The sequence below is a fragment of the Nyctibius grandis genome, chromosome Z, assembly GCF_013368605.1.
Source record: "Nyctibius grandis isolate bNycGra1 chromosome Z, bNycGra1.pri, whole genome shotgun sequence".
Taxonomy (NCBI): domain Eukaryota; kingdom Metazoa; phylum Chordata; class Aves; order Nyctibiiformes; family Nyctibiidae; genus Nyctibius; species Nyctibius grandis.
The window spans coordinates 75,887,086-76,031,264 of record NC_090695.1 but is presented as its reverse complement, the minus strand read 5'-3'; the positions used below and the strand labels follow the sequence as shown (position 1 = coordinate 76,031,264).

At 41.4% G+C, this 144,179-nt stretch overlaps 2 protein-coding genes across 2 annotated transcripts; one reads left to right on the top strand and one right to left on the bottom strand.

Moving 5' to 3' along the window:
• The first annotated feature begins 89,334 nt into the window (after window positions 1-89,334).
• LOC137676256 (atrial natriuretic peptide receptor 1-like) lies at window positions 89,335-132,316 on the top strand. The gene is made up of 23 exons (XM_068422954.1): window positions 89,335-89,343; window positions 95,673-95,769; window positions 98,449-98,581; window positions 100,999-101,122; window positions 103,115-103,219; window positions 103,841-103,943; window positions 105,510-105,655; window positions 108,242-108,314; window positions 110,588-110,735; window positions 112,216-112,302; window positions 112,570-112,713; window positions 113,580-113,701; window positions 115,358-115,499; window positions 120,726-120,774; window positions 121,699-121,803; window positions 122,779-122,898; window positions 123,775-123,868; window positions 124,666-124,753; window positions 125,520-125,659; window positions 126,789-126,941; window positions 128,367-128,465; window positions 131,510-131,601; window positions 132,152-132,316. Exons 1-23 carry the CDS (start codon window positions 89,335-89,337, stop codon window positions 132,314-132,316), a joined length of 2,538 nt encoding a protein of 845 aa, XP_068279055.1.
• An 11,013-nt stretch (window positions 132,317-143,329) lies between these two features.
• TMEM215 (transmembrane protein 215) lies at window positions 143,330-144,055 on the bottom strand. The gene has a single exon (XM_068423972.1). It carries the CDS (start codon window positions 144,053-144,055, stop codon window positions 143,330-143,332), a length of 726 nt encoding a protein of 241 aa, XP_068280073.1.
• Window positions 144,056-144,179: the final 124 nt, after the last annotated feature.

The following is a 144,179-nucleotide window of genomic DNA, read 5'->3' as shown; positions in this document are numbered from 1 at the left end:
GCCGCACAGCCTTCAGGTGTATCAGCCAAACCTCCCAGCTTCGTACCATCAGCAAACTTGCTGATGTCAAAATCTTGCTCATTATTTTCAGTTACAAGCATATGTCTAGTTTTCACTTACAGTCACCACTACACAGCTATATCCACATATAAATGATAATCCACTTTCACTCACTTCATAACACAAGGCTTTTCCATAAAACAAAAATGGGACACACAGTTGGCCGCATCCCTCTCCTTACTGTCTGTATAGCTATGATGGCTGTTGCAGACACTGAGAGACTGCTGCTTTTGCATAAAACAGGATAATTAATACTCTTAGTAAGTATGACAACTATAGGAATCCCTTTTTTTTTTTTCTTTTAGCCATTCTAGTATCCCACTGACAACATATTGCTAAAGAGGGAACCAAAGACCAGAGAAACCAAGCAGTAAAAAAATATCTAAGGATGTGAACATCAATATTAAATATCACTTGCATAAAGTGTACACGCTAACCAGAAACAGAGTGCAAAATGCTTCCCACCAATAATGTGCCTTCAGTGATGACTTCCTGTTTGGATATATGAATTCAACATCACCACAAGGTGCTGGGTAACTTCACTGAGTTCCGCAGCACAGAAGAATATTTGGTGCAACAGTGTCATCCCTTCGTTTGTGTAATAACTTCTGGTCATGGGCTGTGAACAGAGTACAAATGTAAGGTGTCCTGCACGAGAGACAAAAACCTCTGCACAGGGAGCTTCAAACAGATGAACAGACGCTCAGCCAAAGGGAAAGCATGTGGCTGGCAGCTGGCAGGGTTACCTACTGAGTGGAGGATCCTCGCTGGCAGTGCAGTTACACATGAGCTTCAAAATCGGCTGCATGAAGGGGGATGGAAGCACTCACTGATGTCCTACATGGTACAGCTTTCTTCTTCAGCACAAGCAAGGGCCTGCAGAGCATCCCACAGACAAAGTACCTCTTGTCTTCTTTTGTGTTACCCTTCCCTTCCACGGACCCCTGCGGTCACTCCCTCCCGTTACCCATCCACCTCCTTTTTTTTTTGTTGCTGAGCACAAGATTTAAAAACCCTTTGAAACACGTTGTTTCCAGATGCAAGTTCCAAGTGCCCTGTCAATAGCTTCCTGCCTGGCTCCAAGGGCCGAAGAGAGGGAGGCATACACACTTTCCCCCACGAGCCCACCCTCTATCACTCACTGAAACCCTCCAGAATCCGCTCTCTTCCTGGCAGAAACCCTTCTGCAACCCCTTGCTTAATATGGTGAATTACCAACCCATTAGGGCCCCTGTTTCTCCACTGATTAGGTGTCCGGGACTGGCATTTCCCCATGTCTTTCTAACGAGCTGGTACTACTGCTGTGTCTGCAGTCCCCGCCTGCACCAGCGTGTAACACGAGAAAAACCTCACAGGTCTGAATGAAACACTGGATTACAATATTAAACAACTGCATCTTGAGCACAAAAGGAGACGAGGTAATGTTAATTATTTCTGCGGACTAGGACAACTTAAAAGCACAAATGACAGCACCTTATGTCAAGTACCTGTTAGGAGTCTTTGAAAGCATGCCAGCCCTCTCACTAAGCCAGGCCAAAACAGATTAATAAAAGAAAACCAAACAACAGTTGCCTCCTGTGAGTTCAAAAGCAGAAAACATATTTGTTAAAAAAGCTGTATTAACCATCAGCTGTAACTATGCCACACAAAAGGAAAAGCTTTAGAACTTGTTACTTATGTGCAGAAAATGGAAACCATGAAATGTTAGTTCAACATTTTACTACATCTACTTCTTCTCTTTGGTGATGGAGGTTCTTTAAAACTAAAAATTAAGTTGGGGGGTTGGAGGGTACTTTAGTGAAGAAGTTTCAGCGTAGTAGGACTTTAGAACAGCTTTCAGACATGCACAGGCCAGACACATCATGCTTAGTCTGTGCGTATAGCTGAGCATCCTCACGCACACTGACTACCCACGAGTGCCCTGAGGGGTGCCCAGGGATCTTCCCAACATGTAAGCTTGGCAGTAATCGGATTGAACCTCAAATAGCCCTTTTCTTACGGAGTTTTCCTGTGAGATCAAGGGCAGGCAGTGGGGAAGTGAGACCGGAGACCACATAGTCACCACGCTACAGCTGACATACCCTTGCGGGATTGCTCTCCCAGTCCCTAAATGGGCACTTTGCAACTGGATTGGGAACTGGGGATCCCCTTGCTCCTGCTCGGCTGCTCGCCGGCTGATGCATGAGGAAGTTAGCTGCATTCACACCAGAGCTGGAACACTGGTGGGCTTCGTGCTCTGGGCTGTCATCTGGGTTTCCACTCCCAGACTGCTGCCATTTGGCACCTGGTGCGGGAGGATGGTGGGCTGGGCACGTCTCTCACGCTTCAAAGCCCCGCAGCCAGGAAGCCACTCTTTTTGCAGGAGGACTTTATCCCTGTCCTCCACCTTCCCACTGCTGCTGCAGAAGCTGCTGGCCAGCACAGCGGTACAGGGCGGCTCCATGTCACTGCGGGCAAAGGCACTAATCATGCACAGTCTTTTGCTCAGACCATCTCTAACTTTTCTAAATGACTAGGGCAAACAGACTTTCTGCCTGTTCCCCACTCTGCTCTGAGTGTAGGAGACCCTGCACATAGGATGCAAAGGCATCATGCAGCGGTGAAAATCAAATGCTGGTAAAAGAAAAACATCATTGCATGTAATCCTACAAATGCTAAGGACAAGGCACCTCTGTGTAACTTCTGAGTGTCTCATGTTAATTCCATAATATTACTTGACATGCTTTGTCTGTTGATATGCCCAGATGCATGAGCTACTTCTTTCAGCTTCCTCATCACACTCTGCCAGCAGTTAAAGTACTTTAGCAGCACGTTCAATACAATAATGACAATGGAGAGTGAAAAACTAACTGACTACAGTCCTTACCCACTGCATAACATGAAGCAACAGTCACAAGCTAAAACTAAACAGCTTCCATCAGGACAGAAGTAAATGGTTTTGCCAGTGAGCAAGGTTATCTGCTCACAGAAATTGCTTCAGGGAAATGGCAGTTCACTTGTCTCTCAAAGCCTTCAGTCAAGGCTAAAGGCTTCTGTGGAAGGTGAGCAAGCTCAGTCAAGCAGTGCAATGGTGACTGGACAAAACTCTCCTCAGTTATGGAGCAAGTCCAATCAACAGATCTGAAGCGCCGGGAGAATCTCCAGACCTGGTCAGGGTGCCTATAGATTGCCTTCAGGTGGGGTTATAACCTCCCTATAATCTGATGCAGGTGCACTTTTAAGTGAAGGGGAAATCTCTAGCACATATGCAGCCAGTAGCTTTTGCAGCATCCCTCAGAAAACATCATATGCGCCCACCGCAAATTTAAGAAAAAGTATACAGAGCTGATGCAAAGTCTTTCTAATAATGGTTAATGAGGTGAAAAACTAATAGAAAGATAAACCAATGGGTTCTTACATAGGTACAGACACAGGACTAAAAAGCATGCAGATTTCAGTTTTCAAAATGCATTTTAAATACAGCAATAAGGGCTGGCTGTTGCAGTTTCCCACTTCTGGGCTTGCTGATCCAGAATGACTTCCATTTGTTCTCTACAAATTTATATATATAAAAAATATATTAATGTAATTCAAATATGTACATGAGGAGTTGCATACACATATGTTGCAGCTGCCATGGCCATCCAGAATTTCTGTTGAACTAATCCATGTCTAGTCAATGTCGATTTCGGGGGGGGTGAGGCAAGGACCTTGTGGATGGCACGAAAAAGACACAAATAAGGTTTGGAAAATGCATAATCAGAGCAGTAAGTGGGTATGGTGTGATGGCAGGCGCAGCTCAATCACAGAAAAATATGGCAAAACCATGTCTGTATTACGAAATGCAGGTTTAAGTAATCTAGGCTATATGGAAAAAAGGATAGTTTAGCAGAAGATTAAAGCCAGGGCTCCAGTTCAGTATTACTAAATAATGCTTGTTCTCACTTTACCCTAAGACTAGCCAGAAATTTCTACGACGTGTCTTTCTTCATTTAGCAATGCCTCTGACTAGGGAGCCGAGCAACCACGACAGCAGCAGCAGATCCTGTCACACAACATGTGCCACAAAGCCAATGTGTTCAGATGTGTTGATCCCAGCTAGATGCACGCGTTCCCTTTCCGGTTATTAAGTAAAAAGAATCTCATGTAATGAGGTGCTTAATTGTGCATGTGTGCATGTGTGCAGGCTCGTGGGCACAGGCAGGAGAACAGCATGTTTGGGAACGCAGCTCAGCTAGACTCAGTGAGGCTCCCCTGCAGATCCTTGCTAACTTTACATTAATTACTTTTACATGTCTGAGAATATCATCTGGATACTGGATTGTAAACCACAAAGCAGTCATGGGACAATTTCAAAAGTAAATTAAAGACAGACAGGTCAACCTACACAACCCACGGTAAAAATGACCCTGTTGGCTGTCCATGCAGAGGTCTGTTTCATGGCCCTGCTGTGCCACTGACTAACGTTATCTCTTTTAGACAGAGGCTAACAATGAACGCTTTGACAAGCTGGAGCCAAAAGATGTGACCTTACAAAGAGGACCCTGTTCAAAAATGGATTTCTTTTCCTTGGTTTCAAGAGAAACAATAGCTATTAGTTGTTATAGTAAATCTCTAGCTGCTAATTTATGAAGGCTTTCAAACCCTTAGGATTATCTGTGTGAGTGATGGGTCCCATTGTGCAAGCTGCAAAGCATCCTGAGCCCGGTCCAGCAAAACTATTAAGCATGTGCTTCATATTAAGCATGCGAGGAAACACAGTAAGATCAACATATCTGAGTTAAGCGTGTGTTTAAGTGCTTTACTGGACTAGGGTCAGAGTGTGTAGCAACTTGCAGGATGGACTTCTACGGCAATTTAAGTGCTTGTATTCGAGAACAACAGTCCACGATAGAGACCTATCTGAAACCGCAGTATATTCCCAGATATCTTAAGCTACCTTTCTATGTTCCATTTAGAAGGAATAGCAGAACTACAACTACGTATCTGCAGATGGAAACTGATGAATTGTAGTCTCCTATTCACCTACCCAATCTACCCATGAACTAGAGCACCGAAAAAAGAAATTCAATCCAACACACAGCAGGATCGTCTTTTTCATTTTAGAAAGCCTTGGCATTATCCATGTATCACACCCAGATTTCAACTGACCTAATTGTTGTCTTGCCAGACAGGAATCTAAATCCAAATTCAGGAAGATGAGGAAAAAATAACACTATAAGAAAAATGATAAAAGAATTATACTGTCACAGTCTGCATACGATGGAAAGGAAAAGCATTTCAGCTGTTCACCCCTCCCTTCTCCCTTCCAGCAACCACACTGACAGATTTGTCCAGTCTGGGTTTGTTTTTCGTTTTTTGGGTTTTTTTTCTTCTTTCTTTTTTAATCATTTTAACACAACATCAGCGAACTTCCTATATTTCTCCAGGATTTTCATGACCTATGGCAACTCACTCCGACTGAGGTTGGTAGAATGTGCGTCCGCAAGCACAAGAACCGAATCAAGCTGTCTTCTCCATTAAAACCATAAACCCCTCTGAAGCCAATGATGTTGTGCACATACTAAGTAAGTGAAGATCTGAGCCTGCAATATACATGCCAAAGAATGAGTGACTGAAGGAGGCAAGATAAAACTGCAGCTGGAAAAGAAAAGCAAACATATTGTAGGTGGAAAAACAGCGATGAGTGCAAGGTCCTAGCCAGCTGCCCCCTTCTTCCTGGCTCAGGAAAGAAAATAGTATTGAAGTCCTAAGGTCACAGACAGAGCAGAAGAGAGGGCAAGAGCCAGACCCAGAGCTGAAGCACTTCCACCCTTCAGGGGGTGTTGTGGCAAAAAAATAACTGAGAGACGATTGGGAGGGGAAATGAAGTGCCTTAAAGGGAAATTAATGAATCAAAGCAGGCAAACCTCTCCCTAATGGTATATTTCACAAGCTTTAATCCACACAACATGGAGTGCAAACTTTTATTTGTTCTTTGTTCTAGACACCTGCAGCAATATTCCCCTTATTTAGTATTATACTCTCTGTGAGGCTTGAGTTCAGTTCACCTACACATTGAAACACCTTTTTCATCCCGAAGTCTGCATCTGGACATCTGGCTGCAGTCTTATGCTCTACGAATTCAAGGAGTACAATGAGATGGTATTACCTGATCATTCTTATAATTTGTGGGGCAGACCTCTTATGAGCATAAATCAGTGTAACTCCTCTGAAGTGAAGGGAGCAAGGCTGTTTTGCGCAGGCACAGTATCTCTCCACAAGGAATAATGAATCTTTTCTAATGAGCATGTTCCATAGCAGAGGAATAAACCATATTTACTTTTCAGTAATGGGATAGAAGCCCTCACTAAACATTGCCTTCCCCTGTTTGCCTCTCTTACTTCACCAGCTGTCCCTAATGTGTGTGATGCTTTGAAAACGTTCCTGCTATTAGCCTTTGATTTCTCCCAGGCCCCTGACCCCTCGGTGAAAGAAGGTGTGGAAACTGAGATGAAGCTGTATCTCTTCAGTCCTGTGCAACTTGAGGAGTTAAAGATAAAAGCTGTCACACAGCCAAAGAAATGAGGAAATAAGGAGTACTGACTACAAGGACAATCTTGTTCCTCTGATTCTCCATCCTGAAAAAAGCAGAGAACCCCTTGCAATTTCTCCCCTTCAATGCTGAGAGGAAAGCTTTCCTGCATCAAATGAGGTAGTCAAGGACTGAAAGACATAACCCAGGCAGACTGATTTTTATGAATGGGCACCAATGCAGCCAACTGAAACAGCAGCCCTGAACTGCTGGTTAGCTTTTGTTGACACTTGAAGCCAAATACACAAGCAGAAATCAAGCAGAAGTTACAGAATGCCTTTGCCGGAGGGGAAAAACACAGCAGTGTCGAGAGGAAGACAAGAGGAAACACTGGCCACTGACACCCTACACATGAAGGAAAGAATTACCAAACAGGGAAAATATGTTGGTATGAAGCACCAAAGTTTCTTATACTGGAAAGAAATTTTAAGGGGTTGCAAGACAATCCCAGGTCTGCTGGCTGTGCCCTGCTGACCATCGTCTCCCTGGATCATGAAACAGGGAGGTATGTTGGATGCCTGTGTTAGCCATGCACAAGGTAACCCCTGCCTGTGTGCCTAGGAATAATGCTGCTCTCTCTTTCACCCTCTTTATTCCACTTTAAATAGCGTGAGATATGATACCAAGTGACTTCCACAGACAGGCAACAGGAGAAGATGATGACATCAGTGCCTTGGTTGTCAAACTGTCACTAGAAGAGTTCACTTTCTCATCTCCTGGTCATACATATATATAATATTACATATGCATAGATACACAGTAATAATCACTACCATGTTGTTACTCTAGATCATATTCTATCTAGGAATCTCAAAGGGTTTTAAAATGCAACAGACAAAACTGTTCTCACTAAAGGTTTCAGTACATAGATGATGAGATGGAACGGACCTCAAGGAGTCATCTAATGTGAACAGCTGCCTCAAGAAAAGACCAATGATTCCCATCATTCCTGAGAGCCTAAAGAGTTTTTAAATATTTCCAGTGCATAGAGACCGTATGACTCCCAGTCCAGTTGGTTCCTAGATCCACTCTCCACCGTTACCACAAGAATGTCCTTTATCATGCTGAACCTGAGCCTTCCTTCCTCCTATTTCTTCTCAACATCTGTAGTAGAAGGGATTGCAGATAATTCCCCTCCTCTTTGCAGCAGGCTTTCATACATTAGAGTATTGCTCTGTTACTCTTTTACCATCCATCTTGCAGACTGAATAACTCCTGTTTGTGTCGCTCCCTCTCATCAGCCACATTTTCCAGTTTGTTCTTACTGGCCTCATCCAAACTGTTTCCAAATGATCAACATCCTTTTCTAGACTCTTCCAACAATGTGACAAAGACAAGATGAAAATAGGCTTTTTTGACCTTGGAGCACGGGAGCCAGTGTTACCTCTTACCTAAGGCAGCTAGGACACCTGATTTTCTCCTCTGAGCTTTGCTACTGATATATTTTATTCTTAAGAAAATTGCTTCTTCATTGGGCATCTACAGCTGACTGTATGTCTTGTTTATCTAGACTTTTAACTTTCCTGGAGAGGAGCTTTGTGTCTGTACAGTGCATTTTAGATCTTGGCTTAAGCACCTCAAAATAATTTATAAAAGAATTGGACATGATACTGGTTGGCCTCTTTATTTTTCCAGCTTTCCCTGAAATGAATATCTAGGCCAGAATCTTCAACACTGTGTCTCTCACATCAATGTAAATCATTCTTATCCATAAATAATGTTATTTTCAGACTCTGGTAAAATCTCTTAGATTTTGTTTTTCTCAACTGAGATCTTCAAATTAGCACAGAAGAAATATGCAGGCAGGCAGTCCTAAGCTGTTCCATCAGCCATTCACTTTGTAATAGTATAATTATATAGGCTGAATTTTTATGTTTTTCTTTGAGAATCTGAACTGTGTTTGCACTTGTTTCCTAGACTTGAGTGCACAGATAGACTACTACATAAACTTATTATCTATGAACATGATGCTGCTCTGAGGGGGGATAAGCAATGGTGTCAGTCTCCCCATAACCTCTTTTCTTCTTCTTCCTTCACCTGACTCCTTCAGGATGGCCAGTGGCACAATTCTCCTCTCTGCGTTGAAAGACCTGGTGCTCCTGTCTCCCTTGGAGCTCCCCAAGGCTGCTACAGAACAGCTACTTTCATTTAGGCCTGCTTTTCTCTTATCCCTGAGAGCTGATATGGATGGCACTGCATCCAGGTTCTGCTGGACTTTCAGCCTGACATGTTACCACATAGACTCCAGGATCACAGAATCACAGAATGTTAGGGATTGGAAGGGACCTCGAAAGATCATCTAGTCCAATCCCCCTGCCGGAGCAGGATTGCCTAGACCATATCACACAGGAACGCGTCCAGGCGGGTTTGGAATATCTCCAGAGAAGGAGACTCCACAACCTCTCTGGCAGCCTGTTTCCAGTGTTCGGGTCACCCCTCACCATAAAGAAGTTTTTCCTCATATTTATGTGGAACCTCCTGTGTTCCAGCTTGCACCCATTGCCCCTTGTCCTGTCAAGGGATGTTACTGAGAAGAGCCTGGCTCATCCTCATGACACTTGCCCTTTACATATTTATAAACATTAATGAGGTCCCCCCTCAGTCTCCTCTTCTCTAAGCTAAAGAGACCCAGCTCCCTCAGCCTCTCCTCATAAGGGAGATGTTCCACTCCCTTAATCATCTTCGTGGCTCTGCGCTGGACTCTCTCTAGCAGTTCCCTGTCCTTCTTGAACTGAGGGGCCCACAACTGGACACAATATTCCAGATGCGGCCTCACCAGGGCAGAGTAGAGGGGGAGGAGAACCTCTCTTGACCTGCTAGCCACACCCCTTCTAATACACCCCAGGATGCCATTGGCCTTCTTGGCCACAAGGGCACACTGCTGGCTCATGGTCATCCTGCTGTCCACTAGGACCCCCAGGTCCCTTTCCCCTACGCTGCTCTCCAACAGCTCTGTCCCCGACTTGTACTGGTATATGGGGTTGTTCTTGCCCAGATGCAGGACTCTACACTTGCCCTTGTTATATTTCATTAAATTTCTCCCCGCCCCAACTCTCCAGCCTGTCCAGGTCTTTCTGAATGGCCTGCGCAGCCTTCCTGTGTGTCAGCCACTCCTCCCAGTTTTGTGTCATCAGCGAACTTGCTGACAGTGCACTCTATTCCCTCATCCAAGTCATTAATGAATATATTGAATAGTACTGGTCCCAGTACCGACCCTTGAGGGACTCCGCTAGACACAGGCCTCCAACTGGACTCCGTCCCATTGACCACCACTCTCTGGCTTCTTTCCTTCAGCCAGTTCACAATCCACCTCACTACCCGATCATCCAGACCACACTTCCTCAGTTTAGCTGCGAGGATGCTGTGGGAGACCGTGTCAAACGCTTTACTGAAATCGAGATAGACCACATCCACAGATTTACCATCATCTATCCCCCGGGTTACATCCTCATAAAAGGCTATCAAGTTGGTTAAGCATGACTTCCCCTTGGTGAAGCCATGCTGAGTGCCCCTAATGATCCCCCTATCTTTGATGTGCCTAGAGACAGCACCAAGGACAAGTTGTTCCATTACCTTTCTGGGGATGGAGGTGAGGCTGACCGGTCTATAGTTACCCGGGTCCTCCTTCTTGTCCTTTTTGAAGACTGGAGTGACATTTGCTTTCCTCCAGTCCTCAGGCACCTCTCCCGTTGCCCACGACTTAGCAAAGATGATGGAGAGTGGCCTAGCAATGACTTCCGCCAGCTCCCTCAGCACCCGCGGGTGCATCCCATCAGGGCCCATAGATTTATGGACGTCCAGATTGCTTAATTGGTCCCTGACCCAGCCCTCATCTACCAAGGCAGATTCCTCCTCTATCCTGACTTCTTCTGGGGCCTCAGGGGTCCGGGGCTCCTCAGGACAGCCTCCAACGGTATAGACAGAGGCAAAGAAGGCATTCAGTAACTCCGCCTTCTTTTTTATCCTCTGTCTCCAGGGCCCCCACCTCATTCATCAGTGGGCCTACATTGCCTCTAGTGTTGGCTTTACCTGCAATGTATTTGAAGAAGCCCTTTCTCTTGTCCCTGACCTCTCTTGCAAGGTTTAATTCCAAGGAGGCCTTAGCTTTCCTAGTTGCCTCCCTACATCCTCTGACAACAGACTTATATTCCTCCCAAGTGGCCAGCCCCTCCTTCCATGATCTGTACACCCTCTTCTTCCACTTGAGTTTGCCCAGCAGTTCCCTGTTTAACCATGCAGGTCTCCTCGTACCCTTCCTTGACTTCCTACCTGTTGGGATGCTCTGATCTTGAGCTCGGAAGAAGCAGTCCTTGAATGCTAACCAACTATCTTGGGCCTCCTTACCTTCTAGTACCCTGTCCCATGGGATTTCCCCTAGCAATTGCTTGAAAAGGCCAAAGTTGGCCCTCCTGAAGTCCAGGGTTGTGATTCTGCTAGCTATTCTGTTCCTGCCACATGAGATCCTGAACTCTACCATCTCATGGTCACTACAACCAAGGCTGCCCTCAACCTTCACCGCTTCAACCAGACCCTCCTTGTTAGTGAGGATAAGATCCAGCAGCGCTCCTCTCCTAGTTGGCTCATCCACCATTTGCATCAGAAAGTTATCATCAATGCACTGGAGGAACCTCCTGGACTGAGGATGGCTGGCTGAGTAGGCCTCCCAGCAAATATCAGGGTAGTTGAAATCCCCCATGACAACCAGGCCCTGTAATTGAGAGACTGCTCTCAGCTGCCTGTAGAAGGCCTCATCACCCTCCTCATCCCTGATCCGGTGGCCTGTAATACACACCCACAACAGTATCACCCCTGCCAGCCTGCCCCTTAACTCGCACCCACAAACTCTCAACTCACTCCTGATCCGCCCCTGGACAGAACTCAATACATTCTAGCTGCTCACTCACACAAAGAGCAACTCCACCACCTCTCCGTAGTGGCCTGTCTTTCCTGAACAGGACATAGCCATCCATGACCACATTCCAGTCATGCGAGGTGTCCCACCAAGTCTCTGTAATTGCCACTAAATCATAGCCCCCCGACCGAACACGGATTTCCAACTCCTCTTGTTTTTTCCCCATGCTGCGTGCATTGATGTGCAGGCACTTCAGGGAGCGAGCTGAGCACACCGATGAAGGGTATGAAGGAGGATATGAAGGAGCTGGCCGAAACGATCACAATATTTTAAAAAATAGTCTTGATGCTGAATCTCTGTGGTATATCTGTCTCATTGTTCAAGGTTTCACAGAATCACAGAATCACAGAATCAACCAGGTTGGAAGAGACCTCTGGGATCATCGAGTCCAACCGTTGCCCTGACACCACCCTGTCAACTAGACCATGGCACTAAGTGCCATGTCCAGTCTTTTTTTAAACACATCCAGAGATGGTGACTCCACCACCTCCCTGGACAGCCCATTCCAATGTCTAATAACCCTTTCTGTAAAGAAATTCTTCCTGATGTCCAACCTGAACCTCCCCTGGCAAAGCTTGAGGCTGTGCCCTCTTGTCCTGTCGCTAGTTGCCTGGGAGAAGAGGCCAACTCCCACTTCACTACAACCTCCCTTCAGGTAGTTGTAGACGGCAATAAGGTCACCTCGGAGCCTCCTCTTCTCCAGGCTAAACAACCCCAGCTCCCTCAGCTGTTCCTCGTAGGTCAGACCCTCCAGACCCTTCACCAGCTTGGTCTCCCTCCTCTGGACTCGCTCCAACACCTCAACATCTTTCTTGAAGTGCGGGGTTCAGAACTGAACACAGTACTCAAGATGCGGCCTCACCAGTGCTGAGTAGAGAGGGACGATCACTTCCCTAGACCGGCTGGCTACACTATTCCTAATAGAGGCCAGGATGCCATTGGCCTTCTTGGCCACCTGGGCACACTGCTGGCTCATGTTTAGCCGCCTGTCCATCAGCACCCCCAGGTCTCTTTCCGCCGGGCCGCTTTCTAACCACTCTTCCCCCAGCCTGTAGAGCTGCATGGGGTTGTTGTGGCCAAAGTGTAAGACCCGGCACTTGTTCTTGTTGAACCTCATGCCGTTGCGTCTCGGCCCATCTATCTAACCTGTCCAGATCCCTCTGTAGGGCCTTCCTACCCTCCAGCAGATCGACACTCCCACCAGCTTGGTGTCATCTGCAAAATTTACTGTGGGTGCACTCAATCCCTACATCTAGATCATCTATAAAGATATTGAACAGCACCGGCCCCAGAACTGAGCCCTGGGGAACACCGCTAGTGACCGGCCGCCAGCTGGACTTTGCCCCATTCACCACCACTCTCTGGGCTCAGCCATCCAGCCAGTTTTTAACCCATTTAAGAGTCCACCCATCCAAGCCCCGGGCAACCAGTTTCTCTAGGAGGATGCTGTGGGAGACAGTGTCGAATGCCTTACTGAAGTCTAGATAGACTACATCCACAGCCCTGCCCTCATCTACTAAGTGGGTCACTTTGTCATAGAAGGAGACCAGGTTGGTCGAGCAGGACCTGCCTTTCATGAATCCATGCTGGCTGGCCCCGATGCCCCGATTGTCCTGCATGTGCCATGTAATGGCACTCAGGATGATCTGTTTTGTCCACAGGTAAAACATTTTAAATATTTGTGGGGGGTGTTAAGTCAACGAAGCTGAATTTTTCTTTCACCTTGTTGAATCCAGGTGTTGAAACATAAAGAAACAAATTAAAAATTGTAAGATCTGTGATCAACTACTGGAAACGTCATCTGCTATCCCAAAAAGCAAAGGCCACGTTCCAAAATGAAATCAAGATGTACTTCAAGACATGACTTAACTTTTGTCTCGTTGAAGAGACACAAAACAGATAATCTCTTGTGTTCCATGCCATACATACAATTGGGGGTGCAGTTTACATCTGCAGAGAGGACTGGAATGAGATCTATGCATCTGGTAAGACTTGACCAAACTTCAGACATTGCACACTTTTACACTCTGCAACTGAATTCCACTCCTTAAGAGCCCATAGCATCACTAAAACCCATTTTTTTTTAAAAGGGACCCAGTTCTTTCCTCATTTTCTTCCAGATTAGTTTTGTTTGGCATCATATGCAAACACCTAGTCGCCCTCACCCATAGTACAAAACCAGGGGAATATCTAAATATTAAGAGAAAGTAACTATTTGTGCATAAGATGTCTGTTTTCTTGCAAGGTTTCACATCCTTTCACCACATCTCTTCCTAGCAACATGCATTGAATATCAGGCAAGATGGGTTAACAGATGTGTAATCATCTGGAAAAATATACTACCATTTACTCTTTTTCAGCTTCTCTACAGAAACAAATCTGGACAGTGAGAAGGACCAGAATGGGTTTATGTCTGCCACAGCAACAAAGCAAGGACGAGCCCTCACATCTGATCAGTCCACACATGGAGTTGCTTTCCCACCCTCCCACTTTTCCATTTAGAGTCAGAGTGATTTCACAAGGAAAGAATTTTTTTTTCTTTTTCTTTTTAAGGATTTTGCAGGGACAGCAAGGGGAAAGTTCTGGAGAACTAGCAATAGTGTGTGAGCCAATGGTCAGCTTTGCACAAAGCACGTGTAATTTTTTCCCTCTACTATTCACATACAGTAATTCCCCAGCCACAGCATTATATTCTCACACATCATCATGGGGGAATGACTGCAACAGATTTCAACAGTCTAGTAGCCAACGGAGCAACCGACAGTACTGGAGAAAATGTAAACTGAGAAGACAGACTAGCCAAGTAATGGGGAGAAAAAAAAAAAACTAGCTGTGAGATATATTACTAGAATCCAGACAAGAGAAATGTCTGTTCTGGCAGCACCACAACCAAACAAAAATAACAGGTTATGACCCATGCTGTACCTGGGGAACTCAGCACACAGCCTTTGCATTCAGTCTTCTCACAGGGGTATGAGGTAAGGCCATGCCGTGCTGGTTCACAGCCTTCTGTAACTCATCATGTTATGAAATACAAGTTGGCAGAGGGAGACGGAGAAAAGGGGAAAGGAACGGAACCTTTGGCAAGGGTGTTCCCATCCATCCCTCTCATGCCCTGACAAAGCTCTTCAGCCACACACTTGGACATTCCTCATCTATTTTATTTCTGCAGAGAGTGTACTGTATTGTTTACATGTCATGTTTCATTGGAGCTGGTGAGGGAGGGCCGGGAACATCTGGAATTTTGGGCAGCTGTTTTACAACACTTGAAGAGGGGGAAACACTGTTTTCAGTTACCTCTGCATTGTCATGTCAGATCCTGGCCTTTTTAAAACCCTTTTTTTTCTCTGTTGACTGAAAAGATGTATTCTTTTCCTTCTTGCCACTGTTAAAATGTACATTTCTGTACACATATACAGACAAAACATGATGAGTTTTTTAGGACCGCCTCCGAAATCTTTACCATGACCCATTTTTTGCAAAAGTAATATAGCTGGCACTTTTTATATTTTTTTTTTTTTTTTTTTTTACAGCAGGAAAATCAGTTGCTGGACCAGTTCTCATTAATCCTAAACCTACATTATTAGTTTACTGCACAGGCACTTGATCACAGAGACCTGTTTTTAAAGTGCATTCCATTTTTTGTCTGTAGTCCAAACTGTAGCTCTGCACAGACCGTCACCACGAGACACAGAGAAGTTTTCCATTCAGCTCAAACCCAAAAAACAGGTAATGTTTAAATAGGATACAGACATTATCCAAGCCCTCTGCAAAGGATTTTTGAACTCACCTGCAAATGTGAATTTAACCTAGAAGGAAATCCAAGGTACTGCGGTATTATACCCTTAAACCATAATATGGACAAGATTATATGGAAAATAACGGTAGCAATTTCATGACAAGGTGAATATTTTAAAATATGTCTTCCTAATAAATCACAGTCTGATCTCTGGGCTCCCCTCTCCTCATACACACACACACAAGCATCTTTTTGAGAGTGTTACTCATTGAGCAAGGATGACTCACTTCTTTCTCTCTCTGTTTTAACTTTTTCCTAAAATTCACAACTTTTGGAAGCTCCTGTAGTGTCACACATTTTCCAGAGGCTACAGCTGGAGAGTGTCAGGAGGTGTAGTCTTGCATGAAACAGGCATCATGAGCAAAACAAGAATGACGTCCCTTACAACCCAGAAAATTTTTTCCTTAATGTGGAAGCACCGCAGATACCTGGTCCATACTCACACATCACCTTCTGCTCCTCTGGCATCACGAAGCCCAGGGAAGCAGAAATCTAACCACTTATTCTTAATGGGAACTTTCTCTCTTAATAGGTCCAAAATATCAGCACGGAATACTTCCCATCTGAATGCCTGCGGCTAAGGACTGCTGAGGTGAGCACACTGTCTATTGAAGTAGCTCTGCTGACCTCACTCCCGTGCTGGGGAAATCATACCCTTGTCACTGTCTGGACTTCAAACCCCAGACAGATTGTAGTACTTCCCCTGTATCCTGCTTTACACTTTATTTCACTGCAACTGTGAGAGCTCATCACAAAAGATCAATACATTTCTAGGGATTAGTCAGATAAATAGCTCCTCATCCACTTTCATTCTCATGCACAGCAGATTGGCTTTGACCCAATAAACCCGGAAACTCTCAAATTCATTCATCAGAATTTAACAGAGGGCTGGATAAAAGGGTGTGTATGTGTAAGGACAGTTACAGCAATATTCACTCCAGTTTAAACTGTTCTTAATATTTACCTATACTTCTTGTTTCTTGGTGCATGTTACACCAATGTGGGCTCTCTCTCCACACTCAAATGAAAGAGCAGGTTAGCTGTAGTGCTCTCTGCTTTACTGTTAAAAGGTTCTGGCACTTCAGTTATCTCACACCTGTGAAATCTTCAAATTGCAAAAGAAATAAGTGAAACCCAAGCATGTTTTTTACTGATGAGTAACCACAAATGTTATTGCTGAGGTACTCCAGCTGACCTTGCAACTTGGTCTGCATGGTCCCAAGGGCATGTAAGCAAGGAAGGTCTTTGTTTTCCTCTTTCTTCTTCATCTCTCCTCTGTTGTGATTTGGTAGATGTCTCATGCAAAACTGACCTCGGGCTGCTGCAGGACACTTGAGCATATCTAGAAGTTGGCCTAAAAACTTCAACTCTGAATATGCATTATTTCTTTGAACAGTTCAATGCTTATTACTATGCATATCTACTTAGTGGTAGGTTTGGGATTTTTTTTCTGCAAAGGCTAAATAGAAACTGCCCATAAAAGAACTGAAGATGTAGGTTGTCAGAGTTGCCACCTATCTTCATGCTGAGAGTCCTCCCACTCGTCTTGAAATAAGGCAGCTTCTGTGGATTCTCTCATTTAGCAAAGTGTCTCTATTCAACACAGATAATAAAGATCAAGAAGGACTTCAGCTTAGTTTAAAAGCTAACCCACATTTTCAATATGAGACATGATTTGAAGTCCATAAAAAGATCAAAATGATCTTTTTATGATCATGAAAAGATTCCCATCAGTATTTGAATCAACATTTAACAAGGAAGATTGTCTTAAAAATACTAAGCCTTTTGGATTGGTAAAATGATATCACGAACAGCAGTAAGGCAGAAGTTTAGCAACAGGTAAGTGTACCTTTACATGCAAAAGACACTGAAAAACATTCTCTACTCTCTTTTGAACTAACCGTTTTGATTTTGAGATTACTTTTACACCAACCAGTAGGTATTATCCACAATGTCTAGAAATCACAACAATGGTGCTGAAGCAAAACAACCTGCGTTTTTTCCTCAAAAGAAAAAAAAAAGGAGGGAGTAGGTTATGATGGAAAATGAGTTTTTTTTCATAAAAGAGTAGAATAACTGTTCCAGTTTATATCAGTGGGCTGCATATGACTTTGTACTCCCAGATCAGGGGGGAAAATGGGAGCAGGACAGCATTACCTGAGGACTCTTGACTTGACTCTTTAGGAGAGAAAAGTTATAAAAGAAATCCTAAAGCTAGGACGGAAGGTAGAACTCCATTGGAGATACATAGTGAGGGAAGCATTAAAAACCTGGGACTAGTATTTCATATAAATATATTACCATTTTCTGCTTTATGCATCAGTCACTCTTCAAAACATGAGTATGTTTGGACTTGGTTAATATTTAAGTACAATGAGAAATTGTATTGCAGCTCCCCCAAAATCTGTGTAATATTTTTTTCTAAACTAACAGATAAATATCTGAGAAACACAGTACTTCTGCTGTTAGTCATTGTGCAAGTAGTTTTTGGTTTTTACTACATCATCTTACATGGTTAACAAAAGATTATGTATTAGTAAAATTTACACGTGAAAGTAAATAAAAGATTATATTCCCACCTGTAGTCACTACGATTTAGGTTTCCAGAAATCTGCCTCGCAAGATGAACAAACTTTCTGCTGTTCTTCCCTTTTATTTGCTTTATTTTCTTTTTAACACATATAACATTAATTGCTCTTTTCTTTTTAACATTTTCCACTCATTTTTTACTGGTCTCATGGTTTTACTCTCTCACTTCAGGCTATCCTCTTTCCTTGTGCTTTCTCAGTCACGAAATGCCTATGCACTTGTAACCTTTCCCCAGTGCAGTGTAGAATGCTCTGTTTTTAAGCATTAGAACAATGCTACCAATTTACATGTTGCTAATATCAGGCACGATAAGAAGCTGATATTTTAATGTTCAGAAATTGAAGACAATAGAGGTGAAGTGACCTGCTCAAAGCCACATAAGACAGAGCTGTGAGTCCAGAGGTCCCTCTTTACTTGGTCCTAATTGTGCAAAGAGTTATTCAAGACACTTAATTTTGCAAAAGCCTCAAACTCAGTGGGACTGCTTGTGTGTGAAAAAAAAAAAAGCATGTATCTCAATAGGATCACTGCCATATTCTGTCTTAAAAATGTGTTTTCTTTGGACATCATATATGCTTGGCTTGATTGGAACAGATTTAGGAGTGACTTGAGTAAAGTGCAAATGGAGAATAATGGCCTGAAAACATTTAAGAAAATACAGTATTCAAAACAGATCAGTGTAAACTAACAAAAGCTGGGAAGACTTGGAAGACATCCAGGCATGGATTTCATCCTGATCGGAAAGACTGCCAAAAGGTTTCCTCTTGTTCCATTTTTTTTTTCCATTTTCTTTGTGGTGGACTGAAGAAAGCAAGTTGTGGCTTGCAGGTTATCTGAATAATTTTTGTTTAGCTTGGTCCTGCCTTGGTTTTCGAAAGAAACAGTATGAGGGTATGGCATCCATGTGGGACAGGAGCAAACCCTATTTAGTACTTATCAGAAGTGCTTAGTTCTTCCCAAAATAAAATAAAAAAAAAAAGGTGCAAGATGTTCCATTGGCAGCATAAACAGAAATCCTGATTTTCCAGTTTTTACGTTCCTCTGAAGTCCCTTCACCCCTGGCACCCCAGATGACATCCTTTGTAGCACCGGGGACAGCCTGCACTTTGGCTGAACTGGAGCACTGTGCGTACTGCACAGCTGTCCTCTGCACGTGTGCTCGGTGCCAACCCCAGCTGCTGCCAACCCTTCTCGCTGGGACATCTCTTCAGTCAGCTGCCAGTTTCTCTAGGGCTGCATGCCTCTACCTCTTCTCTCAAGTTTGGCTGAAATCAGCCTCCAAGTTCAAATGCTGTTTGTCTGCCTTTCCCCTTTCATCCTCTTTCCAAAATAGAAATACAATGCAATTGTATAAGTCTTATTTCCTTTGGAAGCAAAACTAAAAAAGAAGCTCTGTGCAGAGTGGCTTGGAGATACATACCCATAATGAGAAATAAGCAAGCCAGCATTTGGGACAAACCTAGTAGCATTTGACAGGGATGAAACTAGCGAAATTATATATATATTAGCCACTTTCAAATATTTTCAGATCATATTCTTACATGGTATAAATCCAGACAGCTTTGTTAATTTTAATGTAGCTCTGCTAATTATATTAACTGTTGGTCCAAAAATTAGAATTTAGCAACAACTCTTTTCCTTATTTTTAAAATTTTCTGTGTAAAAATACTGACCAAGGCAAGCTTTCTGATAAATTTTTAAAGGTCTTTAAAAGGGTTAAATTTTCCAGTCAAATTCTAAAGCTTTTCCATATGGAGGGCAAGCTGTTAAAAGATCAAATCATAAAGCAGTGTCAACTTAGTTTTCAGAGGTTTTTCCTGTCTAAGCAAAAGTATAAAGCCAAGTCACAGCCCAATAGATTTTACTTTGTTTAGATTGTATTTTTTTTTCCTATGCCATATAACCTAGTCAGTGAAATGTGCCTTAGGAAATGCTTTGTACTCACTTTCTTTAACTTTATGTTACAGCAGAACTGCACCAGGTGATGTCAATAGAAATTTTGAAGCAAACCATCATTTCTGACAATGGACCTTACTTAACTCAGTGTGGAAGGAGTAGCCAGTGGTGAAATCAGCCAAGTCCTCCACAATACCTACAAACAAAACAGGGATCAGACAACACTGCCCTTTTCAACCTGACCTGGCTTCTCCAGTTCCTCCAAACAACACTTTTCAGTGCACTGTGTAGGGCATGGAGGTTTTAGAATAGGGTAAGGCTGAACAAGCTGGAAATGGGGTCTTTATAGTAGAGCCGTTGCCTTGTTCCATCAGCTCATGGGCAGGTTGTGTGGTCCACTGAAGGGCTGTTAGTATGAACACCATCAATTGTCATGTTCGGATCCTAAGCAGTAATCTGGAGTATCATTCTCATAAATTGCATGTAGAGGTTCCACAACAATGTTCTTGCATTTATATATGCAAGACCCTTTATAAAACTAGGGCCAGTACATGGCCACTCAAGCAAAAGCAGAGCCCACTCTGAAGAAAACATTCAAACTACTTCTGATACCAAGATTTAAAGCCCATCCTTTCTCAATTTTCCCATTTGTTATGTTTTATTCCTTAAACTTTACCATATGTCTTTTATATACACAGTATTTTATTGAACAGGATTTAGCACTAGTTAAGGACAACTGTATTTTCTTCCTGAAAACTGGGGCCTTGTTTAGTTATCATTTTAAAAATAATTAGGTAAATTTTACAGAAGTACTGCCAAAACCAAGTGTCTCAAACTTTTACTTTTGAAAAACACCATTTTTGAAATCTCATAAATCTTTTTAGACCTCTCACCTCAACAAAAGGTAAAGAAAAGAAAGGGTCTCAAAATTAGACTAGATGGGCTTATTTGACATTACTTGGAATGAGTAGCTATTTGGCTGACTATAAATTTCTACTGTGTCCTTAGGATATACAATATTTTAAATAGATTTCACAGTTGGGGATTTAGGCAGGAAAAAGAAAGGGGAAACCTTGGGAAACTAAAGGAGGAGTAAATTTTTATTTTACTAATCTCTGAATCACTTTTTTTTTTTTCCCCAGCAAGAAAGAAACTGAAAATGTATATTCCTATAAAAGTAAACAAACCGCTATTCAAGTATACAATACTAGGCATAAACAAGGGCATCAGTGATAAATGACTCCAGGATGCCATTTTTTGTCACAGAAACACATGGGTGTGTAAAACCCAATCTTCAGTCGGGTCTGTTACGGAGGCTTAGTATATTTCCTCATAGCCTGAGCAAGTGGATTAAAGCAGTAACAAAAAATCTTCAGTATTCCCCTTTTATGCATGAAAGAAATGCATATGTGTGTATATTCCTGCTTTCTATCTCACAAGCTCAAGCTGGAAAACATGACCCATCCCCAGTCCGGTAGTTCAGAAAGCAAATAAAACCACACAGAATTTATTATTATTATTATAAGCTTTGTGATTTTAAGCCAGTTTTAGATTTGTGTAGGGCCTGAAACATGCTAGGGCTGGCCAAACTACAAAAAAGGCCATAATGTAACTGAGGATAAATGAGGCAAACAAGGTTTACCAACTTCTAATTTAAGTAAAAAGGACTTTGCCCACTGTGTCCCTCCTACTTCAGATGCCCATCAAGTGGGTTTACCTGCAGTTGTTAGGTAGACATACCTCCCTGCATTTTTTTTACACTGAGACGTAGGTTATTAAATTTCTAATGCTTCTAAAGTTTTCTCTCGCCCTACCACACACATGAGTATAGCTTTTCAGTAATGTAAAATTCACATATTTCCCAGCTCTTTTCCACATAGTCTCTAATGAGAACAGCATCCACTACTCATTGTGAAAAACACCGATCACAAAGCAAACCTTTCCCTTTCCTAATTATTTTTTTTCTTTGCTAGCACCATTTAGCCTAATTATACACTAATATAAATTCCCACAATGAAAACCCTTTCAGCTCACAGACTATGCAGTTCACTCCACTCAGAAAAGCCAGTGAAAGACCGAGGAATCATCAAGCCCTCAGAGGGATGGTTGAAGCTACACTGGGGTAGTACCTAGCTAACTCCAGCCAACAGGGGTTAGCTGTTAGCCACTGTTAGCCACTTTCCATGCCCATTGCACAGAGGTATGAGCTGGACAGAGAGAAACTCAGATACAACTGTGAGCAGCTCATGTCTGTCTTTCCAAAGATCTCCATCCCCTAAAAGTCCATCAGCACAATCAGACCCAAGTCTGCTCCGGCAGCTCTGCACAGAAGTTTCTCCCTAAACGGCTTGTGATCAGTGGGAAGTTTCTTCAGCTTTCTGTTTTCTCCTCCTATATTTTCTGTGAAAAGAGAGAACTCCCTGTCCTCTTCTTCCTCAGCTTTCAAAGGTCTCCACTAACTACCGAGTATTTCCCCATCTCTGCACCCTTGAAGATGCATTGTATGCTGGTGGGATGCACTTTTTGCCTACCTCCCTCTACAACAACCAGCTTTTGGGAGTTGATGCAGCTCTCCATTTCCTCCTAGGTGTTCTCAGTATTTTATTGAAATTAGTAAGGAAGTGGACATGGGGTTGTGTTTTTGTGGCATCTACAGGATTAATTGTTAAAATGGCACTGGTGGTGCTAATGGGAACACTGAAGGCAGAAGGCAATTTCCATCACACCATTTCAGTGCTGGAACATGCATAATTAAGTGGACTATTTGGAGTGACAGTGCACGAGCCAAGTGATAATGGTGTGTTTTATTGAACAGACAGGCTACATTTCCTGTCACCTGCTGAACAATGCCCACAGCTGCCAACTTCTAAGGGAAATAAAAAAAAAACCAACCCTAAAGCACACAAAAATCCTCTAATAACCTACCACCAGTGGGTGTCGTGCTGTCACATGCTGACTTTTTAATGAGGCAGATTTGCCTAACAGTTACATTCCTGCCCTGATTTTGGGGGGTCACGAGCATAATCAGAAAGTGATATCATTTTCTAGGGTCTGCCATTCTCCCCCACGCTCTGATATGAAACAAGTAAAGCCCTTCTGCTTTACATCTGACCTTGACAAGGGTGTTTCTCATTTTCTCTCCACTTTTTCCCTCCTAGTCCTTCCTGAAAACATGTGCCTGCTGAATAAATTGGATCCTGTGTTTTTAATTGGCATCTTCCTGGTGTTTTTGCCTGTGGTTGAATTTTACATGCGTAAGGTCCTTTTAAAGGGATGGAGATGGTTTCTCCTTTGACAACGTACCAGCCGTGATCCTTTCTCCTGTTACCATTCCCCATCGAAGAAGTTTGCCTGGAGTGTAGCTGCTCTGCCTGCTAGGATGGTGTGGTTTGATGAATGCCATGCTTCAAAAATGCGTCAGCAAATCAACCTTCCTCAGTCATGTTATTTAAAAGCAGAGGCATCATCCTTTCTGTGCAGGTATTTAACAAAGCCTCTTTTTTTTCTACTTAGGTGGGTTATCTTGACTTGAAAGTGTGATATGAATGATCATTTATTCATAGACATCTTCCACTTATATCTCAGAATAGGTAAATGACAAAAGAAAACAGGCACAGCTACAAGGAGAATTCGGGTCATTTCAACAATCATGCAAATCAGACTTGGGACTGGGATAATGTCCTTGCAGTCTCCAGTAGTGCTGTATTAGGTTCCATCCTGAAAATGTTAATATCTTACAAGTGTAGCAGGCTACTGCTTAAAAGTTAAAGTAACATCATTGCCTGATCACTTTCCCTCTTCTTAATCAAATTAATTTTCACAATGACTGAAAGCAGAAGATAAAACATTTGTCTTGCCAGATGAAACTAGTCTTAAATTTCAGAATTGCAGTGGTCTTCAATAAAAGCTGGAGTATTTTTTGCTTCCTTTTCCCTTTATCTATATGGCTGCCACAAATTAACTAGTACTGAAGTCTCTGCAGAAATGATGTACTGACAAAAAGTATCACAAAATGGAAGTATGCTCATTTTTAAAATGATAACTGTATGTTCACTTCCCGATTCTCATTAAACAGCCCTCTTTCTGGGACCTCCACCAACAAAATGTCACTTGTCAGTAATGTGCACCGTTAAATGTCACATTAGCATCCCTTGACCTTCTTGCATTTTCAGGATGTGGCTGAGTGCCTGCTGTTACAGGCAGCCTGCAGTGGGACACACACAGGGCACAAGTGAAAGACCACTTGAGCGATGAAGACATTAAATGGTTCACAGAAGTTCCTTTATGGTTTGAAAAGAAAAAGGAGACCCAGGATGATTATAATCCAGATGCAGCAGACAGGTCCCTTCCATAGAGGCACACTCCAGCACCGAGACCCCAGCTGCTGACCAGGAAAGCCAGCAAGACTAACACAGAGGAAGAAAATATCATTTTGTCAAAAGATCAAGGATACATTCACAGTCATCACTCTCACTTAAAGTATTTCCTTCAAAATGTTTTGATCAGACTTGTTTTCCTTTGTAAAAGCTTTGTTCCAGAAAGATTTCAACCACGGCAGGGGGAAATAATCAGGCTCTTCTATCAATAGACATTTTTCTGAGAAAAACTTCAGGCAAAACAAGCATCACAGTGCTTCAGATTTTATTCACTTGAGCTGTAGACACAACTGGGGGGGTGGGGGGGGGGGGAAGTAAAACCAGGCCCAGCCCTCTATCAGGAGATCCTATGACATTATGAAAGGATAAAAAACCTGACAGAAGTCAACAGGCTACTTTAATAACAGGCTATTAGAGGGAATTCTTTAGTCTGGCTTAATAGTTGGTTTCCTAAGACTGTTGAAATTCCATTCTGTTGCAGTAATTTCCATACATCGAAGAAATCTTTATTCCTATGCAGTCTTATCAATTTCACTGTTTTCTCATTTTTTATTGAAAGAACACTAAATGAAAACAACATAGCAAAACTGCTTGGGGAAAACAGCAGTTTCTGATCATTCCTGCTCCTTGTACCTCACCATATCACACAGAGAGAAAAGTAGCTTTCAGACAAATATGCCACATTAAAGAGCCAGCGCGTGGTTTTAAGATACTCAGAGGCTAGGTTTTTAGGGATATGGGGTTGCTGGGGTATAGGCTAAGGAGGGGAGAGAGGGTTTTTTTCCCATTAAATTTGGCATAATCACATGCAAAAGGTGGCACTGGACCAAAATTTCAGAGAATCCAAAATTTTCCTGCCGACTCCCCAGATTCTGATAACGCACTGAACTCTGCATTGGCAGGTTCATATAAACAAACAAAAGTTTTGGGATGTAATCTGTGCATCTCAGTCCCTTGCATGTCAAATATTCATGTTCAGTATACTCAGGACAGGGACTGACTGCCACAGATCTCCCACCTCAGCACCTCAGGAATCTGCTTTTAGCAACCAGGCTTCCAGAAAAGGGGAAGCCCCATATGCCCCCTGCATCCACTTGGTGAAATCAGGCCTGTACTTCAGCATGGCTCCCAGAGGATCTGCCTTCAGGACAACGTGGACTCTGAACAGTGCCAGCTGGCTCTCCAGTGCCACCACAAAAAGACTCAAGGTTTTGCTCAGGGAACTGACAGAATCACCCCAAAGGCTGGAAACACTTGATCAGGGTCATCCACAGAGTAAGGAAAAAAAAATTGAGAACCTGAATTAGATATCTGAGAAAAGTGACTCAGTGATCGGGTCTTCACCATGGTCTTACGCTTCCTTCTCATTCCTACATCATTTTTATTCTACTGCTGTGAGCCAACAACAACAAAAAATGTCAAGGCTGCCACAGCTAGATTTAGGCATATCTCTGTCCATTGACAAGTTCATAGAGCAAAGCCAGAGTGAAACAGCTGCAGCACTTCTCAGACTAGAAAGGTCTGTTTCTAGGAATGTATTCTCTTTTAGAGATACATTATCTCACATCTTAGAAAAAAATCTGTAGATTTTATTCTGTAAAGAGCCAATACTCAGCTTCCATGGTCCAAAAATTTGGGGCCAGAAGTGATCATAGAATCACAGAATCACAGAATGGTTTGGGTTGGAAGGGACTTTAAAGATCATCTAGTTCTAACACCCCTGCCACGGGCTGGGAGATCTTTCCTCTAGGTGAGGTTGCTCAAAGCCTCATCCAGCCTGGCCTTAAACACTGCCAGGGAGGGGGCAGCCACAACTTCTCTGGGCAACGTGTTCCAGTGTCTCATCGCCCTTACAGTCAAGAACTTCTTCCTAATATCTAATCTAAATCTACCCTCTTTCAGTTTAAAACCATTCCCCCTCGTCCTGTCACTACTTGCCCTTGTAGAAAGTCCCTCTCCCACTTTCCTGTAGGCCCCCTTCAGATACTGGAAGGCTGCTATGAGGTCTCCCTGGAGCCTTCTCTTCTCCAGGCTGAACAGCCCCAATTCTCTCAGCCTCTCTCCATAGCAGAGGTGCTCCAGCCCTCTCATCATCTTCGTGGCCCTCCTTTGGACTCGTTCCAACAGCTCCATGTCCTTCTTATGTTGGGGCCCCCAGAGCTGGACGCAGTATTCCAGGTGGGGTCTCAAGAGAGCGGAGTAAAGGGGCAGAATCACATCCCTCAACCTGCTGGCCAGGCTTCTTTTGATGCAGCCCAGTCCTTCTCCTCAGGGATGCTCTCAATCCATTCTCCACTCAGCCTGTATTTGTGCTTGGGATTGCCCTAACCCACATGCAGGACCTTGCACTTGGCCTTGTTGAACTTCATGCGTTTGAACAGGCCCAGCTCTCAAGCCTGTCAAGGTCCCTCTGGATGGCATCCCTTCCCTCCAGCATGTTGACCACACCACACAGCTTGGTGTCGTCGGCAAACTTGCTGAGGGTGCACTCAATCCCACCGTCCATGTAGCCAACAAAGATGTTAAACAGGATCGGTCCCAATACCGAACCCTGAGGAACACCACTCATCACTGGTGTCCCCTCGAACATTGAGCCATTGACCATAACTCTTTGAGTGCGATCATCCAGCCAATTCTTTGTCCACCGAGTGGTCCATCTGTCAAGTCCATGTCTCTCCAATTTAGAGACAAGGATGTCGTGCGGGACAGTGTCAAATGCTTTGCACAAGTCCAGGTAGATGACATCAGTTGCTCTTCCCCTATCTACCAGTGCTGTAACCCCATCATAGAAGGCCACCAAATTTGTCAGGCATGATTTGCCCTTGGTGAAGCCATGTTGGCTGTCACCAATCACCTCCTTGATTTCCGTATGCCTCAGTATAGTTTCCAAGAGGATCTGCCCCATGATCTTGCCAGGCACAGAGGTGAGACTGACTAGCCTGTAGTTCCCTGGGTCTTCCTTTTTCCCCTTCTTGAAGATGGGGGTTATGTTTCCCCTTTTCCAGTCAGTGAGAACTTTCCCGGACTGCCATGACTTCTTAAAAATGATGGATAGCGGCTTAGCAACTTTATCTGCCAGTTCCCTCAGGACTGGTGAATGCACCTCATCAGGTCCCATGGACTTGTGCACCTTCAGGTTCCTTAGATGGTCTCGAACCTGATCTTCTCCTACAGTGGGTGGTTCATCATCATTCCAGTCCCTGCCTCTGCCTTCTGTGACTTGGGTGGTGAGGCTAGAGCTCCACACGTTTTGAAACACAGGCTATAGACTCTTATTTTAGTGCAGGGAAGAATGGTCCTTAAAAGGCAATACTGAAAAAGCAACAGGGATAAGATTTATCCCTAGGAAGACAACCAGCACAAAATTAATCAATTTGCCACAGACAAGTGACATCCATAATGCTAATCCTAATGCTGACCCTAGATATCTTAGTACTTCTGAGTTTAGATTCTAATCCAGCAGGCTCACAAAAGCAAGCCAAATTACCCTGTTTGCTGGCTACCATGGAAAAAAAACCCTACACAATAATACTTCGATGTATGACCAGTACCTTCAAATATGAGGAGGAAGCCATTGATCTGTCACTGATGAGAACAAGGGAGGTAACTGTGGTATCCTCTGCATGAATCTATGAAAAAACTCAACAGACTTCTCCACTTTGTGCTGGGAAGTAGGAGGAAAAACTAATTCCAAAAAGGCAAAGTAAAATACACAAACCTTATTGTGCCTGCACAGCATCATACATAACTCAATAAGGCAAGAACTGGAGGGAGGAGTCAGTTGTTACACCTGAACATCAGACACGGGATCTCATGTCCACCATGGAGCTGACTTTCTGCAGAGGTATAGATGGGTTATCGAATATCATATTACATATAGTCAGGTTTTATTTTACCTGTACACATTTATTCTTCATGAATAAAGTAACTTTCTTTGTGTCAGGAATTTACCTGACAGAGTAAGCCTTTAACAAGGAAAAAAAAAAAGCAGAAAAGAAAGTTGGGTTTTTAGGCCCTGCAGAAACCTAAACTTTGGGCACCGAAGCTGTGCGAGTGGAGCCTGTGCAGCACACAGAGTGCTGTGCTCCAGGTGAGATCACCACTTCTCCTCGTCCTGGACGGGAGGCGAGTGGGTGAGGTGAGCCAGAGGGCAGACAGATGTGAGCCTGCAGTGGGGAGGGGAAAGCAGTGGGAAAGATGGAATAGGCAAACGTGGAACACGCGCAGAGGACTGAAGCACTGGAAATTATGCTCTTCAGCACTTTTTCTTTCCCCCTGACATCCCAGCACCTTCAGATTGGATGGGCCCAGGCTCATTACAATGCTGGCAAATGCACTCTCTTTTTTTAAAGAAAAGTTGAACAGCTGGAAGTCTTAAAACATCAAGGGTGAGGGGAAAGAAAAAAAGAAAAAAAGCAAATCTAAAGTCTCTGGATTTCAGCACAGGCTTGAATGTGATATTCATGAGGAATAAATGCCACATGCCACAACCAGTGAGTCAAACCTGCCATGGCTGACTTAACTGATGAACACAGTCTGAGCCTAAAGCTTCAGGGCAGAATAAAGTCCTGCATTCAGATGAGATTCTGCTCTTTGAAAGCAGAGATGTGGCTGCAGAAATTAGTCCTTGAGATCCCCAAGGAGCTCAGAAGGCATGGCTGACCACAGGCCAAATCACTTCTCCAGCTCATACACACAATATCAAGAGTCTGTTAAGATTAGGCAAGCATTAACATCAGGCCTGTTCAGGAACGACAAAAAAGGTCTTATCAAGCATAGGACTATGAGAGTCCTTATCAGACCAGTATTCCTTTGGTCTGGGACCTTGCACTGACTCTACCAGATATTCCCAAGGGACACAATTCTTGTAACACTGTGAGATAGGTTGCCCCCACTGGCAGTTTTCTTAACCCATGGCACACCTAGGAATTGCACTCTCAGGTATGAAGAAAGCTATCATGGAGTTTTTATCCCATTTTGCGTGATGAGGGATGCTTCCTTTCTTTCTGGCAATATCAGATCCTTCTCAAATATGCTATGCTTGTATACACAGTGATGCTTGTAGCAGTGAGATTCAAAGGCTAACTTCATGCTACTGTTTCAGTTCATGTCATTTTCATGTTTTTCCTACCCTCCAAGTTAAGTGACCCTAACAGGGCACCAGAATGACCTGCTTTGCCATGTTCATTTTTTCTTCATTTTCTATAATACCCCATTTTCTCTCCCACTGACCTAAGAAGTTCATCCTTTTTCATCTTTTCATAAGAAACACCTTGTTATCTTCATAAATAAACCATTGACTGTCAATACGAGAAGATGTAGGGGCATGGTAAGAACATTCTGTGAAGCTGAATGACATAACTACAATTACTTTCACCTCCATTTTCTGACTGGTTCTCTATGTTCCAATCCCTAATATTTTAATAAGATGCACTGAGCAGACATTTTCAACACAGCTCTGCCTTTCTGACAATGTGGAAAAGGTTATGGTTGTTTGCTCAGCTGCAGTATAAAGACAGCACAGCTTTTGAGTGTAAAAATCTTGTCTTGAAACACCAGAAGGTAGATAAAGCTACACAGTAGGACATGACTTGTTTGCTGGTGTGTTAGAGTGACCATCTGTACAAATCCTCTATTTCTTCCACACACCTAGTACTGTGCCTCACAGAGATGGAAGCAGAACAGTTATCTTCTTCCAGAAATCCTTCTTGGCAAGAGATTTCAACCTCTGGCATATCATTTCAAGGCAACTGATTAGGCTGCAAATCCAGATGCTAGCACATCTGGATGACCTTGTGGGCCACCTAAGTTGAAAAGATTTCCTAGAGGAGATGGCTGAGGTGCTGCCTAATGTGCTGGTGAAGCCTTCAAACTGAATGTCAGAGGCAACCTCAGTCTTGACAACCACTCTCATACAGTCACCCATAGTCTTTACCTGCTCACTTAGAATAATATCTGCAAACCTGTGTTGCTCAGAGTCAGTAGCAAAGGACTTCTCAGGCCTTAGGCAAGTGGCCCCAGAAGAGCTGCGTCATGACCAAACCTCAAAGGGTCCCTGAAGATAGCTGCCCCTTCCAAAGCTGGTGGAGCACACAGCCTCATGAGGCACTGTGGGAATATAACAGAAGATTGGCGAGGAGGATTGCAAACACGCTCAAGCGACTTGCACCTGGGGTGTCGAAAACACGTATCATAGTAGTAACTGTTGTTTAGTCTTGTGTGCTGGACAAGTAGAACATCTGCATTCAGATAACATAGGCCTGCGATAAGACTCAGGGGCACCTAATTGTTCATGCCTGAGATTCCTGCCCTGCTGTGAGAAAGATCAAAGCGCAGTGGGAAACTACTGCCTGCAAGAAACCCCTAATATACAGGCGACAGCAGCAGGCCCGGAATCTCTCACTCTCTCTCGAGCAGGAACCGAGCTCTGCGGTGCCTGCGTCCCCGCTTGCGTGCCTTTGCCCCAGGTGCTGCTTCAGAGATCCCCCCGGTTTGCGAGGTAACGGGAATAATTTTGCTCTTTGCATTTTATCTGTGGTTTTGTGGCTGTTCCTGCGTCCTGCCTGTGTCAGCTCACACATTTTGGCGTAGTCAGCAGGATCCAGGAACAGCCATGCCATGGCTGAAAAAGAAGCTGGGGACTGGGGAGGCCGTGACGGTGACTCTCTGCGTTCCGGGATGGCCCAATACTGAGGACTGGGCCTCTGTGGCCACTTTCCTGGCTACACTGGCACCACCAGAAGCATGGCCTGAAATAGATGACGGGTGGTGATTACCCCCCAGGCAATTGACATGGCTATGCGCAGGTTGCCATAGAAAACGGCATCAGATTCTTCTCGTAAATTAGCGGGGAGATTGGGATGGTTGTTAGCTACTGGTCTTAGAGCTTTTCACCATGAAAATGTTGCATTACGGAGTAGAGTGAGAGAATCAGAGAAGGAAGTCGGGACTTTACAGGATTCAAAGGTGATTGAGCATGAAGTAATTACTATTCAAGCAGAGCGGTGCTATGGGTTGCAAGATAATGTAGAGCAGTTGGTAGCGCATATTGCTAATAAACAAAGGGATAAATAAGGAAAAAGTAAGGTTTCGATTTCCCAAGTTCGTGACCTCATTGCAAAACGGTCATGGTATCCTGAAGAATGGGATGGAAATATTGAGAGTGAATCCTTGGACTCTGAGATTGAGTTTGAATTTGATTTGGACTTAAAAGGCAGGGCAGTGGTGGAAGCACGACCCCTCATACAAATGATGGGGCAGCAGGAACAAGCGGACGAGCGGGGAAGGCATACTGGCATGGATTTTGTGAGCTTGGGACAGTGAGGCTGCATCTATTCGTTTATTAGCAGGTGAAAAATATTTGTTAAGCCCTATAGCCCATGATGATCAGATACAGCAGGGATATGCTCAGTTGCAAAGTGTTAGGGGCCCTGATGGGCGAGCCGTTATTGCACCTATGGTGTATCAGTGGTTGTGTGCAGCAGTTTTAACAGCATATGCAGAACCTGTTGAATTAGTGTCGTCCCTTGTAAGCTGGTGCACATTGGAAGAAGGTATTAATTTAGTGCGGCAAATATGGAATGATCTTGTACAAGCCAGCATCCCACGATCAGAAATAGATGGGATCACAACATCAGAAATGTTTCGCAGATGGCAAAATTTAGCATTTACACGAAAAAGCCGACCACCCTCAGCCCCACCACCAACTCCGCGCCCACCCTCCGCCCCTCCTGCCACCGCAATGCACGACACTACTTGGCAAATGCAAAACCAGCAGAACTGAAGGTTTGGCAGGTCCCCCAAAATTGCTGCCACTGTAATCTCTAACCGTGGGGGGACCGACACCTTTCTGTTCCTTTAACTATAAAGTGGCAGTCTTGGGGCGGGGGGGCGTTTACATGTATTAGCTCTGGTGAATACTGGAGCTGAAGTTACTGTATTGCATAGTATTGTTAATAATAAAGATGCCACCTCACAGATCTGTGGATTGGGGGGAAATCTGACCCCCGCCCTCCAAGCTAAGGTGACCTTAACAATAGAAAATGCTACACCATTTACTGCGACCGTGCTAATTGCCCCAATTAAAGAATATTCCTTGAGTATTGATATCTTGACAGGACGAACAGTTGAAACTTTAAATGGTTGCTTCTGCTTTGGAACTTTGCAAGCAGGATTTGCTATTCGATCTATAACTGTCTTGCGTGCATTCCCGAAGAGGGATCCTGTTGTGCTGCCTGTGCCTGCCAAGGTGATAACAGTAAAACAGTATCGTATTCCAGGTGGGGGAGAAGGAAATTACCCAAACCATTCAGGCACTTCAATAAGTGGGAATCGTTAGGGAAACTATGACTGCTTTTAATAACCCTGTTTGGCCTGTTCATAAAGCAGATGGCACTTGGAGAATGACTGTAGATTACAGAGAATTGAATAAAGTCACCGCCCCCCCCCCCCCTCCCCCCGTCCCATGCAGTTACGGTAGCAGATACAGTTACTCTTATAAAAAAATCAGCAAAAGTTTATAACCCTGGAAAGTGGTGACAGACTTTGTTAATGCTTTCTTTTCGCTAGTCATTGCTTCAGAAAGCCAAGACCAGTTTGCCTTTACCTGGCAACAAAAACAATATACTTTCCAAGTTTTGCCTCAGGGATACAAACACAGTCCCTCCATCTGCCACCAAATGACAGCAGCTGATGTTGCCCTATGGTCAGGTACTGTTACTGTTTATCATTATACTGATAATCTATTGATTATGGCAGAGTCACAACAAGAAATTTCAGCAGCTGCTGAATCACTGAAAGTGCATTTACAGGACTAAGGCTGGGCAATTAATTCAAAGAAAATACAGGGCCCTAGTACTACCATACAATTTTTGGGAATAGATTGGTATGTACTTCTCCTCTTATTTTACGTCTTTTGTTGATATTGGATTCTTGAGTTCTTGTATTTCAGGTATCTTCGACGAATACCTGTACCTTATCTAGAGGAGACAGCATTGGAACAGTGTTATTGGTGTCACAAACCCAACATCGAATTGAAGTTCAATCCGAAAAAAGCACATGCCCTGGATACATTTCTGCAAGGCCAAGATGTAAATACTTAGATTTGGTGTAACTAACTCATCTGCTTTTTATATTAAGGGAAGATCAACAGCTGCAGATCTTTTAACAATGTGTTTCATTAGCATGCCAGTAGCTGTATTATACAATTATATTATGCTAAGTGATTGTGATATTAATGTTTTTCATTTGCTATTTTTTCTGAGTAGGTAACAACTGTATGCCAATGAACATTACAACATTGATTGACGATGGACTATTTCCTCCTCCAACACCATAAATGCTGCTTCAACATCACTGATGAATCAGCCAGCATAGAGGACAATATTCAACATCTCCAGGACTTACAGCATCCAATGGAACAATCTACTGATGGTGCCTGGCTGGCTGAGGGGTTTCATTCCCTGACAGGATGAATGGGACACCTGATTCACAGTATTCTATAGATAGATATGTTTACTCCTTTTTCTATATGTATTTATTGCGTGCCTCTGTATATTACTCTGTTCTATACCCCGCAACCCCAAATGTACATGTCCAGCTTTGCACTCCTCAGGAGAAGTGGTCTCTTGAGCGAGGGGGTGGAATTTGGGAATATAACGGAAGATTGGCGAGGAGGATTGCAAACACGCTCAAGTGACTTGCACCTGGGGTGTCGAAAACACGTATATCATAGTAGTAACTGTTGTTTAGTCTTGTGTGCTGGACAAGTAGAACATCTGCATTCAGATAACATAGGCCTGCGATAAGACTCAGGGGCACCTAATTGTTCATGCCTGAGATTCCTGCCCTGCTGTGAGAAAGATCAAAGCGCAGTGGGAAACTACTGCCTGCAAGAAACCCCTAATATACAGGCGACAGCAGCAGGCCCAGAATCTCTCGCTCTCTCTAGCAGGAACCGAGCTCCGCAGTGCCTGCATCCCCGCTTGCGTGCCTTTGCCCCAGGTGCTGCTTCGGAGATCCCCTGGTTTGTGAGGTAACGGGAATAATTTTGCTCTTTGCATTTTATCTGTGGTTTTGTGGCTGTTCCTGTGTCCTGCCTGTGTCGGCTCACACAAGCACACTCATGGCTGACCCACCAATGGTCTGGCGTTGACACCCTGCCTGCTACTCCTCCATATAACCCTAATGACCAATGACACAAGGGAAGGAAAAAGTCCCAAGCTTTGGTCAGCACAAAGACGGGCACAGACTTTGTCATGATCCACTTGTGATCCCAGTGGAACTGTGTGGGTTGCTTGAAATATAATGTGACTGCCAGCATGTTGGTGGCTACAGATCATTTATTTTAGTGCAAACGTCACAGCAGCTCCAGTGACAATAAATGATCATTCTGGATTTGCACTAATGAGACCAAGGACAGAATTTGTATATTTTCCAGTCTTTAGTTAAAACTCTGTTTGCAGAAAAAACTTACAAAATGCTCCTTGCTGAGCTGTAAAACATCGTAGCCCGAAGTTGTCTTTTTCTCTTTTTGCATTATGCCAGCACTTGTCATTTTTATTTGTAGTTTCCTTTTCTAAAAAAGACTTTTTTTTTCCCTGCAAACACCTGATGTAACTCAGCCTGCAACACAGGGAATAAATATATCCATTACTGCCATAGCTAGCTAAACACTGCTCACTTGCTCTTGTGCCATAAAGAAAACACAGTTATATTCATTCACAGAGAATGACTGCATTCATGGCACTCGGTATGTTGCTATTTTTACTTCATCCCTATAGTTAGATTCTATATTTTCAACAGTAGAAAGGGGAGAAACTTTCTCAATGGAATCTGTTTCCTATTTCTTGGGACCACATGAAATTAAGGACACTGTCCAGCAATGATTTAAGAGAAACAGAAAATCATGGGATTAGAAATACAGCTTGTGTTTCACAAAAGGCTATTTGGTGTACTACAGATGGACTATTTATACAGCTACTTCTTTTATATGAAGTTGTTGGTTTCCAACAAAATGGATAACTCTGTGTACTAGGTTAATGCATTCGCACATGTTAATTAATACTCACTGCATGAGTGAACCACTATGACTGCTACACTGGGCTACTTGCCTTTTGAAATCAGACGAACCATGATGTACCAGGGCTGCCCTGACCCGTTTCACAGATTTCACATTCAACGAAGGCAGACCTGAATGAGAAATGCAAGTCTCATAGAGCTAAAGGAAACAAACTACACATTCCCACTTCAGTGTGTTTTTTTTTCTACAGTGGTTCCAGAAGGAATGAGGCTCATAACCTCAAGGTTCCCTTATGATTTCATTATGTTATTTATTTGTCTACTTACACCAAGCAGTTACTGTGCAATAAATGAATGACAAAACATCAACAGCTCGAAACTCGCTCTCAAATTATACTGGTGTAAATCCCTTTGTATAGCGTTTCTTCAATCTCAAGGCAATTTTAGCAAAACTTCGATCTGTTCTTTTCCCAGATGACAAAATACTGGGCCTTTATCCATAGGATGGGACTGCATGAAAGCGGTGGTATGATTCATGATGTTTTCAGTATGATAGCCAGATTAGGTAACCACCCTGTGACTCCAGTGGCACAAGCGTTTCCATAGAAATACACACGCCTTTTAGAAAATACCTATTTATATTTCAACATGAGGTGCAGAGTGAAGGAATCCCAGACTTTAGTCACCAAGTCATCTGTTACATCAGCTCTGAACAAAACAGAGTGACAATTTCTTCTCCGAAGAACTCGAAGCTCTTTTTATCCATTTGACAAGAATAAAACCAATAAAAAAAATAGACTGCCACTCTGATATATATTACATAGAGTAGCATACTTCATTGATATATTTCTTAAACACATTTCAGCTTTTCAGAGGAAGATAAAATGTTATTTAGAGGAACTAATTACAGATGACAAAAGTAATTTTTTGATAGCCTGAAAAAATCTATTAATATTTGTTCAAATACACAGGTTTTTGTATAGTACAACATATATTTGCCCTGTTTTTTTGTAAGAGCATTAGTTATTCTAAATATGCTGTATCTTTACATGTGTGGAGGGAAATCTGGTAGAACATGCCTTTGCTATGGTGTTGCAAAGAGAATATTTACCTGATTTTGTAAAGTATCTGGAGAGGAGAAGCAGCAAGTTTGCAGTGTAGAAATTGAAATAAACCTTTGGAAAATAAATGGCAATCCATTGGGACATGAAAAATATCTCAGGTGCATACCATTTGTTAGCTATAGGTGTAGATCACTGCAGGCTGATGTGAGCTAGCTGGCCTAGGGGTAAGAGAAAAGGTTCTGCTGTTGTACTCACAAATTTAGGAAGTATGCTAAATCAAGCAATGAATGCTCTTTTAATAGTCTCAAAACCAGAACTATTTCCTTGGTTTTACTCATCCCTAACAAATGAAAACTCTGATTACATTGAAATTAGAGAGGAGCTAAGATTTGACCCAGTATCCCCACCGATCTGCAAGTTCAAAGGACCAGGAAGTATGGGATCCCCTGGGCTTTTGGTCTTTGAACACGGAAACATAAAAAAGTGAGCACCAGACTTGCTGCTTGCTTCCCAGACAGTCTGTGACCCCAGCAGTCTTCTGGCAACCTCACCCGCTCACCCTGACCTCAGCTTCTTTCATGTCTGCTGTACGGAGCAGAGGAGAGACTTTTCCTACCAGGAAAAAGGTTGCATGGCAGTGCCGGCTTCTTCGGATCTACCCAGTGAAAGAAGCTCCAAGGGACGAATTGAGAGGCACGAACGTGCTTGCTGCAGCTGCTCTGCATCCTCCCTCCCTCCCTCTGCTTCCTCTCCAAGCAAGAGGTCCCAAAAGTTATGAAAATATTGAATCCCGGTGCTTTTTACTTTTAAATGGGGGTAATGGAGGTGTGGGGGGAAGGGGAGTTTTGGCAGTCGGTAAAGCACTGCGCCATGCTCTGATGGGAAGGACTCATCCAGCAAGCAAGGACAATAGCTCACTTGTGCCAGGCCCTACCACATCACTGTCACACAGGAAGGGTATCTGAAGGTCACAAGGAGCAGACTACTGCCCAACTATATTTTCACAGGAGGAGATGTAAACCTGATGGATTGAAGGAACATTACACATTGGACCTTGCTGGGAGGTTGGTCATATACAATAACAAATTTGCAGTTAAAGAGCACAGGGGTTTAATGAGCTTCCCTTATTTCAAAGAAACCCCTTCCCCTTACCCAAATTTGGGTTTTTTCTTTCTGACTCACTGCTAGAATACTACAGCACCTCAGTTATAGTCCTAATTGAGCTTCACAACTAGCAGGACGAATAATTATTCTGTTGGACAATTATGAAACCAAATTAATTGGATTTCAAAGGAGAGGAAAAAAATCACCCAAACACTTGCTGTTCCAGCCTACAGAATAATCTGAATTCATTCTCACTGAGTATTTTATAGGCCTCTGGAACAGAACTGACACCTTTGTGAAGTTGTTTCTCTCTCCCACAAGGCTCCAGTTGCAGGATGTGCCATTTGCAATTACACAACTTTGTGGGTAAAATCATCTTCTCAAACTCTGTTTTCATCAGAATGACCTGCAGAAGTCATGAGGAAAGAAAGAAACCAGGTTTCACAAGAATTTCAACACATGTATTAGGAGGAGCTTTCTATTGATAGGTACAGCCAGCAGTATAGAAATACAGGTGTGAAAGTACTTGTCTGCTTGGACATGTTTCATTTTGCGCAACCAACAAGGAATTGTGTGCTAGTTGTTCCTTCTGGAAAGAGTCACAAGAGCAGTTCCCCATATTTCTTTCATACTAACAAGTCACAAATTACATTCTCCTAAAACAGAAGACAGTAATCAGTAACACAGAACCAACAGCCTCAAATCGTACAGTGATATTATAAGAGGATTGGAGCAAGACCAAAACCTTGGAACCGTGCAAGAACACACAATTAATGAGGTGAATATGTCTAGAAACTGATCTGCAGGCCACACTGCAGAAGGCGGCAATTATTCCTCCTCTCCTGCCTCTGAAACAACTGTCCCTGCTGTTTTGAACTTGGGGAATATTTTTTTCTGACTAAACCTGACAAATGGAGTAAGGGCAAGCAGAAGCAGACCATTCAGGTGCCTGAGAAACTTAGCAGCAGCAGCAGCAGCAAACCTCACAAAGCACCAGTGTCCCATCAGGCATACAGGCATATTATGGCAATGCCTCTGTCAGGCTTCTGATCCAGCACGCACAGTGCAAAACTGCAGCACAAAACAGTCAAATGGTCTAAAGATGACAAACAGTTGCAGCCCTCTCTTGAATAATTTATGTATCTTCCTGGAAAACTGTGTGTCTTTCATAGTGGCTACCAAGCACCACAAGGACTGGCAACTTCTGCCTTCAACCATTCAGTCAACGAAGGAAACCACTTCAGCGTAACCTGTACTTTTCAGTGCTGAAAAGGCAAAAGCTGACATAACTTAAGTAAGTGACAGGCTATAGACAAATGTATGCCTCTGCAACATGACTAACATGGTACATGTGCAAAATAGAATAGATTATAAACTCCATGATAGTTTTTTTTGAATACAAGTGTGAAAACTCATAGTCAGCCTCCAGGAGAGGAAACAAACCCAGAGTTTTGTCAGATAGCTCTTGTTCAATGTCTTCCAGTGAAGCTCTAGGTAGCAGAGGTGTCCTTTATGTCTTGAAGCACAGACCATTGCCAAGTTTCTGTCGTGCATGCAGAATTAAGAGCCTGGCTACATCTGGCTGGTGACAGACATTGCATCTTGGTTTGCTTTCCAATACGAGATCAGCTCTCCCATTGATGAGCCCAGGCCCAAAAGGGACTTTGGAAGAAAGCTTCTTTCCCTTGTTTCTTGGCTGAATAATCTCAGACAATATGCATTTTTGCCTTCCTCCTCCTTGCTAACTTATTTTCACATAATCCCAGAGATGAGGGGAAGGAAGCCCATCTTGTCATGTGACATTGTTCTCCTCCTGGAATTTGACTAAAGTCAAGAGGGCTCTCACTAGGCTTGACCAAGGAGGTACAGAAGGGTGGCCTAGCACTTCTCTAGTCTCACTTTCTTGGGATAGCTCACTAATACACACAACAGCCTATTTACTTCACCCAGACCCCTACATTGGAGGAGGTCATCTGATGGTTCCAGGTCCCCATAGGATTCTCTTTACCCCGTAACAGCCATCCCACAGCTCTCCTATTAGCTTTAGGGCCCACTGCACCACCTGTGTGGCAACAGCAATGGAAGAGAGACTCTGACCAGCAACAGGCTGGTAAACAGTGTGATTTCATCATTAAAGGAAACTCTGAGCACGCCTACAGTTCTTCAGTCTCTTCCTTATGTCCCCTCTCACTTCTCTTTGTAGAGGAATGAATTTTGTTTAGGATTTTTTAATTTTTGGCACTCTCATGAGCTAAATATGATGCACAATATTTCAAGTGATTATCACTTCAAGCCTCTAAATCTATATACAGGCATGTCAAAAGGTGACAATATTTTTAGGTGTTTCAGACACATACAACTCATTCTGGCTCCCTTTCCATTCTTTTTTGTTCCCTCCCCCCAGGTTTATAATTATAATCAGTACAGGAGATTTTTGCTAACATTTAAGAAAATAGAGAAAGGCAGATGGTGGGGAAACACAACCTTCTGGCTTAGAACAGTCCTCTAAACACCTTGTCCTGGTTTGGCCCAAACCAGGCCAATTAGTCTTAGAGAAACCAAGGTCACTGCTAAATTCCTCACTGCTTATGAGTGAAGAGCCAAAGGGGGGTTGCACCTGCAGGGAGGAGCAGACAGGGCAGGTGACCCAAGATTGACCAACGAGGTATTCCATCCCATACACGTCATTCTCACTTTCCTATTTATCACTAACCCACTGCCTCCTGGAGGTGGGGTCCAGGAGGGAGGGGCCCTCCTGTCTTCCACTGATGGGTACCAGCTTTGCCAGTTCTCCAGTTAAAAGCCTGCAGGTGTGATGGCAGGGGAGCTATTGCATTTTTCCCTCTGCCCGTGCTGGGGGGAGGTACTGCATTTTCCCCTCTGCCTGTGCTGGGGGGAGCAACTCTGCCTGAGGAGGATTTCCAAACTCTTGATCTTGGTTTTGTATATATTTGTATATATTTGATTATTTCTATTATTCTTATTACACTCTTTTTCATTATTATAGTTTATTAAAACTGTTTTAACTTTCCAACCCATAAGTCTCTCTCCCTTTTCCCTTTCCCGTTTGGGTGGGGGGGGGAGGGTTAACAGAGAGCGTCTGCCACAGGTTTAATAGCTGGCCCAGCTTTAAACCGTGACACACCTACAGAAAAATATCCAGATCTCTGCTTTTTTGTGTTCCAGATTTCTTTGGTACACAGTCATTACTATTCTCTCACTGGAATGAGGCTTGATGTCTAGTTTTGAATTTATCTGGGTGGCATGCATGACTTATTAAGAGTAAAGACCAATTTAACAAATAAATTATAATTATCTTGGCAAAAACATCTATATCAAGGACTGGAGGAGAGGGGAGGAAAGGATGGGACACAGTATAAAAGGAAAAGTTTTGGTTTAACTTTGAAAGCAAGTGTCCTGCTCAAGCTCAACTGCCAAGAGAAATAATTTCACTATTAATAGCTGTTGTCTTAAACTAGACATGAGAAAAGTACGGAAAATATGAAGGCCTCAACAATGACACCTGATAGAATATGAAATTTTTAAAGCCTTCCTCACTCCCTACAAATACATTATTTTCTTCCTTTTTTTGAGTCTTTACACTTTTGATATCATTTGTTCGCATATTTCAACCTATTGTATTTGTTTTATGGCTGTCTGAAAAATCTTCCTTTCTGCGTGTATTCAAATGAAAAGAAATAAAAGTTCTCTGCACAGACAGACAACCATATTTTATTTATTTAGTGAAGAAAGTGAATTGGGAAGCAAAAGCAAGCACCAATACCTCAGAAGAGCTATAGAGTACGATTGACTCCATGCAGTTTTACATAGGGTAGTATGCCACTGAACAAGAACCTCTTCAAAACCCTTCGCTTACACTTATTTCACTTAATTTGAAGAAAATAAAGGGAAGACCTATTTCTACCATGTTCTCAAGGAATTATTTTTCCACCTGTTTTTTGTGTAGGAATTCAGAGAGGTAGAAAATTTCATGTAAGCTTTTCCAGATAAAAACATGGCAGATGGGGAAATAATAGTACTGGTTTGACACAACGGACTTTCTGCGAAATGTTAAGTTACAGAGGAGAAAACTGATCTTGTTTGCTCAGCTCTTGGTGAACTGAGGCAGCATATTTAAAAATTTGTAGATACAAATTAAAGAAAACTTGAAGAGCACAGAAATCAAGTCTGCTGTAAAAGAATGCAAGATTTGGAAGAATTAAATTCTAGTATTTAAATTTATTAATTATTAATGTTCCTGTATCACACTACAATCATAATCCTCAACTATTCTGAACCTATACCCTATAGTTTTGTTAAACTTCCCTTAAAGACCTGCCAGTGCCAAGGACAGGATACAGGACTAAATGGCCCACTGGTCTGAATAATTTCTATGAACCAGTGCCAACGATACAACAAGAAATGTTAACCATTGTAATTACAAAGTTTTTAATTTACAGCATATCTTGGCATCCTCATGTAACTTTGTGAACTTAACCGTGGGAGCAACAAACTGCTGTCAGGGACAAATATCCTCTGAAACTGGGTGTTCAGACCAAGAATAAAATTGGCTCATGTTATTTAGAAGCTATACTTCACTTTCAGCCGACTGGAATATTCCTTTGAAGTTCACTCTACCATGGAAGTTTTGAGGAAGGGATGAAAAATAATCAATCAGAATTGCATTGCAGGGAGATTACTGCATGATTTGCTTGGGTGGTAAAGTGAAGCACAAGGCCAGCAAGGGTGAACTTCACCTAGGAGGTTCATACGTTGGTAAATCTTCATAGTTATGGAAAACCAAAGAAAAGAGCAATAGCATAATGCCTGCCATGGCTTATCTACAGGGACATGGTATCAGTAAAAGAATCACTAAATATCCAGCGTTCCACTTTATGATAGTGTCCATATCGTCAGCTGAATTACACAGGCCTTGTAGGTATCCACTTCTTGAGATAGAAGGAAATGGAGTATTTTATTGCTTTGGGGTTAAACATTCTGTAATCCTTGCAGGTCATGGTTAACATTTAAAGTCTAAACCAAACCACTGAAGAAAACAAAGCAATTCATTCCAGGGTTGACAGTCTGCTCATCAGACTGCAGAATCCCAGGTCAAATTATTTGAATGTGCCTAACTTTGAACTCCGAGACTTCATGCAAGTGTACACGATCTGAACAAAAGGATGAACTCAGAATTTTGTTGATAGATTATTATCCCTTTAGATGACATATTATTGGCACAGGAGAGAGAGTTTGGTGCAGGCGTATCTAGATGTGAGCAAAAGCAACTGCAAACTAGCTGGGAATAGTGTGGTTCAGAAATATAGTACTGGTGAAGTATGGCAACAGCATTTTTAAAACAAAATAGTATTGCTTGGGGACATTTGCATTCCTCAAAAAAAAAAAAAAAAAAAAGACAGAAGGTTTCCCCATCCAGAAGTGATGAGTTCTATTTTATCAAAGCTATGATTTTCTATCAAGACATGTTTTGAAAGAAAAGTTTCAAGCACCATAATCACTGATAACTAAGCACATACGTAAGCACTTCTCTAGTCCACAGACTAAATAAGACTTTCATCCAATTTTTTTCTTGTGTAGCATTACACATCAATACTAATGGTATATATTAGTCTGATATGAATCAAAGGATAATTTGGTTTTCTGAAGGATATTCTATCCAAAAAAAAACCACCATCACATACTGTTTGTATTACTTAACTTTAAAACCCATCTATGAGGACAGCCTGGTTTAATAATTATTGGAATTCACTCAAAACAGAAAATATCTTCACAAGAACTCAAGCAGATGCTTTTCTCCTATTCTGGTTAATTATCAATTTTTAGAAAGCATCCAAAAAGTGTTCATAACACTGCCCAAAGTACAGGAGTGGACATTTATAGAGGGAAGACACTGAGTTGCTGCTGGTATCCTGAGACCAACAGGAGCCAGATGCCATGCAAACCTCTGTGAATCTGTGCATTCAGGTTACACAGCTTGCTCAGGGTCAACCAGTTGAAGGAGAAAGAGGCCTAAAACCAGAGCACCTCATCCACCTGTCCCATCATTTCCTTATGAGAAAAAAAAATGCATTAAAGCAAGGAAAATGTTAACTTGTGGGCCTGTCACTGTAATGAGTAGTGCCCTGTCCCTCAACTAGACTTGTGAAAAGCAGTAACACTGAGGTGTATTTTGCTGTCCCTTCCTAGAATAAGGAACTATTTTACATACCACAAAATTTGTGCTCTTAGTGATAAATCTGACTTAAATTATAGCTTCTCAACTGTATTTCACTACTTGTGGCATTGAATCTGGGCATGTATGAGTAAGGCACCTTTCTTTCTGAGCAGGTGGTTGGGGACAGTATGACTTATTGGTTCCTGGGAAGCTGAGCTAGTGCAGGGAGTGTTTCTGTATAGGTCATTAACAAATGAATATTCAGAGCAGAGGAAGAACAGTGATGAAGAGGTCAGCCCTTCTTGCGATGGTTTCACTCCCTCTGCTATTCAAAGGCTCCAGATGCCCGCAGCCTTTGGGAAGTCTAATCCTTAACTGAAAAAAAAAAAAAAAAGGAGGAAGATGTTAACAAGACGCTGTATTGTGGAGGAGCCAGAATGCAACTCATTATACCTCCAATGAAAATTCCCATCCTCACCATGATATGGGTAAACTGAGCAGGCAACTCTTAATACCCTTTCTTCCTTCTCCATGCCTTCCAGATTTCCTAAAACATCCCACCCGAAACACACAGCAGTGCCAAGTTCATGGCCATGCAGCACTGCAAGTGTTAGCACAGGGTCACCAAGAGAGATGCAGGTGAACAGCAGGGCATTGAGAGCAAGTTTCCAATGTTCCTGGAAAAATGCACTGGCTGCATTGAGTGTTCTTCAGTGGAGCCCAGCCAGCCTTGCCCAGATTGCTCTGCTTTCCAAGAAGTTGCATTTAGATACTCCATTGTTTATACACCCTCTCTGACTGACTCTACTAAGTACACTAGCATGCAGAGACTGAAATGTCTTTCCTGACTGTCGCCAAGGCAAATGGACAGGACTTTATACTGTTATTTCACATACTAAACCTACTTTGCTCTTTTACTGGTTTCTCATTTACTTGTAAGATTGTAGGTTCAGGTGGAGTCACCAAATGAATACACAACATGTCCATGATCAGATTAATGGCACAATGACATTCTTCAAAAGGATGGGAAATTGAATACTTGAAACTCCTTTGGATGTGTTAGGGAAAAACCTGGGTCAAAGATGGAAAGCAGAGCCCCATCAAAAGTGATGCTACAGAGACTTAGTGTCTTCGATACAGCAATGCTGCCAGTTTAAAGGGAGATGGGACAGGGCCAGGACACAGGCTGCATGCATATCTCCAGCTTTCACTTCAGCAACAGCTAATGAACGCTACAGGCACCTTCATCATTTCCAGGACTTGGAGAGCAGTTGAAGGTAACTTTGATGGACTTTGCATTATGCCCTCAATATAAGGCTTATTAGTAAAACAGCTTAAAATATAAATGGGAAGTGAAAAATGAGAGCACCTACCTTCTGTTGTCTTTTCTATAGTGTTTAGAGTTTTCCAACCTGTGTCTGTCAGCACTGCTACAATACTTGTCAGTTTTAGAGACTTTTTTTCCTCTTTTGGTTAGATAAACCTCTTGGGAACCTTAGGTGTGTACGAAGAGAGAGCTGGAGCAGACTGGGGACAGTCAGTTCAGGTACATTAGGAAGCAGATAGTGCTAGGGGTAAAAAGCACCAACACAGATCATTACCCAATTTGTGCCCAGAACCAGCATTGGATTAAAGTTTTTCCAGTCAAGTTCACACCCAGCTGCCTACTTGGAATAGGCATTAGTTAAAAAAAAAGATTCACAAAAGGGGCAAGGCAAAAGGAAGAGCCCCCCAAAACTGGACTATTTAAAAAAAAGTCAGTTACCAACATGCACACATGGATGGGGTCTGCAATGTAACAGCTTGTCCCTTCCTAAGTGACCAACATTGCACATCTGTATTTGCATGGATGTTGTCTGTGGCCATTCTGCAGGATCATCCATCAGACCACACTTCGTTAAGCAGACGTCAGCTCGTACTTGCATTAACAGCTCAAGCTCTTGCAGGAAGAGGTTTCATGTGCAACTGTGTCAGCGTGTGCATCTGTGTGTCCTGGATGGGGTGCAAGGCACCTATTTTGCCCTGGAGCACGTTTGCATGTCTTTGTGTAGCAGCACTGGGAAGTCCTACCAGGACCTGTCTCCTGCAATTTGAAGCCTTGCTCATGCAGCGATCTCCTCGTGTGTGGTCTAGTACGGACGCAGGGAGTCTGCTGAGTATTTTGCACGTCCACGCACACAGCACTCACTGATGTATTCAGCCTTAGGCTGGTGGGTAGATCAGGTTGGTGTCACAGTAAACGCGTGTAAAATTGGGAATAAATCTATTTCAGCTCTGAAAAGAGTTTAGAGAACATTTCATATGCAATCAGAAATGGAGGCTAGGGGAAAGAAAAAATCATCTCATTGCAGGTATCTGGAACTTCTTAGCATGAAAGGAAAATAACCGAGTTACTTCCAGAAAAACAAACCTCTTCTCATTATGTGATTTTGGGAATGTCTATAAAACCACAGCTTTGCTGAAGAGTAGCTCACCTCTTGCCTTTCAGAAATCTGGTTTTCCTCAGCAGGCCTCTGACACCAAGCCCCAGTGGTTAAAGGGAGGGTTTATGTGTGCACAGAAAGCTTTATGGTATTTCTGTGTATTAAAATTCTCACTTGCCTATGCAGCTAAGAGCTAGAGTTTGCAATTATTTTTTATGCCTTCTGAGCAGATAACATTTGCTCAAATTCACAAGACACCCATCCATCTGCCATGTGATCACTAACAAGTTTAACAGCTTGGTTACATCAGAGAAACAAATCACATCTAAAATATTGAAACCACTTTTCTCTGACAGGTTAATTAGAGATGGAATGTCTATACCCAGCTACTAAAATATTTTCTCAAATACTGGAATCTTATTTCCTGCCCCCCAAAAGCGGATCATGTAAAGCCTATAAATCGGGGTATTTACTTATTTTTTGTTATAGAGGCTAAAGGTCTTCCAATTTCATGCTTTGTTTGATGGCAAAAAGTCAGGAGTGGTTGAATGGAAATAGTCTGTTCCCTGATACAAGAAGGTAAGGGAGTAACGAGAACAGAGAAAAGCAACATAGACAACAATTTGCTCTTCAGCAGGCTCCCAGGCTGATTTGCCATCCAAGCACCTCCTGTAACCTCAGAGAAGGTTACAAGAGGGCAGCTTTGCCTGAAATTGTTTTTTGTGCTAAACAGCAGTGGTCACTGTACTCCCACGAAGATGAATAGATGAAGGGAACCAGAAAGGACAAGAAAATTTTAGAAGGGAGAACTTTCACTTATGACTGATAAAACTCCAATGGTAAAAGACTTGAGGTTCAGACGGATATACAGTTATTTGCTGATTGCTTCAGTTAGGCTTCACATTAAAGGTATTTGGTATTTCTATCAGCTGTCTAAAAGCCACTAATGGCTGCAAATTAAGAAAAGCAAGAGGGTAATTATTAAAAGTGAAGGGACTTCTAATAGATAACAGAAGTTGAAAGATGAAAAAGAACAGTTAGGCTATCTCAGCAAGCCCAGAGCTCATCCTGACAGCACATTTCCAGAGCTGTGCCCAATCCAGTTTTAAATGACCAGACAATGGGATGGTCTCTGTTCTGCAAGTCACACGAGTATACATTGGTGTAACACCAACAGCCACATAGATGCTATGGCAGCACAACACCAAGCATGCAGACAAATTGGAAGAAAACTACCATGAGATGACTGTCAGCATTGGAGAGAGGTTGGGGCCCTTCTCAGGACTTGGGTGAGCTGTAGGAAAGAGCCATTGCTCTATCCTCCGTACAGTCTGCTAGATTTGGGCGGAAACATTCTCACACAATTTCTACCACATTACTACAGACAGCAATGAGAGAGTGATTAGAAATCAAGAGGACTCACACGCAGCAGAGTATTTAACTTCTTGATTTTTCATCCCGCCAGAATTTTTTTGTTATCTGCACAGTGCACAGCTTTGCCAACCAGCAGTACAAGGGTTGTGGCTGACCCTAGGACATAAACCCCAAACTGCAAAAAGAACCAAAGGTGGAGCTTACTTGCACATCACCTTGTGTGGTGTGTAACAGTGCTGGGCGGGTCAAGATGCAGCTAACACCTTTGTATCTGAAAGACTTAACAACCCATTATTCAAATGTTTCAGGGAATGCTTTTGTCCAGCCTTTATCCAGGGTGTTTGGATACAGCAGGATTTCTCTCAGTTTGTTTTTCAGTCTTGTCTAAGGAAAGGACAACAACAACATTGGTTTTGTCAGTAGAAACAAATTCTGCAACTTCAGCAAGACTACCGTCCAGGTGTCTCACACGGGCCAGAAATCATTCAACAGCTTCAAGACGATCCCATTGATGTTGCATTCACCTGTGTGTATTGTAGTTGTTTCTGGGAGTGTACACTGTGAATCCTCACTTGCAGAAAGTAAGCTGCATTATTATTCCTTCCCAGGACAACACGGCTGTCACCTTACCAGTAAAAATAAATTGTGGGAAGGCACTAGAGAAGTCAGAATTTAGATGATTTTATGTACATCTAGATGGGCAAGTTGCCATGAGAGACAGCTTGGCTTTACCCTAAATTCCCAAGAAGTTGTCTAACTCAGTCTGAAGGTAGCAACTACAGAAAAGGCAGCTTTCCGTGTGGTTGGAAGCAGTCTCAAGGAAAACAACCAGAGCCTGAACTATCTTCAAGATGAAGACAAAGTAAGAGGATTGCTTCCTGCCTTCGCAGTTTCCTCCTGTGACACCCACCAGGTGGTGTACACTCTAGAATAACCCAGTCTACAGGGTTTATCCCAGCAGCTGAAGATCCCTTCATTTTACACTTACCAGCATTTCCTTTTCTGGTCTTTCTAGTGCACTCTCCCCACTTTTTGCCTCTCTTTTCCTCTGCAGTGGATTTGATTGCTGCTTGACGTGTACCATAGCATCAGTTAAACGTATAAGTTTCTTTATCCAGGAGCTCTGGAGCATGCTGTTTGGAATGGGTTCTTGCCCTCATTTCATGCCAACTCTTTATTCATATTAATACTTTGAACTCAGGGGAGTTGGAGGGGAAGGGAAGAAAGGGGAGTGTTTTTGTCAGTTCAATTAGAGGTGCTCATTGTAACCAGGACCCAGCACAGTGCTGCTCTGCATTACTGCCACAAGGATTTCATTTGAAATTAAGCACAGAATCAGAGCTTTGCATGTAATTTCCCAATGAAAACCAGGTGTTTCCAACCCAGAAATGCCATGCAAACAGTGTGTCATATTTTGTCTGAAAAGGTTAAAAAGCTACAAACCTCACAAGAAAATTGACTTGCTTACCAGTCTTTGAAACAAAGAAAATGGAGAAATAAGGACCCTGGTTTTTTTATTCTTTGTAAATCAGCATCTGGGAGGAATCTCTGTCTGCTTAAGAATCTGGCCTACTCTCAGAGTCTTCAGTATCATCCCTTGCTGAAAAGTTTGTCTCAAAGCTGATTACAAGAAATAAATGGTTATAAAGCTCTGCAGAACTAATAGTTTTGCAAGATGTTGCCCTGTATATGCACTAGATATACTGGACACCTACACAATTGAGAGTAGTGTAAGCAAAATGCCTGCACACACAGTAGGAAGGACACCAGCACTGAGCAAAGTAAGTCTGGGCTGTTATGCCTCTTCCTGGAAACGAGCGAAGAGAAAAGGACTTGAAACACTGTGGCTTAGCTCTCTGAATACCGTGGAAAAATACATTTCTTTTCTTTGACATCACTTGATATCAGGCCTCTCTCACCATGTTCAGGGAATCAGTTAAATACCCACAGACCCTGGATGAAACAGAGAACACGGGTATGGAACACAGAAACTGGGTTCTGATAGAGAAATTGGGTTCTGATAGAGAAATCGGGTTCTTAAGAGCACACAGTGTCTCTCAAAAATTGCAGCATGAAAACACAACAAAATTGCTGTTTCCTCAGTGTTAAAGTGTTATTTCTAGGGGCAAATATCCTCCTGAATGGCAATAAACACTGATTAATCAAGAGCACACAATTAAAGCGGGAAGATTAAATAACAAAGCAAAACAGAGTTTAATGCCTTTAATAGATATTCGCTTGTGATCAAGTTACTTGGAGGATCAGAATTCCATAACATTCTACACAGTGCTGATATTTCAGTGTCCCAGATGACATACTTTGTCTGATATGCTAGAAAGCGTAATCTTGGATACTCATAATTCATCTAGGAAACTTAACAACAACAGAATATTCACCTAATGCTGCATGGAAGTCCTTGAACGTGAAATGGAGGAATAGGAACAATTGCTGAATAAAAGCTTTACCCGAGTACTTTCAGTCCTGCAAGTTACCGGATACACTGTCCTCTGAATGTCAGTATTTTGGGGGGTGGTGGTGGTGATGGTCTTCTGTTTTTGTAATTTGTAATTAAAGCTGTAAGTCAGCTTTAAGTAAGCCACAGTGTGTTATCCTCCTCTGCTTTCTGGGCTATAATTTCCTTTATGGCACTCTTGTATAGAATTAAACATTTTAAAGGAAGTGGAAATTAAGCTGATTAGAAAGAGAACATGATCTTCAGCAGTAAGTTATCCTCACTTTTCATCAGTGTTGATTTATTCCCATTGGTCTTTTCCACTTTATGTTTTTTATTAACAAGAGGACAGGTTTTTTTGACAATGTAGAAGACTATAAATTAGGTACTTTGTATATTCTAGATTTTCTCTGTCATAGCACAACTAATCAGAGGGTGGCTTGCATTCTGTAGGAGTCTGGTATTTTAAGTCCTTTAACAGTTAGGTAGCATAGTGATTCCTATAACCTACTAGCACTAGCAGTTCTACATATAGGGACTCTCTAACGCTTAGCATGGAAATAGCTATTCTCATAAACCCTAACACATTTAGCAGTTAAAGCATACATTTATAGCACATATTTTATTCTCATGCTAATTGACAGATTTGCTGGGTGGAAATGCATTTGATGCTTAGAAATGCAAATCCTAAAACCTTCTCAAAAGAAATTCCATCCTTTTAAGATAGGAATAATACTGCTTGTGTCCTTTCCTTCATAAAAATAATTGGAGGACTGTGGACACACTTACACAAGTACTGAAGACTACTATCCACATCCCAATCAGCTTTATTCAAAGATGCATGAGCAACCAGCTAAATGGCTAAGGGACATTTACTATCACATCATTCATCAAATAGCCATTTTAAATTAAGACAAAAGGGGCCCCTTGAAAGGGGGAAAATAATGGTATTCAGAACAAAGAAGAAGGGGTGCCTCAGTGTGCAGCGAGAACTGCTAATCAGTACATGTCTATGCAATGCCACCACAAATGCATTTCTCTTTGAATCTTCAAAATAACTCCAATTCACTTAGGAAGTTACCACATGCCTTTCTAGAAATATTTTCTTGTACAGAGACCTGGAAGCTAATGCAACAAGTCTATTTTTCTGAGTAAGCAGGACACATTTTCAGAAAAAAAGTCAATATTCCTTCCAAATTAACCATTGTCACTGAGAAAGTACTCCTAAAGGAGAAAAAAAAATACATATGCATTTTCCCTTTTATCTTACAAAATATTGTTGTTGAATGCTATTCAGCATCCAGAAAGGGACCTAGCTGTGCACAGCCATTAATATAAACATTAAGAACTGCTCTAGAGTTTTCTAGCATCGATTTCCTTCTGTAATAACAGCCTTCGGCTCAGTGATGTGGTGAAAAGACAGAAAAGGACAGGAAAGCAAAGAAGTGTTGGGATTGATCCCTCTCTCAACCAAAGAGCTAAAGACACTCCACATTTGTCTCTACATTGTTCCCCTTCCTTCCCCCACTTTCAATTCTCTCTTCTTTCAACAGCCCCAGACTCCTCCCTGTAAAATAAGCTTAGAGCAAATCCTTTCTAAAAATTCTGCTTTGCTTCACAAACAGCTACTTTATGAGCAAACATGTCAGACAATTCTCTATAGCCATCTATGAACCTTCCCTAGCCACATGCATGAAGAGAAGCACAAAGAACGCAATTTCTGCAAAACCCAAAATCGTAACAAATAAATTATTTTTATAACATGACCTCAGGCTGGTTTCTGGATGAGTTAGCAGAAAGCATATTATGAGGTAATGGGAAAGCCTTTTAAATCTGCCTCAGTACTGGTAACAGGTTGAATAAATTAAGTACCTTGAGTACAGGCATTCAATACCATCCCGAATCTAGATCCTAAGTGCATTATCACTTAAGCCATGGGGCACTTTATGAGCCACACTTTAAAGCATTTTACTTCAGTGGCTGGAAGCGTTGCTTAAACCATTTTGGCTGTTTGTTGTGGTGGGTGGTTCAGACATATTTCTAGAAGAGGCCAGACATGCCTGCTTCTTGTAACAATTGTGGCTCATTTGGAAGATTCTGCTCATTTCTGCGCATCTCCGTGAGGGTCTGACATACAACACCTAATGGTATCAACAGGAAAACACCTCTGACTTTAACAGTAAGGATTAAATCATACTAGTCACCTGTGTTTCCCTTTTGCAACCATAGTAGAGTCTTAAGTCTAATTCTACTGTTGACAAAAGTTATTTTTCTTTGTACATCAAGGGCCAAGCATCAGTCTATAACCATGTTATTGCAGGCACCAATAAACAATTATTCATGCCACAGGGTAAATGCCTAGCTTTTATAAGCACTCTCATGACTTGATACTCTGCAGCAAAGCCAAACAACAGGTTTTTATTTAGATTTTAATGGAGCCAGCTCTACTGGAGGAGAGCCAGAGCTGTCATCTATTTAGGTAATCTCAGATTTCAAGGATAACATTATATGTCATGTAATAACATAATATACATTGGGCCTCAACCCATATACATGGAGCCATATATTCAGGTAGGGTAAGACATGGTAGCAGTACTGACTTCAAAAGAGTGTTTTACTTTCATCATCTGCAGAACGGGTCGAAACACTAGTAGTTTTAAACATAGGCACAGCAAGGTTCAGGTTAAGACTGCTAGAAAATTCAAAGAGGCCGTGGCTCTACTGTCTGATTTGCTGACATCAGAGACCTGAGCTAAGGTATGATTTTTGCTTTCTGGCATCTGTTGCAGCTCCTAAAACCTAAAAAAGTGGTAATCCTTACCCTCCAGATATCTGCACTGCTGCCTGCCTATGTTCTCACTTTTCTCATCCTTCTGTTTTCTCCCTGAGGCAACAAATAGCACTGTTTCTCATCTTTGGCTAGCAAAGCTTTGTTCCCAAGACTGGAAAGTCTTCAGCTGGCTTTGATTAAGAATGGCTCCATCAGGTGAGAGGACAGGCTTTCTCACTTGTACAAACTCTTAAACCAACCCTGCTGAGAAGAAAACCCTGGTCATACGAAGCCAATGAGAGTTTTATCACTTTTATTAAGGCCAAGATTCAGCAATATGTGTCTGTTCTCCATGTTTAACCCTTAACCGAAAAATAATTTTCTGTAAGCAGCAAAAATTATGTTTCCTTCCACAGAAGGGAAAAAATCCATCCTATTTAAAATTGCATAAGAACTCATTGTTTGTATGACAAGGGCAGCACTGTTTGCTGGTATTTTCAAGCATTTGTGCTCAAAGAGGATCTTTGTCTGAGTGGGAGGGAAAAGTTCAATACAAAAATCACTGTATTCCATTAGCCAGAGTAGACTCTGAAAACTCACTTACTAACTGGGTTACACTTGCACGTCAGCCAAAACAATGTTAAGCTAGCAGCCACTGAGACCTCTAAAAGGATCAGGTTGAAGCTTTGCAAGGATAACTTTCAAAAAGTATTAAAATATTTACACTAGGGAGAATATTCAGAATTCTAACAGTAAATATGAAATAGGACAATTGCTAACTACAATGGTCAGAAAGAACTTATTGCAGAGGAGGTAATTCCATAAAAAAAAAAAATTGCTCTGATATTCCTTTTCATCCTGATCAGTTTTGAGAATTGTTTACTGCGGTGCATTAACAACAATACAACCTTTATTTTCTACAGTGAATCAGTAGGAAATATGCCATTAGCCTCAAGGGATGAGAAACACTGAAGTTCACAGCCATATCAAACAGGAAGTGATAAATATAAAAAAAAAAGCAATTACATTATTTTTAGCAAAATATTAAAACAGAATAGAACAGAACAGAGTAGTTCCAGTTGGAAGGGACCTACAACGATCATCTAGTCCAACTGCCTGACACTTCAGCGCTGATGAAAAGTTAAATCATGTTATTAAGGGCATTGTCCAAATGCCTCTTGAACACTGACAGGCTTGGGGCATTGACCACCTTCTCTGGGAAGCCTGTTCCAGTGTTTGACCATCCTCTCAGTAAAGAAATGCTTCCTAATGTCAAGTCTGAACCTCTCTTGATGCAGCTTTGAACTATTCCCACCTGTCCTGTCACTGGATCCCAGGCAGAGGAGCTCAGCACCTCCCTCTCCACTTGCCCTCCTCAGGAAGCTGGAGAGAGCAATGACGTCGACCCTCAGCCTCCTTTTCTCCAAACTAGACAAACCCAGAGTCCTCAGCAGCTCCTCACAGGACATGCAATATTAATCTGCATTTACAGAAAGTTAGCTTAAAATCAAATCATTTTCCTAGAAAATCATATACCTGTTTTATAGACTAAAGTTCATTCTAAATTCAGGTAACTCACTTGCTACAAATTCCTCATTGCTGTCCCTAAGGCACAGAATAAGTAGTTTCAGTTAAATACAGTTTCCATTGAAGTCTTTTATGACGAAGACATTTTTCAACTAATTTGACCTCAGCCTTGTGAGTTGGTCAGTCACCAGAGTGTCACATTTTAAAACTCCAGGAAAAATATCTTGCTGAGGAATCAAATGACAGATTTGGGAGCTTTTAACTTTAGGATGATGCTGACGATACAAACTACAAAGACTCATCTTTTCTGTAGACTTCTCTTCTTCGGGACTGCTAACCCGGCTCAAACATACTAATACCTACAGCACGGAAAACACAGCACATCTTTAAGGATTCAATTTCTGATAGGTGAAGAGTCTCTCCCGGCCAGACACCATGCAAGCATTCACATGCTGTGCTGCTGGCTCCAGCAGCCCTGCTCGGTGGCACTCTGTTGACACCAATATCAACAAAGAGGTTTACAATCACACAGGAGCAAAGTTGGAACATTGTGTCCTCCAAAATTCAACAGGAAGTGCTCTAAACTCTCCTATACGCTTGAAATAGCCCTTCTGCTGCTTCATCCTTTTCAAAAACACTAACACAAGAGAGATGGCAACAGGGTTTCCTGCAGCCTAACAGTACTGTACTGTGTAATGGCTTTGCCTGCTAGAAGTCAAGATCCTGCAGGCTAAAGTTTTATCTCATGACTTTTCAGCAGCACAGGATCAGATCATTCCAACCACCATTATCTAAAGAAATGTTTTCAAGACTTTTTTGGTCATTTGCGACTGGAGGCTGCAACAGGGCATAAATGAGCCGTTAGTACATTTGATAAAGAGTCTGAAGTGCCAGCAATTTCAGCCTTTCACTGATAATACCCACAGGACATAGTATGAAGCCTCCTCTCCACTGTTATCTTCAAAGGGAGGATGGTGTTGATCCATTTGCCTTATGCAGAGAAACAGCTAAGGTGCTACATATCCTCAAGAAGACACGGCCAGACCAGGCCTATACTACACTGTTTCACAGACAGTTGCTTAAAGAACATCAGATTATCAAAGTTTTTTCCACTGAAGAACTGTATTAATTTATAGATCCCTCCCCTGCTAATCTCCAGGGAACACTGGGTCCAGTCCTAGTACCCATTCACCTCCTTGATGTGCAACACTTGATCCCAGTTCCCAAACATGGAACAATGGGGGAAGGAAAGACAAGACTGTTTTTCAGTTGTCAGCCAAAATTTTGCACCTGTAGGAAAATGAGTAATATCACTTAGCTTTTCTAGTGAAACTTCCAGTTTAAGGTGCCCTAAGGGAGAAAAAATTAATTTTAAGCATAAGAATCTAAGAAACCCTTCAGAAACTTAAAACTAAGCAACTCTTTAAATAGTTGGCTGAACCATGACCACGTGGATTGGTGAACGGACTGAAAATTACTAGTTCAATGCAAGTTACTGTGAGTTCCTTGCTACCTCTAATCTTTAAACTCGAAATTGCATCACTGATTATTGTCTGTTTCTAAGCCTGCCTGCTTTTTTCAGACTTGGAATATTGCTTTGTCTCACAAAGACTATTTCCTGCCATCTTCACTGCACATCAGTGCAAGACAGAAAAACTAAGACAACAGAACAGTGGAAAAATACCTTTGTCACCTTGTGCTCCATCACTCCCCAGCTGAGAAACCCTGCAATGTCACATGCATGTGAGTTAAGCAATGTGGCGTTGCCTCTCATGTCCAGAAAGCAAGAAGACTAAAAGCAGGTGAGAAAAACACAAAGGTCAAGAAGTGAGATCCAAAAATAACTTGTTATGGGGAGAGTCACCTACAGGGGACCCCATCATAGATTTAATCATGGACATAAGGCACAGGATAAAAGAAAATCATCTGACAAGCACTGTGGCAGCAGCGTAAGTATCCAGAGAGTAAGTTTTAATAAAATCAAACCGGATAATTCTCCCAATCTCATCTCACAAGCCTCTGTGGTATATTCTTTCCAAGTTATCTCGCATGGTGTTCATTGAAGTATTTCTCTAAGCATCAGCACAACTAAAAAGCACCACTCACAAGTAACAAAAACCACTGCACTCCCATTCAACACAGAACTTAGGTGCATGCTTGATGTGATTCAGGTAAGCAGAACAATTTCTGCTTAGCAAGTGTATGTTTGAGCTGATGGTTTCTGGAACACATGTCACTCTAGGCCATCAACTGCAAGAAAATTCTTTAATCCTTGTTCTCCGGACTATATTTTCCCTAATAAGAGACCAGGATTTGTAAGATTGCCCAAGATATAAAGTGCCCAAAATATAAAGTTAATCCAAAATAGGATATGTATGTCCCATACTATAAGAGCTGGGAAGGTCTTTGTGACTCCAAGATAAACTGATGACAGGTCTGTCGGTTGCAAATATAATGTTCTATTTCATCCATCCAGGCCTTTTTCCACACATTTACCAGTACTTTTCACGCCTTAAGGAAAGAGAAGCACAAAGAAGCAATTTCTCATCTAGTGAAAGATACGCTGGTGGTGTCATCCACCCAAACTCAGGTAGTCACAAGGAACCTTGTGAGGAAAGCATATAAGGAAAGAGGCAGGAGGGAGAAAGCGGGACTTGCACTCCTACAAACCACTACTTCTGGCAAGATCCTGTCCTCCAGATGTCTAGGAAATGAGAAAGTGTTCGATGCGTTATCGTGCATACCCCCCTCACTAACTGAGCACAACATCACAGCAAGGTATGAGCAGTTTGCACAACATGCTGTGCGGCCTCTACTGAGTCCTCACTTCCACTCTCACCTATCCAGACTTACCTGTTCTCCTTGGGCCAATTCCAGTTTCTTCTGCCAAGTCAAAGTCCTCCACAATTCAAATCTCCTCTTATTCCTTCTCATTTTGCAAAGACATTTTCAATGCAAAGCCCAGTCTCTGGCCCTAGGACCTCCACTCCAAAACTTAGAATATTCATTTTGCCTCTCTCCTACTATTATTTTCCAATAGTGTCTCTCACTCTGGGCATCTAGTCCTAAGCAGTCTCCATACACACAGATGTTTAGCTGCCTTAGTCTTGGTATTCAAAGCATCTTCCTTTCCTCTCTTAATTACCTGGTCTCAATAGCAGTATCAGTGGGAGCCAAGAGAAACTCCCTGAACTTATCTTCCACAGCTCCAGTTGCAGTTAAGAGTCTGCTGAGGACAGAATTATTAGGTATGGCTAAAGGAATAGTATTAGGGCATGGATAAACCCACCAAAATTTCAGCAAGAAAGCTTAACTTAGCACTAAGGCCTCCATTCTATAAAAGTTCACTTCCTTCTCAAGGTCACAGCAGAGTTATTCCGAGGAAAAAGATGCAGCAGATGGATTTCTGATTTTTAATATGGATGGGATTTAGTATTTTCTCCTTTTATCCTGTTCTCAAACTATTGCTGTGCTATGGCTGAGGACAAAGACACTTCCTTCTTGGAACAGGTCCACCTCTTCTGTCTTCTTCAATATCCCGAACTGCGCTTCCTAACACCTCCTTGTTCCACAAAGGAAGTTTAAGCCTGGAGTTTATCTCAGAGCATTGCATCAAGCTGTCAATTAGAGCAGTCTTCTGAGTCTGTGGTCTACCAGAGAAGAGCACAGAGGAAAATTCACCAATGCTCAAGTCATGTGAATTGTGCCATGGGTATAAGAATGGAACAATTTCCTTCCCAATATATTGGCCCCAATATGCTGTAACCTATGAATACTTTTTAGCATCTTGATTCACTGCAAATGCAGGGATTACTGAGAAAGAGGTAATGAGGCAAACCAAGAGTTTTCCCATATGGTTTCCCAATGAAGTCCTGTTGCTCTTTGGCCTTTAGGTGCCAGAAAGCAAATTAACTGCAAGTTTCTCTCTAAGTCTGAATTTCTTATTTTTTTACAATTCGAAGGCAAACTTCAAGGATATATTTTGGAAATACTAGGAAAACAGGAAATTATAAACCATAAATTGCAGAGAAGAAAAGAAATTAAAGTCCTTGTAACTCTGAGACATTCCCAGAGCCCGTGGATTACTGACAGAACAACCCATACCGGCTGAATCAGCTGTGTCAATGGGAGTAGACGTTTTCAGAAAACAAAGTAGGTTTTAGGTAGGACAACTTTGATTATACAATCACAACAGTTTGTGAGTTTTATGAGACAAAAGGAAAATCCTTTCAAGACACTCTTTTCACAGCTGAAAGAGCAAGCAGCTCAGTATTGAGTAATTTGGGGATTAATAAGTTATCCAGACAGTTCACTGTAAAATACTTGCAGTGTTGAATAGTCAAGAGGCCCAAAGAACCAAAGCTGCTGTTTAACACAGATTCCCGCAGACACAGAGAGGAATATGTATGTAAACACATACCTACAATATATGGCATGTGTCTGTGAGACCCAGACCCCAAAGCCGTGGTCTGTACTTATGCTAAAGGCCTGCTGAAGACAGGGAATGCCATAATTGTGCAGGTGGAAAGTGGGACCAGGTGTAGGCTAGGTAGCCTCTCCCTGCCTAGCACAACCACCCTTACTGTGCAGACCACGACAAGGATTACTCCGCCACTCCTCCATTGCTTATCCATAACCAGAAGTTGCAGCCTAAACTCATGTCAACAGCCTGTCGATAGCAGTGTGTGTGTGTTTTTGCTGAACCACAAGGACTTTTCCTTCCCCTTTCACTACCTGCTTATCAGTAAGGACGAACCCTATTTTACCACCCAGACCTTGGTGGGTGTTTGACAAGTCTAAGGGATTATCGCCACATCACATATATGGTTATGTAGCTCTAGGGTATAAAATCTGACCGAAGGAACCACTCTTTGGGACTCCCTCTCAGCTGGCCTGACACCCCGTTATGCCCAACCTTGCTTCTGCCATATCAACAGCTGCATCAGACTACTGGACAGGCCATATGGTCCCTCTCCCTGTTAGAGCTTTGTATTTTTTGTACGGTCCCTTTCCCTGCTAGAGCTTTGTACTTTACCCCACTGTTGTTTGTGTTATTGTGTGTTGCTATTATTTGCATTATTGTGTGTTGAGCTTCCAAGACTGTTTAAGGTTGTTTTGCTTAAGGACAACGACAATTGTGATAATAAAGCTGCCTAAATGAATCGACTGCCTGGCATTGAATCAGTGAAGCGGGTATCTAGTAACAGTAGAGTTACTAAGTGGACTAATCGCCTGACTCCGAGTCAGTGGAGAGAGGCGTCCATATCATTCTGCCGCGCCCCTGATCCAGTTGCGACAGAAAAATTGGCGTAGTCAGCAGGATTGCCATAGTAAACTGCTGCATTATGTCCACCTGACATTTATGTTGGTAAAGTGGACTAATCACAGACAGTGAATTTACCACTGACAATCCAAAGAACCTGTAATTCGGTCATCATCAAGGCATAAGCTTAGCCACCCCCAACCCCTCTGACACCTGAGGACTGGCTGGAAAGCAAGGGGGTTTATGTCTTGCTAAATTCTTCGCCTGACACTTGCGTCGGTGAAGCAGATTGACACTGAAACTGGAAGTGTCGAATTGGGCATCACTCAGAAGCTAAACTCAGCCACCCCCAGCCCCTCTGACTGGCTGGAAAGCAAGGGGGTTTAGTGTCTGCCAAATTATATGAACCTTTATCTGCACCTGACATTTACGTCAGTGAGGTGGAATAACTTGGGTTACCCAGTTGCAACAGTGTCTCACAGTAGCCTCTCCATATCTGATGAGAAGAACGGAAGTGGCATAAAGCAGGTCTTAAGCCTTGGAAAATAATTCCTTCTCAAAGGGGAGAGCAGAAACCATTGTTGGTTTCCTTCTGAAGACTGATTTACAAGCTTGGTCTAAGGGTCAAACTGCAGAGGGCAAGGCAGAGGTCAACCACAGCATGTGCAGATCCAGGAGATGAATTTTTAATCCTGCCATCATGTACCTCTACTACCCATATACATGCAAGAGTCAATTACAGTTCTCAGGCTCTGATTTTCAGTGGACTCAGCAACAAGGGCAACAAGATCCACAAGACAACCAGGTGCTATGCAGAAGTGGTTCTGGTTTCCAGGAGTTTTAGAGATGTTGCTCTTTGGCATGTGGGCATGCCCCAGGCTGGCAAGCTCTCCCCAAGGTCAGGGAAGTTATGGGCAACAAAGCTTTTAAATGTCATCTGCTTCTCTCTCTTCCATACATGTCTTGAATGCACCAAGCATGCTCTGCAGCTCCTGACAGCACTGATGTAGGTCTGGGCAGAGACTTATAAGCATATAGGCTTTCATTTTTCGTCTAAGTCTTGCCTATTTTCACGGTCTAACTGGCTTCCTCTCCCAGATTCTCGGAGCAAGAGGTTATTGCCTGTGCAGTACAGGGGCCACAACACCTACACCCACCATGAGCATTTTTCAGTGGAACCAGTCCAGAAACTGCTCTCCAGCAAGGTGCTCTTCTGATCAACACAGGCTCAAGGGCAAGTCCTGCAGCTTCAGCAACCAAATTCTTTCATGACACTTTGATCCAATATCACTCATCCCAGAGAAACAAGCTATTGAACAGAGTAAAAACAGAAGACCATCAAAACTCCAAGCACTATTTATGAGCATATATTCAATGCTCTGCATGGACCTGCTGTTGTGGTAAGTCTAGATATAGCTACAGAAGTGCGTCTACTCTCAGAAAGGTCAGCAAGCCTGTGGAAGTTTCAGGATCGCAGTGGAATTCATATTTGCAAGAAATATCAAGGACAGGGGTAAGAGAAGTGGAAAGAGAGATTGTCCATTAGGGACTTTACCCAACAGAAAAGGCCAGCATAGAAGTTGAGCACACTTGCCATATGAGATAATAAACAGAATAGTTCCTTCTTTCAGCTGACACACTTCTGTAAACTAAATTAACAAATAAAATGCTACTAAAAACTGAATTACATGGCCTTTGCACTATCCAGAATGAATGTGTTTTCCAGGGGCAAAAAGTAGTTTAGGTCATCAGTAACAACAATATTTAAGGGTCAACATTTGCATCAGTGCTTACTTTTCACCACATCACATTCTTGACCTCACTTGTTCCCATTACCACCTTTACCAGATTGGAAACAGAACACTGAATTTCTGTAGGAATTGGAATGGATTTCCTTCCTCTGTTTGCCACTCATGTTGCTGCTATCTTCTCGCCTGATGGTCATAGGATTGCTATTTCAGGCCTCGGGGTGTTCTCTGGTCAGAATGCAAAGAGTAACATTTGCATAGTCTCCAAAGGAATTTTAGTATGGTTAAGGCTTGTGCAAATATACTTTTGGGCTGCTTTTCTTCCATTTATGCAGGAGGGGGAAAAAAAGTCTTAATCTTTGTTTCCTGATATAAATGTATTCACTGACCCTGTTTTACAGCTGCTTATGCTTTTGCATTCGGACAACAACCACTGCAGCAAGATCTAAAGATTCCCATCAGTTCCTGCGGACAGGAGATCAGGCTCTTTAAGACCATCTCCAAAACTGGTCTTCAGGTCTTTGCTGAGCCAGTGTTACTCTCTTGCTCTCAATGTCACCTGTAAGTTCCACTTTAACTGCTCTCTGGATATACTTCTTCATGAGCCCATGACCAAGGAATTAGGGATCACTGTTCTCTAACAACTTGACACTGCCGCCTCTCTCCCAGCAGCTCTGTGACACAAGCTGAAAATGAACCCAGAGACTCCCCTCTTCCTCCCACCATGTCCCACCCAGTGTGGGGCAGCAGCAGCTGGGTGAGTTATCCATCACGCCTCTGACATAACACCCCAGCCCGTGCCATGGCCGCGGTGTGACGGAGCGGGAAGCAGGCGGCACATTTCTACAGGAAGCGCAGGTGCCTTGGCAAGAGCATCGCAGCCAGCAAGTCTGATCATCCCAAGCACGCGGCTGCATTTCCAGGCCCCCTCACCATCACTTAAAGAAGTTGCGCTATTCCTGCAGGTGGTCCTGAGCGACAGCTTGGAAAGCAAGTGTTCTGCCATATGGGGCCCTGAGTAGGCAGCCACTGCTGAAGATACGTTTGGCATGTAAGCCTGCTGTTAGGGAGGAGATTAAAGCATACTGCTACAAGTGGCGAGGGAAGACGAGACTCCCACGTGACATGCCACTAGCAGCAGATTGCAGGCAAGCAGCGAGATGGCTTCAAATCTGACTTCCAAGATGAGGGTGGCAAGGCTGGTACAGCACTAGAAACTGAATTACCACAAATGCGAGTCCAACAGGACATTACACCCAAGAGATGGCTGAGGGAGAGGGAAATGATTCAGTACAAACACTCAAAGGTCTGTGTTCACCTTCCCTCCAGGAATCCCCATGAGCACACTTTCTGTCCTTTCAGCTGTGTACAGGAGGCTACCAGTGTGGATGAGAGGGAAAATGGCTCTAACATAGCCATGATAGCAGACACATTTGAAAAAAGAATTTCAGGGGAAAAAAATCACAAAATATAGTAATGAACAAATAGTCTGTCCACAAATTAAAAAAAAAAGCAATAGATTTCTTCACTAACTCCTTTACAATAATAGTGCATACTATTACTCAGTTGCATCCTTAAGCGTGCTTGAGTTACACCATGCATTTGTCTCTGCTCACTGTTTACTCATTTCCTTCTAAATATGGGAACTTTCTTCTGCAATGGCATGACTTAATTCACCATGGGAACTGTCTTCTCAAATTTTGTCCAGAAATAAGATTATAACTTCATAGCAAATAGCAAATAGCAAACAGTCATGATGGAAAGTTTATAAGCTAAAATTTCTGCATAGGAATGAGACTGCAAATATTTGTGAAATGGAGAAATTCAGCAAAAGAGGGGGATAAATTAACTATTTACACTTACAATCAGAAAGGAGCGGTTTTAAAACAAAATTTTATTGCAAAATTAAGCTCCATACTGTGCATCCCATGGTGTTTACCATGGTTTTAGGGTGTTCCAGATACATTTACAGCCTACACACTAAGCCACCCTGCAGAAAAGATCTGGCACCTTGGAGTTTTGGCAAGAAGTGGAAATTTAGTTAGGTCTAGACACAGGTTGGTTTGAGCTTTTGAATATTAATAGATAACCTTCTCACATTCCTAGGGTCACTGAGTACATTAGTTACTGCTTGCTGTCTATAAGCAAAAAAACTGTCATAGATCCCTTAAATTCACTGCCACTAATCAAATTAATTACCAACTACAAATGCAGGTATGCAGTTCCAGTAGGACTTAGATTACTTAGCTCAGCTGTTTTCATCAAAACTTCAGTGTGCTCAACATCAACAATATAGCTAGAAAAGAATTCAACGAAACAGCATCCAAAAGAATGACACATAGACCAGCTAAACTGTGAGACAACAGAGCTATCTCACTGAATCCACTCCCCATGTTAATAGACTCACAGAGCTCTCCTTGGCAAGATTGACAGCATTTGGAAAAATCCAACACTGAATACAAACACTGCAACCTTTAAACATCATTCTCAAGCCAGTGCCAAAGAGATGGTATCAACTTCATGTCACAGGAACTTCAGTTGTGGTACCATTTTACAGTCACTCTGTCGCATGTGTTTAAAAAAAACACATCAATGTTTAAACATAAGGTTTTTATAACATTATGTAGTACAAGCATTGAATCAGAAAGCTGTGGTAGATGAGGAAGAAAACAAACAGTAGGCAATGGCAAGTAATGTAAGTCTGTCTCTCAAGCACCTCATAGCAGCCTGGGTGCAGCCAGCTAGGCACTCGGCCTTGGAAACCGAATGCCGAGGTGGTAGGAGGCCACCTTGACCATCCAGCTCTACCTGGCTGCAGAAATCCCCACTGCCAGGTAAGAACATCGCTCTCAGGGTGTACAGCATGGGAAAGAAGAGCCTCCGGTGTTAGCATTTATTAGCAGTCCTTTTGGATGCCAGTTATTAAGTAGACATCATAGAAACAGTGAGTTAAAAAGTCCTGATGACTCCAGATGTGCAGGTAAAGCAAACATAAAGGGACTCCCTGCTCAGTGTTACACATCTTTTTCAGATGCAAGGGACAAACCACTATTTGGAAGGACTTAGGTCATCGCTAAGGGCAAACAGCAACAACTCATACAGGAGTGAAATGCACTGAAAGGATACTGCCATAATAAGACAATACTGGCACCCAGTGGTTTCTAAAAGAGGTCATGCTTGGTTTTTTAGTGGGTTTTTTGGTTTGGTTTTGGGTTTTCTTTTTTTTTTCCCTGTAAAGAAGTGTTTCCTTTTGAAACAGATTCTTGCTGCTTCTCCCACACTTTGTCAACTAAGACCAGAGTAAAGACTGCATTTTACTCCTAAACAAGAATGCAGAAAGTTTTGTTTCAACTTTTCTTGATTCAGTTTTGACACTCAGTAAGGTCATTTGTTGCAGCATGAAATAAGAGGATGCAGGATTATTTCAGTCCAATAAATTTATGCTCTACCAAGAGCTAGGCAGAGCAGAGACCTTCAGTCCCCTCTGATTCTGTTCATGTTCCCTTACCAGGACATTCTGATGCAAATGGTGGATGAGCCAACTAGGAGAGGAGCGCTGCTGGATCTGATCCTCACTAACAAGGAGGGTCTGGTTGAAGAGGTGAAGGTTGAGGGCAGCCTTGGTTGTAGCGACCATGAGATGGTAGAGTTCAGGATCTCATGTGGCAGGAACAGAATAGCTAGCAGAATCTCAACCCTGAACTTCAGGAGGGCCAACTTTGGCCTTTTTAAGCAATTGCTAGGGGAAATCCCATGGGTCAGGGTACTAGAAGGTAAGGGGGCCCAAGATAGTTGGTTAGCGTTCAAGGACTGCTTCTTCCGAGCTCAAGATCAGAGCATCCCAACAAGTAGGAAGTCAAGGAAGGGGACCAAGAGACCTGCATGGTTGAACAGGGAACTGCTGGGCAAACTCAAGTGGAAGAAGAAGGTGTACAGATCGTGGAAGGAGGGGCTGGCCACTTGGGAGGAATATAAGTCTGTTGTCAGAGGATGTAGGGAGGCAACTAGGAAAGCTAAGGCCTCCTTGGAGTTAAACCTTGCAAGAGAGGTCAAGGACAACAGAAAGGGCTTCTTCAAATACATTGCAGGTAAAGCCAACACTAGAGGCAATGTAGGCCCACTGATGAATGAGGTGGGGGTCCTGGAGACAGAGGATAAAAAGAAGGCGGAGTTACTGAATGCCTTCTTTGCCTCTGTCTATACTGTTGGAGGCTGTCCTGAGGAGCCCTGGACCCCTGCGGCCTCAGAAGAAGTCAGGATAGAGGAGGAATCTGTCTTGGTAGATGAGGGCTGGGTCAGGGACCAATTAAGCAACCTGGATGTCCATAAATCCATGGGCCCTGATGGGATGCACCCGCGGGTGCTGAGGGAGCTGGCGGAAGTCATTGCTAGGCCACTCTCCATCATCTTTGCTAAGTCGTGGGCAACGGGAGAGGTGCCTGAGGACTGGAGGAAAGCGAATGTCACTCCAGTCTTCAAAAAGGGCAGGAAGGAGGACCCGGGTAACTATAGACCGGTCAGCCTCACCTCCATCCCCGGAAAGGTGATGGAGCAACTTGTCCTTGGTGCTGTCTCTAGGCACATCAAGGATAGGGGGATCATTAGGGGCACTCAGCATGGCTTCACCAACGGGAAGTCTTGCTCAACCAACTTGATAGCCTTTTATGAGGATGTTACCCGGTGGATAGATGATGGTAAAGCTGTGGATGTGGTCTATCTCGATTTCAGTAAAGCGTTTGACACGGTCTCCCACAGCATCCTCGCAGCTAAACTGGGGAAGTGTGGTCTGGATGATCGGGTAGTGAGGTGGATTGTGAACTGGCTGAAGGAAAGAAGCCAGAGAGTAGTGGTCAGCGGGACAGAGTCCAGTTGGAGGTCTGTGTCTAGCGGAGTCCCGCAAGGGTCGGTTCTGGGATCAGTTCTATTCAATATATTCATTAATGACTTGGATGAGGGATTAGAGTGCGCTGTCAGCAAGTTCGCTGATGACACAAAACTGGGAGGAGTGGCTGACACACCCGAAGGCTGCGCAGCCATTCAGAGAGATCTGGACAGGCTGGAGAGTTGGGCGGGGAGAAATTTAATGAAATATAACAAGGGCAAGTGTAGAGTCCTGCATCTGGGCAAGAACAACCCCATGTACCAGTACAAGTTGGGGACAGAGCTGTTGGAGAGCAGTGTAGGGGAAAGGGACCTGGGGGTCCTAGTGGACAGCAGGATGACCATGAGCCAGCAGTGTGCCCTTGTGGCCAAGAAGGCCAATGGCATCCTGGGGTGTATTAGAAGGGGTGTGGTCAGCAGGTCGAGAGAGGTTCTCCTCCCCCTCTACTCTGCCCTGGTGAGGCCGCATCTGGAGTATTGTGTCCAGTTCTGGGCCCCTCAGTTCAAGAAGGACAGGGAACTGCTAGAGAGAGTCCAGCGCAGAGCCACGAAGATGATTAAGGGAGTGGAACATCTCCCTTATGAGGAGAGGCTGAGGGAGCTGGGTCTCTTTAGCTTAGAGAAGAGGAGACTGAGGGGTGACCTCATTAATGTTTATAAATATGTAAAGGGCAAGTGTCAAGAGGATGGAGCCAGGCTCTTCTCAGTGACATCCCTTGACAGGACAAGGGGCAATGGGTGCAAGCTGGAACACAGGAGGTTCCACTTAAATTTGAGGAAAAACTTCTTTATGGTGAGGGTGACCGAACACTGGAACAGGCTGCCCAGAGAGGTTGTGGAGTCTCCTTCTCTGGAGACATTCAAAACCCGCCTGGACGCGTTCCTGTGTGATATGGTCTAGGCAATCCTGCCCCGGCAGGGGGATTGGACTAGATGATCTTTCGAGGTCCCTTCCAATCCCTAACATTCTGTGATTCTGTGATACTGTGACATCTGGATTTCTGCAGTAATGTCCGTCCATGTTAGAGGATTTATTGCGCTGGTAGTCCTATCCTTAAACTCACACTTATGCTATGCTCCATTTTATTGTTTACCTAAGAAAGTATTCAACACAAGACAACACAGTCCCCTAAACTTTTTTCTTGGTGCTACGCTAAGAGAATGGGATTATCTTTGGGCTATCTATATGTTCCATTAATATTCTAAGGAAAGCTCTGGAGTAGGAGTGAGAACAGAAAAAAATGCTTTTAGCCCATTATTTGTCACAGAACACATACTGTTGTGGCAAAGCAATTTTTCTTAATCTGTAATGGTTGACTTACGCAAACAACACCTGCACAGTCACAGAAAACCAATTAAGCAGTGAAATAAACTGAAAAAGAGATCTACATAGCAAGGGCAAAACACAGAAAATGCAGAGGGAAGCTGTTCTCCACTCTTCTCAAAAGAAATCCAAGGGCTCAGGGACCACCACCTGCACAGCTGTACCTGGGAGGTGTTCAGAGAAGACTGGAGGAGAAAGCTCTACACATTCACCCCCTTCGTGGATGTGGTGACAAAAAATCCAAGATTCTTTCCACTTCTTTGAAGCCCACTGAGCCTGTAGATATCACCTGAAAAACCTGCACTTACAGAGACTCAAAGGAAGGGTCAAGAAAACACTTGACATGCAATAGATCCTTTGCATTGCAAAAAGCAATCCAAAGCCTACCTCCCCTCAGATAAAGCAGCAGTCAAAAGGATAAGGAAAATAGATCTTGTGAAGGGACTAACAGGAGCGTAGGGAAGAGAAAGGAACAGACACAGCCTTGTTTATGCAGGACTTAAGCAATAGCAAAGAGATGCAATGTTAAGCAGGGAGCACAGCTGTTGTAACCACATGGCTTTGCAGTGGAAAACCAGGAGTCAGTAGAATAATGTATGGATTGGGCACAGGAAAAGTCTCTTGGAGGGGCTGACCTGCTGGAAAGCAGCTCTGCAGAGAAAGATCTGTGAGTTCTGGTGGACAACAAGTTCACCATTAGCCAACAATGTGCCCTTGTGGCCAAGAAGGCCAACGGTATCCTGGGGTGCATGAGGGAGAGTGTGGCCAGCAGGCTGAGGGAGGTTATCCTGCCCCTCTACATGGCCCTAGTGAGGCCACACCTGGAGCACTGTGTGCAGTTCTGGGCCCCCTAGTTCAAGAAAGTTAAGGAACTACTGGAGAGAGTCCAGTGGAGGGCTACAAAGATGATCAGAGGACTGGAGCATCTGTCTTATGAGGAGAGGCTGAGGGAGCAGGGTCTGTTTAGTCTGGAGAAGACTGAGAAGGGATCTTATCAATGCTTACAAATACCTTAGGGGCAGGTGTCAAGGGGATGGGGCCAGACTCTTCTCAGTGGTACCCAGTGACAGGACAAGGAGCAACAGGCACAAACTGAAACATAGGAAGCTCCATCTGAATATGAGGAAAAACTTCTTTCCTTTGAAAGTGACAGAGCCCTGGAAGAGGCTGCCCAGGGAGGTTGTGGAGTCTCCTTCTCTGGAGATATTCAAATCCCGCCTGGACACGACCCTGTGCAATGTGCTCTAGGGGAACCTGCTTTGGCAGGGGGTTGGACTAGATGATCTCCAGAGGTCCCTTCCAACCCTTAACCATTCTGTGACTCTATGATTCTGTGAAATATGCTAGCAACAGTAACTCTGAAAAGACCTTTTCTTTGGTCCACAGGTTGAACAGCTTTGGACATGCACGCACACATTCCACAGAAGACTGAACTTCCTCTGTTGTCGGTGCTGCCACTCTGACCTAGGATTGTGGGAAAGCTGTTCATTCAAGGTTATGCTTTTGCCTTCTGGGATACAGTGGGCAACTGAAGTGGCAGATTCATGGGTTTTGTGACGGGGACTTCCCCATCCAACCATAGCATCACCTTTTGGTTGCTACAGACCTGAGCTAGGCTCCACCTATCAACAACATGATAGTAAAAGCTTCTACAGACCATTACCAGCATAATGGACTTCTGCTATATATTTCGTTTTATTTTTAATAATTTTGTCCCCATATTCTGGCTTTTTAGACATGTGTCTCAAAGTAGACCTCCCAGCAACATATTGGTTTAAAATTCTAATCCCTCAATGCATTTAAGCTTATTCACAAATGTAAACACATACTTCGCTCAACTGGAATCTTTACTGATGCAGCAATGCAAATAAAATTACACAACTCACAAAAAGAAACACTGCAAACTTCTCTGATGTTCCTGTCTTTACAACAGTTGTCAAATCCTAAAACACCTGGGCCTTACATCAAACCAGAGAAAACGCAGATGTAATTATTCTGCTTGGCAGAACAGCGTAAAACTGGATGGTTCTGTTGAGTTAAGAGAAGGATGGGAGAGCAGAGTTTACAAGATGAGACTTGTTAGAGCATGAAATATTCCCTTTATTTATCTACTCAGAGTTTTTTAAAAAGCTCTTGCACACTGGCTCACATTTGACTCAGCTGTCACGTACGGTGTTCCAATTAATTTCCATAAGAAAGAATACAATAACCCCCAGGTGCATTGCAGAAAAATGGCTTAGACTCAGACCTCCGTTACAGTAGATAAGGCAGTTGCCACTGGGCAGATTATAAGGCCCACTTCTTCAGTGTGTGTTTTATCTCTTCTTTTTTTTTCTCAAGCAGTCACACCTCCTTCAGCCAGAGATGAGTTTTTTATTTCACTGGAAAAACAATGGAATAAAAACAGCAGAATAAAGTAAATTTTTTTACACATTTGACCAGTTTTCAGGATTATAAATTCCACTGTATTAAATATCATTCAAACACGAGACCACATGTCTTCATGTTTACAACACATTCTTTTGGCAGAGGTTGTCAAAACACAGTCAGTCTTGGAAAATCTGAATATGAATGTTTTCATGTAAGTGGCCTCCAGTGTCTCTGTCAGCCCAGGCAGTTCAAAACCCTGTAGTGTTAAATTAAGTAGCCAAGGGTCCATTCTAATCACAATATCCTAATACGCTCTTTAGCTCAGCTTCTAGTTTAGCTTCTATCTCTGACTCCTTTTATATCCAGGAAAACCTAATTGTGCTAATTTAAGCAGGTGCTTAATGAAATGGTGTAACTGATGTGCTGTTTTTCACTTTGGTAGGGAGACAGGGCTGACACAGCGGCACTGGAAGAATGATGGTATCTTCACTTGAGTAAGGGAAGAGCACTGCTAGAAACCTTTCCAATTCCCAAAATCAGACTGGGCTCAGTTCTGGGTGACAAGTGAATACGACACCATAGCAAGTCCCTCACTAAATGCTGCATTTCATTCTTCACAGGTGAGAAGGAGCCTCAGCTCATGCTCACCCTGGCCTTTACTAAGGTCTCCAGTGTCCTGCAGAGAAAGCTCAAGGACTGTTACCTCATCGCCTGATTGAGCAGGCACCTATGCTGTTTTCATATCTGCTTATGACGGCACAGGTTCACTATCCCTCCTTACTTCCTCCAGATGAATTTTGCAATGAATTCAAAATGACATAACTGATAGGCAAAGAAAAATTCCTTAGCTTAGAAGGGAAAAGAAACACAAACGGGGCTGGGAAAACTAGATTTTAACAGGATGTGCTTAGTGGCTTGAGTGGATGTGATAATTATAAATGTAGGATTTTGCTTCTTAGATTCAAACATTCAAGTGCAGCTATGTCTTCTATACTTGTGTATTTGTTGTATTTTTGTTGTAAAAGCTTGGAAAGGGATTTTTTTGTTAGAAAGATGTGGGTGAACGCAAGGATTCAAGAAACCAGTGTTTTCGAGGGAACACATGTCTTACTGTTGCCTCAGGAGCGGCCATTAATAGCTAAAATGCCAGTAGCTGAGGTAAATTTGCAAGGATAAACAGAATGGAGAGCTGTTGCACACCTGAATTTAACAGAAAACTGTAATCTTACTGGAGCATTTACACTTCTACATAAAGCAAGCGACTAAACAGACGCCATGAGCTCTGAAGTCTCTGTTATTCATGCAGTTTAAGTTTTTTTCTGAGAAAACTTTTCTCTTAACTTTAATATATATTTCCAGTGATAGTCACAGCAACTACCAACAGAGAAAGAATCAGTCCTGCTCTTGCGGCAAAACTCTGTGCTATAGAGGTCCAGAAATTGTACCCTAAATTCATGAGGGCACATAATTGTTGCTAAGAGCAAAAAAAGGTTTTGTTTGTATTCCTTTTTTTCTCTTTGCCATTCCCTTAGCTTTGACCTGTGTTACAGAAAAGCATAGCTTTGCTTTATATTGTCTAGACTCTTACTTAAAATCAAAAGCAGATAAAAACCTGTATTAAAATGAAATCCTGTCATGTATCCTTTTAGGCCTGAGGGATCTACTTTGGGAACTAGGTAATCCTTAAATAAGAACTGAGTAAAGATTGGTTGGTTGTTTGCTTGTTTTCCCTTAAGACTGTAAATTCAAGCAAGCAAATCTGAGACTTTGTATTTTTCAGCCAATATCGTACAAATTTCTCATGGCTATTTTTTAAGGATGGTGACTTCTTTAATACACATTTCCAGAAATACTGCTGATTTTATAATGCATAGGTTGCTTTCATTGCTTGTTTTATGATCAAGGCAGGTCCTCCTTGTTCACTGTTTGAAACTTGGCTTTATTACTGAAGCTTGTAAGGCCATAATTCAGAAGGCTGCTATTTAGAAAACCACAGCAGTTTCAGGAGCTCACTGTGAAATGAGTACTGAATGTGCTATCAGCAATAAGTGATGCAGCAGATAAACTGAGCTGGAGAAGAAAGCTTTACATGCTGAAAAATAAAGTTATCGAAGGAAACCTGCTTTCACAGAAACTGTTACGACAGTAGGGAACTGGACTCAGTGACATGACAGTGATGAGTCTGTGACAGGACTCTCAGTGGCCACAGCCTTGCTTCAACCTGTCTTTTGTCCCCTCTATGCCCTAACTCCAAACTGAATCCTCCTGAAATCCAGACTCTTTTTCTTGGAAACAATTTAACATATCACATGCGAGTACTGCCTTGATTAGACAGGGTCACAACGTAGGCATTCGGTGCTCTCCGCTCTCCAGGAAAGTGATAGCCCATCAGGAGGTGCAGATGGGAGACCCAAGGGAACAGCTCAGAGGGCTGATACTTTCTCAAGACATCTTCCCAATGGGCCATAGCTGCACGGCACTAAGTCAGGTGCAGAGACTGAGGGCATCACACAGATGATGTGAATCTAGCCAGAAACAAGAAGCTCCCCACTATTCTAAATTGAACGGTGTCCAGATCTGAGGGCAGGGATGGCTGAAATTGTCTTGCAGTTCTGTCTGTAGAAGCTCATAGTATCATCCCTAACTCACCGTTTAGTGTGACAAAATTGTCAAACTGCCCAAGAAACTGGGCAGCTTTATATTGACCAAGTTTGGTAGTTTTTTTTAACTACACTTGGATGTATAAATCAAACAACTGTTCAAATACACACCTGCATGGACACATGCATGTCTAATGCAGGTAGGGAGGGCAAATATTTTCTAGACATAATGAATAGGGCAACTGGACATGAAACCTTAACTTTCCGAAAAAGTTTTCTGAACAGATGCAAAGCAGCATTAGAAATGGAGTTACTTTTGTCATGTGATTTCTAAGGTGACAGGCTGCCTCCAGCGTAACTCTGAAGGAACTGAAAGCTGCCATTATCTAACAGCTACTTATCAGTCCATATGAAACGAACTACACAGTTAACTTGACCCACACAGGCCTAGAGTCAAGAAAACAGGAATACCTTTTACTCTTAAATAGAGCACAAGGACAGGTGACCAGTAAATGCTGTAATTATGTTCTGGAGTGCAGTCGTGGGTCAGTATCTATATAACAAAGGCATTTTAAAGCATTCCACTGAAAGACTTCTGGAATATTTTGTCCAGTACCGATTTTCACATTTTTTGAAGTGAGAAATCACAAATTAAATTTAGCTGAAATTCACACATTTACGAATGACATCCTAGGAAGCTATTTTCACATACTTAATTCTACCAAATGGTACAATAAGATCTTTGGTACAAAGCTTAGTCACACTTAGAACTGTTTCACTTTATCCCAAGAGCATGTATGAAGATAACAGAAATTATCTATTTCTCAACAGTTTCTTTCTCTTTTCACTAGTCAGGCAGACAGCAGGCTGTCTATAGTCCAGGCATATTAGCTGACTTTCAAGGAGGAGCCTAGTAATGTATGCATAATCCTATGCAGCATGCAGTTCTTTATATTTTACATTCTTCTTAAATCTCCACTGATCAGTTTAGCAAAAAAAAGAAAACTGTTTCTAAGACAGACAATTGAAATCTTTGCTTTAACCTGGCATAGAAAATTTCTTAACTTTGTTCTCCTGGGATTAATACTGTTAACGTTGAAAGTGCAATACAAGGAGCACTACACACTTCTGTACTTATCATTACTCATATTAATCACATCTCTGAAGGATGTAACAACCGAGACTGTGTTACAATAAAATTCAAGCAATGCTGAATACATGAATACAGCCAGAAACCATTTGTTGTGTGGATGGCTAACAGAAACGTCAAGATGGCAGCTGTGTTTCCATAGCTGCTGAGGTCTCTTTTTTTCTTCGACAGTTTTCTGCTTCTCCAAAAGTACAGGGAATTTATACCAGCTACCAGCAAATAAGGAAAAGACTGTTTTCTCAGCACTTCTCTAACCATTAATCCATCCTTTCCAGTGCATATATAATCAGCATGTAACTCAGAAATTCCTACGAGTTTAAGAAGTAAAATATATTATCTATCTATCTATATATAGTATATATAGTATTGAAAACACAGAATATGTGAAGATTTCATATTCAGAGTATTAAACTTAGGCATAATTAAGCATTCTCCAGTTGCTAGGAAAGCTCTGCAGTTTCATGTTGACCCCCAGGACCTTCATGCAGTTGCTTTCTGTGAGTTTTACTTGTATCACCGAATCAGCAGAGGACACGCAGCCATGATTTACAGACTCCCCGTAGCTCTGCACAGCTGTGAAACCTCGATTTACCATATACACTGATCTTCTTCACCCTCAAGCAGCCCTGCCTTGAGGATGCTGAAGTTACTCTGGAACAAAAATGAGAGTGAGTGGAAGCATCTAAAGTCAGTTAGATGGCTATTGCCTTTAACAGTCCTGAGCAATCACTGTTACTGACTAGTAAAGTGTCAGACAGATCAGTGCAGCTAATTAAAGACCATTCATTTTAATAACATTTTTCTGAGTTTCCCAGAGCAACATAATCACACCACTTCAGGGTGGTAAGGTTTTTTACGCATAACCCAGCTTAGCCATTTACCCTCACAATATCAACACAGGAAAACACTAGCTCTAGTTTGAGGAAACCATGTCCTCAGAGAAGCCTGGCTCAGCCACAGGACAGCCGTGGGACACCAAAGCATGGCACAAGCCAGGGAGGTTTAAAAATTGCCATTGAGATCCTTGTTTTACCAAGCAATTCTTCTCTTCTTTGGGACATTTCTCTGGAAAAAGGCCAGAAAATAGAGAGCCAAAGGACTCTATAACGAGTGTGCTAGTAAAAAAAAATGTGTTTATAGAGGAACTGGATAGAAGACACAGATCTTTTTGTCATGTCGCGTTACTTCTGTTCAGCAACACTATCTGGGATATGTTACTGTATGTTTGGTACTGGACCTATATTTGTATCCTCTGAAGTGCATGTTCCCAATTTAGTATTTTTTCCTATTTGGTTTAGTCTACTGGAACTGCTGCAGCTGCTAACGCTCCACAAATTCCAGGAAAAAGAGAACTTCTGAACCTATGGCCTTTCTTCTTTTTCTGAGAAAGGTCTTGCTAGTCAGACCACACCACACAGTATACATTTTTTTGTATGAGGCAATTTTACTACATGATAATAACGAGTACACATTTGGCTCATACAAGCTCTATCAGCTTCTCTTTCAACAGACAGAGCAAACATAGAAAACAAAGATGTGTTTTTCACCTATCAGATATGGCCACAGAGCCTACGGAGCTATATAATCTGAGCATAGACTGAGTTCTCATGCTGCAAATTATGGTGCAAAGCACCAAAAAACCTAAAGAAATCAAGTCAGAAGTCCAGGGTTTCTGCAGCCAGCCTTGATTCCCTACTCAGACCTTGAACATCTTTGGCTGGTGGGGATGGTCTGGTGGTTTCCACAGTGAGCACCAGACTGGCAACCTTGGGCACGTCACTGAGCACCACTCTTTAAAAGAAGCAGAAGCTGGTGAGCACTGAGCGTCTACAATGCCTGGGTTTGCTTTGTTATTCTTTCTTCTTCTCTGCAGCTCATCCAGCCCGTTACAAGCTGAGGCAATTAGCACTTCTCTGCTGTAGCAGTAGGTAGGGAAGAGGCAGGAGCAGGTGTCAGGACCCCACAGATAAGGGTGGGAGGGGAGGGCTGGAGGGAGGACACCTGAAGGCAAGGCTGCCTGACAGCTGAAACTCTCCAGAAAGGCGAGCGCTGTCCTGACAAGGAGGCCATCAGGAAGGCGAAGGGGGACAGCCCGTTCTGGAGAGCCCGCAGCCCCGAGGCTGCCCCACACCACCCGGCGGCGCGGCCCGCTGCCCAGCCTCAGGCCCCACGTGTCCTCCTCCCCCGACGCGGTGTCCGCCACCGGCAGCTGTCCCGTGCGCTGGAGGCAGCCGCCCCGCCCGCTCGGCCTGCTGCAGCCTCCTCCCAGGCCGCCGCCGCCGCCGCCGCCATCTTCCCGCCTCCCGACGGGCCGCCATCTTCCCTCGCGCCTCAGGCCGCGCGGGGCAGCCCGTACCTTGTGCAAGTCTGCCACCTGCTGGTGAACGGGGGTGCAGGGGCGCGCTGCAGCGCCGCGCTGCCCGAGCGGATGCCCGCGGAGTCATGAACACGGGCTCTTTTGGTTGGTTGGTTGGTTTGGTTTGGTTTTGTTTTTCTAACTTTTGCACGTAGCACACCGTGATTTCTCCTACACGCAGCTCAGCAGCTCTGCCAGGGGCTGTCTTTGGGAACAAACCGTGCAGCAGCAGGGTCTGCAGCGCGGGGCAGGCCCAGCGGAGGCCCCAGGGGCCTGGGCATGGCCAGTGGGAAGTGTAAAATCCCTTGGAGCCCCACAGGGATGGGGGTCTCACAGCCCTGGTGCTTCCTGGAGGCCTCTGCACCCCCAAGGACCCCCAGCCCAAGTGCTGGGGCTTCCACTGCCCACGTTGTCTTACCCTCTGGCTGTCACCGTGCTGTCAGCATGGGAAACTGAAGTGAAGGCTGAGAGCAAGCCCTGGGAATCCGGGCAAGATCCTGCCCCTCAGTTACAGGCCAGCTTGATAAAACCGAAGATGAAATAATTTTCAAGTCCAGCAAGACAAACTGTTTGAAAAATGCTGGCTGCGTGGTACTCTCTCTTTGCAGGAGGTTGCAAAGTTGAGATCCTAGCTCCTCAGCCATTCGCATTTTTAACCTGAAGAAATGCTGTAGCTCTGAGGAGGAAAGGAACCACACGGATCACACCTCAGCCTTTCTGCTGGAGCTACCCTCTGCAGACCTTTAGCTCCAGGCACGCTGGTTGCTGCTGCTGCTGCTGACATTTCTTCATTAAAAGCAAAACTGACTTCATCAGTAATAAATACAATCTCATTGTTATTTCAAGTAATTGCATATTAATTTGTACTGAACTAAATCCAATAGCTGAACAAAGAAACATCACCTATGATCATAGATTACTTCAAACTGTTTTATGACAAGCAGTGGATTTTAGTTTGTAACCAGCAGATGGCCATTACATATTGTTACAACTACCATTTACTTCTGTTAACAGAAAGTAGTAACTCCAAGTTCTGGCTCTTATATCGGATGTAGCTTCACTTGTTTACAGTTGAGTATTTTATCTGTCATTCTGTCAGCAAAAAATGCTGCCAAGGAAACCAAGAAACCAGTCCTGGAAACCAGTTGATTGCTGCATGACTGGTAAATTCTTGACAGGTGTTTCTAGTTTTTCAAATGCAGTCGTTAGTCATTCCCTGGAAAGTCTGACTGGTGCCAACTAACTAGTTCAATGTCTGACATGTTTCTGAATATTTTTCTTTGCTCTTATTTGTCCTCTAAGAAGTAAGGAAATAAGAAGCTTTGAACTACTTTGCAAGGAACGAGTTTGCCAGGAACTTTCTGCAGCATTTTGGAAATCTATCCAATTTGTTTGGCTTCGTTTTGTTTAGACAGATCATTTGCCTTCTTCATTCTTTAATATCTAATTTTTGGTGTTGACACATCTAATTTTCTTGGCACATGATGTTTCCTTCAAGCCAGCATTGTAACTGAAAGACAAAAAGGCTATATAACATGCATTTCCTTCCCAGTCACTCAATTGAACATGCTACCACATCTCTAAGCAGCTCAGTGTTCTTAAGAATTTATGGACATTGTGTGAATGGGATAACTGTTTCATCACAAGTACTTTAAGGTGTTCGTACTGCAATCTCATAGGCATTACATTGATTAAAGAAGCAGTGAATGATACAAATTGCATTTTTTATGCACCACAAAGCCAGTGTGTGTAATTTATTAGATTTTTCTCAGGATAGTTCACAAGAGCTGCATTTAATGGGAAGAACTGCACCTGTGTTTGTGATAGGATGGTATTGTTTCTCCTGTTCTAATGGGTATGTGGAATCCTGAGATGTTTGGTGTCACCTAAATATGTTCCTTATGCTTACTCTCACTTCTTCAGTATTTTGTATTTCACAGTTCCTACAGAAGATGGATTTTATTTCTTAGTGGCGTGTTCTGGTTATGTGTGAAAAAACCCAATGCATCCACTTCTATATCGAGTTTCACACGTGTCCAATAGAACTGCACAAAATTTACTTTATGACTCCACGTTTACATTTTTTAATGAACTATTTTTTATCTGACAATCTGCAATGGCTTAGTTTATAGTTGCCTTTACTACTCCTCGCCCCCCCATGTATAAATTTTAATTCCTTCCACTCTTCCCAACGAGTAAATCAAAGCATCAACGGACGAGAATAAGGTATTCAAAGTTTAAACATATCAGTGAGAGCTGAAAGTGTGGTGTTGATTCAGAATGCCACATACCTTTTGTATGTGATTCCCCATTGTGTTAGTTACTATTGAAAAATAAAATGGCAAGATGGAAAGTGAAGCTTTAATAGATAGAAAACCAGGGAATGCCAAGAAAGCCAGTGGACTTCCGTTGACTAGACCAGAAGACTAAACTTCCCAGTCTTCTGGTTTTCAAGTGCTCAAGCTATGCAGAATTCCAGTCTGTTTCAACACAAGCAAGTGGCTTGCTCACCAAGGACTGAAATGTAGCACTCACCATGTATCCTTGGCCTGCGCCATGACATCTTGCGAGCTGCTGAACATTTCCGTGTCTTAATTTCCCATCTTTTAGCACAGATCCTAAAAATGGGCAAATTTTATTAAGCATTGTCCTTTAATACGTTAGACTATTTTGAATCATATCACAGAGCCAGTTTTCAAGAAGACATTCTCAAAATGTTACCTCATGTATACACATGCAGGACATTAATAAGGATGGACACATATTTCATCCAGGTACTACAGTGGCCGAACAGTGCTTAGCAGGTACAGCTTGATATAGTGATAATGCCTCATAAAGCAGAAAGTATCCTGTTTGAAGGACAAACTCTTATCTTGTGCACTGCGAAGTCAACTGCATACTCTATAGGTTTACGATCTGGAGCCACCTGATTTAAAATAGAAGGGATTATCAAAGCAGTCACACTAACCAAGAATTTGAAAGGCAGGATCAGTTGCCCTTAACTGATATTGCCAGTTGTTTATGAAAGTACTTCTACTTTCTTCCAAAATCGATAACTGGGGCCTTGCTATTTTGTGTCTTGAAAGGAGACAATGACACCAGAGCCATTATTAGAAAGCCGAAAAGGGTTACAGGTAAAGCCCTATAAAATGCAAGGAAGAGCGTTTTGTCTTAATTCAACACTGCTCACAATGTATCGTTTATTCTTAAAAAGAAAGAACCAGAACTGACAGGAAATTACTAAGATAATACAACATCTTTAGGAAAGTTGATTTTCGAACGAGGCTCTTGGAAAATGTCTAGGGCTGCAACTTGACTCCTTGTGGGGAAAAAAGGGGTGTTTCCCAGGCACTAAAATTTGGCTTCTAAGAGGAGTGAAAATAGATGAGAACAAACACTTGGTATCTATGCTAAGCACAGCCTAGTTGGAAACAGGAATACCTGAACTAAAAACAATATTGGGCTACTAGAAGTTGAAAATTGTGTTCAGAATCTCTGGCATCTGAGCTTATTTTTAGGAAAGAGGCCAAGAGGTTGTACTGAATACTGAATTTTATTTAATGTCAGCTTGCAACTACTGTCTATAAACACACGTACGCACACCTGTAAGGAGCCCTATGTATTCTTACTCTTGCTCTATAGCATTAATAATTCATAATGTTTTGTTACAAATAATTTCTGGAGAGCCAATCAAGAGTCAAATACATATCCACTTTTTGCAATTCAAGAGGATTTTTACCTGAGCATTTTCCTGCAGGACTTATGTTGAATACTAAAGTTTTCACAGGAATTTTAAAAATTTCTGTGTGCAAATACATGTTAGTTCGGAACTGAGAAGCCAGGTACAGCTCTGCAACAATCAACCTTTCACCTTTGTAAAGCATTTTTTCTAATCTCTAAGTTGTTATTTAGTCAGTTACTTGCAGCCTTGTTTCAAAAATAGGAAAGCTGAAGACAAGCAAAGTTCATCAAATTACACTAACACAGAGGCAGAGTTGGAAACGTTCCTCATGTCTGCTGGCCCATAATGTTATATTAACACAATGCCGTCTATATTTTTGAGCTAGATAAAGTCACGGAAGTAGCCCACGAGACCATTCAAAATCTGTTCATATAAGGATATCAGTCTCCTTTAGGTTTTCACTGGCAAAGGCATCCTCGGAGCATTTTGGTTCAGTCACCTGCGTCAGTGGTAACAGCCTGCGGACTGACGTGCCATTCCCCACCTCTGTTACTTTCCTCTAAGGAGTTTTGGTCTGTCCACCATTAAAGACTTCCCTTAGTTATAAACTCTGACAGACCCCTCAACTGAGACTAGGATATGAAATTTTTAAGACTTGAGCTTTTGAAATGGCAGCTCTAGGGATCAAAATACCTGGATCATTTAGTTAGAAAGAAATAGTCAAGTTTGTGTACACAGATTAAAAAATAGTTTGCTTTGCAAGAGCACTGAGTAGGTCTCCTACTTGCGGTAAATCAGGATCCACTAGTTATGAGGCATGTGAAAGTCCTATTTTAAGCAACCATCGTAAGTAGGTTTATGTTAAATGTCTGCATGAGTGCTGTAAACTGTCTCCTTGGCATTGTCTCAGGAGGGATTCAGTACAACTGTACTGCTATCACCCAACTGTGCTTATAGAGAGGTGGAACATGCCATAACACAGCTTCAATAGCAGCCAAATTATTAACCCCTCCAAGTACTGGTGTTTTCTGTAATTAAATGTGATGAGCCTGTTTTTTGTGGTTTTTTACTCTGGGACAAAGGGTTTTGTCTGTTTTCACTCTGATGCCCTAGGAGCTTCACAGCAGATCATACAGGGTCACCACCTTCCTGCCTTTTCTAGTTACTGACAATGCCTTCAGTTTCTGAGGTACCCCAATACTTCCTAGATCCTCTGTAAATTCACTTTCCATTAAAGAGAAAGTCAGACAAATATGACCCTTCCACTAGTCCCCATCTCCTAGAACTCTTTTTTCTCTTTTCTGCAGAAAATAACATCTAGAGTAAGTGCTGCTGACTGTCTTTTAAGTGCATTAAAAATCTCTCTCTCTCTCCCCTCCCCCAGCTTTAAATGAAATGGTTAAAAAACAAGATGTAAGTGAAATTCATAAGACGTAAGCTGAAAACTGAGGTGTTTTAAAAATATATGACAACCTCCAAAGAAACAGCATTTAAGCTAGAGAGAGAAAAATACTGGCAAATGACTTTTATGAGGTGGGTTTTTTTACCAAATTTTATATTAAGGTGAAAAAAGTGCTGAGATGCAAAAGGAGTTAATCCTGGCAGTTGAGATAGATAGGCTATATTTTCCCTAGAATTTAGCAGAGTAATAAAGTCCAACTACTAAGAAAAAAAGAAGTTAGAATGTCCTGAAATAATTATAGTGGCACGATGATGCATTCTGGGACAACTTTGACAAAACTGATTAGATCATGCAGTGGGAAACAATTCTGAAGGAAATTGCTTGAAATATTTTTGGTGTTCTGAATGCCTAATGCAGTGGTAGGGAGGGAGAAATTCAAGTTACAGTTCTGCAGCCAATGCTAACTCAAGGCTTGTGAACCCAATAGAAAGATACAAAACTTAGAAGCTTCTCCATTCTGATTTATCTGCAGCTTAAATATCTACTGCTGGAACACAAATTTGTTCCTTATGTCTATTTCCTTTCATACAACACTGTGACAAAGCCAGAATAAAAAACTTGTTTCTAAAGAGTTTACCTTCTTGGTGTTGTTTCTTTGTATGACTCTAACCATCAGTATTGTTACCTCTAACAAGTGAGACAGGATTCACCACTGAGGCAGAACTGAGATTCTCCAGTAACAGTAAATGAATGTCACATATACAGAATTATGTATGTGATTCTTGCTGTCCTAGGACCAAAGGAGTTAAATGAGTGTATTCTTGAACTAACTGAAAATAAGTATTAATGGAAGAGCAACATCTTGCCTAATGAAAACATCACAAAAAAACCAAATATGTTAAGAATTGTAATATTTAGCTGGGCTAAATCCAAGTTAGTGGGCTTTCAAAAAATTATTGCAGGAAATTGATGAAGATATATCTGTAAAATGTTGCATTACCAGAGTTTCCCACTGTGACACGTTAATCATGCGTGGTCATTATCATCTTTATTTGCGGTTTTGGTTTTTCTTTACAGATCAGGTAGAAACTTGCATTGCTCTTTTGCTGTTGTGTCTAAATGTGCCTGGTGTGAATCTGGATCTGTCTCTTCCATTCTAAACCCAAATCTTTTAGTAAGAATACAAGGCACAGGCAGAGCCAGGGATTTGTAAACACAGGTGAAAAATCTATATTAAGTATGTGACTAGACTTTCTTTTACCCATAAGAAAACATAGCTTGCATGGTATTGCTTAATACACATTTAAATAATGCAAGCTGCTTACTTGGATTCTGGCAATTTGCCCTGAGAGCTGAGACTTCTCTTGTATCAACAAGTGTCTTTTTCACTATTGCTTGTAGATCTCAGAGAAGCCAATTCTTCAGCACACTCTAAAGGAAAATGGAGCCTGCATTCACTACAGAAAGCAGCAGTAACAAATATTGATGACAGTTCTCATGTGAGACAGAGAAGATGCCCTCAATGGTATCACAAAGTAAGTCCAGACGTGCTTGGCTCTTGTCATTGTTCATTTCATACATCTAATGAAGAATAAATATGTATCTCTCAATTCTGAATAGCACTTCCACATTCCTCTCTAGCAACTGAGACTCATTCTTCCTTTTAAGGTCCTTTTGTCCCTCTCAACTAAATCAGACCAAATGGGTATTGACACCCTTTGTCAGGGAGGGCCAGTAAACCCTGCGCCTCTACCAACTTCCTCCCTTGCCTGTCAGGTGTCATTCTGCATGAATTCTCATTGCCACTTCCCAGTACTTATGAAATCACAGGGCAATCTTGCAGTCTCTGCTGTGCCAGTGGCCAGCATTCAGCAAATCTGTTGCCTCACAGCTAGTACCATCTAGCAATCAGGTTTCCAGTCAGGAAAAGCAGGACAGCATAACAGAGCAGTTGGAGTAAGTCTGCATCCCATCAAGGTCACTTTCAGCCCCCAAATCCAGTGAAACACGTTTGTTCAACACAGAGGTACAAGCATTTCCTCACTGTGTGATATCAGGCACATGTAAAGCTTTGTCCTCACAGCTCTGGTCTTTGATCCTGCCTGGTACTCTTTACTTTGCTTGCTGTCCTGGATACTCCTTGCTCTGCTCCTTGCTCCTTCAACCACAAACATTTTGGCTATTTAAATTCTTTTAGAATGCATATAGCCTGTAGGAATCCTCACAGTCCTATTGGTCATACAAGTCCAGGCAACTCTGAAATAAATTTTCTTTCCCTCTTTCTTCTTCCCAGGCTTTAACATTTATACCCCAAAACTTTTACTTGGGCAGACTTACCAAAGCTGGTTAACCCAGGTTTCTGTACACAGTTACAATATGTACATTGCAATACTCCATATATTGTGCGAGTATATTATATGATTCTCTTACATATTACGACTTCTTTTTTAAACAAAAGTGCCTCCCAAGCACACAAGAATGAAGTGAAGAGTGTTACTGCTTGAGAAAGTTGGAGTCTGGCCCACTGGCTACATGCTGTGAACATAGAGTAATGCAGTGAAATGGTGCTGCTAACATTTTCGTTCCATGGTTGGAAGTGAAAGTAATCTCATACTGCTTTTAAGAGAGAAGAGAATCCACTTTATGGGACCAGAAAGAACAGATTTTAAATATATCCTAGTCATCATACACATAGATGTAGCTGTTTCACAAAAGCTCACTAACTCAGATTTGTGGAGGTTTTTTTGAAGCAGAACAAGGTGTAAGTTCGTTTAAGAACCAAGCTTATGCGCTGGGTATTTTTTTAACCACTGGTACATCAGAGGGAACAAAAATAACCACTGAGTTATTTAAGAGAATGATCCACTTGTGTTTAACCAAAGCCACACAAGTAATCTTCTCTTCAGCTTTACGCTAGCCACAGCTCCCAAAGGAATTTCAATTTATATCTCTTACATAATCAGAGCACACTTTCAGGGGAGAATTTGACCCTGAGGGAGGCAGGAGAACTGGAGAGACTCACTAATAGTCATGTGGTAAAAATAGTCTTTTCATAAGCCCTGCATGAAGCACGGAGAATGCCTTGAAACATGCCCTAGCTAGTATCAGAAATAGCCAAGCCAGAGATGAAAAGCATCCCTCTGCTCAAATGTAAAGGGAAAAAACCCCCTAAGATATTCTATAATAGTCCTCATGAGTCACTCCAATGTGCTAATGAGTTCATCACAAGATGCCATATAAAATGGCATCCCTTTCTTACCAGCATAGAAGCACACTGGTTCCCCGGACATTTAGGTTCTCATGGACCCCTTCTCTCCTTAAATGCAGGATATACTAACATCAAACTCATTTCAAGGGTCTGTAGAAATCAGTCCTCTCAGCCCAGGTGTTTATTTGCAAAAAGAAAAGTGAATAAGCCTCATGATCCCTGAGAAGCAGCACTTTCTCTAGGAGTCCAGAGAAGAGCAATTTCTTTCCTGGTTTTGCCTATACCGCATATCTAGTTTCTTTACCTTTCCTGCAGGTAGCCAGGCTCTTTAATCCCCTGTTGTCTGACAATGACAGGAGATTTGTCCTACTTTATGCTTGGAGGCTTAAGGATTTTGTGTATCTTTCTTCCAGATGAATTACCTGCATCTCTAAACTTTCCTATTAAGCATGGAGCTGCTTATCCAGCTATATGTGATATAAAGAAGGCATCTTTGCCTCTGTCTATACTGTTGGAGGTTGTCCTGAGGAGCCCTGGACCCCTGCGGCCTCAGAAGAAGTCAGGATAGAGGAGGAATCTGTCTTGGTTGATGAGGGCTGGGTCAGGGACCAATTAAGCAACCTGGACGTCCATAAATCCATGGGCCCTGATGGGATGCACCCGCGGGTGCTGAGGGAGCTGGCGGAAGTCATTGCTAGGCCACTCTCCATCATCTTTGCTAAGTCGTGGGCAACGGGAGAGGTGCCTGAGGACTGGAGGAAAGCGAATGTCACTCCAGTCTTCAAAAAGGGCAGGAAGGAGGACCCGGGTAACTATAGACCAGTCAGCCTCACCTCCATCCCTGGAAAGGTGATGGAGCAACTTGTTCTTGGTGCTGTCTCTAGGCACATCAAGGATAGGGGGATCATTAGGGGCACTCAGCATGGCTTCACCAACGGGAAGTCTTGCTCAACCAACTTGATAGCCTTTTATGAGGATGTTACCCGGTGGATAGATGATGGTAAAGCTGTGGATGTGGTCTATCTCGATTTCAGTAAAGCGTTTGACACGGTCTCCCACAGCATCCTCGCAGCTAAACTGGGGAAGTGTGGTCTGGATGATCGGGTAGTGAGGTGGATTGTGAACTGGCTGAAGGAAAGAAGCCAGAGAGTAGTGGTCAGCGGGACAGAGTCCAGTTGGAGGCCTGTGTCTAGCGGAGTCCCTCAAGGGTCGGTTCTGGGACCAGTTCTATTCAATATATTCATTAATGACTTGGATGAGGGATTAGAGTGCACTGTCAGCAAGTTCGCTGATGACACAAAACTGGGAGGAGTGGCTGAGATGCCGGAAGGCTGCGCAGCCATTCAGAGAGACCTGGACAGGCTGGAGAGTTGGGCGGGGAGAAATTTAATGAAATATAACAAGGGCAAGTGTAGAGTCCTGCATCTGGGCAAGAACAACCCCATGTACCAGTACAAGTTGGGGACAGACCTGTTGGAGAGCAGCGTAGGGGAAAGGGACCTGAGGGTCCTAGTGGACAACAGGATGACCATGAGCCAGCAGTGTGCCCTTGTGGCCAAGAAGGCCAATGGCATCCTGGGGTGTATTAGAAGGGGTGTGGTCAGCAGGTCGAGAGAGGTTCTCCTCCCCCTCTACTCTGCCCTGGTGAGGCCGCATCTGGAATATTGTGTCCAGTTGTGGGCCCCTCAGTTCAAGAAGGACAGGGAACTGCTAGAGAGAGTCCAGCGCAGAGCCACGAAGATGATTAAGGGAGTGGAACATCTCCCTTATGAGGAGAGGCTGAGGGAGCTGGGTCTCTTTAGCTTGGAGAAGAGGAGACTGAGGGGGGACCTCATTAATGTTTATAAATATGTAAAGGGCAAGTGTCATGAGGATGGAGACAGGCTCTTCTCAGTGACATCCCTTGACAGGACAAGGGGCAATGGGTGCAAGCTGGAACACAGGAGGTTCCACATAAATATGAGGAAAAACTTCTTTATGGTGAGGGTGACTGAACACTGGAACAGGCTGCGCAGAGAGGTTGTGGAGTCTCCTTCTCTGGAGACATTCAAAACCCGCCTGGACGCGTTCCTGTGTGATATGGTCTAGGCAATCCTGCTCCGGCAGGGGGATTGGACTAGATGATCTTTCGAGGTCCCTTCCAATCCCTAACATTCTGTGATTCTGTGATGAACTAATGCAATGATTGTAGTGGTCAAGCATTAACAAAAAGCTGTCATTGATAAGAAACTAAAGTGCCAGCATAAATTTTATAAAAAATCTCTAAAACCACAGCCAGTCTGAAGCAGATATTTTGAAGTAGGAGTGTACCTGGAAATCAGACTAAATCAGTGATAATACTGTTAATTTAAAAATACCATAGAAACCTCAGAAAATCCCAACATATCGATAATGTCTGTGTTTAAAGTTAACTATGCATAGAATTCTGTCCTGATAATTACCTGCTTACTATGAAAACAACTTCTTGTTTGCTCTTAAAGAGTAAGTCCTTTACAATAATCCATACTCGCAGTTAGAAACAGTGTAGCAGAAGATGCTGTAGAGAGGTGTCTCTACGAGGTTTGTGCAAAGCATTTACATTTTCCTTTCTGGGTAGAATTTTGCTTTATTGCATATTTACTCCTGAATTTTTTTTCTTTTTTTTTTTTTACTGCAGCATTACAGCTGAGTTGTCCTTGTCAGCGAGCAGCACTGTCAGCAGAGTACTTCACAAGGGAGGGAGATCCAGGAGCCAAGGGTGACAGTAAGGCAGGCAGAGTAGTGTCACCCCGAACAGGGCCCGGGTCCGCAGTGCCTGAAGAGGACAAACATGGCAGGTCTGGAGGTAGTAAAACAGGTCACCCAGAAGTGGAGACTGACAGATGAGGCCGTGGTGATGAGACAAGTCTGAGGTCAAGCCAGGAAGTCAAATCCATGTGTCAGGGTCAGGATTCAGATCAAGAGGGTGCCTGGCCAGGTATGGGCATAAATGCAGTGTAGCTCTGGCAGAACACAAGTGTGAGAGCCCAGCCTAAAAGCAGCTCCCAGAGAAGGGTGGAGAGCCTCTGCAAGGGCTTCTCAGGCAGCTCTCCCTCACATAGCTTCAAGGCTGGAGAGCTGCACTATAAGTGTTGGCCGTGAGACCAGGCAGCATAGCTTCCAGGAGAGAGGGGTATGCTCAGTGCTCTGATAGCCTGTGTCAGGATTGTGAGCATTTCCTTTTATTACTCACTGTACACATGTTTAACAAAAAATGGAGGAGATTTTTCCAAAAAGTAAGTGTCAGTAAACCATGGGGAGATCCAGCAGGCATCAGGCCTCTGGCTGCTATCATTGCCTTTGAGAATCTCCTGCTTTAGGAAGTTTAAAAACTAAGGGATTATTATATAGGAATTAAACTATAAGGGAAGTGAGGAGTCTGGAGGGAGGGGTAAGATGAGAAGACGCAGCTCAACTCCTAATTAATATTTGTCAGAACAGAGCAATGCAATACTTCATGTCAGAATCATACTGACACCCCATGTTTCTTGGTAACCAGACTGCAGTAGAAGCCATTAAGGATAGCAGTCTGGAGTGTGTTCTCTGAAGAGAGAGAGAGATCAAAAGACAGAAGAAAAAGCTAATTAGCTAGTAGCCCTAGGCAATACAAAAGTGAAATAATGGAAAATAAAAATCCTCTTTATAAATACTGACTTACTATGCCTACATTTCTCCTTGCAATGTATTCTCAAGTTCTCTGTTTTGGGACTAGCATATCACTGGAAAAAGCAAAGACATGCGCTAGGGATTTTGCTCAAAGTGAGGCTGAGCCCTAAAATCAAGTGACAGTTGCATGTGGCTATACAAAAGGATACTTTATTTTATCCCAACAGGTAAGTCACATCAAGTATTTGGGTTTCAAATTCAAAACAGTTTTCTGTCTCTTCTTCTCTCCCAGCATTTCAGCCAGTGTTCTTTGTGTCAAAGCTACAGTGCAAAAGGTAGATTGATCTCTGTTTGGGTGCTAAACATGACAGGAAAAGAAGTTGCTGGCTCCCCAGTGTTTTCTGACAGAAGGAAGGCATGTCTGACTTCAGCAGAAAAAGTAATATACCCAAAGAACCAGAGAATCCTGAACGGCAAAGAAATCTTTTCAGGTTCAGTATCGTCTGAAAATCCTCAGCTTCTCCCACTAGACTTATTCTGATAAATACTCACAAAACAGTCTACAAAATGGCATTATGCCAACCTGGACATTTACCAAGTTTGCTCCACTTAAGACACAGATTTAAAAAGCTCATTGAGACAAAGCTTCCATCAGCAGAAAGACTGGGATGTTAAACAGAGACTATTTTACTGTTTTTTTCTTCTTTCTGGAAATGTGACGTTTATTTTAATTACAGTATGAGAGTGGTCTTGTGATCCTGCCCTGGGTTTGGGGACACTTGTTTGCATCCAAAGATCCAAGGAGAAAGCATTCATTCCTACTGTTGAAATATCTGTTCTGCTTAGACTTACGCATTTTCTTTAGACACTCTTTATTTCTATATTATGTTGCTGAAACTAGGATAATCTATTTTCCCTGTGAAGAAGTGTGACAATATATTTGCGTGAGGCATCTTGATATGTAGTAACTGGCATAAGCCAGAATGGTAAGGACTTCAAGCATGTAAAAATTATACAGGACATGCTAACTCTACATAGCTGGGGTAAGTACTGAGCTGAAATTATAGCAAGATAGAAGCAGGTGGGACCATAGAGAAAACTTTCTAATAAGGAAGGGTAGTGAAGCATTGGACTACACCACAAAGGAAGGGATAGAGACTCCGTTACTGAAGGTCATTAAAAACAGGTTAGGCAAACGTCTGTCTATCCTGATGTGCAGAATTGATCATGACTTGAAGAAAGGAAATAGTTTGGACCTCTGTTTCATTTTGGGGCTGGTCCAAAGAGATGATCCAAAAGGCTGAATGATCCTTCAGTTACAAAAGGCCAAGAGACCTGCTGTCTCAGTGACTTCTCAGTGTCTCTTAGGAATTCCGGATCGCTTGAGACCCTAGAAATATGGAAGCACTTGTGGCTTAGGAGGCTGTCTTTTTGGGGAGGAGAAAGGGTGTGCGCAATGTCAATAAATGTGCAGTGCTAATTGCGTAAAAATATGAGCAGAAAATCATTCAAGAATTCTGAAAACAGAAATGAGTCATGCAGTGAGGAGGAGAGGAAAAACCTGTTAAGGCAGAATGCAAATTTCAGTTGACTGCCGCTACAACCAATGGAGTGACCAGTGGATCTTAGGAGCATGATGCAGGTAAGAACAGAAGTGTCCCTCAGCTGCCATCTGTCACTGACACCCAGATCCTCCACAGTAGATCTTAAGAGGAGCCAAGTGCAGTGTTCTTAAGCACTGCAGACATCTATAACATTTCTGACTGTGTGGGAGGACTGAAAGATGGGAGGCATTTGAGAACATCAGTGATGTTCTGCTCAGTTTCTTCCCAAACAGAAAACTCAGTTCTGTGCTGAACTGGGAACAGTTCTTCTTAAGCCTCTCAGGCAGTCATCCTATCAAACTGGAATTCATTCTCACATTCTCAGGCTTGCTGAATGCCCTTTGAACAACTACAGCATTGACATGCTGCATTATAGTTACAGAAAGCCAATGCTTTGTTCAAGCAAATCTCTTGATGCACAAATCTCTTTTAAGTTATGTACTTAGGATAGGATTTTCTAAAGGTTAACCTGGATCACTTTGAAAGTGAAGTTCCTGTTGGCTGCTCTGAGAACTGTGAGTTCAATTTTTCTTATCCAGTCTCTTTAAAGGTTTTCAGTTATATGTTATATCAAATTATCAAGACCAGCAGCATTTTCAGCTAGAGAGATACTCACTGTTACCTGTTAGTTTTCTAGCTGTGAGTATTCTCCTTGAAAAATTCCAGATGTCATAATTCTTTCCAGCTTCTCTTTAGAAGACGAAAAAGAAGAAAAATATTGTGATGAAAAGCTCATGTACTGGTTAATCCTTTAAACAGAGAATAGTGATATTGTTAAAGAGAAATATGTCTTCAGATCTGCAACATATCCGAGATGACAGTCGTCATACAACCTGCAGGGAGTATACATGATACTTTTTGTTTCATGTTTTGATATTTTCTAACATTTTTGAAACAAATTAAATATTTAAGCTTGTTTAATGCTGCAGATCAAACCCAAAGTGCAGCAACAGAACAAGCCTTCCTGTGATGCCCCATGAACTAGAGTGGACTTGAGGAATGCATCTTTAAAAGCATAAATTTGTTCAGCATTCCCAGTAACTTGAGAGTACAGTGAAGATTACCTGCCACCTTTCCAATGAATACCATTTGCATTTTTGAGGTTTCTGTGAGTTTGTGAGGTATATATAACACAGTAGATGGTAGTCAGAAGAAGCAGTTTCTTAGCTGTAGTTTTCAATGTCCCTAATTACCTTTTTACAAAACTCTCTCTCTGATCTGTCATGCTTTCATTCTGCTTCCCAGCTCTATTCCTTTGTGTAAACTACATAACTGCTCCTTCTGCTACAGTTGAGTTAAACTGTCATCAAAGATTAATCATTTAACATTAACCTTTCAGATCTTCAGTAACAAATATGTCATTATTTCTTTTTCATTTTATGATTACCATTCTTTTAGCCCAAGTCTTTTTTCTTTGGAATATTCTCAAACTTCCAATATTTGGGAGAGTGTGTGAGAGAAATGGAGAGATACTACGAAGTTAAGGGATGATGTGTGTGGTTTATGCAAGGCTCAGGAGCTTGCTTTCTGCTCTCCAGCATTTCACCAAACCCACACCTGTTGTCCGTTCAGCACTTCCAGCAAACTGAGGGCACTCAGTACTTCTGAAGCTACTACAAAACTTATGACAATTTTTAGTCTTTTAATTACATTACCAAGAATTCTGGAGAAGATCAGATGTTGTTTTTGTTAATCCTGCTAATCCAGGCTCAGCTGGGGTCTGAGTCTCACTGAACCACATGAACACACATGTGTGTTACTTGAAGGGGAGTTTGCACTCAGAACAGATGAGAAAAGATAAAGGGTGGGCAGAAAAAACACTGACCCAGTTAAAACGAATGCAGGAGAATGACAGTGATTAAAAAAAAAAAAAAAAGCAGTTGTAACCAGATCAGACTTTTGATACAATTGTCATATACTCATAAGCAGCAGAAAGGTTGGTGGACCAGCACACAAGAAGCCCAAGCTGGAAGGCCTCTTTTGACAGATATACCTCTTCGTGGCCGTGTGGAATAACAAGACAAGATCAGCACCCTTTGTCCGTGGGTCTGCATTACATAGGACGGCAGAGCACTTTCTGTGGGCTAAAAACGCGTAAGCAAATGGTTATGGCGATGTGGTGGAGGTGTGATCACTTGCTGTGCTGTGGTAACACGGCCATACGCCAAAGACCTGGGAATTTCTCGTGGCGGTCCAGCACATCACTCTGCTGTTGGGAAGGGGAGCGGTAGAAGCCACCAGCTTCTGCCACCAAACTCCCAGGTGAGAACCTGAGATCAGGCAGGTTCTCTGCGACACTGGTGCTATGTACTCCATTTGTGGCAGCTTGTGCATCAAGAGGAGGATGTCCTCAAACCAAACTGCGCCCGGGGGGAATCTGTCTGCCGCCGTTCTTCATGGAGCCACTAGAGGGAAGCGTCAGAGTGCTCTCTGGCCGTGCTTGCTCGGCACCCCTGCGAACACGGGGGACGTCGGAGCTCTGCTGGTCTGCTGTGATCCCAGTAGGGAGGGCACTCAGACTCTGTGTCATTTAAAATGCTTTTTTTCATTAGAGCTAACAGTATAAAATGAGAATCGGATAGATAATCTTACATCCCTTTAGATGCTAGGAGCCCGGAGCGGTGCAGCATTGAGCAGGATGCCAACCCATGTGCATTATGAACATACTCTGCTTAGTGGAGTTTTATATTTCAACAACTTGAGTTTTAACTATTGATTTCACAAATGACGACACAGTTCTGATAAATGGGATCTTTGGAATTCCATCATTTTGAAATTTCAAATGAGCCCTGATAGTGATTTTTTTGAGATTGCTTTTTGTTGAAAATAAGTGTCTCGTTAGAAAATTTAATGTAATTAAAAATGAAGTAGTTTAAATGTATCTGAACTTCAGCTTCCTATCAAGACAAGAACCATCTGGAAAGTTTGAATGCCAGATAAAAAAACCTATTTTCAAAGATATTTGAAGCTTTCATCACAGTAATTTTTGTTTTGGTATATTGCTGGAAATTGCTTTCCTAAAATACTTGAAAGCACATAATTAGCAAGTTTTATTCAGCAATATTTTAACCGTTGTTATTATTTTCTACAAATATTGCATGTTTATATTTTGGTTATAGGATTATTATCAAGTTGTTAATAAAAATGCATGTTTTTACCAATATCTATAGTGATATTGCTCATAAAACTTTGAAATTTCTTTATTTTCCCTCTGTTTGGTAGTAAAAGTTATTATTGAGTTAACGAATGAAATGGAAATGATGTAGCTTAAGGGACCATCTGAGCACAGCCAACACAACAGAAATAAATCTGTAAATGTGAAGTTATTTGATAAGCTTCATTTCAATCAGTAGAAATTACCTGTTTTTTTCAGATTACGAGATCCTTCTAAGGGAAGAAGTCAAAGACCTGTTACTGCACTAAGCCAGTCAAGTGACAGTAGGCAGAATTCAGTTAATCTATGCTAGACTGAGTCTGACTGTGTTAATAAACACATTTGTAGTACGATGCAATGTTAAGATTTAATGCAAATTGTGTGGCTGCATATAACTTACAAACAGAAAAAGGAGCAAATGTAAAGCAAAGATTACTAGGTTTGAGATTAACACCTCACTTTATTCAAATCTGTTTCTGATTTCTTTTATATAGAGAGACTTGTAAATAGACCTAAAGAATGTATTACTCACTAAACTGTCAATCCTTTTTTAACAAGGTTCATGTATCTATATTGCAAAATAGTCCTCACTGGTTTTCTTTTTAAAATTTCCAGTGCTTAAATGCAGAGGTGGTAATGTGCTTCTCAAATAGCTGGGACAGATTATTAAATCAGATAATCACTAGCCATTCCGATCCATCCATCTTTAATTCAGGATTTCCAGACCAGCGTCTTGTACGTGGCCACTCTCCAGGAATTCTGGACTTGGTGATAGACAAGTAGCTATAAAGGTAAGGTGTGATCTTTACAGTCTTTGAATCATGATATTAATGTCATGTGAATATTTGACAGTCCTATTAAAGAAAATAGGATCTGTCTGGTAATCTTTTGGCTGCTGTAGGGTCTAACAAGTTGTAATCCTTAACTTCCCCGCCAGTAAATTCCTCTTTAAGCACAAGATATCCCAAAACAAATCACCACTAAAACCTCTCCAATATGTTAATATATGTAGAGTTCTTTTAAGCAGATAATTCTAGGAAAAAAAAAAGGCATTTTTTTCTCTTCTCTTTCTACCATGTAGCCAAGCTGAAATGCTCTAAAGGCTTCCATATATTGAAACCTATGATTTGGGTGAAATGGTCATAGTGAAGCACAAGAAGACACAACACAAATGAGGTTTAGGATTTCACTACAAACATAAAATTCCAACCTAAAATGTTTGTATTAGTTTATACAAATATCTCTTTTATTAGTGAATCCAATTAGACTTTTTAATTGATCTATAACCCTTTTCAAGATGAAATGGGCACACATTGCATTTTTTTCATGTAATTTTGATGCAATAAATAGTGAAGTCCAAGCATTTTGACTAAGATTCTTAATGTCAGTTTGGGCTGAGAGCCAGAATTCTAGAGAAAACACAGGGAAATATTCAAGAGAGCTGCATCACAACTGAAGTTCTGTGTTGGCAGTGACTTCAGCAAACAGAAATAGTCATGGGCACATCTATGTCTTTATCGTACCAGCATGGCTAGGCAGAGGTCTCTTTCACCTGTGGATGTAGCAGGACACTTCTCAGGTGGAAGTTGTCCTACACCTCCAGGGACTGAGAAATTGAAGTCATAGGGTCTAATACAATTTAGGTTGGAAGGAACCTCAGGAGATCACCTAGTTCAACCCCTAGTCTTACAGTTTATCTTACATAGGTGACTTTTTCTTGCCTTGGAGTTTATACACCTCTCCTCCCCCAGGCTCAGCTATGTCTCTGTGTTTATTTCCACCATGTTGATTCATCTGCCTAAGAGTCAGATGCTGCCCAAGATCAACAAGGCAGTGAAATAAAATCCTCCCATTTCTTTTCCACTTTTGAGCTGACAGGCACAAACTTCAATGGTCTGAGAGCAGGGCTGCTCTTAAGTGATGATTTTTCAGAGAGGTTCAGCAGAGGTGCACAGGGGTGTTCCCACCCTGCACTGAGAAGAAGTGGGGTAGGGGAGAAGAGAGAAGGAGGAGGCAGAACAGCTGCAGCAGCTGGAGTGGCCAGGATCAGCTTGCCTAGCAACCCCCACTTCTTAGGCAAGGGCATCTAGTTCAGTAGCAACAGCAACATCAGAAGCAGTCCTGACACTCGGTGAGCTGGGTCCATGTAGGAAGCATGAGAGCTGTCAAAGCACCAGCCTTAGGGCTCCGAAGCCTCCTCAGTTTATTGGTAGGTAAACTACATAGATCCACTTACCAGAACTTATTCCTGTGGTCTGTGCATATGGAAAGAACTGTATATTGCTTATTGCAGTGAGACAGCTATTTATAAAAGGCAATTAATGTTATTTTAGTAATGCAGAAAACAAGAGTAACAGAAGAATATATTGGAAAAATCAGTTTTATAATTCTATCTTATTCCATGAATACTGTGATAAGTAATTGTATAATACAGTAGATTATTATCCTCCAATAATCTATAGCAAAACAACAGCAGATTATATGAATAGAAACTATTATCTTTTACTAGAAGTGGAATAAGACCAGGGTGCATTATCATAACATATTCTATTCTGTTCATATATACTCTACAGTTTATATTTTAATAGATGATTAATGCAGCTATTATAATATATAATATATATACAGGTATAATGTATATTCTGCTATTGTTGCAAATCAATCTGTATGCTATTATGATGCTGTATTCTACCTGTAATAGGCTTATGCAACCTTAATATTATCTATAAGTATATATTTTAACATTTATATAATTAACAGTTATGTTATTAAAGGTACAACAAAAAATGATTAATTCAAAGAGTTTAGGTGTAAAAGATTAAAAGAAATTGAGCAGTTTGGAGCAGGAGGGTGTGCCATTTTAAAAGCAAACAAAAACCCTCTTTAAATCAAATATCTTTCTGCATATGGTCCTAGAACCACCTGCTCTTTGTAGAGAAAACCATCTGCAAGAGAAGGATTAGTTAAGTCCCCTCATTGTTTCATGGCTAATTTCTGTGTAGATCAAAATAATATACTGATCGAGTTTGTATATCCCTTGGAAGCTGTCATTTTTTGCTGCAACGGTTGAAGACAGCAAAGTATGCCAGGCTATGTTTCTGCATTTGGTTTGATTTCTTTAGAAGAAATATAAACTTTGGAGATGGAACTCATCCTTCCCTTGTTCCCGTTCTGTCTTTTTTGGAGTCTATTCATATGCTTTTTTTCTGGCAGGTGATGTTAGTGGAGGGGTGGCATGATTTAGATAACAAAGACTATGACTGTTGGCCTCTGGAAAAACCAGATGAGTATAACATGCTGGACTGTGGAGGTGAGTGAGTCCTAAAGCTGCTCAAGAGATAATCCCTTGCTTGGAGAATGGTTGAAAACCCAAAACTGAAGTACTCAGAATAATATGTAACTCATGATAAATGTTATACATGGTGGGAAGCGTCTGAATCAGTGACAACTTCTCTTTCTAGAGAAATAAGTGAAAGAAAACAACCAAAAGATACTTCAGAGCAATTATTTGTCCGATATTCATTGGTTCCAAAAGAAAAAGTAATAGCAACAGCTGAATCCCTTCCCCCAGACAGAAACTGAAAACATTTTATTTCTCATTAGAAAATCAAAAGCAACTTAATCCAAACAAAGCAGTCAGGCGGCTCCGCATTGCAAATTCTGTTGAGTCATTGGTGAAATTTTGTGGTGTCAGTTCAAAAGTGGACTGTGGTTAAACACTCAAGCCAGTAAGCACGGTCACTAATTCTACACATCATGCTTTTCCACCTTGCTTAAAACTGTGTTCCATCACATCACCTGACATCTTTAACCACTTCTTCAAGTCAGTTTCAAAAATGAATTTACATTGAGAGAGTAAAAAACAGACTAATTTTTATGTTGGAAATTGATTGTTTGAAATTGAAAAACAAAAAGCAACTGAAATATGGGAAATTCTATTTAAATATAAGAAAAATCTTTTATACTGTAAGTGTGATCAACCAGTAGAATAGGTTGCCCAGAAACATTGTGGTTTCTCCATCCTTGGAGATTTTCAAAACCCAGCTAGACAAAATCTAGAGCAACCTGCTTTAGGTGACCCTGCCTTGAGCAACACAGGGTTGGACCAAATGATTTCCAGAGGTGCCTTCCAATTTCAACTATTCTGTGATTTTGTGGTTCTGTAACTGATAAATAACCAATGTAAAGGAATACTTTTGTTTCTATTGTAAAAGATAAGACCAGAGACAATGTGTTTTAATAGGGTTTTTAGAAAAAAACAGAACACCTGATAAACTAATACTGATAAAACACTCCAGGAAATATACTGCTGGGTTACACTCTGAGCTCAATATTACAGCTAAACATTTCCCAAAGAGTTCTGTTGGACCAGTGAAATTCAAAGACTATCTAGATGATTGTCAACTAAGACTTTTATCCCTGTATGAATTTACTATTGCTTTAACATTGAAACAACTATTTATCAGAACAGAGGACTTGTTTAAAGCTATTCTTACTAATAATCAGAGAGTGAACTGAGTACAAGGGAAACTAATATGAGTAGGTTGCTTAATTAACGCATACCCTTTACAACCAGTTTTAGAATGAACTCCAAGCTCTATTCTGCCTTTCTCTGTGTTTGTTCCTTGTCATCTTCTGGGCATTGCTAAAAGCAAAGCAAGAGGCATATATACTGTAGCCTCATTGCTGTGGATTTAACACAAGATCTTCAAAGCATTTAGATCTGGGAGTATCTATTGTTGAAAAAAGAGTTCTGTTTATCTTTGTGAGACCTTTAAAGGGAAGTAGAAAGTAATTTAAGTGAAATTTATGCTGACCTTTTGCCTTCATTCTCACACATTCTCTGAAGCTCAACCCTCTCTTACCTTTTAGTGCAAATCACACTAGTATTTTTTTGTAAAGCTTTGTGTTGTAGTTTCTCTCATAGTGTTAGCATTTATAATGAGTGTTTACTTTTCAAGGGAGATGTGAAATCAAGAGCTTATTTTACAATTTGCTTCTTTATATCTGAAAGGGAATTATGTTTAGGGGAAAAAAATACCAGCTTCACTAACAGTGCAAGTGAAGAATACACTTGCAAAAACAGCTCCAGAGTAATACAAGAGTTTATAATTGAACAGCAACAAACAAGTGAGGATCTCTTGAATGGCAGGTTTACCCATCCTCTGCAGAAGGGATTTAAAACTTTCTGACAAACTGAGAGCTACACTATTGCATGATGTAAGTAATTTGATGTGGTGCAAATTAAAACCTTCATCCAACAATATGAAAAGAGGTATGTGAATGGAGTGGGAAGATTTTGATAGTGTTGTTTAAGAATATGGATTAAAAACTTCTCCCGCATCTTATCTCACTTTTTTCCCAGGCTCAGAGCAGGTAATAAGGTGTCCCAGGGACAAGAGAGATGACTGGGATAAATTATCTTTCCCAGTAAGTGTGTGGAAATGGAAAATGACAGATGTCTGAGTAGCACTCCTTCCACTGTCCTCTGTTCTAGATGTGATATGGTTTTATAAAATGAGAATGCTTTGTTAAATATATAATTATTAGTATATATAATTTATGTCTCATGAGGTTAAGGGTTTTGACTGAATTTCATGTGTGCTAGAGTTGCCTGTTCTTCTTCTATAATGCGTGCCTCAGTGAAAGCAGTCAAGAATGAAGAGCAATGTTTATTGCTGATCAAAGAGGAAAGCAAATATATCAGGACAAGCAGCACTGCATTATACTGGAAGCAAAGTTACTTTAGATAAGATGACCAGATTTTTTGTCATATTTCTGCAATTGCTTGATCTTTTCTAAGTGAGTGTCAGAATTGTTCAGTTAATGTGCATTTGTGTTTACCTATACAGCCACTAAAGTGGATGACGGTTTTGGGCTCATAAAAAGCAATAGGAACAATAGATGAAAATCACTACAGAGAAAGTTTTGCATCTGTAAAGTAGAAAAGGTTATCAAATATGTTGGCCCATGATTGTCTTGTTTCTAGGCCTGGAGATGGCATGGGTGCAAAGGCCTCCAGAAAAGGCTGTGAGCGGGGAATTCTTCAACGTGACCTACTCAGTCTTTGCTTCAGACAGATTTTATCAATATGCAGTGCAAAATGGAATCCTTTCTCACAGGTATTACCTCCTATAAAAATGCTTTCAAGGTCATGAGTATATGGGATTTCTGTGTGTACATTTTCAGTAACATAATTGGAACAGATACTCTGGGGTTCCTTGTTAATTCATTGCATCTCTTCAGGTCCTTTATAGCTCTCTTTGCCCTGATATTTTCCGCTCTGCAATGGCTTTGCTCTCAGAGCAGCCATCATGGCATACTTGCCCACCTGGTCCAGGATAAGGCACATCATCCTGTATCTGCATTACTGTCTCAGTGCAACTCTGAACATCTCTTCTTGCCTTCTCTACACAAGGAATTTACAACTGAAGTTTAAGCACGAGTCCCAAACTAACTGTATCTTATATTCATTTTAACCATAAGTGTGATTGAAGTGCACAACATGGGTATGAGAAAGAGGCTGGCCCAACCCTGAATCCACTGCATTTAGTGATGAACTTTTTTGAATTCTGTGGGATGGAAATCAGTCCAAAAGCTTATATATCAGCTCAGAAACTTTTTGGTAAATGTAGACAACAGAGGCTAAATACATAATGTTTATGTGTACAACTCCAGGTCACTAAAAGGCTAGTACACCCTGATTTTACACTTTTGTCTGTACATAGCAGTTCTCCATCCATAAACAGCAATGTCTGGGATAGAGGCTGCAGCTGTAATTCCCTACTTTCTGTGCTCTACTTGGTTGGTGTACTTTTTCTCTGCCAATCTGAGTGTTCACATTGCAAAGGTCAGATTGTAAAAGCTGTTGTCCAGAGATTTTTTTTTTTCATATTGAAAGATGACCTATAATCCATTTGCAATGGCAAAAAGTTGATATTGTGTTTTGATCATCTGTGTACAGAGTTTTGCAAAATTTGTTTATCACATTTTCTGAAATTTATGGCCAGTGATAGTTCCAAGAACTTAGCCATAAAGCAGGTTTTTTTCACTGCTTGGAAATGCATCTGTTTTTCTAGTCATTCCAGGGACACCCATTCCCTTAAATCAGAAAGGAATTTGGAAAATTCTGCTCTTTGTGTACTTATACATGTCTTGCACATAGGAACAGATGGCAAATATTTAAAAAGAGATAAATCTATGCTGCAGTTTTTCAAAGGAATCAAGTTTGCACCTCATTTTAACTAGAAGACTATCTGGTTGACTCTCAACCTTACAGTGGCTGACCCAAATATGGCTGAGGCTGGCAAGTCAATGTATGGGCGTCAGCATAATTGGGTGAAGCCGTGATGAAGATATTGAATAAAAAATACAGAATACAGGATAAATTTTTAAAAACAGCCATAAAGACAAATATGTGATGGAATTAGGCACCAACTTGATTAAGTGGGTTTTTTTAACTCCCAGCATGGGCTCAAAGGCCAACAGATTTTAATATTTTATCTGTGTAGATGTCTTGGGGATTGACAAATCTGTTTATCTCAGGTTTCAAGTGTATCTATGCCTTTGTAAATTTGATCATGAATACAATCTATGTCAACCTGATCCCCTATGTTTGTGTTTATTTCTTATAATACAGTCTTCTGTCTTAAATCTACTCATTACTGGCTAGTTCTTCTTTCATTAAAAACAAAATAAAAAATAAATACCGGTGTTCTGGCGTTGCTTTATAGAGATCCATCACAAGTGCATAACATTTAAACTAAACCCTACAATTAAGTCTGGCTATACCTACTGAGTAAACCGTGTTTGCAGAAAATGATTTTATTTTAAAGCCAAATTTATTAGGGTGATAACCAACTGAAGGTGTAACTGAGGAAACAGTGGGAAAAAGTATAGCACCACACATTTCCAGGTAACTACATTTGTCTCTCGGGGATGAACTTTCAAAAGGCCCACCTTGTTTTGCAGAACAGTCTATTCATAAAGTCCACTTTTTGTTCTAAAATTTTGGTTTGGGGAATTGTATCTGATATTATTGTCCGATATAGTTCTTTTCCTTGGCTGTTTGGGTTGTGGAGCAAAGACTGGAGCTGAATGAATCATATGCATACATGAAGGTATATAATTGAAAACACAGAATGAAAGTAGGCAGGGACACATGTTTCTGATAGTGGAAGTAGAGTAATGGTATCTTCTTCTGTGCCAGATGTAGCAGTGCCAAGTAATCCCAGCTGGTCATGAAGTCAGTCTGAGGAGAGAATTGGAGGCTGGTACCTGCTTGTGGCATATTATCTGCCAGAAGTCCGTACCGCATGGCAGTAGATAGTGGGCCAGTTGACAGCAATCTTCATTGCTCCAGGAACGCTTCAATCAGAAATAAAAAAAAGAGAAAGAAATGGTGCAACTGTTTATTTCACTGCATATGTTTTTGCTGCTGATTTTTTGTCTGTAGGGTAAAGAACAGGCTTATGTGCTTGTTGCAATTTTGGAGAATGTGAAATGAATATAAAAATTTCTCTCTCTGCTGCTTGGCTAGAAATGCTACTGCTGCAAAGGAATTCTGTGAGGAGCATGAATGCCCTGTCAGCTGGAAAGATGCAAACAGGGAGAACTGCTGTGTCTACCATGCCAATATTCACTCCTGTCCTTTGGCCTTCATGGTTAGTATAATGGTGCAGCGTCATGTGCTCTGTTCTTGCTGCTGGACGAGACATCATTGTAACAACTAAGTTAAGTTTATGAAGTCTTTCTGTGATTACAATTAGACCAAATCTATAGTTCACTAAAACCACTGTGGGGATATCTGTCAGTGTTAGAATTTTTTCCACTGGATGCTGAGGCTGCAAAGCAAATGGCTGGATTTTTGAACAAGGCAGTACTCAGAATCTCTCATTACGTTTAGTGGGGACAGTTTCATTTCTTTGAAATTACTTGACTCAGATCTCTGTACAGTCAATAGAGAAAGAAAGACAGATCATTTCATTCTAAATCAAGCAGGGCGAATTGTGAGTTGGAGGTGTTACTGTCTCTGCAGCTTATAGAGGGACCCTGAATTATTTGCTTGAATTACTGAAGTTGAGTGGGGTGAGTATCACTGGCTATGACTTGTAGAACTGAAGCCTGTATACACATGTCCTGAGATGGAACTTTTCTGTATCAGATCAGAGCGAAAAAGGGAATCCAGATACAGGATAACAAAATTTGTTCATGCGATGTAAGCAGGATCCATTCTTAACTTACCTGCTTGGCTCATTATAAGAGCCTGTCCCTTTTTGAATGAATATTTAAAGTTCTGACTCTAACAATACAGTTTGGGACAAATTTTTTTCTTTTTTTTATCTGTGAGGTAAGCCTTACCCTGGATAATAACCCTCATGCAGTTGCCCAGTCTTTCTAGTTGATCTCCCTTCTGGCAATCTGACACAGTCTTCGTGATAAAAGATGGTGTAATAGAAAACCTAGTCTACATGTCTTGTGGCTATTTCGTGTACCTTTCTGTGTGAAGGCTTAATGTCTCCACAAGAGCTCTAGCTTACTTCCTGGCAGTCCCTTCTTAAGGAGCTGTTCTGTTAATGACTCCCTGGGGGCCTTTGATGATACCAGGACTTTGGTTTAGAAGAGGAATCGCTGCTGGAACCATCACATCGAAACTTTTGTCTAGAACCGTAGTAAAGAACTTCAATATCCCACCACTGTGGTGGCCTCTCCATTATTTCTTACTTCCACAATTAGTTCTGCTTGGAATTAAGGTGTGGGAAAGGGGAAAGCATGTAGCCAACATGCATGGTCTGGCTTCCTTGTAATACTGTAAATATTTCAGTTCCTGCTTAGAAGAAGTCTAAGCAGGTTGACTGTCATACAGCAGGAGGACCATGAATAACATTGCATAAGATTGAACATACACTTCAAAGCAAGCTTATTCCATTATTTGAGAGGAGGTTTTGTTGGGTTTTTTTTGCAGTGTCATGAATTTTAAATCATTTTATCTTGATTAATATGAATTCCATTTCTTTTGATTTTGTCTATGTCTTACAGTGCATTGAAAGAAGTGCCTGAAGTATCTGGAGTTAGGAGGCAGACTTAATCCTTTCAAACAAACAAAAAAAAATGCAAGATCTCCAGACAGTCAAAATAATCCTCTATGCTTGCAATTTCTGGGAAGTTTACATCTTAAGAGCTTTACTGAGAAATGCTCTGCAAACAGGCACAGAAGAGATGCCTTACTTACTCATTAAAGAAAAAAAACTTTGCTGTATCAAAAGTGAAACTGCAATAAAACCCCTTTTGAAAAATATAAAAAGTAGGATATGACTCTGTTTCTGGTTCTAATATCGCAAATCCTGAAATGTGTATTAGCTTCATAGAATTACTGCAGTTAAAATTTGGGACCACATTTTGCCTAATGTATTTTAAAAAATAACAATATTTGTGAGATTTTAACTCAGTATAGGCACAATTGCTTCTCTCTTATTTTATCTTTTATTTTGTCACAGAACAGTGTTGCTTGTGCTTTAGCATTTTAATAGATTTGGTTACAAAATATCACTTTATTTGCTGTTAGAGAACACAAGTCATTTTAAGAATGTAAAGAGGATGAACTAGGATTTTCATTGTGTTGTGGTTTACTGACATAACCAATATGTCTGATAAAGGGTAGAGGAGGAATATGTGGTCCATGGATCCCAGATGATGGCCAGATATTTACTCACACTTTGTCTACAGCTGGTAAAATGAGCCAAAGAAACTGGACTGCCAAGGTAAGGTATATTTATTGCATATAGGATTTTACCTGGTTTGTTCTTTTCAGAGTTTATTTGCTAGTAGTTTAGTACAGTTCATGTACATGTTCCCCATCTCATTTATTAGTTAGTGTTATGTGTGTAAGTGATGCATATGACTGAGCAATATCAGTTCCCAGCTGACTTGACTTGGAAGTGACAGCTTTTCACACTGCTACTCCTTAGGTAGTTAGTAGAAGTAATGGGCATGGGAGGGAAGAGAATAGCCTTACCTGTCCATTTAAGGCCTATACTGACAATATATTGCACTACTGACTGGACAGTGTTGCAGGTTAATATGGACATTAGGGGGCTTCTACCCAACTGAAGTAACAGGGAAGCAAATGTGGCAGAATGCATAGGCTGATAGCCCTGCTTGGTGAAAAGAATACACATCAGCAGGGGAATCAGACCTGCCTTTTCTACAAGAGTTGTCTCTCCTGCTTCTGTTTGTCTCTCCAGTCACGGACACCTGTCCTTCCTGATTCTGAAAAAGTGCACACATTCTTTTGCAAGACACTGCAATCGGACAATTGTTGTTGTAATTGCTGTATGCAGGTGAAGTTTTGATGCTTGCTGCTTTGTTCACTTGTTTGGCAGGTTGTTTTAGTTCATGTGGGCGTGACGTCTCTCATTGCACACGTCAGAGTTGGGAGAATGCAAGTTGCTCTGGAAGCAAAAACCACAGTTATTCCTGCAGTAGGTATGACATAAAACAAAGATGTGAGGGAATTGCTTATTGACTGCAAATCTCAATGATTTCATCATTCATGCACGGTTACCAAGAGAAAAAGGGACTCCTACCCCCACTTACCATTGAAAATACACAAAAGTCTCCCTAAAATTCTTCTTCACATAACACTGAACATCTGAAAAAGTGTTTGAACTTCTAACCTGTGTATGAATCTAGAACAGCAGGAAGCCACTCTTGTTAAATAGGTAAAGTCAAATACCATGACCAATGTCCTGAGGTACTACAAGGCATGTCGATGGGGATGTGAAAATATTCTTCCAGCTAGTATGTTGTGAGGATCTGGACAGTCTTCCTCTGAAGGGGAGCAGACTAGCCTTAAGCATATTGGAAAGGTAGAAAGCCATCTTGGTTTCTTTGTTCACATTAAAATTCAATTGCTCCCAAAGGCATCAGTCTTTCATTCACTTTAGTATAGCTGTATGCAAGATAGCAGAAATAACCATAACATTTCTCTTAGCAATGCAAAATTTAAAAAGTGGACTTTATTTAAGAAGTTAAACACACAACCTGAAGAAAAATATTGAGTAAAATAGGAATGTTGTCACAGTACTCTTGTTACCTACTCTTCTGGAAGTTTGAGAATATATTTCCCAATGTTACGAAAAAAAGAAAAAAAGAACCAAAGCAACTCCAGTGTGGATGGAAGAATTTAGCTATAGAATTTGCTATTCATTTCAAGACAGCTCCAGCTGAGTTTTCCAGGAAACTTACAATTTATCAGAAAAGAAATTTAAAAAATGAAGCTCTACCCTTGAGGCAGAAAGTGACTACTCTGATCAGCCTGGTACTATACTGGGATCAAACGGACTGAGGCAGAATTACTTCTGAGCAGTGGATTTTGTTTTGTTGAGGCTTTTTAAAAAAAGTATATTACATAGTGACAGAATAATACCTTCAGCTCGTCTCAGAAGGCTGAAGTACAGCAGATATTAGTTTAGTCATAGAGGTGAAATTGAAACACCATTCAGGACATGGGAGAAGGAGTTTTGTCCTTTAGGGCTTTTGTTTTAAATCACATCTGAATCTGCTGATAGTTTTCATAAGACCTTGGAGAAAAAGAAATCCTTGAAGTATGAATTGCAAGGTTTCATTCTGCTGTGCCCAGTTTCTTCTGCTGCTGCTGAGGCAGAGTCACTGGCTTCTGGGGATCTGAATGGCTGGATTAAGTACAAAGAATACAAAAGACAATGCCTGCCTTGAGGAACTTTTAAGTCTTAGAAAAACCAGATGGACAATGAGAAACAGAGTAGTGATAAAGTGATTTATATACAAAACATGTCAAAGACTCTGATGTCATTAACAGCTTAATCTGAACAAAGAGATTCTGTATCACTTTAAAAATTCAGATTATTGTTTCAACTGCTGAGGTACTACCTCTGGATTATCCAAAATTTATTCTTTCTGGTACTAAGAGGTTTCCCAGCTCAAGAACCATGTGTTTAAATCTGAATACAACTTTGTGGATGGATGAATTTGCCTTAAAATACTCTGATAAGTGTTTCCTTTTCTAATCAGTCTGTGGAGATGGCTTTTGTGAGGAAGAAGAAGGCTGCTCTATCTGTCCGGCAGATTGTGGAGAATGCCCACTGTCTGCTGATGCTAGGATAGCAATTGCATTACCAATATGTTTAGTCTGCACTGGCTTCGTTTTGACAGTCATGGTAAGTAGCCTTTCTCTCTTCTATTTCCTTTCTCTTACTTCCATGATTTGGTTAGTTACAGTGGAGCTTGCTCTTAGTAGAGGGATGGATTTTCTTCTGCATCCAGAACCTGCGTGCAATTGAAGAAAGCAGAAGGAAGGGAAACAACGTTTTTGGCTTCTTTACGAGACGGTGCTCAGGGGGCTGGGAATTTTCATCCTCTAAGAGAGAAAACTGAAGAGGAATTTAACAGAGGGATGGATATATAAAGCTATAGGAAGTAGTGGTTTTTCACAACATGGGAACTAAGAGGTGCCAGTAAAGTAAGAGTACTTTTTACTCAATAAAATTCTGTTATGAAATTAACTGCTTCAAAACCCTTTGGAGGACAGAAGTATAAATGAATTTGAAAACAAATTAGGTAAATTCATAAAGGGATTGGCTCCACCAGAGGCCATTAAATCTCAGAGTTTAAATAAAGTTTATAATGGAAAACATGCAACTTGGGACATTCTCAAAAGAAATAATGAGAAGAGGATCTTTCTCTTTTTTTTTTTCTGTTTTTTTTTGTTTGTTTGTTTTTTAACAGGTTCATTTTCTTAGTGTAACTGAACCAGCTTGGTTCAGTTCAAATGGATTAATTTTGTATAATAGTTATCAATTACTATAACAGAATCACAAAGGAAAAACAAAAGGGGAATGAGGAGAGAGGAGTGTATGGATACGGGAGAAGTAGTTTTGGATACCTTTGAATGAAAATGTCTGTATAAAGAGGAGACAGCATGCTATTATGGCTATTACTTCACAGTGTTTCTGGGAAAGAGGATCTACATTCCTTATGTGTCTGCATCTTGAAAAAAAAAAGCATTTGTGAATTTCGTAACAAGGATTTAGCAGGTGAATATGGCAGTTGTAGAGTCATTATATTGACTATGTATGTAACAGGTAATTTATTTGGGGTTTGGTCTATAAATCCTGTAAATTGATAGGCTCCTCTTTCCTCAGGGATTCCTTCTCTTTCCATCTTGTACTGCAGTTGCAATGAGCACCTGAGGTAGGCAAGTGCACTGAGAGGGAATGAGCAGGAGAAGGCTGATGGCCCACTGAGTAAGGTACTACAGGATGCGTGAATCACAATTAGGTTTTTCTCTATTCTTTGCCTCTCTGTGTGGCTTTGTGAGTTAGGAACAGAAGCACTGTTCAGAACTATTTGAGCAGGGCAGTTGCGACAACGTGTTTATAGTAACTGTCCTGTAAAACCATTTGATCTGATGCAAATGTGTAATTGGACAGATGAGAAGTTCAGTTTTAAAAAACTGGCATTTTAGAAAGAGCAGTGGAGTTTCGTGGCCTTGCATAGGTTTATCTAAAGGTCTTTTATCAAAATCTGCGTTTTATTTCTACTATTTTTCTGTAGGTTTTGAAGTTTATTTTTTTCTTCTTGCATTTCTGTATATTTATTCCTGCTAACTTTTGCAGTAGCATTTATTTTTTTTTTATGTTTTATTTAGGTGATAAGTAAACAAGATAGGAAAGATCCTTTTATCCAATTCAGTAATTAATATCATGTAAAAAGAACCATCTGGGAAACTATTGCCTTTAATCATTCAAGTAGAGGAGAGGATTCCTTTGATATCAGCATCTGTAGCAAGCCAAGCGCTCACTTCTAGTTAATATGTCTTTGTTCAGTCATACCTTTGCAAGATAAAATGTAGATGTCTATTTTCTCAGAAACCTTTTGAAATAAAAGGGATTACTTACTTTTGGTTCAGTGAGCTCTGTATTTGTCATAAATTTCTACCAAATTATCAACAGAGTCTCCACACCATGTACCTTGCATATTATCTGGGCTTTTGTTACCTGTTTCAATGAATGCATAATTCCTGATATTAAATTCCACACTATGGAAAATGGTATAGTGATGGTAAAATGCTGCTTTGGTTTGACATGTTAGCATTGACTGAAGCTATAACAGCTATATAATTTTATCTGCTGCTCCTCTTTTGAAAGCATGTGTTTACACTTTCTGTGTTAGTTTTGCATGTCATATCTACAGAAAATCAATGCCTTCTTTACAAAGTCACCACAGAATCCCTATCTAATATTCTTTATGCTAGAGTATTTGACATAATATGACCTCATTTGTGGGTCAGGGGCTAATTCTGTTACAGGAAATAAGATGTGCTGCTCCTTATCTTGGGGTTGGGATGTAGTGTGTTCTTGTCATGCACTTACATAGCAGAGGACATTTCCATGACAAGACGTGATGTAAACCACTCATCTGATGTCCAGGCTGAGATGAAAATGTAGTGCATAAGAAAAACTGACAATAATGGAGAGTTTGTAGGCAACACAAAATATGACATGTAATTACATTCTAGAATATAGAATGGACAGTTTTTAAGATATTTATTAGATGCTGTTTTTTTCTAAGCCTGTTATTAATACTCTTGGTTCTAATGTTACTCATAAGATATATGTTGGATGCTTAAACATCAGATTTTGTTTGGATACTTATACTTTCATATTTTTAAAAAATAATATCTGGTTTAATTCCTTCAAAGTCAGTAGGGCTACATCAGGAATTAATTTAATTTATTTTCATAGTGGTTTCAATATCAGAAACAAAAGATGTTTTGGGATGAAAGTTGGATTATAGACTTCACCTGCATCAAACAAGGTGAGTAACTTGTCATTTTGATACTATGATCAGTTTCCTTAATTATTTTGACAAATAATCTCAATCGTAAGTACATCTTCATGTTTTAAGGGTCTTACAAAAGGTGAACCAATTTGCGAAAGACATATCCGAAGTTTCACCCCTGTAACCTCTGTGAGCTGATCACTGATATTTTTGTTTATTAAAACTTTAGATGTCAAAGTTATTTCAAATAGTTTCCTTCTTTTTTTTTATGGTGATTTGTCAATTAAAAAAGACAGGCCTATCCCAAAATAAACAGATAACATCTGGACTTGGACAAACTAAATTGCAGTTGCTTCAGTGGATGTATCGCTCTGTATAATTGGTCTCACTAAGTTGCCCTGGATTTGCACAAATGTGATGAGGGATATAATGAGACCTTAATTTCTTTCAGTGTATGCTATCTGTGACAGACTTGCTGCAAAAAGCAGTTGGTTGTGGCCAGAGATTTTTTTCATTTCACCTTCTGGACACAAAAACATTATTTACTTGGTTCTAATTAAACATGTTAAGAATAAAATCAGATGTTATTACATGCTTTACTATGCTGCACTTAAAATAGGTATAGATTATTTACTCTGCTGTTCATTGTTTTAGCATTCAGAAGGAAAACAATGCCTAGACCCTCAGAAAGGGTGCATCTGTAGAAATCTGATGAAGTTGATAGGTCTGTGCTGATGTACACTCTCTCACTTTCTGTCTCTGTGAGGAATTGCTAGAAAGATGTCTGCTTTATCTGTGTTATGTCATGTTGCTAGTAGAAGCGTCAAGACATTCTTGTGTTAATATATAGTAGAGATACTTTCAGCCTTGGACTTGAACATTAATTTCTGTGTAGTTTTGATATGATATTGTTGTTGCTGTAAAGAACAGATGTTGGCTTAGAAATTAATTTGAGTACATAAAGCAAACTGAATTTCAATCCAGATTTGTGAAAACAGAGATGGAACACTCAAGAAAAAGTGTTTTTCAGTATAGGAACACGAGCAAATTTTCAGGTGATAGTGAATTAGAAGAGGTCATAAACATCTCATGGCAGGAGAAATAATAGAAAGAGACTGAGGAAAATTAGAAGCATAATCAAAAAATAACACATTAAAAATTAATTTGAAAAATCCAAGATGAAAGACATCATAGTTTTCTTGGTGAGGAGCCTGCAAAGCAACGATACTGTTTAAGACCTAGGAGTGATAATTAACAATTTAAGAGTAATGAGGACTGTAATATGATGAAATTCAGAAACACACAGTATGTCCTCTTGGACAGAGCTGTCCAGAGATACCCATAATAGCCCGAAATGTACAGTTATCTAAATGGAATCACACCAGCTATGCTGTACCCAGAGTATGTAGCCTGTAGTGTGAAAAATTAGCTTTATTTTTTCAAGATAACTCCTTTTTTCAGTGGATTGCACCATATACATTTTTAATATATGTACACACACATATATGTACATTCTTATTCTCAAAGCTATCTCAGGGATCTCTAATATCTTTCTGGGTGGAATGCTGTAGAAAGATTCCAAACGTCACCGCAATTTTGAACTGCATATGGATAATACTATGGTGTGGGAACATGGCAGTCCTGAGGCAAGGTGAGATGCTGAACTTCCTCAGCAACACTTTATTGGATACTGATACCAGGGAGAGTTGAGAGGTTTCAGCAATGCTGAGACTAATTGACTAAATCTGGAGTTTAATTTGAGGTGGTGAAATGATATATAATTCATTACATTTGTTTTGGAATCCATTTTGTTACCTTGAGGTGGTCAACAGAGATTAAAAAACATATGTTGAGATCACTGATTTTTTTTCATCTGACTGTATTGTTGCTCTTCTCTGACTTCCCTCTGGTGTTAGAATCACTTCCCACATCCCTGTACTTTACAGTCTTCTAGGAGCTCCAAATAGACTTGTTAAAGTATGGCACAGGGCTTGCTCTGCTTCCCTGGTTTCTGTCCTTGGCGTCTAAGTAGCAGCAAGGGCTAATCATCCCAAGAGCAGTGAAATGAAACTTGCATCAAATCCTGAGGATTAGTGGGAAAGATCACTGGCAATGAGTCACCTCTGGAACTTTTCCACTTTTTATGCAGCAGTCACATCCCAAGCAATGGTTTTCTGTCTTAAGTGTTGACAAGACCAGCCAATATGCAAAGATTTGGAGAATTCCCTATATTTGTCTGCCTCTGGAGTTTCTACCTTGGCAATAATACGCATCTTCAGGTGCCTTTTCTCATCTGACATGCCCTTTAGATCACATAGTACAGACAGCAACAGGAAGCATGACAAGTGCTCCCCCGGCACCCAGTGACTCCAACGCCAGCTGTATCACTGCTCTGAGCTCCTGCACAGCAGCTGCTAACCTGTCCAGGAAACAGTACTTCACCCAGACTGGGAGATAGTAAGTCAACATATTACTCATTTACTGCAGTACCTATTATACTATAGTTTCACCTTGCTTTCTGGTTCTTGCCACTTTACTGTTGATGGGCAGTGCAAAAGCTTGCATTTCCCTTGTTAAGCCAAATCCGGTAAGTTACCATCATCTGACTTCTGTACCACATACTGGCTGTGCAGTATCTTATATGCCAGGCTTCTGTTTTGGTTGTCATTTCTCCTTTTCTCTTGGGGACTTATTAAAAGGCTCTGGCTGCATAATGTGTCTTGCATGTGTTAATGAATGGCCCTTACTGTTCAAGTACAGCTGGAACCAAGGCTTTTATGCAGCCCTTTTTTATAATGCAGGCAGAGCACGGCTAGGTTCTTTGCACTAAAGAGTGGCATCCTATACAGTAGCACGTTAGCAATCTTGTCCTTAAACCAGCTGATGTGACTGAAGATACAGAGCATTTGACCTCTGGATCACATTATAAAGGTACACATCATATAATTGTATGAGCAAACAGTATTGCCATATCCTGCTATCCAGAAAGCAATTTTCCCCACAAAACCAATAGAATTTGGGGTAGGGGCCAGAACATGCGCAAAGATTGAAGTAATACCTACCATTTGAATACACAGGGCAGGATCTGTGCTTTGCAGGATAGAGGAGCTTACTTAGGATAATCGGCTAGGGGAGCAGCTGCCTTTTCAGCATAGATCACTGTTCTGGAAAATCACAGCCACTGCATTGATGAGGCAGTGTGTCCAGCACAGATCTTTTACAGTGAGCATTTTTGCTTCTTCTTTCTGAATGATGACATTTTCATCATCATCATCTTTCTCAGATGAATCAAGGACAAACACATTCATCAAGCGTGAAAGATGTAAGAATGGGGCATTCAGTCTCATTGTACAAAGCGCCTACATCTGCTACACCACAGACCCTGTACTCTGTATGTATATGGTTGGTATCACTTAAATTCCTCCATGTATCTCCACTGGATTTGTTTATTCTTCCAAGGAAAATTGCTTTGCTGTCTCTCAAACTCAGCTGCTTCATTGCTGAGAATGCTTCATCCTGTGAGAACATAAGGATGTTAAATATCAGTGGTGGATCTCCGAAACAGTAGACAGAAGCAACAGATAGCAGGGGTGTTGCTGTATGTATTTCACTAGCTCTGACATTTCCTTTGCTGCTACTCCATCATCCAACTGGCTCAACTGACTCTAACACTCTCATGTTCCAAATGTCATCCACAGATCAAGGATGCTTGAATATAATCACTAATGCTTCCCTTATCATAGAAACAGGACCCTGTCACCTGTCATGTACTCAGATTCAGATTTACACCCACCTATGCATGTGCTTAAAGTCTATGCCTCATCTCTAGAGACATGAAGCTCCCCACTGTAGAAAAAATATCCAGTCCATTTTTGTAGTCTGACTGGCTTATGAAGTTGGCCCATAACTCTGTGAACAGCATTTCATTCTGTTTCAGTGATGGTAGAACAGTGGCCATAAAGAAAATAATGAAGAAGGCATTCACGCTGTCCAAATCCATACGTAAAGAAGTAAAGCAAGTGAGGTAAGAAGCGAAACCTGAGAAGTGTATGTTGTTCCATTTTTACACTGGTTCTTTAGGGGTTACAATCTGTCCAAATGTGACTGTAAAGTCATATTACTGTTTCTTTCAAACTTTGCTTTAACACCAGATCAAAATTGCCTTATGCTTGTTTTACTTTTCTCTCTACATTGTGAGACAAGGCACTTGGTTTTCCAGTTACCCTAAAAAAAGCAGGAGGGACATCCATGAAAATTGTTGATGTGCTGTGATTTCTGTTGATTTTCACAGGGAACTTGACCATCCCAATCTCTGCAAATTCATTGGAGGTTGTATAGAAGTGCCAAATGTTGCCATTGTGACAGAGTACTGCCCCAAAGGCAGCCTAAGTGATGTTCTGCTCAATGAAGACATTCCATTGAACTGGGGCTTCAGGTAGAAAAAACTTTTGAAAAGCTAAATGACACAAACTGTGCTATGTGCTGTTTAGGACAAGATATTAATTTCAGATAAAGTCCTTGGATAGACAGGCCTGCACTGTGATATGGAAAGAATGAAGAAGAAAGAAAGCAAATTCAAATATCCAGCCCAGCCCTTGTCTTCTGGATTTTTGAGCAATCGCATGTTTAACACTGGTTATATTAAGCCAATGACTTTTCAACCCACCTCTAGTTATACTGCAAAACTGGTTTTAACCTTTTTTTCCATGTAACTTCATTTTGTTCCCAAATATCTTGGGCATCCCCATTTAATTAAAAATCACTGCATTTCTGTTTGTGAAGACATTGGTGAAATGATTCTCATACCTACAAGCACTTTATTGTATTTCCCAACATAGAAAATGAGCTCACAATGTCAATGATACTTCCAAAAAGGCAATGACATTGTTTTTTGAGAATAATCTTCTTGACATACTCTTTCGACTTCTGCCGTATGGTTACCTTCAGCAAAGAAAGAGATTGTAAGGGAAGAAACCCTCCAAACGAAGTGAGAAAGTTAATAAAAAATTGTTTCTCTTGTGAACATTTGAAAGCACTCTCAAGGATACAAAGGTACTGGGAATTTCTAGAAGAAACTCAACTGTCTTAAAAGAGGCTAAAGGCCTGTGACCTCAGACAACTGAGTGGGAGTTAAGTGCTTTCAGCCACCCACCTTAAGTGTTTTGGAAAAATGAGCATGGGGACACAAACTGAAAGCTATTGCAGTCATAGGGAGGCTTTCTGTCCACTTTAGTACGATTCGGAGCCACTCTTGAGTGAAGGTTTAGTGGATTTACTAGCTCATTGATTTTTGTCTTTCAGGTTTTCTTTTGCTACTGATATTGCACAAGGAATGGCCTATCTTCACCACCACAAAATGTATCATGGACGGTTGAAGTCTAGTAACTGTGTGATAGATGACCGATGGGTTTGTAAAATTGCAGGTAAAGAGAAGATAAGAAACAAAATTTAAAACTGCCCAGCTAACCCACTAATGCATACAGATTTCACACTCAACACTCCTCCCAAGCATCTCCATGTTGACATTTCATGTGGAAATGCTGACTATACCAGCCTTCACTAGAAGTGCCCTGTGCTGAAGCAAGTTTCATGTTACATTATCATGTCAAGTCATTTAACATGTGTCACTGATGCACACATCAGATCCCACAAATGATGGAGTCTATCAACATCAGTCTGAGCAGAAACTCTGTCTCATTCTCAGTTTTGATACTGAGAGAAAACCTGAGCCATGGACAGTGCTGTAAAGACATAGAATAATGCTGACTGATTGGTAAACACAAGGTAGTTTCATGGAGAAAAGCAGAATCAACTCAGAGCTTTTCAGTCCTGTACACAAAACTGAATATTATTCTCCCAGATACAGAGTTACAGGTCTGCTCTGCTCCTGGTACAGGAAGACAGCCTGTGGGGACAGGAAAACCACTGGAGAGACTAGTTTAGTTTGCGGCTGCCAAAGGAAATGAAAACAATGATCATCTCTTCTACTTCCTCCCCAAAGTAGTTATCATACTCTATAACCTGTAGCCATCTTAAAAACATCAGCAACAGATTTGTGTTTCAATGGTTCATCCTATGACTAAGGCTCCTGCACAGGGCCATGCCTGCTTCTCCAACTTGTTTAGTATCCTGCTGCCTTCAGAACTGCCTACTCTGCTTAGAGCCTGTTGTGGAAAAAAGCATAAAAAATTGAGATAGTTGGATTACATCAACTGCATCACATTAGCACAGCTCCTCTGAATTAAACGAGATCTCTGTGAAATTGTTCAGAAGTTAACTGGTAGCACTGTACGGACTTCAAATATTCATGGTTTATCTGGACGTGGTAATGTTAAACACACCTCACCGATAACCAATGTGGGAGCTATTTGAAAAACTCCAGTGACCTCCAAGATAAATAATGAAGCTCTAGGACCATCTTAATTGGAGGTCACTCCAGACAAAACCAGACATCTACATCCTGCCTTCCCATACACTCATAAGAGTTCTGTTTATATCAGAAAGAATCCTGAAGTCAGTTGTTTCTTTCTCCTCTCTGATGCTGAGTCACAAGCTGAGAATCTCTTCTACATTAGGCTAAAAGTATATCTGCAAAGATGTTTCACATTTATGCTGCCTTTGTTCTGAGGCTAGTGGTGTGCAAGTAAAGCCCACCATTAGATTTTCAGTAGTTCTAGTCTGTCTAACTTGTAATTACTTTAGCAACCTGCCACCACAGATAAGGATCGGGGGACAAGCAGAACAGAAACCTGTATTTGCATGTTAACTTTTGCATTGAAGTAATCCTATTCTCTGACTATAATTTTATAAAATCATAAAATAATTTTAATTGGAAGGGGCCATGTAGTTGAACTTCCCTGCTGTCATGCAGTTTCACCCAAATCTTTGGTTTCCAGATCCTATATTTGCAATTCATTTAGAGGGACAAGACCACCAGACACACACTGTCTTTAGACTAAGATGTGTATTTTAAATATGGAAAATTAATTCCTTTAGACTAGTTGTGTTACTGTCTACTAATGCAGTGTTTCAGAGAAGTACCCACTGAATAGTTTGCTTCCTGTTTTCTTTCATGTTAGATTACGGTTTGCAGTCATACAGAAAAGAAGATTCTCCTGAGGGGTCCAGCTCATACCAGCAGCATTTTATACAGATTTACACAGCTCCTGAAATCCATTCCTTTTCAGGCTTTGAACCCAATTCTATGACAGATGTCTACAGGTAGTTAACTCTTCCTGTTTCTCACACTCAGTAATCTCATCTCAAGTTGAGTATTCTTTAATCACAATTAGGCTCAGTGTAATTCTGTGGTCAACACAGGTATATATGTGGTTGTATTTCAAAAAGGATTGATCCTGAAATACAGAACAGCATAGTTATTACAGGATCTTCTCTTTCAAGGTACATAACCAAATACTTAATTGACTGATATTATATAAATGCAGAGTTGGTCTAATAATTTATAAGGAGTTACTCTAGACTGGTAGATAAAAAAGGTATAAAGACCTGCTATCATCTAGTAATCCTTTTTTGTTGCAGTTTCTTATGAAAAAGTAGATTATTTTCAATAATAACAATACCTTAAAAGTTAACAGCATCAGGTTTTCCAGGACGTCATATTGGATATATGCATCCCATAATTCTATAATTAGTGTCAATACATTATTTTGCTGCATACACACACTGAAAATATTTGGTTTGCAGAGAAAAAATAGAGCTAGGAAAAGGAAATGGATGCACTAGTGAATAGCTCCATACCTTTCCTTTCGAAAGCCTTTATAGGAGAAGACTTTGCAATGGCTTATTTGGCTATCAGATTTAGCCTTACCAGGGATGGATACCTTCTACCCAACCACTTTTCAGATAAGCAGGATTGCAATTGAATTTTCAGAGAATAATAATCCAAAGAAGTAGTAATTGAACTATTTTTTAGAAAGATACCTGTATTTCTTAGTTCTTGCTTGAATTTTCTGTATTAAGTAGGAAAATCACAGAATCACAGAATCACAGAATGTTAGGGATTGGAAGGGACCTCGAAAGATCATCTAGTCCAATCCCCCTGCCGGAGCAGGATTGCCTAGACCATATCACACAGGAACGCGTCCAGGCGGGTTTTGAATGTCTCCAGAGAAGGAGACTCCACAACCTCTCTGGGCAGCCTGTTCCAGTGTTCGGTCACCCTCACCGTAAAGAAATTTTTCCTCATATTTATGTGGAACCTTCTCTGTTCCAGCTTGCACCATTGCCCCTTGTCCTGTCAAGGGATGTCACTGAGAAGAGCCTGGCTCCATCCTCATGACACTTGCCCTTTACATATTTATAAACATTAATGAGGTCACCCCTCAGTCTCCTTTTCTCTAAGCTAAAGAGACCCAGCTCCCTCAGCCTCTCCTCATAAGGGAGAAGTTCCACCCCCTTAATCATCTTCGTGGCTCTGCGCTGGACTCTCTCTAGCAGTTCCCTGTCCTTCTTGAACTGAGGGGCCCAGAACTGGACACAATATTCCAGATGCGGCCTCACCAGGGCAGAGTAGAGGGGGAGGAGAACCTCTCTCGACCTGCTGACCACACCCCTTCTAATACACCCCAGGATGCCATTGGCCTTCTTGGCCACAAGGGCACACTGCTGGCTCATGGTCATCCTGTTGTCCACTAGGACCCCCAGGTCCCTTTCCCCTACGCTGCTCTCCAACAGGTCTGCCCCCAACTTGTACTTGTACATGGGGTTGTTCTTGCCCAGATGCAGGACTCTACACTTGCCCTTGTTATATTTCATTAAATTTCTCCCCGCCCAACTCTCCAGCCTGTCTAGGTCTCTCTGAATGGCTGCGCAACCTTCGGGTGTGTCAGCCACTCCTCCCAGTTTTGTGTCATCAGCGAACTTGCTGACAGTGCGCTCTATTCCCTCATCCAAGTCATTAATGAATATATTGAATAGAACTGGTCCCAGAACCGACCCTTGAGGGACTCCGCTAGACACAGGCCTCCAACTGGACTCTGTCCCATTGACCACCAATCTCTGGCTTCTTTCCTTCAGCCAGTTCACAATCCACCTCACTACCCGATCATCCAGACCACACTTCCTCAGTTTAGCTGCGAGGATGCTGTGGGAGACCGTGTCAAACGCTTTACTGAAATCGAGATAGACCACATCCACAGCTTTACCATCATCTGTCCACTGGGTTACATCCTCATAAAAGGCTATCAAGTTGGTTAAGTATGACTTCCCCTTGGTGAAGCCATGTTGAGTGCCCCTAATGATCCCCCTATCCTTGATGTGCCTAGAGACAGCACCAAGGACAAGTTGTTCCATCACCTTTCCGGGGATGGAGGTGAGGCTGACCGGTCTATAGTTACCCGGGTCCTCCTTCTTGCCCTTTTTGAAGACTGGAGTGACATTCGCTTTCCTCCAGTCCTCAGGCACCTCTCCCGTTGCCCACGACTTAGCAAAGATGATGGAGAGTGACCTAGCAATGACTTCCGCCAGCTCCCTCAGCACCCGCGGGTGCATCCCATCAGGGCCCATGGATTTATGGACGTCCAGGTTGCTTAATTGGTCCCTGACCCAGCCCTCATCTACCAAGACAGATTCCTCCTCTATCCTGACTTCTTCTGGGGCCTCAGGGGTCCGGGACTCCTCAGGACAGCCTCCAGCAGTATAGACAGAGGCAAAGAAAAATCACTGTGTTCTTGCTCTATTCTATTTTATAACAAATTATACTTCCTCTGTCTTCTTATTTCCAGTAGTTTGCTGAAAGCATTTGAAAGTGGAAAATGCAGAATAGTACTGCAAGATGTTTTGTGGCCTTTTTCTCTTACTTTTTCTTGCCAGATTCCCAGCCCAGCAGAAGTCTTCTATTTCCTGGTGACTTTGGTAGCTTGCATAATGTAAAGAACTGGGATCCATTTAGAGACTGAAATGCTGATAGTGCAACACAGTTGAGCAGAAGAAAGCATGGTTATTATCACTGTTTATTAACAATATTTACCAAAGAGTAGCTATTATTGCCTTTTATCAAAAGCTCTGAGTTTTACTCTGGCCTGCACTAGGCCACAACAAATGATTACTGCCTTAAGTGACTGTTATGGGGCTTTTATTAAAAAATTAGTTGCAGAAACAGAGAATGTTGTTTAAGTTTCCCCCTTTTTTCAATTAGGATACATTAAAAATTATATGAAGACATGTTTTTATATATAAGGTTTACTGGATTAATGCACACTATTCCCTTGTAAATGTATGCATATACAATGTGCTAAAACATTATTAATTGTAATCCATTCTATCAGATTATGTAAGCAAGAATTTGAGGTCTCAATAGTATTTATATCTATAGGCTTAAACATGCCATTAGAATTTGCTTCAAGATAGCTCAGCTAAAGGCAGTTTGTCACTGTGTTGGTATTTCTGGCTATTCTCATTTGTCCTGTGTCGGTCTTTACTTTTTCTACATGGGCTAGTCTTTGAAAGTAGTGTGCTCCAACTAAGCAGTAATTTTAGGATTGTCATGCATTGCAGTTTATCGTTGCCCCACAGCCAAAATGCATTCCAGAAAATGTTTCCTTGGTGCTTGTCTGGTTCACACTTTGCCCCTGTTCAAGTTAGATATTATTACTTGACTTTGCAGGCAGCCTGGCTTCCTGAAGACATTTCTTGCCAAGGACTCCCCTTAAAATAGTGCTAAGAGCTGATTTGCTCATATCATAGATGACTACAATGAGCTTTTGACAGATTCAGTGAATGCTTGCTGAATCTATCTTACTGTCAGTCCCTGTGTCTGCAAAATCCAGGTCTTCTTTTGTTGTACTGCAGTTAATCCTTTCTTAGTAAAAAAGAAAAAAACAGTAAGAGATTAAATCAGAAAAGGGAGAAGAGCAATGCGCAGTCAGGGAAAAAAGAGAGAGATGTACCCTGTAGTATTAAAAGGGTTGCCTTTTTAACTCAGCTATTATTCAGAACCCGCACTTTAACACAGTTTGTGCTTAATGTTATGAGAAGGTGCTAAGCCTTCCTGGTACATGTATGTGGGCTCACTGGCCAGTCTTGAAATCCTCAGTTTTCATCTGTGCAAAAAATCCATTAATATGGCCCAAATAAAAAATGAGTAGAAACTGTAGGAGTGGGACTTGTAATTTCGTGTGCTCTTACAGATGAATCACTTGCTTTTAAAGTTCTCTAGGGAATGTGTTGGTCAGATGGGAAAGCTAAAATGGAAATGAGAACAGAGCATGAAAGCAGCTCCTGTTTGAGCTGAAGAGGCTGTTTCCAGTCAGAGTTTCTCCTAGACTAGCTCCTGTTGATTTGTAATCATTATGTGAATTTCACTATCCACTATGTTAGGACTTTTTTGAGCGGTGCTGCTGAAGCTGAATGAAATCAATACTGCTTTATCAGAGTTACCATCATCTAATTACTCTCCTTGAAAATCTATTTCAGCTTTGCTGTCTCACCAGGACTGGTATTCCTTTCTACTACCAAATTACCCAAAAATTAACATAAAAATCTCATCAGGTTAATTTCTACATTATTCAGCACGGTTTATACGCATTATTTTATTTGCCAGTGGTGGTCCACGAGTGGACTGGAAGGTAGATCAACATACCCCATTATACATCTAGAATGCCTTACAGAACAGAGCAACCATTAGCAATACAACAGATTTCAAACCAATATTGCCCATAAAAATAAATGTTATCAAGTAGAGAAGCATGCGGGGAGTTAATTGTTTCAATACATTAAGAGGCAAGAGCATCTTTATCAGGATTACTGGCTGGAGGAGGTGCTGGCTTCTTAGAGATTACTGTTCTAAAAGATCTCTAGTGAGTTCAGTAAGGAGACTGAACACCCAGTTATTACCCCATTTTTTCCATTCTTCACCATTGATGAATGTGTTTGGCCTTGGCTTATCTGAGGAAGATGATGATGATTATGAAAATAGATATTCAGAAAGAATGAGCAAAAATGCTTACTGTAAAATATCTACTCTGGACACACTGTCTCATCATTGACTTCACAGTGATTTTCCAGAACAGTAACCTATGCTGAAAAGAAGCCACTCCTCCAGATGATCCTGATGAACCTGCTCCTGCCCCTTGACTACAGCACAAACTTGTCCTGTATGTTTAATTGGTAGGTATCATGTAAGTCTCTGCACATATCCCTTCTAGATTCCATTAATTCTTCCAGAGAAATTTGCTTTACTGTCCATGAAACTCAAACGCTTCATCTCTGAGACTGATAACTGTGAGAGGAGACTGCTATGAAATAATCAGTAACAGATCTCTGAAAACACGGAGTAGTAACAGATAGCAGCACTGTTGTCATCCTCCCTTTTAGGATACTGGCCTTTCAGTCATAAAATGGGGAAGAATAAGAAATCATGGAAAGAAGAAATCACTGACTCCATTAACTGTTATTTCATTAAGATTTTGGTTTGCTTTTATTCTGCAGTTATGCCATCATTTTACTAGAAATTGCCACGAGAAGTGACCCTGTGCCAGTAAGTAAAGATGAACCTTGAAGTTTGCGTGACAGCTTTGATTCTGTTTCTGCTGAAGATATAAACTAAACTCTGAGTAACTGCACCTTTGATTTATTTTTTTGAGCATGCATTTTCCTCTTGATTTTGTGGGTGCAAGTTCAGTTCCAATGGAACATGCAATCAGGGCTTCCTCATGCACATACCAGTCTTCCCTTTAGGACTTTGAAGAAGAGTTTATGACAAAAATAATGTAGCTCCCAAGTTGCCTTTTGGTTAGCTCTGTGAGGCTTAATGGCAGAGGCGGGTGGAGGGGGAAAGTATGCCATAACATCTTCCTTTTCTCTGTTGTTCCTTCCCTTTCCTGCCATGCGCAAGCCCTTTCAGTGGAGTCTTGCTGTGCTAAGAATGTGCTAGAAGAGCAAATGAGCTGCTCTCCATAAGGAAAATGTGTTCTTTGCACATGTCTTGTGACCAGTGCTAAATGGCAAACACAAAAAAATGCACCTTGAAATTGAAACCAGATGTTCTGGATATGTAACCATGTTCTGCCTGAAATAATTTTCTTAACAAGAATTCTAACAACGAAGACCTGAAACCGCCATTCTTCCGTTTCTGACAGTTTGTGATAACAAACCAATGTAGGCCTTGTGGTTTCTCAAAAGTTTCCCAGTACCTTGCTGGATATTCATTTGTTTCAGAAGTTGTTTACCTCATATAAACAGTGAGATAAAAGTCTTTCAGCCACGAAGAAGCTTTTAGACAAGGCCACCCAGTTTAGACTGGCTTATATCCTTTTTTTTTTTTCTTTTACTCTCATGTGAAAAAGCTGATCTGGAAGTGATGGGGATCATAAAAGTAGTGACAATCATAGTAATATATTTCAATGGGCAGTATGAAAAACACACCAGCTCTTTCAACACTTTTTAATCCCTTTATCTCTAGAAAGATGATGTGCATTCAGCTGACTATTCTTGGTGCCCACCTTTGGCAGAATTAATTTCAGGAAAGGCTGAGAATTCTTGCCCATGTCCCACGGATTACACAGAGGTGAGTAAGATACAATATAGTGTAAAAAAAAATCTTTATTAAAGTGAATTTAAGACATGTCACAGAAGTTTTATGGCAATATTACCTCTGATGAATGTAAACAAGACAGAAGTCAAGAAGTATAACTCAAACAAGGCATGATGAAATGCTTTAATATCCTTAACAAAAAAACAGCCATTCTGACAAATTGAAAGTTTCAGTTGTCCCCTAAAATTGTCAGTGTAACAATGATGTTTTTAATATTCAATCATTGATTTTTGTGCATTTTCATTTTATTACAAAGTGTTGAGTTCCATACATATTTTATATTAGTAATATCTATTTAGCTTGCTGGTAAAGGACTTTTCAATAGTGGAGTATGCGTCTCAGACAAAGTATGAGTTTGGTTTGATTCTCGTGCAAAAGGTCTATGTGTTCAGTAGCCTCAAACTGCCTAACGAAACAAAGTACAGCCCCTCCCACTTCGATTAAATCGGAACAAGATTCTGGCATCCTTGTTTCAGCTTAAGAACTATATAATTCCCCTTTGGTGGTTTGTAGCAACCTAAATGTAACAAACTTCTCATAAACAGCACTGAATTTTAATCAATAGTTAATGTTCTTAAGAAGTAGTTGAGTTTTTAATCTTTTGTGAATTTTGTGTAGACAAGTCCTCTGAAAACATTATGTGACTCCAACAGCATAACACTGTCTTAAAGTACATGACAAGTGCTTAAAGCAGTGTTTGGCAGAAGGAACATGAGCACCTAATTCATGATTTCCCGCAGCAGCATTTTCATGAACTACCATCCTTCATTCAGCATAAATCTGTAGAACTCCGGAGATATCAGTATAGCTCTGCCACTTTTCACCAGCTGCAGACAGGGCTTCACATGCACAGTTTACACTGAGAAAATAGTAGTATTAATTAGAAACTGCCTGTGCTTGAAATGACAAAAGGCTGTTTGCTTTTCTCACTCTCTTTCCCTGCTGCAGTTAATCAGAAGGTGCAGAAAACATAATCCAGCCCAAAGGCCTACATTTGAACAAGTCAAGAAAATGTTGTATAAGATGAATCCTAATAAAGTTAGCCCTGTTGACATGATGATGACTCTGGTAAACTAATTTTTTAATCCAATCCAAGTCATTCTGCTCACTTACAATAACTTTCACCTCTATCCTTCTGGTTTGTTTTTTTGACCTCATACCCTGTGTTTGATGAGAAAATCCACAGTCATTCATTCACCTCTGGTGGGCTGACGGTAGCTGCAGTTCTGCTTGAGACTCAGCTTTCCTTGTCATTCCATTTCTGTCAGTTTTTCTTAACTTTCTCAACTTCTTTGGATCTGAACACTTTTGTTTCTTCAGTCAAATGTGGTTTGGTTTTTAATGCACTCGCAGGAAACTATAGTCCCCTTTTCCAGTGGCTTGGTGGTAGTCTTACAGTACTGGGGGTGTAGAATTCCTGCATGCCACAAATAGCATGTTTACAGATGCATTTTAAGCAGAGTATCTTAAGCCCATCAGCAGAGAAAAGAGACTCCTGCCTCCACAGCCTGTTGCCACACACAGAGCAAGGATGCAAAAAGCATAGCATAGCATAGCAGGATAGTGTGCAAAACAGCATCATGAGCTTTTGAGAAAAGATTGAGACTTAGATACCTTTGATTTTGGTAGCATTTTAATCCATGTCTGCAGCTTGGTCTCTGCATTGGATTCGACCTCTAATGTTTACACAGGCTTTGAAAAGTCTGGAATTGGCTTCTGCCCTCTTATGTGTAAGCAACAGTCTCAAATCTAGAATCATAAATTTACCTAGGCAGAAATCTGATCTTTTGGTTTTGTAAGAAAAAATTATCTATCTGTCTCAGACCTGAGCTTTTGCTTATCAGAATGTTTTCAAAGCACAATCATTCGAATGTTTAAATGCTATCCAACTATGAATCTGTTTCAGTAAAAGGATTATTTTATGCAATTCTCTATTTTATTTAGATGGAGAAATATAGCAAACGTCTGGAGATACTGGTTTCTGAGAGAACTCAGGATTTAATGCATGAAAAACAGAAGACTGATCGTCTGTTGTATAGTAAGTTATATAGCAAAAATACTGGATATTCTTCTCAATAATAATTTGATTTTAACTGTCTAATTGCAAACAGAAACCCTTTGATAGGTGATTAATAGATAACATCTTGTTGGCAATGAATTAATATAATTGTTCCTTTCAAAGCTGGTAAGATATTTAGCTACTTTTTATATTTTCCCCCTAAAAGCAGTGCATTAATCTGAGAGCTATGACTGCAGAATCTGTAGTGCTCTCATGTTGATCTTGCTTGGCCGTCCTTCTGTATAGTTATAAATACTGGAGAATTGCTTTTGGACTGAGGTTACTTTTGATGGCAGCATGTCTTCTGGAATTCCACAAGAAAAAAGGGTTAAAAGAACAAGTATAACACGTAGGAGAGAAAAAGGAAAAGGCTGTGAAAGTGCAAGACAGGAGAAATAAACATCAAAAAAAATCAGAGAAGAGATAATAAACCTAACACAGGAAGAAAACACTAGTAAAGAATTGTCAAAGAAGGAGTTAGTAATGTCCTACCTCACACTATTAGATTACTCTAATACCTTATTCTGACTGGGAATGTTTAGATATTGGTTTGTTTGAAATAGAAGTTATGATTCATCTGAAAAATCTGGACTTGTTATCAGTGAGATTTACTGTGAATTCTCACATTACAGTAGAGCAGATTTTGATGCTAAATTCACCTTCAGAATATTTCACATTTATGAACATTGCTTTCGTAACTTTAAACAAATGTGTTCTCTTTATTGTGTGCTTTTATCCATGTCAAAAGAGTAACAATGCTCTGCTTTCTACAACAGGTATGTTGCCAAAGCAAGTAGCAGATGATCTAAGGCAGGGAAAACATGCACAAGCTCAAAGTTACTTAAGTGCCACCATCTTTTTCAGGTAAACAAAAATTAAAGAAAGGACTAGAACTGATTCCTACTGAAGAAACTTCTAGGCTCCTAATGGTACTGAAGCTCCTGAGTACAGAATTTCTGTCTAAATTGCCATTAATCATACCAGGTGACAACATTTGACTCTGCAAATGAGTGTGTTTCAAAATTCTCACACCTCTCATTTTTTTCGTTATAATTACCTAAACAAAAAATGAGATTACTGTGGAGCTCTAACACACAGCAACATGTCACTTTATGTGTGTTACACATGCATGCATGTATGTTTCATAAGATAGGCCTAGGTAAAAGTTCCAGCATTTAGCTGTGTAAAGGAAACTTGTCTATCCTTAGAGTCTACATGGATTTACAATCTTTGACTTGTTACGTGTGCATCAAGTGACATATAAATTGCATATCTTCACTTGGTCATAAATGGAGAGATATTAAGTTCCCTTTTGTCATTTGTACATAACCCTAAACTGAAAACTACTTAGTCTGTCACAGATTAAAGTCTAGCTGTAAAAAATAGTTTACTGCATTGGTAAGCAAAAAGGCTTAGGTCAGTCAATCATTTTAAATGGAAAGAGTTTGTTTTTAGTTTAAGCAAATGTTTGAAGAAAAAAACTATTCTGTAAGATCCTTAGTAAAAGAAATATTGAAAAAGAGATGGTTGAGATAGTTCCACTGAGAAATTATTACTGTGTTTTTAGGATTACCAATCTGCAATAGCTAAGACAGTGGATGAGTACGTTCTTTTTGTTGTGTTTTAACAGTGACATTGTTGGCTTCACTCAGCTATCCAGCAGCAGCACACCTTACCAAGTGGTAGATCTCTTGAACAAGCTTTATACCACTTTTGATGAAATCATAGATAACTATGATGTCTATAAGGTGGAGACAATAGGAGACGCCTGTAAGTTCCTTGAGCTGTGGACAGTGATGGGGTGTGGGTATTTCATCAGGACAGAGACTGATTTGATGAAAAGGAAGAACAGATGAAAGAGATTTGGAAAGCTTATTACCACTGGGAAGAACACACAAAACAATTAGGGGAGAAGTCCTAGCAAACTTTAGGAACATTCTCCTGCACATCTTTCATCATTTCTACAGTTGATGAATGTTGTGGATGGGACAAATGAGTTGACTAAACTACTGCTGCTGTTTATTTAGTCCCTATGACCTGTAAGGTCTGATTTTAAACCTTGGCAACACATTAATCCCAGTTGGTAACTTCTGTTTCACAGGAACACAACTGAAAAATTTACCTTCTGCATGGGAGCATACATGCCATTTCCATAAGCTTTCTTATCTCTGTCTTGTTTGGAAAGACCATGACAACCTTCTGTCTCCTAATATTCTGTAGGGGCTTGGCTGCCTCTTCTTTTTGGATTTTTAGAAAAATGGCTTTCTATTTGCTACCATGGGAATCTGCTGGGGATTGATTAGCATTAAGACTGAGTCCCATCAAAAACCAAGCAGAATCTAGCAGGATTTTTGGATAAGACAGACAGGAAATCCTATAAGAAGTGTGGAAAAAAAGCCCACTCTATTTTTTTTCATGGCACAGTTGAGCACAGTGTAGAGCATAAAATTCCTGAACAAATGCACCCAAGGGATCCTGAAGAGACCTGTCTTTTCTCCTACACAGTAAGAGTCAGTGTAGGAGGCATAGGACAATGCCTAGTGGGAATTATTGTCTCTCTCTATAATATCTACCCAAAGACAAAAGGTACTGAACAGCCACTTTCCCACTACCTGTCCCACTTCAAGTATCCTCAGTGGTGAAAGGGAGGAAGAAAGGGTAGGAGGGAATGAATGTTATGGAAAAGAAAGAAGGAAATCCAACATTTTTGAGAGCTAGGGTAATTCCACACATGAGATGTTGCCCTATCCTTCATTTGTTTCTGGCTTTCTCTGCTCAGCAGACACAACTGTGCCACAGGATATGAAGGAATAGGGCTTTACTTTTTTCTAACTTAGGCAGCATCCTTTAGTAAATCCGTGTAATGCCAAACGTTAACACATTGCATTGTTGTGTTAAGATATGGTGGTGTCGGGAGTACCTAAAGAGAATGGGATCCTTCATGCTGGTGAGATCGCAAGCATGGCTTTAGACCTTCTGGATGTCTGCAAGACTTTTAAGATCCCACACAAGCCCAACACCCTCTTAAAGATAAGAGCAGGAATCCATTCAGGTATGTTGAGGGGGCTGTAAAAGAGTCTTCCTCTAGTTTAACAAATGTTTCTGTAGTCGAATTTCCTCTCCATTAAAAATAAAGTTAATTTCTTGACATGAGATGGAACACCTCATAGAGGTCATCCCAACAGAATAAATTATTGGGTACCTGGAATATTCGGAATATAATGCAAAATACAACATTGGAAACACCACATGGCCCCAGTGCCTTTGCTGATGTGACTGAGGACTGCCATTCTGTGTCTGTTCCTTGTCCTTTTCAGCTGTTCTTGTCTCAAAACAGTGAGTTGCTTCTTGACTCTTTGATCTGGCCTTCAGTCTCAGACTCCGAGCTCCCTGATCTAAGCTGATGTGTGATTGCAAATCCTTCTCAATAGACAGTGTTGGACATGCCCAGCATCTACAAATTACAGAATCAGAGAATCACAGAATCAACCAGGTTGGAAGAGACCTCAGGGATCATCGAGTCCAACCATTGCCCTGACACCACCATGTCAACTAGACCATAGCACTAAGTGCCATGTCCAGTCTTTTCTTAAACACATCCAGAGATGGTGACTCCACCACCTCCCTGGGCAGCTCATTCCAATGTCTAACGACCTTTTCTGTAAAGAAATTCTTCCTAATGTCCAACCTGAGCTTCCCCTGGCGAAGCTTGAGGCTATGTCCTCTTGTCCTATCCTAGTTGCCTGGGAGAAGAGGCCAACTCCCAGTTCACTACAACCTCCCTTCAGGTAGTTGTAGACTGCAATAAGGTCACCTCTGAGCCTCCTCTTCTCCAGGCTAAACAACCCCAGCTCCCTCAGCCATTCCTCATAGGTCAGACCCTCCAGACCCTTCACCAGCTTGGTCGCCCTCCTCTGGACTCGCTCCAACACTTCAACGTCTTTCTTGAGGTGCAGGGCCCAGAACTGGACACCATATTCAAGGTGCGATTAAGCGGCTTACATTGTCTTAGCAAATGATCGTTATCTTCTGTATTTTAAATCCCCTGGGACTGACAAGAAGGAATCAAAATGCTCATTTTCTGCCTTCAGGAAAATCAGGTTACTTCCTCTTCCTGCTTTTCCATGTGTCCAGTGAGTGTTGTGTGCACAACTCCTGTTGGCGGCATTCCTATCTCACTGCCCCTCAAAATATTCTGTTGTACTGTTGAAACATGATTCCGCAGACGCCTTAATTCATGCACGTTACCTCCATCCCATCATCATTTCCCCCACCATTCTCCTTTAAGGCCCTTTTGCAATTCCCTCCATAGCTCTGGAAGCCATCTGTGCACCAGATGTATAACCCATATATGACAATACTGACTTTATCTTGTTAATGAATGAGCTATAAGGTAATGTATGAAGCAGACAGGAGGCTGAATGACTAATGACGTGATTTAAACCCACAACATATCTTGTTTTCTTTTCTTTAACAGGGGCAGTTGTAGCTGGAGTTGTTGGGACCAAAATGCCACGGTATTGTTTATTTGGAGATACTGTGAACACAGCTTCCAGGATGGAATCTACCAGTGAAGGTAAGAAGGAACAAACTGCAGATGTGGTTTTGACCATCTCTTAATGATTTCTGAAAAAATGTTAGGCTGAGTTTTGAGTCCCGTCCTGTTTAAATGACTGCAAATCCTGTAAGGAGGGTGTTGATTTCTGTGTCCAATCTGCCTATGTGCAAATTAGGCCAGTGATATTCTCTACAACCTTGGTAACAAGATCCCCTCGTTCCCCAAGACTCAGAGAGGGATTTTCATGGCTTTGAAGTTCTCTACAATTAAAAAAATTAAGAATCAGATAAAATGAGAGGTAAGTGGATATGTTCACTGTTTCTATTCCTTCCTGGCACCCAGCTGAATTTATAGTAAAAATATTTTCATGACTCTTCTTTTTCACTGATAACTTCTTCTAATGGAGAACACAGGAGATGGTCAGACACCATGGCAGTTGTGTCTGCCTTTAACCAGCATAGAATATTATATATGTGTCCTCCAGCAAAGAGAACACATACATTCAGACGGAAACTTGTGAAAATTAAATCATGGAGATATCCTCACTTTCACTTCTTCCCAGGAGATAACAGAGCTCCATGTTTAGTTAGCAAGCTTTATTTTTAGCCAGTATGAGCATTTGAACCTCATCTTCTGAAATATTTTAGCCTGATCTACAAGAACTGGGGGGAAAATAAAAAAGGATGAGGGAGTGATTCAAGGTCAAACAACTTTGATAGCTCGTTTTTGTTTCTTTCATTCATGCAACGAAGATGAACAGTTTAATGGTTCACATTGCAATGCTTTGTAAATGGATTTGAATCAGGCAAAATCCAAGGTGTTTTCAAGTTTAGTTTCATGTTAAAAAGTGATGCTTGCAATATCTATCATGATCCACCAAAATAAAGGCAGAAAGGCAGAGAAGTTGTCCTACATGATGGCATTGAATGTTTACCATGGGGATTTGAGAATTGGCCATTTTAAACATGTTTCTAAAGCAAATGCTAGCCTGAGCGGAACACATATGACTTCATTTTCCTTCTGTCAGTCTCCCAAAGGGACCTGGGGGTCCTAGTGGACAGCAGGATGACCATGAGCCAGCAATGTGCCCTTGTGGCCAAGGCCAATGGCATCCTGGGGTGTATTAGAAGGGGTGTGGTTAGTAGGTCGAGAGAGGTTCTCCTCCCCCTCTACTCTGCCCTGGTGAGGCTGCATCTGGAATATTGTGTCCAGTTCTGGGCCTCTCAGTTCAAGAAGGACAGGGAACTGCTAGAGAGAGTCCAGCGCAGAGCCACAAAGATGATTAAGGGAGTGGAACATCTCCCTTATGAGGAGAGGCTGAGGGAGCTGGGTCTCTTTAGCTTGGAGAAGAGGAGACTGAGGGGGGACCTCATTAATGTTTATAAATATGTAAAGGACAAGTGTCATGAGGATGGAGCCAGGCTCTTCTCAGTGACATCCCTTGACAGGACAAGGGGCAATGGGTGCAAGCTGGAACACAGGAGGTTCCACATAAATATGAGGAAAAACTTCTTTATGGTGAGGGTGACCGAACACTGGAACAGGCTGCCCAGAGAGGTTGTGGAGTCTCCTTCTCTGGAGACATTCAAAACCCGCCTGGACGCGTTCCTGTGTGATATGGTCTAGGTAATCCTGCTCTGGCAGGGGGATTGGACTAGATGATCTTTCGAGGTCCCTTGCAATCCCTAACATTCTGTGATTCTGTGATTCTGTGATTCTGTGATTCTTTCCTTCTCCTCCTCCTCTTTTCAGGCTCCTTGTATCATCTTATGTGAACTGCTTTAAAACTAATGCTGTCAAAATCTACTTCCATCATTCTTCATATTTCATCTTTTGTTCTGTATCTCAGTCTGTTTCTCACATGGCTCATCAACACTACAAAGTTCAGTATAAAGATGGAGCTTCTTATCTTTTAAGCCTTTCTTTTATCTCCCTCTTTCTCTGGGCATGTACATCTGAGAATCTCAAATTACATTAACATGTTTTAACCCTAAAATGATCACTTTAAAATAGATAAATTAATTACTAGCAATGTAAATTAAAATTGCTGTCAGCTGGAATCTGAGTGCTAGTGTCTTGTTGCCAAGCAGGATGACCAGTTAAAATATCACGTATCTACAGGAAAGAATATTTCAGAGATATGTATCTGGATATGTTGAAACATATACTTCAGACTTCCTGATCTACAGGGAGTGTTTTGAGACTTTCAGTAAAAAAAATTTAAACAAAGAAAAAAAGGCGAATATTACAAAACCATCATTTTCTGGTATAAGAAAAATCAATACGACAATCTTAGCCAGTCCTACTGTCATCTGGGATCTTTTTCAAACAAAGAAGCGTAATGATTTACTCTGTGTAGCAGAATGTTAAAGGCCAAAAAAAAAACCCAGGATTTTTTTTGGCAATTTTCCAAATTTTGGCAAAATTTTGCTTTCTGGCAAAAGTAAGAATATTCAGTGTTTGTTCTATCTGTCCTTCTTCTTAGTCCTTCTTCCATCTTTTGCAAAAGGCAAGACAGCCAGGGTTTACATGAAGATAAATTCTCAACTGAGGAAAAATCACATTGTTAAAAAAAAACAAACAGTGGAATTATGGTAACATTGTCTCTTCCCCCTGTTTTTATTTACAGGCTTGCAGGCAGAGCAAGGATGGCAGTTTGTTTAATGTTTAGACTTAGCTGAAAATTGTATGCAAAGAAAGCACTGGATCTTTATTGACCAGGAGGTAGAACTATGTATGGTTTTCTTCGCAAGATGAAAAGGGTGTTCGTCAGTAACTCCAACCAGGCAGCTATGATGAGTAGACAAATAATCTTAGATGCAGGATGTGAAGAGTAGTTCTTGTTGACAGCCACGTATTTGTCCTGAGATGCCCTCACAAAGAGTCCAGGATACTGAAGCTTGTGTGAACATTTCAAATAACAGAGGAATGACAGCAAAGACATGAAAAAAGCAAGGGAGTGTTCATTAATGAGTCTTGAAGTCTTTGGCACGCCGAGGGGGGCGAGTCTGTCTTAGATGTTTAAATTGCTACGATAATATGACATTTGTCTCTCTTTCCAGCTCTTAAAATACAGTGCAGTTCAAGTGCATACCAGCTGTTGGAGCAGATTGGAGAGTATGTGTTAGTATGCCGTGGGAATTTACAAGTCAAGGTGTGTATGCAACATTTATACTCAGCTTTTCAGAGAGGAGAGCGTGAAAGTACTCTGGAGTCCCTGAATTTTAACCCATGCAGTCCTCTATGTCTCAGAGTCCTTGGGTTAGACTATTTACTGTCCCTGAAGAGAGGAGGCTCAAGTTTTAAACCAGGACCAATTCCATGGCCTTGTTCATAGGACAACCCTGATAACTCAAAGATGAAGAACTTAGCCAAACTTGGAAGTACTCTGCAGCACGTCACTTTGTCATAACTGCTTGAAATCAAAAAAGGTTATTCAGAGACATCATAAATCATCACAAGAGTTCCATAAGAGCACTAACATACTTCTGGACCCAGTTTTGGATGGGACTTCAAAGAATTGTTTTAATCCATAGTGCTGCCACTATCTTTTAAGGAAAAGTTTTATGCCGCAGTTTTCCTGTATGTAAAATGGCTGGCAGGCACATCAGTCTCATTTTGGCACTTGCTTTGAGTTGTAAAAAGAAGATTATTACACAAATGATGGGTAGTATTATAACTCCATGACTCATTTTCTTCCTTAGGGGAAAGGAGACATGGTAACATACTGGCTTGAAGGTAAGAAAGCCTCTGACACGCAGAAGGCAGTCACCAGCACTGCTGTGACTCTTCAAGACCCCAACAGAGCTCCATTGAGTTTGATACCAGGTGTCCTTCCCAGTGATCCTCTCTCAAGTCCTGCTTACTAGCCACTCACTAACTCCAACATCCATCTTGCTTTCAGTCTGTTAGGTCATCCTGCTGAATTAGAAAGTAAGAAAAGAGGTCATACGCCTTTTTGGCCTTGTGAATGTATTAGCTCAGACTTTATTCACAGGTATCTCTCTCCGACCAGTGGCAGAAAAACTACAAAACAGCAAGAACTCATCTTGAGGAATGATACATAAGACTGGCCTACCAGCTACAAGGGCAGAAGGTAGCTGCCAGTGTTACTTGTTGATTTGGTTTTGCTGGGTATCCCCTGTCAGCAGCCTCCATCACTTCAAAACCATCTGGCTGGACATTTTAGCCGGTAAGGTGCTCCCACAGGAAAGAAGGAGACAGTGCAGTGTTGCTGTTTAGTGGTATGATAAACCTTGTGGGTGTGATTGTTTCTGTGCTGTGAAAGGGAAAAAATGAGATGTGTATTGTGTTAGAAAGCAAGGCCCACTGAAACAGGAGAATGAAGCAGTGCAATCATGGTGGATACAAATCGAAATGAGAATTTGTCCTCCTCCTTCCGTTTCGTCTCCTTTACCTGGAGCATAGAAGGAAGAATTAAGAAGAAAGTCCAGGGTATTTCCATAGAGTCAAGACTTAGTGATACCTGACATCTTGGTACAGAGATCTGAAAATCTTGGGAGATAAATGAAAGACATTATATGCTGTTGTTAAACAGAAGAAAGTCCATTACAGGTGCTCTTGTCTTTGTCTGCTCTGGGATTTCTCTGAAAACTGCTCTTAACATTAGCTTATATTATGGAGTTGCTTTGACTAAAGTGGTGGTAAACCTACTGTTGTTGGCTAGCTGTCTGACTGTGAAATCAGGCAGCCCTCTGAGTCACTGTGTAATTTAGGACAGAGTTTAGAAACGTCATTCCTGAGCAAGCATTTCCTGTAAAGAGAGACCCATTACTCACTACCAGTGCAGTAATCTGTTGATGAGCATGGTTCTGTAAGCATTGCTGGTGTTGACTTTCTTTAAAGACAAAGCATATGTACGATGGACCCTGTTTATACTTTTTAGGGTTTTATTTATGGCAATACATTGCCTTTCAGGGCTAATCTATTTTGAAGAGTTTAGCCAGTCCAGTCAAACTGATTAACAGTCAAACTGATTAACAGTCTAACAGAATTAGATACGTGAAACAGAGGAAGAAAGGATACCAAGAGTCACAGAAATTTCACCATCATATGAACCTGACTGGCCAAAGCTAACTGGAAGGAGCTGAAAAGGAAGGACTACGAGTGACCCAGCACCATTTACTCCTCCTTCTTCTGCTCCCTTACCTTCCAGTCTGTCCCCGATTCTAGGTACAAGTACAAAACCACACAAGTAGATGCAATTTCTTTGCTATAAATTTATGTAGCTTAAACAAACAGCTGACTAGGTGTCCATGTTCCCATGTAGCTAGAATTCATTTAATTCTGAATATATGCTGTGTGATAGTAACAGGAGAGTCACACTACAGTCCTCCTTCAGCTTCTGTGGGAAGTAAATGCAGTGGTACTGTTAGATTTTTCAGAGACGCCTAATAGAGTTAGAAAGCTAAATCCTTCTGAATTATGGAAGACTTATTTGAAATCCACAGAAAAATGTAGAACATTCTGAGTGAAATTCTGTCTCAGAGGTCTGTGGGAATACTGCCACTTGGATGGGACCGGGATCTCAGCAGAGGACATACATATAGCTGATCTTGTCACATGAGATCCCAACAGAGAGTTCAGCCAAATTTTTAAAAATCAAAATTTTTAATTGGTTCCACATTTTTTTCTAATCTTAAAAGATTCCTTTCTCTATTTTTGAATTTCATATTAGTACATAGTACAGTACAGTTACCTTATTTGTAATCTTAGCAAAATAAACCTTTCTGTTATCCAGAACCCAGAGATGTCCTTTAATAAAATCATTTCCTTTATCCAAAAGTTACCTAGATATTGTGAAACTCTCTGCTCTATCATAGTGCTGCATGATGGATAATATAGTTTGTTCTTTTAATGAGTTAACATTTTTTACACTTTTATTAGAAAGGTGCATATCATAGGGTCTTTTATCAAACATGAATGTGAAAGAATGTTCTTTGTTAGATGTTCATCTGTAGCAGTACTTCAGCTTTAACTCTTCTGCTTTATTTTAGTGTTGTTTTTAGAATTAAAAGCTTTAAAATGAGCATCTTCTGAGTTTCAAGTCTTCTAAATAGAAATGAGTGATGGGTGACCATTAGCAAGCTTGTTGGATTGACAGCCTTCACCACTGACATGTCCTTGGGAAGTATTCAAATTCTGCTGAAGATAGTGGAGAGACTCTTGCTGACTTCAAGAGGCTTAGAGTCTGGTGGTTATCTACAAAAGAGGTACAGCTTGAAGAGCAGCAGTGTCAGCCTACGTCTCTGTTTTGTTGTTAATCTTGATCCTCTCCTCGAACAGACCATCTCCAGAATGAGAACTAGATTATTGCATTGAATCTGTGGTATCTCTCCTGAGACTTCAAGCAGTAGCCTTATTAATGTCAGTTTGTGATGAATGTGATGATATGACTGTTCTTCCTCCAGAAGACAGAAGTACATGATAATGAATGTTATAGGTGCAAATGGAAGTGTTCTCAGTCAACTGGCAAGTATTTTATCTCAGGCATTTTGACAGATGTAGTCAATGGCTACCGCCATATTTCATTGTCAACTACTGAAGCAACAAGCAAGTTTCAGATCATGAGCTCTATTTGGTTACACAGATTTTTACTAGAGGTTAGATACAATGCAGCAATTGTTAGAGACTGTATGACAGCAGATTTAGCAGAGGTGGTTGCAGCATAAAGCCTGTGAGATGTACCTTACTTTTACCTCCTGGGGATGGCATAGCTGCAGAGATAATTTTTTTTTTGTGTGTTGTTGTGGCCACACAGGCATGCATATGTACAAGAACACATATATAGAATAAATATAATATATAGAGAACTATATATTCATATGTAAAATGTGTCTGGCTATAAATATAACTGTAGAGGGAGAGGTTAGTAAAAATCAATACCCAGTATAAGGACACCGAATTGTTGATGATTGTTGCCTCAGGTTTGAACTCTGCAAGCATCTCGGTTTTTGAACCCACCAAGGGAACACAGAGTGATGCTCCACACAGAATTTCATATACAAGGGCAGGTGGTCTTTATAGCACCTGCAATCCAAAACAGTCCCATTTCACCACTCTGAATCTATATCCTTGTGTGTGGTGGCACTTGTGACAGACGTTACTGCAAATTCAGATCTCCAGAGTCCTGTTACAACTCCTAGTATCTCTCACTGCCCAGGACATGTAGCAATGAAGCTTGCGGCTAACGCTGTAGCTGCTGACTAAAGACCTTGGCAAGGCAATAAAGCATTTACCAGATGGTAAAGCTGAAGTATGATAACCATCATGGAGCTCATCTGCGAGATGCTTTAAATCCACAGAGATTCACGTCCCAGATGTGGAGTTAGTCAGCTAACCTAGCAAGTATTCTTTTCTAAAATGGCACTCTATACAGATAAATATGTGATGTGTTCCTCCTTTCCTAGGAGATTATATCCCTACCAGAAAATGGGAAAACAGTTGTAATAATAGAGCTGAAGAACTGAAGGTGATACGTACTTTATAGATCACTTCAGTTTTTCACTCAGTGGCCATTCATTGTCTACAGTGATGCAAAACAATGCAGAGGATGCTAATACTGTATTCATGATGTGACAATTTTACAGAAAGATTGTGCATTTTGATTATACTTTATTGCAGCTCCATCTACATACAGGTGAGGATGCAGGCAGGCACATTAAATAAATCACACAATGCAAAAACTGACTTATGAAAGTCTTTAATTAGATGGATAAACCTTCACTGTGTTGTTTCAGTTTGGATGTTGAGGAATAGATTGAATAACCACAATATTTTAAAAAATCCCAACAAGTAAAAAAAATGGTTAATGTATTTCCAGGGGTAAAACTTCCTAGATTTTTTTAAACCATTGGTATTGGAAAAAGACGGTATTTTGCCACTGAAAAGTTAGTCTTTATCCCTTAGATCAGGTAGCAAACATCTTTTATTCAGCTTATTATCGTTATGTGCAGAGGATCTACAATTCCATGGTTCTTTTTATGTAAACAGAAAAGTTACCTGCTTCTTTCTACAGCTAATTAGTCAAACCAGAAAAATGAATTTATTTAAAGAAAAGTGGAACGTAATCAAGTGTTCTTTGCAAACAGTGCAAGGGCATAATACAAGTGTTGAGCCTGACTGTGCAGTCAGAGGATGCAGGGCTTCTTGAAGCTTTTAGTCTGAAGAACAGATTGGTATGAGGTTCCCCAGCATGTAGAACAACTCTCTCTCCCACCCCACTCAGACCTCCAAAAGTTATTAATACCCCTTCCATCTGAATTGACTGCAATAATAAGAGTCTTTGTTTTTTTAAGAGTGTCTTTGTGGGGCTGTCCTTTCAGACCAGTAAAAGTGTAGACTATGCAAGATTATTCTGATTATTCTCCAGCTGGTTACCATCTGCTTTTCAGCTAGTGAGTACTCTGTCCTCCTAATTCCTGTCTGAATTTTCCCTACTTCACACCAGTCAGTGTAAAACATTGGATTGTACATTATGACATTCTAAACTGGAATTCAAAGATAAAATAATTTGCAATGCAATGTTCTCTCCAAAGAAAATAGGGGAAAATTCCCTCTCATCTGAATTTAAAATTTGCTAAAATGCCCTTGCTGATGTAGAGATATAAAACAACTAGTTTGAAATGTGAAAGAGTGGGTTTTGTAGAATTTGTTTGTGTGGGAACTCTAATGACTAAAACCTTCCAGTGAGCATGCATGAGTCTACATGATGTTATTTAATGTCCCATAGTACACTAACTACAGTCCTTTGGTTCAGACAGGGAACTAAGCTACCACATCTTCTGTATTTGTACCTCACCTTTCCACTGCACTAGGTCTCAAGCGCATATGCAACCTTTTTGGAACTAACTTCTAGTTAGTGGACTAACTGGAACTAACTTCTAGTGCTGGATTTAGCAGTTTTCATACAGTACTTTGACCTTGAAGCTCCACATGAAATTTTTACTGTTACAACTTTGAGAAATTTGCCTTGGATTTCAATGGCAATAGAATAGGTACTTCCTAGCCAGTGAATGCCAAATACAATGCCACTGTAGCAGCATCCTTATGTTCATGAATATGCATAATGGCTAATGATTATTACCGCATTTCACAGTAAAATACAATGGTGTGCAAATATGAGGTCTGAAAATGAATCAGCATTCCTGGCATCAGATCCCTACTACATACCAATTTTTTTCTGTAGCTCTTGCATCCTGCCCCCAGGCAGAAAAACACTCGCTGTCCCTACCTGGGGAGCCTGTTCACGGTAAGCTACCAAAGAGAAGCTACACATATGGAAGAACGGATTAAACATATTGCCTATGTGACCAGAATATAACACAGCTGATCTAACAAAGTAATGAAATACTGTATGAGAAGCCTTTTTGGTCTCTTGCTTTCATGAATAATACTTCCTTTTCTGTTCTTGCCTCACTAGAACAAAGTACAAAGCCAGATTTTCAAAGTATTTAACCCTTTTCCACTCCCTAAGTAATGAAACTGTAGGTTGAAAAAATACTAGTACTGAATCTGTCACAATTGACCAAGGGTTCAAGGCTTTTACCAATAGTTTGGAGAAATGCTGAATGCAAAGCACTGGAAAATTTGTTTGTGATTCGTAACGGAGCCAGGATTTCACAGGGGTTATAATGAAACACAGTCCTGGGACATTTAAACTCTGTGTATCCTGTTGGAAGAACTGTGTGTCCTTGAAGAGCCACAACAGAGTCCTTAGAAAAGTTTTCTCCTAAAGGACGGAAGGAATTTTGAATTGCAACAATAGTCTTGAGGCAGAAAATTTAGTTGAGGTGATGGAAAGACAGAAGGGTCCTCTGAGCAGATCTCAAATTAATATATTGCTATGCTTATGCATTCTGTGACCTACCCTTGAAAACAAATGTGTAATGTATATACACCTATGCACGGTGCAGTGTTTGTAAGTAAAAACATTAAGCATAAACACTTCTGTGTGCATCTGACAATAGGATACTCAGGGCTAATCCATACAACTGTTCTGAACAGAGAATAAACCGTGATTTAAAACAAATGATAGCTGGATATCCTTGCCTGGTAAAGACATACAGGGTCTGGTATTCCTCCACTGAGAGGACTGATAAATTAAAGGTAATGCTTACTGATGAAAGTTTGCCAGAGAGCATTAAAAGTGAACTGTAGATCTGCTCTCTGTGTTGTTTCTAAAGACCAGACATAAAAGGGCCCGTAGTACCAGAGAAGTAACAAACCTGCCGATCGCCATCCCAGTAGGCATTGCGTGTTCAGACTGGCTGCAGAGTAGAAATGGGCTCAGCATGAGCTGATTTATAGCCATGCCCCATGCAGTACGTTAAGAATGTGTCAAGAAAACTCCTCTAGTCTACATATTAGGAAACTCCACTACAAGTTTGAATATGACTGATATTAGAAACTTACATAGAAACCTTTCAAGACTCAGAAAATCTCCCATGTCAGAACCGCATTATGTCTAGCATAGTTAGTCTAGCAATATGGCTTTACGGGTAACGTGTTCAGATTCAAGTTTCTGAGTGCAGATCATGCTCTGCATATAAATAGAGCAGTCCCTAAATGCTCATGATCATCAGGCTGGAGGTGACTTTGAGGCCTGACAGTGACCCATCTCTAACCCCTCTCTACAGCACCTTTAGTGTGAAAGGTATTACACAGAGAGGCAAAATCCTGGGCCTGTGCTGCAAGAACTGAGAATTTAGTTGTATGTCTCAACGTAACAGCTTACATGGGATGGATGATGTAGGGTCAGATTCTACCACCCTGGTCAAGAGCACAGATCACTCCGCAAACAGCGTTGTATGTACCAGGAGAAGGGCTGAGAGGGGTCGTAGTGGCTGCTGCTCTGCTAATTACAACATAATAAATAGTTACTGGACCCAGGACTGCAGAGAGGTTGGATCAGATGGGGAGGAACCGCCTGTGGAAGAGCACCACATTTCTGCAGAACGCAGATCAAGAATACAATACCGGTCCCGAGGGACACACACCCTGAGCACGCTCACCTCCCACTCATTCGGTTCCAGGCAGAAAGGACCAGCTATTGCTATTGGTTAGTGCTCCAGGGGGACAAAGTGCACACTGATTAAACCCCCCAATTTTCTGTTAAAGACTTTGCAATGACCAGCTTGTATCACTGTAAAAATGCTATTTATCACAACAGAAATTTAAGCAAAGCAACACAAAATTGCCCTGCATACAGTTGATCTGTGTATCACATTGTTTGTTAAAAGAAGGTAAACTCCACTGTAGCACTATGACAAATGCTATTCTAAAAATAAATTTTATCTATCTTAGAAACCTTCTCTGACTGTCCAAATCACTGTTTTTCTTCAAAAGCTAATATATGCCCTGCCTGTAGGACCATACTGTAGGACTAAGCAACATGTGGCCATTGACTTCAGCGAGACCAGGCATTAACCCCACAAACAGAGCTCCACTACAACTGCATGCATTGTTTGGGGGGTAGCATTGAGGAGAGAAGTGGGATTTTGACCCAGAGGTGTTTTAAAGGTAGCAAGGACAGAAAGAAGCTCTCATCTCCGCATCATGGCTTGGAATCACACCCCAAGCTGTGGTATCCTGAAGCCAAAATCAGACCCAGGACTAGAAGCTGCCTCTGAAAAGCAACATGATTATTCCTGCGTGTTCCAGCATCAGCACTGGTCCTACAAGTTCTAGTGGCCATCAGAAGAGACTACATGAGCTGAATGAAAATAAAGCCCCAGTAATCTCTGGCCTGGGCATGGTATCTGCATAAAAAGCTTGAAGCTGCTGTCATGCCATCTTTGATCAAATAAGCAGTAGATTTCTACAGGCAAAACTATAGTGTATGAAAAAAAAAGCTAACTTTATTTAAAAAAAAAACCCACAAAAAAACTTTCATCTTTAAATGGGCAAATTCTTATTTGTAAAATGGCTTCATTCTCTGCTTAACTAGCAGAAAAGAAAGGAAAAATCACACAGAAAGGGATATCAGAGGCAGTACTAATATATTTCTTCAGCTTCTCACATGTTCAATAAAAAACTTCAGTGGATTATTGTGGATTAGCCTAGAAACATTGCTTAAACTTGTATTTTGTTATGAATTCTTTCCTCAGCTAAATGAACAGAGGAAGGACATTGCCTGTAAATATCACATTTTAAACATGCATTTTTTGTATCTCTTTATTGTGGGAAATTTTCACTCCCATTAAACTTTGCTTTAATACAAACATTCTCTTGTTTTTACTCTAAGAATGGAATAAAGCACATGACTCGGATCTGCGCAGCTGTATCTCAAGTTATATATTTACCATTCCATTTGTCACTAGAGTTTGCTGTCTTCCCTCATAAAACCCTGTGTAACTTTTGACAGAGAACATCTAATCCTAGACAAAATGGAAAAACTTGACCTCTTCCTATATATATTTGCAGAACTGTACAAATCTAGGTTCCCAGCGGGCTGACGCTTTGCTCTCTTATGCAAGGCAAGCGATTGCTCACAACCCCGGCAAGGGCAGAATGCAGCTACCTGGTAGCCTGTTTTCTCATGGTGGGCCTGAACTTCAGGGATGCTGAGCACCCATGGGCACACGCTGACACCCTCACCTGCTTCCCTTGGGAACAGAAAGCGATGAGAGACCCTATTCCTCATCATGTTCTTCGGCAGTATTTTAGCTGTTGGCTTCAGAGGTCATGAAATACGACTTCCCAGTGCCATCAAAGAGCTGCTCTGTACATTGCAGACTAAGGTCCTGCAGTGACTAAGCCTGCAGGAGACAATCTGCCTGACAACATCAGAGTGCTTTTATGTGCAAGTGGGAGTTGAACATGTCAGGGAGAGCGTCTGTTTTTGTGGAATTCCTTTGCTCAGTGGATAAAACTTGGGCCGTACAGAATATAAGTGTTTGTTCCTGCATGCCAGAGCAGCAAAGCTGCCTGGAACCACCTATTGAGAGGCTTTACCTGACTCAAACTAGCTAGTATTTTTTGAATTTATCCTAATAGCGTCCTGATGCCCCACCAAAGCCTGGCCAAAGCATTAACAACTTGTTTGGTCTGAAAGAAAACTATCTTATGTAAAAAATTGTACTTCCTCATTCTGGAAACCTCTTCAGAGACTGGTTGTCTGCAATGATTTGACATAAGTTTCCAAACAATAAACTGGTGGATGAATAAATTTTCCATCACTTTCCATACAATTCCACGGCCATTGAAGAATGACTCATTTCAGTGGAAAATTCCTTGCCACTTTCTACACACCTCAGGTTGCTACAACAGAAAAGCCGTTTTGCTTCTTTCATAGAATAATAGAATCATTCTATTATTGATTCTATAGAATCAATAGAATGGTTTGGCATGGAAGGGACCTTAAAGATCATCTAGTTCCAACCCCCCTGCCATAGGCAGGGACACCTTTCCTACTCTGGTAATTCAATACATTTGTCTGCTACAACTTACGGTTGACAAAAAAATAGCTAAGAGCAGTTATTAAGACTTCCATCACATAGGAACTTCTTGGAGTTGTGAGACTTTAGTTACAGGAACTGGGACTTTGTGAGGTGCTAGCAAATTACTCTGTGCTTTAGTAACCATTGCCCTAAGAGCTTAACCCTTAGAGTAGCCGCTTAGCATGCACATCGTGTTACACCACATCTCTCTTACCTACATAGTAGAGGCCAGATAAGATTTTTATACACAGCATGGAACATGCAATTCACTGTTGGACAGAATAGCCAGGATTTTCATTTCTATGTGTAAACTGCAGGCTCAGATTTTGAATGGTTAATCCTCATTACTCACTTCATATTTCTGTTGCTATACATCCCTAAGCTGTGAACAAAAACATCTGTCAGCCAGGTCCTCTGTTCCTTCCCTGCAGCAAAGCATGGCTTTGAGACCCTTGAGTGGACTGTAACCATTCACCACCCGCAGAGAAACATCTGGCATTTTAGAAAAGGCACATGAAAATGACATTTTCGAAAGAGTCAGATCCAGCTCTAAACACAACCCACAAGTTTCTTCCCTAAGCGACTTCAGAGGTACTGAAATATATTTTTAAGACCTGAGTCCACTGACATCTGCTCCTAGTCTCTGCAAGAACTGTGTCATGATCATGTTGTAATCTCCTTGTCAAGCACGCCTATAAAATCCAGAAGTGTTAGAAACATTCCAGTGAACTCAGTTCCAGTGGGGAATGAAGCTAAAACCTGTACCTGGCATGCTATTGATGATGGATTAGCCTTTGAAAACTCCCCTGAGCCTATCTGGCTCCTACGAGACTTTCAGAAGAGCCCACGGGGTCAGCACATCAATTCCTTGAAGCAGAGGAAAACAAAATCCTGCCAGGAAGAAGAAGGAAGAGAGACAAATCACTTCTAGAACACTCCCTAACATCAGCCAGCTATTGGAGTGCATGCTGACATCTCTCAATCCCTCCCAAGACAAAGTGACACTATTGCTAAGACCCATTCAGCCACAGAGCATCGCATTCTTTCCTATAGACAGCTCCAGAGTTTTGATTCAGCTCTTGGTGTCAGCTGACAGCCACTGCTGCCCTCCTGCTAGTGTGACTATGGGCTTGGGAACCACAGGCAGCAGGAAAACAAAAGGGAGGGAAAAGGAGAAAATAAAATTAAAATGTAATTTCTTTTTTCCAAAATGAAGAATTGAATTCTTTAACCTTTAAACATGCTTGTTTACTTACAGAAAGAGTATTTCAGGCACAAAAGGTTTGAGTATCAGTCACATACCAGGTTAAATTGTAATAGTATCAGGATTGTCCCATGCAGTGCAGTCAGCTATATTATCCCCTATCAAGAAGTTGAAGTTGTAGTTTTTGTATACATAGATATGTATAAAGTATGCATACTTCACACTATGGTCTCCTGGTCTGAGTTGACTCCAGTGGGGTTTATGTAACAACAGTATCTGTCATAAGGGCTGTTCTCCTTGTAGGAGCAGACGATTATACTGTCTTTAGGAGCAACAAAAATGTTGTCTTCAATGTCAGGGCAAGCAGCGCTATCCCTGGTGGGAGGGGAGCTCTTCTTCTCCAAGGCACTGTATGTGGAGCCATCTCCCACGAACACATTCCCTGGCATCTCTGGGTAACAGGTCTCCAGGTACCTCAGCATCTCCTCCTGCTCCACCTTTCTGATGAGGCTCTTGCACTCTCCCACGGTGGTGGTGGTGGTGGTGGTGGTGGTGCAGATGGACACAGAGTCCTCGCCCTGCAGCACTCTCTTGTCCTTCTCGTATGCTTTCTTGGCCAGCTCATCACAACTCCCCTTGCCAGACTCCAGGTCCGAGGGGGTCCTCAGCAGCTCCATGACATCCCGGTCCTTGACTGGCTTGCAGCACGGACACGTATTCTTGGGCCATTTGGTGCAGCCGTCGGTCTTTCTGGTGAGGGCGATGGCGGCGATGCCTGGCAAGCAGATGGCCGGCCCGATGGCCAGCAGCGGGATGTCCCCCAGGGTCTCTCCCTTGATGCCGGACACGGTGAACATGAAGCCAAACACCAGGAAGACGCTGACCAGAGCCACCACCAGCCCCGTCCGGGGGTTGATGTCGTCCGGTCTCATGGTCCGCCCCATCCTGCTGCTGTGCAAGGGACCGCTTTCCTTCACCGAAGCGGCCCCTCGGGGCACGGGGTGGATGCTCCTCGGCAAGTGGGTGAAGTTTCCCGAACAGCGAAGCGCGGAGGCCCCCGACGGCCGG

What these genes read in the sequence shown, in the direction of transcription:
- LOC137676256 (XM_068422954.1), top strand. An exon ending in AATGGAATCCTTTCTCACAG is followed by an intron (nt 98,582 to 100,998) that starts GTATTACCTCCT and finishes CTGCTTGGCTAG; the next exon opens with AAATGCTACTGCTGCAAAGG. An exon ending in GTGGGAATTTACAAGTCAAG is followed by an intron (nt 131,602 to 132,151) that starts GTGTGTATGCAA and finishes TTTCTTCCTTAG; the next exon opens with GGGAAAGGAGACATGGTAAC.
- TMEM215 (XM_068423972.1), bottom strand. Translation starts at nt 144,055, where the DNA reads ATGGGGCGGACCATGAGACCGGACGACATCAACCCCCGGACGGGGCTG.